General features: G+C 51.7%; 3 protein-coding genes across 8 annotated transcripts in view; 2 read left to right on the top strand and 1 right to left on the bottom strand.

The window, feature by feature from the left end:
- The first annotated feature begins 1399 nt into the window (after positions 1-1399).
- On the top strand, positions 1400-80419 carry KCNIP3 (potassium voltage-gated channel interacting protein 3). 2 transcript variants are annotated; one of them, XM_054509702.2, is made up of 9 exons: positions 1400-1482; positions 12730-12895; positions 71584-71708; positions 72158-72227; positions 72483-72553; positions 77945-78052; positions 78776-78880; positions 79548-79610; positions 80254-80419. In XM_054509702.2, the coding sequence occupies exons 1-9, from the start codon at positions 1468-1470 to the stop codon at positions 80299-80301; spliced, it is 771 nt and encodes a 256-aa protein (XP_054365677.1). In that variant the 5' UTR covers positions 1400-1467; the 3' UTR covers positions 80302-80419. The 2 variants fall into 2 exon arrangements, with proteins under 2 accessions (XP_054365677.1, XP_045740466.1); XM_045884510.3 differs by lacking the exons at positions 1400-1482; positions 12730-12895 and adding an exon at positions 55493-56114.
- A 21830-nt stretch (positions 80420-102249) lies between these two features.
- Positions 102250-110760, top strand: LOC123851031 (fumarylacetoacetate hydrolase domain-containing protein 2A). Of its 4 annotated transcripts, none has more exons than XM_045884506.3 (9): positions 102285-102481; positions 104684-104931; positions 106250-106466; positions 108799-108858; positions 109048-109210; positions 109477-109539; positions 110153-110261; positions 110372-110459; positions 110573-110760. In XM_045884506.3, the coding sequence occupies exons 2-9, from the start codon at positions 104690-104692 to the stop codon at positions 110633-110635; spliced, it is 1005 nt and encodes a 334-aa protein (XP_045740462.1). In that variant the 5' UTR covers positions 102285-102481; positions 104684-104689; the 3' UTR covers positions 110636-110760. The 4 variants fall into 4 exon arrangements, with proteins under 4 accessions (XP_045740465.1, XP_045740464.1, XP_045740462.1 ...); XM_045884505.3 differs by having other exon boundaries at positions 102286-102481; positions 104663-104931; XM_045884509.2 differs by lacking the exon at positions 109477-109539 and having other exon boundaries at positions 102250-102481.
- Positions 110761-110904: 144 nt separating this feature from the next.
- Positions 110905-121896, bottom strand: part of GPAT2 (glycerol-3-phosphate acyltransferase 2, mitochondrial) — a 13508-nt gene continuing 2516 nt past the window's right edge. Inside the window, exons 2-22 of one of the 2 annotated variants that reach the window (XM_064572177.1) lie at positions 121227-121356; positions 120978-121091; positions 120232-120305; positions 119696-119800; positions 119325-119453; positions 116916-117015; positions 116397-116530; positions 115981-116080; positions 115672-115884; positions 115019-115138; positions 114768-114850; positions 114309-114427; positions 113522-113592; positions 113186-113444; positions 112948-113096; positions 112712-112789; positions 112104-112235; positions 111900-112020; positions 111745-111810; positions 111454-111509; positions 110905-111163 (exon numbers count right to left, since the gene is read on the bottom strand). In XM_064572177.1, the coding sequence (XP_064428247.1) occupies positions 111047-111163; positions 111454-111509; positions 111745-111810; positions 111900-112020; positions 112104-112235; positions 112712-112789; positions 112948-113096; positions 113186-113444; positions 113522-113592; positions 114309-114427; positions 114768-114850; positions 115019-115138; positions 115672-115884; positions 115981-116080; positions 116397-116530; positions 116916-117015; positions 119325-119453; positions 119696-119800; positions 120232-120305; positions 120978-121091; positions 121227-121289 (2403 nt within the window). In that variant the 5' untranslated portion in view covers positions 121290-121356 and the 3' untranslated portion in view covers positions 110905-111046. Of the gene's footprint in view, positions 111164-111453; positions 111510-111744; positions 111811-111899; positions 112021-112103; positions 112236-112711; positions 112790-112947; positions 113097-113185; positions 113445-113521; positions 113593-114308; positions 114428-114767; positions 114851-115018; positions 115139-115671; positions 115885-115980; positions 116081-116396; positions 116531-116915; positions 117016-119324; positions 119454-119695; positions 119801-120231; positions 120306-120977; positions 121092-121226; positions 121462-121896 lie in introns of those variants that run through there. The other variant, XM_045884501.3, reaches the window with a different exon arrangement.

Here is a 121896-nt window from a genome sequence, read left to right as displayed (position 1 = left end):
GGACCCCTGGGCTGTCTCCTGCCCTGGAAACAGCCCTCCTTGCCTCAGTGGGTCAACAACTCCAGACTATTTTCTGCCCCTGAGGATCTGAAAGTTGGAGCTAATTGGCTGACTCAAAAAAAAAAAAAAAAAAGGAAGGGAGTGCAAATTCTCTCGTGCATCCTGCAAAGGAGGGGGGGGGTGTCTCTGGCTCTGTTTCCATGGAAACCATTGGCACAGGCTGGCTCCTCGGGGTGCAGAAAAGGGAAACTTGGCAGAGGTTTGGGGCACCTGGCTCCTGGGTGGTTTCCCAGGGCTGAGCAAATGGCCAGGAGTCTGCCCTCCCAAGGGGCAGGAAGGATTCCCCTCCCAAACTCAGGGGCCCTCACCCTTTTCCTCCAGCACCACCACCCCCAGGAGATCTGGCAAGGTCCCTCAGCCTCCCTAATGTGGTCCCACCCTCAGACCCACGTGGGGACAGATGACAGGCCCTGGAGGCACAGGCTGCCTTGGGATATAAGGAGTGCAGGAGGGCTGCCCACTGCAAGGTCCCATGTGGGAGGGAGGCAGTTGAGGGTGGGGGGGGGACAGATGAAAGAGCTGGAAGGACCCCTGTATGTGACCCGAGTAATGTGGCCATGGCAGCTTCACCTTTTCCGGTGGTGAGCTCCCATCAGTGAGGCCATTGCCCACCCAGAGACCCAGAATGATGTCCCCAGAAAGGATGCCCAGCACCAGGGGTGGCCAGGGGATGTCTGTAGGGCAGCGGGAGGGACACCAGGAAGATCCCAGGCCTAGGTGGAGCCAGATCCCTCTTTGTAGCCCATCTTGACTATGACAGCCTGAGGTGGTCTGTGGGGGGCAGCAGGGAGGGGAGGGGCTGGCCTGTTCTGGAACTGCCTCAGGGGAGGCTCTCCAGGCTCCCCCCCACCCCTCCAAATACCCCGTGGGTAGGGGGGGGCTCTCCTCCCCCCAGTGGAAGCTCTCTGCACCCACCACTCCACCCTCCTGTGACTGAGGTAGGGGAGCAGGGAGTGTGTGTGTTAGAGAAAGAGACAGACAGCGGGGGGTCGGGGGGTGGGGGGTGGGGACAGAGAGAGCCGCGGGCCCTGCAACAGGAGCAGGGCCAGAGCCAAGAGCCCGGGAAAGGGGTTTCAACAGGCTCAGAGGGACGGATTAGGAACCATTTATACCCAGAGTGGAACCGAGAGCCAGGGAAGGGGACTGGGAACCTGTCAGAGAGGGGTGGGGAGGGAGAGAGGGAAAGCGACACCGAGGGAGGGAGAGGGCTTGAGGGAGGCAGAGCAGAAGGGGTGGAGCGGGGAGAAGCAGGCGGGGCGGGAGGGGTGGGCAGGGGGCGGGCGAGGAGCCGCCCGTAACAATTACGTGTGGGGCCGTGCAAACACGCGGCAGCCGCCCGCCGGCGCGGCAGTCCTGATCTCAGCGGCAAAGAGGGGAGGCCGGCCACAGTTTCCTCCAGCGCCCAGGATGCATCGGGCGAAGGTAGGCGCCGGCGGGGCTGGGGGCTCTCACCCCGGGGTGGGGAGCCAGGGCTTCTGAGGGTGGCCCTAGACCAAGGGAGCCTTGTGCTTCCTCCTTTGACCTCAAGCGCTGTCGTCGCCTGTAGGGTCACTTTTGAAAAAGTAAGTGTCGGGGTGTCCTGTCTGGGAGGCTAGCCGTCCGGGGCCCCCTCTGGACCTGAGAGGCTTTAGGTGTTTGTGGGGTAGCAGCTGGACAGAGGAGGAGCTTGGGGTCAGGCATGTGTCTGGTGCTGCTTGTCAGGTCCCCGGGGCAAGGGCCAGAGCAGCTTGACCCTGACCCTGAGCCTGACCCAGACCCTGAGCCTGGGCCCACAGCCCTGAGAGGAGGGGGAAGGCTGATTGCTGGGAGGGGCTGCCTTAGGCTTGAAGGCTGGGCAATGAGTGCATCTTTTAATCATTCAGGTGATCAATGAAGGCAACTTCCTAAAGGGCTCTGAGCCCCTGATTAAGGACACGTGCTCCTAGTTCCCACTCTGCAGGGCGGCTGGGAGGTTGGAGAGAGAGAAGGCAAAGGAAAATGCCTGGGACAGAGTTCAAGAAATAGTAGCAGGGTGTTGGGAAGGCTGAAGAATAAGTAAGTGAAGAAGGAGGGAGAGGAAAATAAGCCAGTTCCCAGACTACAGTTCGCACTCAGAAAATCCGCCCTGATGCCTTGCAAGCTTCTCACATGTTTGGGATAGTCTTGCTTGGGAAGGAAGAAGCAGCATCAGGCTTAGATCTGGCTGCTCAGATCTGGTTCGAACGAGGTTGGTTGCATTTCTCTCTCATGTAGAAGTCCGGAGGGAGGCCATAAAGGGCTGGCACGGGGGCCCCATGGTCAGCAGGGACTCAGGCTCCATCTGTCTCACTGGCTCCCATTCTTGAGGTTACCTTAAAGTCCAACATGGCTGCTGGAGCTCCAGCCAGCACGTGTAGGCAGCAGGAAGTAGAAAGAAGGATGGGCAAAAAACAAAACAAAACAAAACAAAAAAATAAAATCAGGGTCTTGTGAGTAAGGAAGAATAGATATTGGGCTGGCATCTTACAGTCTATCTTCACTGCTCCCCTAGCTTCACCGCCCCCTACCCCCAGAGGTGGATTCCTGTCTCTCTCTCACCCTCAAGGGCAAGCAGCCCAGAGTCAGCTCGTGGGTGGTTCCAGGCCACACTTCCCCAGAGCCTGGGCTACCCCTGCCCTGTCTGGTCCATCTCCCATGGGTGCCAGAAGGATCAGCAGAGGTGATGACATGAAACCCCTTGAGCCTGGCGACAGGGCACGTTGAAGGGTGCTTTCTCTCCTGTCACCTCCAGTCTCCCCAGCAACCTCCAGGGCAGAAGCAGAGAAACTGCGTGCCTGGTTACGGGCGCCCATGCCTGCGCTCACTGCACATGCCCGCCACAGCCAACACAGGTCCTGTCCATCCACAGACGTCGGTGTGAGCACGCACCGCACCAGCGTGCCCATGACTGTGCCCACGGCTGACGGCGCGCGCACGGAGGCAGGCATTTCTAAACCCGGGCTGCACATGGGCGCACACAGCCTGTGCTGTCCACCAGCCGGGAGACAAGCCCCCTTCCTTTGCTCTGCTGGCCCTAACTGCCAGGAGGTCACTCCCGGCCCCTGCCTGGTGAGCAGAGGGTGTGGCTCGAGTCCCGCAGGTGCATCTGGCCCTTTCCTTGGCCACTGTGACCCCACACTGCCCTCTGCGCCCCCTACAACCGGCTCCTGGGCCCCAGTGGATCTCACTCTGCCTTAAGCCTGCCGGTGGCCTTCCTGGGGCTGGCCTGGCCAGAGATTGGAGCGGGTCCCACACCTTCTGGTGCTGGGCAGGCAGGGACAGTGGTTCTAAGGGAAGCCACCACTGGCTCCCTCACCAAGGTCAGCAGGGGGCTTGGGAAAAAAATCTTCCACTCTGGTGGCGGCAGGGACTGCAGTTCAGAGCCCAGGCTGGGAGTTGGCCCAACTCATTCGCCCTCAGCTGCAGGTCAGTCATGGTCAGCGGCTGCCCCCAGTGACACCCCATGGGTGTTCAGTCCCTCACCTCTCTGTGCACTACCCAGTCCCTTGTGGATCCTTGTGACATCCCAGGAGAGCAGGCACTGCCACCTCCCTTTCTACAGACACTGAGGCTCAGAGAGGGGAGCAGGGTGTGCAGCTTGAACTCCGTGAGCTCTTAGGGGAAAGGAACAAGCAGAACCACGGGGTCTCCTGCGGCAGGTGCGAGCTACTGTCCTAGGTCGCTGGGGAGTGATGTCTTCATGGCCTGGCACAGGTACTGGGAACCTCTACCCACCCAGGTTCCAGCCTTCTTGCAGGTGCTTCTGGGAGGTGGGCCCAAATTTGCTCACCCATTTTTTTTTTTAAGATTTTTTTATTTATTTATCTGAGAGGGAGAATGGGAGACAGAGAGCATGAGAGGGGAAGGATCAGAGGGAGAAGCAGACTCCCCGCTGAGCAGGGAGTCCGATGCGGGACTCGATCCCGGGACTCCAGGATCATGACCTGAGCCGAAGGCAGTTGCTTAACCAACTGAGCCACCCAGGCGCCCCTGCTCACCCATTTTTAAAGAGCGTGATCAAAGGCCTGAATTGAGATGGGGAGTGAAGTGGCTGACTGTCGTCCAGGTGAGGTCTGGGAGAAGGGCAGGGCTGAGGGGCAGGATCCCCGAGGTGGCCACTTCTCCCTGCACAGCCTATCCAACAGGCCCTGCACCTGCATTATCTCCCTAGAACGCTGGGCAGCCCCCGAAGTAGCTCTTGGTATTGTACCCACTCTACAGATGAGGAAACAGAGGTCTGCCCTAGGTTGCAAGCCACAAAGTGTTATAGCTGGAATTTGAACCCTGCTCCATCTTATTTCAAAGCCCAGATCCCTAGGGCTTGGCGGAAGGGCTGGGCAGGTCCTGGGAGAAGGCTATGAATGGAGAGTGGCTTGCTTGTCACCAGGCAGCTGGGAAAGTGCCCCATCCCAGCTGGGGGATGGCTTCATGCATTTGTGGCCCTTTGTTCCTTCAGAAACCTTTAGTGAGAGCACATGAACCACACCCCATCCCTGGCCTTGTCCCCTGGTTTAGCCATGTGACCTTGAGCCAGCCACAGATCCCTTTCCGGGTTGTAGATCCAGAGCTGCAAAGGAAAGGACCCCCATCTTTTGAATTCAGAATCCCTTTTCTTATCAAAATCCTCCACGAGAGTGGGAGGTGCTCTGCCGGTTCAGGCTGGCTTGGGGCCCATCTGCTCTCTCTGCCCCACTCCAAGGCATCTCTGGTGACGCCCAGGAGCAGCTGCGGAGCCCTGAATGTGGCCTCTATGAGGGAGAGGGGCAACCTTGGTTTCCAAGGCAAAGAGAGAAGAGGAGAGAGAACTTGGCAAGTCTTCCTTAGCTGGTCCTCCAGATAGGGGTGGGGGGTGGGGCAGGAAGGAAACAGGCAGGAAGGAGGGCACAGTGGGGAGTCAGTCACTGTGTGCTGTGCCCCCACCCCAGCTCCCTATTCCCAGCTGACTGATGTTTCCCTTGAACAGGTGCATCTGTCAGCTGTGATCAGCCTACGTCCTTAGAATGCCACAGAGCAGCCGTGTGACAGGGAGAGAACCAAGGAGACCCACAGGCGCTAGGGTTGGAGAGGGGGAGCTAAGCTGAGTTTTGGCAGGTCAGCCCAGAGGGGGCCTGTCCTACCTCCCAGTTGGCCTGGTTTCCTGCCTCAGGTCTCTGCCCAGCAGCCCCCGAGCCCCACAGGTCCCTGGTCCTCACGGGCCGCGTCTCCAGCTCTGCCCCCACCACTGCCCATCCCCGCCTCCAGCACACGCCTCCAGGACAAACAAGGGGTAAACCCGAGCCCACCTGCTGCCAGTGCCATGCCCCTGTGCCCAGCCCAGCCTGACTCTGGATTAAGATCTTCTCTCAAGACAGACACTCTGAGCAGGGACCCCCAGCCAGCCAGGTTCTACCCCCAACTCCACCCAGTTGACCCTGTGAGCTTGGGCAGGTCCATCCCCTCTCCGAGCTTCAGTCTCCCCATTTGGACCTTAGATACACTCCTAGCCTGCGCCAGGCCCTCACCTGAGGCCGGTGCCTTGTGCTGACCGGTGGGGGCAGGGAGTAGAGGTGGGGGACACTACCAGAAGTGCGAGGGGACAGTCTCATGGACACACAAATGCCCATTAGCTTATCATGGAGCCCTATCCCCACCATTTGCTATTGGATGGCTCCAGCCAGGAGAGGATGGTGGCCTGGGACAGCTGTTAATCTGGCTCTACATCAGGAAGGTCTAGGCTCAGTCCCAGCTCCTTCATGCATTAGCTGTGTGTCCTTGGACAAGTTAGTTAGCTCCTCTGTGCCACGTCTCATTTTCCTGGGGGAAACATCATCATCCTCCCAGATAAATGACGTCCTATATCAGCCTGCTTAGCACAGCCCGGGTATAGAGCAAGAGCTCCATAAACGGTTGGAGGGTCAATGTCACTATTTTCTGATTATTGAGTAGAGCCTGGGAAGGGCACTCCAACAGGAGAATGCCGTCAATGAGCATGCCGTGTCCCCCCCCTCCGCCCACCCTGCCCCGGGTTAATGAGACACCTGCATCGCTGGGACAGCACGGGCCAGGTGGGGAGCTTGTGTCCTAGCCCAGGTGGCAGCCGTCAGATGCAGGGCGGCAATGACCCCGTCCTCCCTCCCCTGCTCCGGCACGTGTGCTCGTGCAAATGTTGGCAGGGACTCCTTCCCAGCTGCCCCCTCACCAGGCGAGCTGCTTAGCCTGCATCTGTAGGTGCCCAGGGGTGGGTGGAGAATCGAGGCTCCCCAAAGTCTCCCCACCCCAAATCCTCAGGGCCTGCACGACACGACGCCCACCGCCACTTCCTGCCATCTGTCCCAAGTGATGGAAATAGAGCGAGCAACGAGGAGTGGTTGCTCGGTGAGCCAGCCTGCGCTGCCACAGTCCCCAGGACAGTGCTGGGGGCGTGGGTGGGGGGCAGGCAGCCCCACATCTGAGCAGCTCTGCGCATCCCCAGCTGGTCCAGTCTCTGGCCCTGAGGGCAGCCCTCTTAGGAGCGGGCCCGGTGGGGCGGGGGGCGGGGGGGGGGGGAGACTGAGATACTGAGACCCCTTCCTCCCACAGACAAGAGCAGAACTTTCCACTGGGTGGGATGAGCCCTCTAAACCCTAGCAGTACTGTCAGAAAAGCTCCCCTACTGAGGAGCTTAATAAAAATAGAGCAGCACGGGCCCCACCGAGTCAGATAGTGCAGCCCACAGGCAGCCAGATGTGGGGGAAGCTCCCAGGTCATTCTGACATGCAGCCGCCGAGCAGAGCGAGTTGGCTCGCTCTCTCTCTGGAAATTCCTGGGCCATCGCTTGGCCCTGCCCCTTGCTCTGGGCGGCAGAACTTCCTCAGCATCAGAAGGATGGGGACTATGGATAATCGCGCTCCTGCTGGGGCTTTGTATGTCACCTCACTTAACCTTCCCCGTGGTCCCATAAAGGCATATTTACAGATGAAGTATCCCTATTTACAGATGAAGACACTAAGGCTCAGCGTGGTCGAGTACTTTGTCCAGGGCTGCCCAGCCGGGAGGTGCGGGCCTGGGATTCAAATCCCTGTCTGGCTGACTGCAGACCTCTTCCCACTGTACGTGGTGGCCCAAAACAACATTAACCTGCCTGAAATCCCCCCCCCCCTGGCTAAGTGTGTCTTCTGAGCCAGCATCCGGTGGGTCCTGGTGGGCCTTATGCAACCATTCATGCTATGTCTCATCCATAAATGTAAATATTTGAGAAAAAGTAGCCATAATATTTGCATATGCATTTCCTCGGATGACATTACCTCTGAGGAAGGGAGCCTGGGTATTTGAACTTGGGTTTGCCAAGACCCTCCATGGCCTCCAGCCATGCACCCCCACCCTCAAGAGGCTGCCACATGCCCACAGGTAACCTCTGGGCTTCGCTTTGGGGGTTCTCGGAGCCCCACTGATGAGCCACAGAGACGGAAGTAGCTGCTTGAAGGTCTCGCCTCAGGGCACCCCTAGTCCTTGGCCTGATGGGCCCCCACAAGGCGACACTGTGTACATTGAGCGTGGGGCAGTGAGCAGGGTAGCAGCCCTTGAGGCTACTGGCCTTCCAGGGGGCTGCAGGGGGTGGGGACTCATGAGGTGGGATGTCCAGGCCCAGGTCCTGGTAGTCTGTTTAAGATGATCTGGCCTCGGGCGCCTGGGTGGCTCAGATGGTTGAGCGTCTGCCTTCGGCTCAGGTCATGGTCTCAGGGTCCTGGGATCGAGTCCCGCATCGGGCTCCCTGCTCCTTGGGAGCCTGCTTCTCTCTCTCTGTCTCTCATGAATAAATAAATAAAAATCTAAAAAAAAAAAAAAAAAAAAAAAAAAGATGATCTGGCCTCTCTCGACGGCGTGGTGAAAACTCTCAGCCGGTGGTGTTCCTAGTGGAGAGTGCAGACCTTGCCCTGGGGCGGCTGGAAGGTATGAGGGGTTGTGCTGCTCCCCCATCTCAGTGGAGACAACTGTCGCAGTTCCTGGGGAGTCCCCTCAGCACCCCCACTACCCACATCCACAGCAGATCCTAAATACCCACTATCTTCACCCCCCATCCCACTGCTTGGGCCTGGCTCAGCACCCCCACTTCCTCCCCTGGATTTGGGCAACCCCCAGGTTGTCCTCCTGCTTCCTTGCCCCGCACCCTTCCTCCACACCCCACTGGGCCACCTTTCTGAAACAGGTCTGACGGACCCTAGCTGGGACTTGAGAAGGAGAGAGGAACTGGGGTCAGGGTACACCCTGGCACGGGGAGGCTGCCCCAAACCATCCAACTGGCCGGTCTGAGAACCATCTAGAACAGTGTTAGCCAACAGAAGTGTAGTGTGAGTCGCAGGTGTCATGTTAAATGTTCAGGGAGGCACATTAAAGAAAGTTTTTTTAAAAAGCAAAGTTATTTTTAATCATATCGTTTATTTAACCCAGTGTAAATATCATTTCAATATGTAAGCAATATAAAATTAATAAGCTATTTTATATCCTCCCAAGTAAGGCTTTGGAGCGTGTCTTATTTGCACTGATGGCACATCTCAATTTGGACTAGCCCCATTTCAAGTGCTCAGTAGTCACCTGCAGCCAGGGGCCCCTGTCTGGGACAGCTCAGACCCAAGGACTCAGTAGGACCGCATTGGGCAGGCCCCTAGGTCTCCAAGCTTCCTAGCTGCTGGTACTCTGCCTTCACTGACTTTGCCTTATCTGCCACAATCTGTGTAATTGTTTTTTATTTTTTCTTTAAATTTAGTCACATTTTAAATTTTAATAAATGCATCAAAAGGGGAATCTTTAAATCATTATTGTAAATGGAAAGAGGGGAGCCATTGACGAAGGAGAAGGTAACGGTATGGATGCCATGAAAACAAAAACAAAACAACAGCATTAACCGCCCCCCCCACCCATGTGGCCTGCTGAGACTCTGAGCTGAGGCCACACCCCATCCCTGTAAAGAGGAGGCAGAGGTAGAGGGGCAGTTGGGGCACCCCTCCCACCCCCCAGAGTCTAAGTCGTCTCCCGAACCAGATGGGAGCATCTCCCAGGTGCCCAGTGGCCAGCTCCAGCCCTGGGAGCCCATGACCTCCAGCCAAAGCCCACCAGGACACACCTGAAGTTGGACAGTTAGGAGGACTCCTCCTTGACCCTGAGCACGAGAGAACACACACCACGGGGGAACCGGGCAAGCTTGGTAAGAGGGTGTGAGGAAGAATCTATTCTGGGACTTGGGCTTCAGCGGGCTGATTTGGAGGAGGGTCTAAGGAACCTCAATAGAGTGGTGTGAGCATCAAATAAGACAGCATCTCCACACTCCTAACCCAGTGCCTGGCCCATCACCAGCTTGGTGTCCTCTCTGTCCCTCCCCTGCTCCCCACAGACCTGGACTTGGAAGTGAGCTAAGACCTGCCCCTGGCCCATCTGGCCAGACAGGAGCTGCGGGTCTCAGCTCTGGGTTGTCAGGGAACGGCCTCTGGCCTTTGGGGAACCTGCGGACCTCAGAGAAGGCTGCAGGTCCGCAGGGCCAGCCAAGGGCCATTGCTGGGACGTGGCCCGGAATGGCCATCTGTGCCAGATGTGCCAGTGGGGACTTTGTGCGGCCTCAGGGCGCAGATCCTCTGGCTTTGTCGGTCTCTGCCACCCAACCCTCTCATTTGAGGCCCACGGAGGAGGGAGGGATGGCTCCAGCCGCTGTGGAAATGATGCAGGATCAAGCAGGAGTGGGAGGAGAGAAAGTCTCAGTTGAATTATGACAAGTGTCAGGGGACTCATCTAGTCATTTGTGAATATTTCTTGAGGTTTTCGAGTGTGTATGTATATTTAATAGCCTTTTTTGTTTGTGGACAGTATTTTTTTTTGAGACTTTACTGAGATCACTGTGGAATCAATGTGGCTATGAGAACTAATATAGAGAGACCCTGGAGGGGAGCTGCGGGGGGCGGGGGCAGCGGAGCGAAGGTGTGCGAACCTGCCTGGCATGTGTGAGGAGTGGCGAGGCTGGCGCCCGGCGCACGTGGCCGGCCGATCAGGGGGGCTCCGCTGACTGAGGCTTTGTAGGCGGGATGAAGGCATTGGGGTTTTATTCGGAATGCAGTGGAAGCCACGGGGTGTTTAGCAGGGATGGGAGGGGATTTAATTCAAACTGGAGTTTCCTCACTGATTCAGCACTCCTCAATTCTGTCACCTCTTAGAACAGAGGCATCTTGGGGTGAGGGGGTTGTGGCACCTCTCAGGGCTCCCTCCCTTCTATGCCTGAGAGTTTCCAAATCAGGAGCAGGGTGCCCAGAGTGGCCACTAACATTTCCAGACAGCCCAGTCAGACCTTCTCCCAGACAGACCAGTGTCAACCATTCATGAGGATGACCTGCGGTCACTCGTGCCTCCTGCCCTCCCCCCTGGGCGGATGGGCCCAATCCACAGCCTGTGGACTGTGCCCCTCCTTGCAGTTGTGTGGCCCTAGCCCGTCTCAGCCACTGTGGGCCCCTCCTCTCCTGTAAGGACCCCTCACCCACTTCACAGGGGGAGGCCATCATATGCCCTGCCTGTGGGGCTCCCAGAGCTCCTGCCACTCGCACCCCCAACTCTCTGCATCAGGGAGAACACACATACTGGGGCTCATCTCTGTTACATCATAGACTGTTACTCTGATGTGGCTGGGGGCTTGGGGGCCCCTCCCCAGCTTCCGAGGCCTTTCCGGAGCCTGGCCCCGGGAAGGCTAAGCATACAGCCTGTGGCCAGCACCACCTAAACTTTGGAACCAGGAGACCACAAGTACAGAGAGATCCTGGCTTGCCCCCAGACTCTCCAGGACTTAGTTTCCTCATCTTTAAAATGGGGGTGGTGTTGCCAACCCTGTGGGATTGTCTTGATGGTGAGACCACATTGAGGCGCAGAGTAAAAGGCCCAAATGGAGCTCTCCGCCCTGCCTGTGGGTCTTCCCAGCCCTCCCTGGAGGACAGAACCTTGGGCCCCCCGCCAGGTCTCTCCCCGATTAGTTAGGCCTTGTCTGCAAGATAGAATCCCCAGGACTAGCCTCGGGCTCCACGAGGACAGCCCCTGCCAGCCAGCACGGGCAGCATTGTCCTGGGATAGACGGGGTCCCAACGGATAGCTCTGAGGCCCAGTGCAGTTTTTCCTCCTGACATTCTCCACTAACCCCAGCTGCAGAGCCTACAGCAAAGAACGCATGAAGTAATGAAGCCCCAGCTGCCCATCTTCCCCCTACCCCCCTCCTGGACCGAAATAAAGACCTTATTCACTGAGGCCGTTTCTCTCCTGAATAAGATCATTAATAATGGAGAAGGTACTCCTCTGACACAGCTAGGGCAGGACCTGGGTCTATGTGTGCATGTGTAAGTACGTGCGTGCATGTGCGTACGGGGGGCCTCCCTCAGTCTCCCTGGCACCCTGAGACCCCTGGCCACCCCTGCTCACCCCCTCTTTCTTCCCACCAGGATGGGGTGTGCTCGCCCTTGCTGCAGCTCTGGGCACCGCTGACCCCCCTCATTGCCAGGGTGAGCCTTGGAGAAGGGAAGGAATGTGGGGGTGCTCCTGAAGGTGTGTGTCAGGGAGGCTTGGAGGGTGTTGGTGATAGAGAGGGCACTTGCAGCTGGGAAGGCCCCAGAAATCAGGAAAAGGGGTGTGGACGTCACCCTGTCGAGGTGGCCACTTCACCAAAAGCTGACCAGGAGGCAGACTGTCCGGCCCTAAACAGGAACAGGCCTCAGGGAGCCACGAGCCAACCCAGCACGCGGAGGGTTCTCCAGCTTAACTGGAGACTGCAGGATGCAGCAGACCAGCTTCCCCTCACTGGGGCATTTGTACAAACTCCTCGGTTCAGGGGACCTTGTAGGCATTTTCTTACTCCTCATGCCCAGGAAAGCCCATACCGGGGACGTGAGAGAGCCTTAAAGTCCAGATGCTTGCCTTCCTGACTCCTCTTGCAGCCAGGGAGTAGGCATAGGACCCGGGCAGGGACTATCAGATTCCTCCACTCTCGACCTTGAACCTGGAGCTAGGGACTCACTGAGAAGACCCCCAGAGCAGCCTCCAGGTCCCAGGGCCAGCAGGCCCCCCCTCATGGAAGCGCGAGCAGCAGGGGCCGGAGTGCCCTGCCACAGCAGAAGTGCTCTCCCGGGCCTCTTCTGGGGGTGACTGTGGCTGAGGGCCGCTGTCCCTTGGCTCGCTCTTTGCTCTGGTTTGCCTTCCCAGCCTGGCTCTCTGTCCTTTCTGGGGAGGCTGTGGCTGGCCCGGGACCCCCGCAGCTGATTCCTTTCCAGCTGTCATCCGCTGGGGTCAGTCTCTGCTTCTGGCGCCCGAGAGCTGACCGACACAGGGGCTCTGTTTGGGGCCCTGGGTCTGCGGCACTTGCCTAACTGCTCATCTGTTTCTTGGCTTTGGGGAACCACGTACATTTCAGGATGACACAAAGGCAGCACACGTGGAACCCCACGACCCTGGAAGGATCTCCCCAACTGGCCACACTGGTAGCCGTTGTCCTGGCCAATGAACCCGACTGCTCAGACCCGGTGCCCACGCAGGGGGGCGCCCTCCCGCAGCTGGAACTCAGGCCATGTGCCCCGGGTAGAGTGAACCTGGGACAAGACCCTGGTGGGATTAAGGACAACCTTGCCCCAGAGGTTGGGGTCGGCCTGGAGGTCCTCTCTGAGCAAGGGCTCAGGGCTGCTCTGCCTGTCCCTGCTGCAGGAAGTGATGAAGGTGTCAGATGGCAGCCTCCTGGGGGACCCGGGGCGCACACCACTGAGCAAGAAGGAGGGCGTCAAGTGGCAGAGGCCGCGGCTCACCCGCCAGGCCCTGATGCGGTGCTGCCTGGTCAAGTGGATCCTGTCCAGTGCAGCCCCACAGGGCTCAGGTAGGGGCAGGGGCGGGCTGGGAGGAGGGCAGGGGTGGGCGTGGGGCATCTGTTCTGAGCTCTCTTCTCTCTGAGGGCTCAGAGACCAGCCGGGGACCCCAGCCCAGGCCACACCACCTCTGCCTCTTTTGGGAGGATAACGTTTTCATTCATGCATACAAGCAAGGCTGCTGGGCTCAAAGCAGGACCTGTGGAGGGTGGGGACGGAGGATTGGGACCATGCTGGGGTGTTCCACCTCGGCTGCTGGGAGGATAGAACCAGGGGTCAGAGTCCGACAGGCCCGGCTGGCTCTGCCTACCCTTAGCGGGTCACCCGTGGGCACCTCACGCATCCTTCCTAAGTGCTCTGTGAAAAGGGTGCCTGGCAGTGTGTGCAGAGGCCCAGCGAGGAGGAGGCCCTGGCCCTTGCCCCTCCTCGGTCCTGCCCAGTGCACCCAGGGCCTGTGTGGCTCTGAGGGGACTCAGGAAATGGCTGGTCTGTACTTGCCCTTGGTGATATTTGATGTCTGCCGAGTGTGACAGAGCAAGGGATGCACAGGGGGCCTCGTGAAGCCCCCGAACTCTCACACCTACATACACACGCCACACAGTCCCACCTGGACACACCTACCAACACACCTGTGCCTCCACCACACGCAAGTGTGCACCCCCACCCACCACGCCCGTGTGGGTGCACGCCCAGGCGCACCCACCGCTCGCACCCACGTGCACACACCCACACGCGTGTGATCACATACACGAGGCGTGCGGGAGAGCCTGCCTCTTCCCCTGTCAGGAAAAAGGCAGACCTGAGCCCTAACAGCCTGTCCTGTTTGTTGTCTCAGACGGTCTGCACGATTTCCAGGGAGCCTCAGGCCCTCTGACCGGAGAATGGGCATAAATCACAGCCCCAGTCTCCCAGGCTTGATGCAGGGAGAGGGGAGGGGATGGCCTGAGGGGCCCCGCAGCAGGCAAAGCGGCTGGCAGCCACCTCTGTCGAGTGGTCAGTGGTCGAGGGCAGCCCCCCTGCAGGGTGCTCCCAGCGCCATCTCAGCCCCTCCCTTCAGCCGCCCCCCAGAGCCCCTGCCCATCTGTGCTGTTGGCTGGCGTTTGCTCCCGACCCTTGCCCTCGGCGCTGAGGCCTTTCACAGAAGCACTGGTGCACGTGAGTGCATGTGTGGGGTCCACGCGCGCTCCCCAACACCTCGGGTACTGATGGGGGCATGGAGTTTGCATGTGGCAGAAACGTGAAGGCACTAGAAGTTCATGGGAACGGCTCACCTGGGAGGCTGGCATCTTGCCTGCTGTCTGTTCCACAGCAGGGTAAAAGCACCTCCCTTTGCTATCAGGATAGGATCCAAGAGCGGAGGTGAGCCATGGGGCCGTGGCGCTGGGGTGTGGCCAGCCGTGTGCATCGAGGGGTCCAGTCCGCGGCAACGGACAGAGCTCGTGCTGCTGGAGGCTGCAGTACCCCACTGGTCTTGCCCCCCAGGCTTTTTTTTTTTTAAGCAGGCTCCACGCCCAACGTGGGGCTTGAACTTATGACCCTGAGATCAAGAGTCACATGTTATACCGACCAAGCCCACCAGGCGCCCCCTCCAGGCTTTTCTTGGCAGCGGCACAAGACCATCCCCTCAGCGCCCCTCTCTGTGTCACCCTCCCTGATCCTCTCCGTCGGGCACCCCCACCCCACCCCACCCCACCCCCAGGCTTCGCTCCTGCTGGGCCCTGTCTCCAACTTCCAACTTCCAGGCAACTTTTAGCTGCTTCAGGATGGGGCTGGAGGGTGATGTGCCACCTCCTGATTGAGGCTTTTTGCGGCCCCGAGTCGGGGTGGGGGGCATTGAGGAAAGCAAGCTGGGGGGCAGGCTTGTTGTGTTCGAGGTCACAAGGAGAGGGGCCCCGAGGGGCCCCTAGATCCCACCTTTAGCTCAGGGCAGGTCCCTGGAGGTCAGAAACCCATGCTGAGCTGTCAGGATGTGTTTGCTGGAGACTTGTCATAGCCCAGAGCTGTGGGGGCAGCAGTGGGGGCGGGTGGAGCAGGGCCCAGGACACCATCCATGGCTCAGGCCCAGCCCAGTGCATTGCCCTGCATGGACACACTCCCCAGACGCCATGCCAGGCACTAAGAGGCTGTGTGACGCGTGGAAAAACAAGATCATATTGCACTGAATGGCGTTCAATGATCAGATGACTCTGTTTTGCTAAAGAGTCTACTGAAGCTCAGGGAGGTCACATGACACAGCGGGTCACAGGGCATTAGGGGCTGAGCAAGGGCTCTGACCTGGAGCTTCCATGTGTTCCAGGAGGGGCGCCCACCCCGACGTGTGTCTTCCACGTCTCATCTCTCAGGGAACCTCCGGCATCCCTGGAGACAGCGTTTGCTGGCTCCCAGACTGAGGAGCCAAGACCCCAGCGCACCCCTGGTCTCCACTAGGCCTAGCTCCCAGACCCAGTCTCCTTAGTCCAAAGGTGTCCTCCGTGTGCCCCTCCAGGATGGCACGGCTGGGTGGTCACACTGAGGGCTTTGCATGCACGTGGGATGCTAAAGTGTGCCCAGAGGAGGTGCTTCTGCTTCAGGAGCCTTCCCGGGCTCTGGGTGCAGAGAACAATCGGTGCATTCAGTGTCGCTCAGTCCCTGAGCTCAGCAAGGCCCGGCCGTGGTGTCCTGAGTGCTGGGTGCCTTTGGAAGGCGGGCCCAAGGCCAAGACACTACACCCTTGTTGTCAGGGGTTTTTCCATTCAGAGGAGACAGATTTCTGGGACGGCTTGGGGGAAGAAGCCAAGGCCCAGTACAGCACGTGGATGTCCCCGAGGCTTAGGTGGCCTTGTCAAGCAGGGGCCGGGGTTCGAGAGGGCGATGGCAGACCAGCTGCTGCTGTGTCTGGCGGTCCCTCCTGGGCTGTGAAGGCCCCCACATGGAGTTGGGAGCTGGCCTGCAGCAGTGGACCCTGAAATGGGCCCAGGAGTGGGGGGAGTACAGGAGAGCACAGGGCAGGCGATATAACCCCAACCCCACCCAGGAGGAGCACCCATCCTCAAGCGGAAGAGTGTGTCCCTCACCAACACTGGGGAGCCCGTCCTCAGTGACCCAGAGGCTGGGACTCTGACCTGCTCTGCTTGTCTCCCCAGCATCTGAAAGTCCCTCCTGTCAGGACACCTGAACGTCTCTCCAGGAGCATGGCTAAGCTACCGACTGGATAACGGGCTCCTGAGGAGGGCAGTAGGACTGGGTTTCCTCAACTATAAAACTGTAATCGTAATACTGCTCACAGAATAACCTGGGGTCTTGGCAGCAGACCACTGAACCCAGGCTGGCTGGTTTCAGCAGAGAGCCATTTAGTCTAGGCTGTTGGGAAGTTCACAGAAATTCTGGAGAGCCAGAGAAGGAAGCTTGGGCCCTGCCCGCCATTCCGGGAAACGCCCCACACCCCTAGCTGTTCTGGTAGGAACACTGGAGCAGGAACCCCATGTTGTGTGGCGGGTGTGGCCGCTCCTCCCGCACCCACACCCACCCCTGCCCCTCCCCCACGGCGGAGACCCAAATTTTCATCCACTGCTGCATTCATCTCTCGGGGGGCTCTGTCAAGCCCATGTAAAATCATAAAGCCACCACCACCACTAGCACCCCAATAAAAAAAAAAAGTGGTAGTAGAAAGGTATGAGGACAAAAAGGTAAATTAACTTGTCTATAACCTGTAAGGATATATAAATAGCCAGGATTTTAATGTGTTTGAAGCACCGAGATATTCGCAACTTTGTGTTTCAGATTGAGATGCCAGATCAGATGCAGATTTTCAAGGATTTATCTGGCCACATGGCTCTTGAAGGTTTCACCCTCATCAAAAATAGAGAAGGTTGGATGGTTGGGGTCTGGCAGGGGGGAGATGATGGGTGAAGAGGATTTCTCTGGAGAGAGTGTGTTGAGTTCAACCTCTGAAGTTGAGAGAGGGATGTTTCAGTTCCCTTTTGTCACCTAACAAAATACCCCCAAATACCACCCTTTTGTCTTCCCTCATGTCTGTAGGTGAGGCATTGAGGTAGGCCTTCCCTGGATGGTTCTTCTACTCCACATGGCATTGATTGTGATTATTCTCTTGCCTTTTTTAGCTGGTGGCTGGGCTGGGCTGGGCCAAGAAGGTTCCACACACATGTGTGACCTCATTGTCTACGTCTCCCCCACAGGGCTGCTTGGGCTTCCTCACCGCATGGCGGGCCCACTGTTCAAGGGGGCTGGTTTCTGAGAGGGGGGGTTCCAGTAAGAAAAGGCCAAAGGGCTCTTGAGGCCTAGGCTCTGGAACTCAGAGCATCATTTCCCCTGAACGTTATTGGTCACACCAGCCATAGGCTCAGCCCAGATTTGAGGGGAAGGGAATAGACTTCTTTTCCATGGAGCTGTGGTAGGAAATTTGTAACTGTCTGTAAACCACCACAGAGGCCTCAGTTAAGAGCCCTTGGGGAAGTGATCCAAACTCTCATTCCCGAGGGATCTGAGCTCCTGGTCATCCTGCCTGTAACGCCCCACTAACATTTATCACTGTATTCGGCAGTATTAATACATTCCCTGGAGAAGTCACTAGATTTGGGACATAGTGCTCTCCTCCCCCACCTTGTACAGCCGCCACACTTTCTCCCCTGGATAATCAGGGTCATTCATCCCACCCAAAACCCATCTGTAAGTTGGTCTAAGTGGTATGAGGAGCCCAAAATGGCCGGGTGGCCCAGCAGGTCCACTGGTGTTGCCTTTCAGGAAGCATCCTTGATTTGGGATCCAAAAGCTCTAATCCGGAGCCCAGAGTATTGGAGATGCGAGGCAAAAATGCAGTGAGGGGCTTGCTGAGGGCTGCTGTGAGGGCCCACTGTCACCACGTCCCTTGGTTTCTGGATCCGTCCCTCTGCTAGGGGAGCGGCATGTCCAGCAGCACTCCCAGCATCCGACGGGACAGCATCTGAGTCATCTGGTGGCTGGTGCTGGGGCCAGGCCCGTGAGGGGAGACAAAAGGGTGGTATTTGGGGGTATTTTGTTAGGTGACAAAAGGGAACTGAAACATCCCTCTCTCAACCGTGGGTCTTGCAAGCACTGGCTTTGGCCATACTTCTTCGTTGTCAGAGGAGTCCCCTGGGCAGTAGCAAGGGTGTGTGGGACGCTGTGATGGGCGATGGCTTTGGCAGTAGTAGGGCGGGCAGGGAGGAAGGTCCGGATGCGGAATGAGGGTCAGTGCCAGAGAAGATAAGGGGTGGTCCCTGCCAGGATGAAGGGGTACAGAGGAGCTGACCTGCCAATCGGTGGCTGGCTGGCCACCCAACAGCTGTAGCCACATCAGCCTGGGGAGGAGAAGTTCTTTCATGGAAACTATAAGTCATCTTAGACCACATGGAACTTTGCTGGTGAGCAGTGCCAGGCAGCAAGGAGTACAGGCTGCCAGGTCATCTTGTCTACCCGACTACTGAGCTCTTTCTCAGGCCTGCTGCCCTTTGGACAACAGTCACCACTCCTCCTCTCTCCTTTCCTCCACCTCCCTGACCCCTGAACAAATGGTTCGCAACCATCCCTGAGTGAGTGTAGGTCCGTACCCCAGGCCATCTCTTCTTCTAGGAAATGTGGGCGAGCAGATGTATTAGACACTCTGCCCGCCAGGAAGACTCCCCTTCTCCATCATCCTTCCCTGCTGAGTGGGCCACCATGTCAACCTAGAGCTGGTGCCTTGCAGCTCTATCTATAAATTACATATGACTGCTTTTCCTCTTCAGATGGCCTTAGGGACTCCCCACGGGGTCACAGGTATGGGTTGAGGGGAAGCTGGTGGTGCAGCATTTCCATGGGGGCCTGAGTCACTTGCTACACACTTACCTGAGCCTTCCAGACCCTCTGCCCCTGCACTCAGACATAGCGATGATAGGGTGTTGCACACACACATACGGGCCTTTAGAGCTGGGGGAGAGGTTGATACTCAGTGCCTGATGGGCAGTGGAGGTCCGTGGCCACCTGGTGTCCTACAGGCATTCCATCTCCGTGAAGGCCCAGTAGCGAACCAGCAGCTCCAGGGCAAAAGAAAAATCCTTGCCAAAGAAAGCATGGCTTAACTCCAAAGCCGGGGAGACCATGGGATGTTCCTCCTGGAGACGGCCATTGGCCTGCCGAGTATGCTACCTTGCCTGAAACACAGTGTGTGCTCATGAATGTGCAGGGTCGGGAGGCCCAAGGGGCAGAGCTGCTTGTCTGCCGCCTTTGCTTACTCTCAGCAAAGCGGTCTCAAGCCGCGCACTTCACGGTGTTACACAGGAAGGCCCAGCCAACACTTACTACCTTTTATCGGCTGGGAGTGCAAGGTGCAACCATTCGTCTTTCACTTCAGAGGGAATGTTTTGACTCGGCTGCACTTGCGTATGACAGAAACCCCAAATAACAGCGGCTTAATTTAGACAGAGATATGAGAAATCTGGGCTACATAGTGACTGGCACTAGTTTAGCAGCTTGGGGAGGTCAGAATCAAGGTCTTTGGGGTTTTTTTGGGTTTTTTTTGGGGGGGGGTTGCCCTTTTCCTCACAGCCCCAAGGTAGTTGCTTTGGCTCCAGCCATCATGGCTTCATTCTAGGCAAGGGGAAGGAGAAACTGGGTGGAAGGAGGAAACGGTAGTGCCTACATCAGGAAAGCAACACTCTCATGGAAATCTCTGGAAGATTTCTGCCAGTATTTCCCTGGCCAGAACTGAGCCACCTTGACTGCAAGGAAGGTGGGAGAATGTTGGTTTTTTAAAGCTGGGCACATTTCCACCTCCAACAGAATCTGAATTCTGTAGGTGAAAAAGCGCAGGAGAATGAATACTGACGTGTAATTCTCAGCCACACGTACCTTGTGAGGTTGTATGGATGACGGAACGCGCTGGCGGCCGGAAGGACCTTAGCAAACTGCCTGGCACATGCTCGGTGCCCAGCAAATGTGGGGGCGGGGGGATGGCCAGCAGTTTCTGCCCCAGTCATCCACTTGCTTTCCTCTACCCTCCTCGTCAGAGGGACCCCTTTTCATCTCCCCATTCTCTACTCTGTAGAGGCACCAACAGCGCTGTGGTTTGGTGTCAGTGAGCGGAGACCAGAGGTCATGAGATAGCCGGAAGTCAGGCCCTACCCATCCCCCAGCTCCGCCCAGACCGGAAGCCTGGGTGGGAGCAGGTTGCTCCGTTCCTGGCTGCGGAGAAGCCCTGGGTCATGGGTGAGGCTCCTTGCAGTGAGATCACACTCTCAGCTGAATATCACACCAGTGCCACCTCCCCATTGGTGCTGGGAGCTCAGGAGCAATGTCCACCCCCACCCCCACCCCCTTCCCAGCCCAGGAAGCTGCAGGAGCCCTTCTGCCTCCAGCAAGAGTGAGCTCCGGGGTCCTGGACAGCCAGAGCCAGGCAGGCACAAGGTGAAGGGGCGGGCCTGAGGGTAGGAGTAGGGGCTGCTTGAGGAGGTCCACCCTGGCAGGGTGCTGGCCGGCCCCTGGGCGCTCTGGGCTGAGGGCTGAGGGCAGGTGGTCCTGGGGAAGGAAGAGAGAGCAGGAGGCAGAGACGGAGGACGGAGGAGGGAAGCAGAGTCCAGAGAGGCCGAGACCCTGAGGGTCAGCTTGAGACCAAGAGTAGAGACAGACCAGAGCGGGGAGAGAGAGAGAGAATTCTAGAAGGAAGGCTCTGAGGGTCAGGTTGAGGAGAGGCAGGCAGAGGAAGAACGGAGCAGGCTGGGGGTGGCCTGCACTGTGGCTCATCAGGCTGAGCTGAGGGCAGGAGCTGGGGCCCCCAGGATGGGGCCGGGCCCAGGGATGGCAGGGCATGGTGAAACCGCGGGCCCAACCCGGGGGCCTGCTCTGAGGCTTCAGGAGTGCCACCATGGCTGCAAGAAGCACCTGGGAGACATCATCAGCTTCTTCTTCCGCTTCATCTCTGGGAACCTGGCTCGAGGTGAGGGCTGCTTTGACAGGACCAGTCAAGGGAGCAGAAAAAAGCAGGTTTGGGACTCTGCCTGCCTTGAAAGGGGCTGGGGCAATCGGAGGGGGCGGTGACCCCAAGAGCAGAACTGGAAGGAACCCCCTGGCTCAGAGCCCTGCCCTATGACCGCAGGCAGTGTGTGTGAAGCCAGGCTCCCGCACTCTGGGCCTGGGGCGGGAGACGAGGTGGGAGGGGGCTTCCTTCTCCGGGGGCACAGATTCAGCCTGGGCCAGGAGGAAGCAGGAGGCTCCGGGGCCAGCCCACCTGCCTTGCCCACACTGACCCCATTGCCCTGGCCTCTCCCCTCTTTCTTCCCCTCCCCAGAGCCCCCTCCTGCTCCACCAAAGAGATGTGTGACTTCTATAGTGAGGATGAAAGAAAGTGCTTGATCGGTGACAGCCGTCTTTTTAAAATCTATAAAACCAACCAACCTGGGATTTCGGGCAGGGCTATAATGGGGCTGTCAGGCTCAGGCCTGGGGAGGAGCCCCATGTGGGAGTGACAGCACAACATGCCAGGTCCCGCTTCTGCTCTGTCCCCTCTGCCCCTCACCAGGGTGGGTGCCCCAGGGCTCAGCAGGTTCAAGACCCAGCATCAGCTGTGGGGACCAGGCACAGGGAGAGGGGCTCCCGCCTGTGGGTGCCTGGTGTTTCCTTGGCCAGATGCGCTGGGAAGGATGGTGTCAGGAGCTCCAGACGCTGAAAGGAGAGACCCTTAACAGCTCGGGGCTTCTGGGCCCTTTTGTCTTATCCTGTTATTAGAGGGATATGAAGGGAATTCGGCTAAAGTAATCACACAACTCTCTAAAGAGATATCAAATGAAATCCCTAACACATAAATATGAGTCAGTGTAGACATGTGACATATTGGCTTTTTAGCCAAAGATAAAAAATGCTTCTGCTGCCCAAAGATGCTCATAGACCCTGAGGGACAATGTGCCCACACTGAGCGGGGCTGGGCTGAAAAGCCTGGCCTTTTGTCCCCTCTCTGGGGCGGGGGGGGGGGGAGGGGGGCGCGCCTTGTCCCCTGCTCTGATTCCCTGCCCTGACCCAAGCTCTTGGCACAAAGCCTGGTGCACTAAATCCTTGTCAAACTAATGAATAATATTTTAAGAAGAACAAGAACACAAAATTGAGCATATAAGCAATCATATCAGTCATCTCAAAATTGGTCAAATAATAATGGTTTCAAATACTCAAAAGCAATAATAGATCTCTAGTCATGAGAAAACAGGATTCTGATATAATGAAGGTTTGCAGAGGGAGACCAGATGGAGGTCTGAGTCTAAAGCAGGGGTGGCAACCTCAGGGGCCTTTAAGGGGGGGAGGGACTCAGGACACTGTTGCTGCGGGAAATGGGAGCCCAGGGTCACAAGCCAGCTTCTCAAAAGCAATGGAAGCTCTGTCTCTGCTCGTGATGCCCCTTAGCCCTGCCTCCCAGCTGCTGGCCTTCCCCACCCGAGGCAGTCATTGCTGGGGATGGAACTTTGCACACGGTGGGTCACTCCTCTGGGAGGGGAGACACCTGGGGGTCAGGCTTAGTGGCAGAGGGATGTGCCTGGAGTTACCAAGTCTCTGGGAATGGATATATGTCAGGCTGCCTGCTGCACAGGGCGACTGGGAGAGTCAGCAAGACCCCTTGCTTACTGAGTTTCCGTGAATGGGAGTCTTTATTGCCCAGTAGTTTCATGCACCTTTTTCAAACCTTTTTACATGCTTGATCAGCTTGCAGACTCATGGGGGCTTTTTCTCATTCCTTCTGTGTGTTTCTCTGTCTCAGTCTGTCTTGCAAGGAGGAAGGAGACTGCAGGTCTGTGTCACCCAAGGGTGCAATCTGCCTCCCTAGGCTTCAGGTTCCTCATCGGACATAAAAAACAAAAAACAAAAAAAGAAAAGAAAAGAAAGCACAAAGACTTGAGCTTGCTGCCCTACTTCTGAGCTCCTTCTGGCTCTAGATACTGGTTCTGGGATTCACAGTAAGTGGGGGTGCAAGGGAGCTGTCTGGGAGCAGGGAGCAAGGAGGTCAAGAGCAAGCTGGTGTGAGCGCTGAGATGCTACTAGAACACAACCACTGGACATCCCCATATGGAACAAGCTGGGGGGGGTGGCGCGATCCTTTGTCACCTCTGACCCTTTCCAATGACAGGGGGAAATTCTGTGCAGGTCCTGTGGGCATCTTCCAGGTGTTCGTGCATCCTCAGGGAATCCTGCCTGTCCCAGATCAGAGTTCCAGACCCTTATTCACTTTGGGATCTCCCTCCTGCTGATTTGTCTCAGGCCGCAGGGTGGCACAGGAAGGAGGAGTGTGGGTAGGGTCCTGGGCATCTCCAATCCTCCTTCCCCTTGCTTCCCACCTGGTTCCGGGGGCCAGGCCACTGCCAGCTCCCTTCTTTTGTTCATGATGCCCTTGGCCTTGTCTCCCAACTGTTGAGACTCCCCCTCTCCAGCCAGCACGAGGAGGACCGTTGAAGATGGGTTCCCCCAGCTCTCTTCCATAAGGTCCGAGGGAGCTCTGCCTCCGGGACCATCACCGGGTGGGTATCTAGTTCCTCCCCCTCCCCCTGGCTGCCTCCAGCCTCTGGAGCCATGGCCATCACCTGACCTCCTCCCCGTGTGGGTCAGACCCACCTGGCCCCAGACACATGCCCAGACCCCATAGGATTCCCAGAAGCCCCTCAGTTGGACAGAGGACTAAAGCCCCTTGGTGTAGGAGGAGGGAAGACACTCAGCACAACAACCAACCTTCCAAAGATGTTCCCTTTTTCTGCCTCACCAACCTTTTCCTTCTCTGCCACCTGGCAGGGTGAGGAAGGGTGAGTCACAGGACTGGTTTCCTAGGCCCTTCGTATGACCTGCAGAGCTGGTCTCAGCTGCTGGGGCCTCTGCCCAAACTCAACAAGGAAAGCCACATTTAACACCTAGATATGAGACGTGGAGTCCACATCAAGATGGGGGAGAGCCCTGTCTTCTGAGCCCCTCGCCCCACCCTGCAGCAGGTGCCCAGGCCCCAGGCCTCCCAGAGACAAGGCATGGGGCAGAGGCGGGGAAGGGCCAGGAGCCAGGAAAGAGGGCTGGAGCTTGAGACTGAGGCCACAAAGCCTCGAGGTTCCAGACAAAGCTGGGCACAGCTGGCTTGCATTGTCAAAGCATCATTCTCTATGTGTTAAAAATATCATTCTTCCACAAATAGACAGTGAGTGTGTGTCAAGGTTCTATTGAAGTACTTAATAAGGAAACCAGCAGAATGACAAAGCTGATTCAAAAGAGAAAGAAACACAGGAATTTTTAGAGAGGGTGGAAATAAAAGGGACACTGAGATATGACCTCTCAGTTCGACTGAAACTAAGATCCAGGGCATTGAGACAGCCACCCGTGGGGTTATCTTCTCTGCCAGAGAGAAGAGGAAATCATCGCCTCTTATCAGTTTTATAGGCTTGTAAAATGTGTGGGACCTCATCCCTTGTACCTCTCACTTCTGCTCCCCTCGAGAGTCCGAGGCTCTGGGCAGGTGTTGGGCAATGCCCTAGCAGGATTGAGAGGCCGTGCAATGCTCTCTGCACCTTATTCCCGTAGGTTTTTTTTTTTTTTTTTAAGATTTTTATTTATTTATTTATTCACGAGAGACAGAGAGAGAGAGAGGCAGAGGGAGAAGCAGCCTCCCAAGGAGCAGAGAGCCCGATGCGGGACTCAATCCCAGGACCCTGGGATCATGACCTGAGCTGAAGGCAGACGCTTAACCATCTGAGCCACCCAGGCGCCCTCCCGCAGTTTTTAAACAGAATACCATCTCTGGCACTCACAGCTGGTAAAAGGTAAACTGAGGCACGTTAAAAATTTCAAGAGTTTATCTGAGGACACATTCATTCAAACAGGACAGCGTCCCCCTGGAAGGTGGTGAGGACCACTCCACAGACAGGAGCTGGGGGAAGGGTTTTATAAGGAAGGAGCTGAAGTAAAGCAAGGAAATCTTTGCTTGGCCATGGCTGACGTGGCTGCCTTATTTGGGAAAGCCCAGTTGGCTGTTCGTGATTGGTTGTTCTTAAATGTCCTGAGGTTTGGGTTCGGTTGCGTAGAGCCAAGGCATTAGATCTGCCACAGTCCAGCAGCCTCCTTGTTTCATCTCTTTAACAATTCCCCCCTTTCTGTCATCCTTTCACGCGTGAGGGATTAACTGACAGTTTGGCATTCCTGCTTCTCTCAGTCACCCTCAGGGTTAGGTTCTGATCTTGTCATGAAACACAGATTGTGATGTCAGGCCGTGGAAGAATCACTTCTGCTGTTCATCTCATTGTTCATCTTGTTTCTGTGTCTCCAAGCATAGTGAGACCATCTGATGTTCTTCTGATGGCTGTGAACGTATATTTCAGACCCTGGAGAGAACACAGTGCACCAGGGAGATCACAGTGATAACTCTCAGGAGGATAATAATGACAAGAGGACGAAGTGTGCTCCTTCGCCAGGGCACCCATGAACCAAACGAGTTCGTAGCCAGTAAATCAAAGAAGTGTCCGAAGGGGCATCAAACCTGTTTTAGCCAAGTGGCTTGTTTGTTAATTTCTCGTATGTGAATTTCTATACGGGAGGCGTTGATCCAGGTACAGCATGAGGTAATTGCCATAGCATAGACTCCTCCTTGCTCAGCCAACAAGTAATCCAAAGCAATTCTAGGATCTAAAACCACTTTATCAGCTTCAAATAATGGCTATGCCCACGAGGCATATTTTGGGGTGGCATATTTTGCTGTCCTTTATTCCCTGCCTTTGAAATCCCTCCAAGAAGTTTCACAGTCTGGGATTTGAGCTGGTAGATTGTGCCGTCCCACTGAACGTGTCCCTTAGTCCTGAGAATAGGTCAGTTCAGTTAAACGGTTGTGTCTTATTTCAGGAGGCGGTACCCAGGAGGGTTCCCAAACCTAGGCCTAGATGGTACAAGCAATCAGGTATTTAATACAAGGCATTTCTGTGGAAAAAGAAGAAAAACAAAGGTTAATGGTTAGAGGAGACTATAACCCAGTTTCTGAGCCCAGAGGGAAGCCAGTCAAGACGATCTCTAGATGGGGGCACCTGGGTAGCTCAGATGGTTAAGTGTCTGCCTTCGGCTCAGGTCATGTACCCAGGGTCCTGGAATTGAGCCCCACATCAGGCTCCTGGCTCAACGGGGAGCCTGCTTCTCCCTCTCCCCCTGCTCATGCTCTCTCTGTATCTGTGTGTCTCAAATGAATAAATAAAATCTTAAAAAAAAAAAAGATTTCTAGATGTTGGTCTCCTAGATATAGGGCTCAAAGCATCTTTTATAGTTTGGATGTCTCTGGTGGTGTTGCTGGTGTTAGGGAGAACTTTCTGAGCGACAGGTACAAAGCTTATCCACACATGAGCCATGGTGGTGATTTCTCTATTATCTAGTTGTCTAGCATTAGTTGGCAGGGCTTCGGGAAAAGGAAATGTTTTGTTCTTAATGAGTCCGAGTCAGAGAAAGAAAATTAGAAACATTAGTTTGGAAAGCCATAGCCAGATATCAGAGGAAAACTGGAAGAACTTAGGATCCAAGCCAGTTTACAGGTAGATAACCTCAAAGACAAAGAACAGGACTGGAATCTGATATTCACAAGAGTATGTGATAGCTTTCTACAGAAACTATAATTTTACAGAAACTAAATTTGCAGAAACATAATTTTTCTCTCTACAACTACCCCACTTTCTAGCAAAGATAATAAGACAAATTTGTTTGCAAAGTAAGTTGTCTCATTAAACTTGGCCCGATTATTTATATAATGGCAAGAATAGTGATTTTATGTATATCCTTAAATATAATATTCCAGTTAAAGCTTGGTCATATCTAAGGGGCTTTATTGGATACATAAAGTCATTCCTGGTTTATTAGATTTTTTTAAAACCTCGTTAGTCTAAGAAGTCAAGCTAAGGACTTGCCCAATTGTGCCCTGTTACAAGGAGAACAGATTCTTATTGAACTTACGCAAAAACCTGCATTGTCATGAAAAGTAAGAATAGCCAATAAGAGTTTCTGAATTCTGGAGGGATCAGGCAGAGAGAAAAAAAAATAATGTATTATTATTATTATTATATATCATTATATTTCAGATATAATAATATATATTCTATTTTTGTTTACAAAAGAATACTAAATTGCTGTGTTATAGATAACTTTAAAAAAAGGAAAAGAAGCATTTTTTAAATCCAGAAAACAAAACAGTAAAGAACCAGCCATGCTTTAAGCAAAGTAATAAAACTTATAATTATCCTCATCAATCCATGCAGTCCCACCTCATTAAATATTTTTTAGAGATTTATTTATTTATTTTAGAGAGAGAGAGCAGGGAGAGGGGCAGAGGGAAAGAATCTCAAGCAGACCCCCCGCTGAGCACAGAGGCCTACTGGGGACTCAATCCCACGACCCTGAGATCATGACCTGAGCCAAAACCAAGAGTCTGGATGCTTAATGACTGAGCCACCCAGGCGCCCCTCACGTCATGAATTCTTGATCCTCAGAGTTCTCATAGAGTTTAGTGGTATAATCTTAAAGTTATCAGAAATCTGTCCCTGTAAGAATTCTTTCCATGAATCTCTTTGAAGAGAAGCCCTTCTGCAAAAGCAATGGAGTAAAACAATAACTGTTTTACTTAAAGACTTAAAGTGACCATGGTTAAAGATCTGTTGAGAGTTCATTATAGTGCAGTTAACAAGGGGTTTTCATTATTTCTGTGACATACATCTTAAGATAATAGCTCGAATTAGAATTGATAACATGATACCAGGACACATGAGATCTCTAGGAATTTCACATAATTTCTGGAACACTTAACATCAATAACACATATCCGTACAAATATAACTTAGAGAAGGTTTAGCAGCACTTCTTACTTGACAATTCTTTCCATATAATTTAATATGTCCAGTAATAAGCTTTAGTGAGTTTTATGGCTCTTTTATAAGGAGAGAGAACTAATCGGCTGAGATGTTCCAGAGTCCTTGGGAGAATTCCAAGGTAGTTTAAGGCCAAAAAGACTTCATTTAGAATTTGATTATGGGAAGTTTATACAAAATATCAAAAAGTTTGAACAGTTGATTAAATATGATCTTGGTAATTTAGTCAACCAAAGTGATAAAGACTAAGGCAAACAAGATTTTGTAAAACAAACAAACAAACACACACACACACACAAAATCCTTAGCTCTTTTAATAGAAAAGACACCCTTCTCCCAATTAATCAAAGACCTGATAAAAAAGAACATGAAGCACAAGAAATTACTTTGGTAAAACACAATCTTTGCTGTCCAGGTGGATTATCCAAAGGTGAAGGAAAACCTTTCATAATCTCTTATCAAGAGCAGGCCAATCGTCTAAGAATACTTTGTTCTTTTAACAAATGAAAGGGAATTACATTTTAATTGTGTGTAGGCATACTATTGATATTAACGCTTATTTTTAAAACCCTTCTAAAAACTCCATTCAATGTTAGCCACCTGGACCACCTTAGATTTTCCTCTTTCTCCTCCCACTTTCCAGATCCATTTAGTTTTGTCCTTTATTCTCCTCCTTCTCGTTCTCAAACAACACATTACTCTCCTGTAGGCACAATAACTCCATTTTCCCTTAACAAAAATGCCTTTTGTTGTTGTTGTTGTTGTTGTTGTTGTTTTACCACAAATACATTCTACTTCCCTTGCGTGCAGAGTTGTCTCTCTCATTATTTCTAGTAGTTTTGATTACATATATCAGGTTAGACTTTTTAACCCTTGGAAACCCTGATTTCTAGTGAAACTAAGGAGCGAGGACTTATGGACGGTTATACCAGCACTCTATAGAGTGGCAAAATTTTTAATATGTTTCATAATTTCTAGGAGCATACTCTTCCTCAGAGTAAATTTTTCCACATGGCACAAAACATGTTGAGTGACAGAAGTCTCTTTAGTCGGTCTGTATTAAGAAGCCAAAGGGAGACAAACCTAGGTTCAGTAATGAATGCTCAGTATTTTACCTTACTTGGAAACTGTTGGGAAAGGCAGTCTCATGCCCCACAGGCTTGGACCACCACTTCACCCCCTAAGGGAGGGCCTCAGGCATGGAACACTTCCTTACTAAGAGGTAAAAAGCCCACATGGCCTGTGTTGGGCTTACCACCTTTTGCGGGCATATCCCTCCTTGTTCACCTTTCTGAATATTCTTTTGTCTCTGCTTAAAGTGTGTGCCCCATTTGGTACCTGGACAAGCCAGGGTTCTATCTGTCCTCTGCAGGGAGGGGCAAGGTTTGTCCACTGCAGCAGGAGAGGGGTGCTCCTAGGTCAGCGGCCCCGTGTCAGCCATCAGGGGAGACCTGCTAGCCACGGGGCATTGATATCCACTCTGGAAGCTGATCTTGCGCTGTCTCTTCTCTCTGTAAGTGAAGTGTTGTTCCATCCAATGCTTGGCTGGTATGTGTTTTCACTGGCAACTCTGATGCTAAGATGCCGTGGACAGAAGTGTTTAGAATCCTCTAAGCAGGATTGGTAACCAGTGCTCTGTGCCCTACTCTGTGGGACTGGTAAAAAGGATAGGTGGGCTTTGAATTGCTTCGAGAGCTGCATTTCTGTTCTTGTAAATTTGGAAGACAAATTGGATTGCAGTCTGAATGATATCAAGGGGCTGAACCCCCCCCCCCCCCCCCCGCCCCAGCCAGCCACATTATGATCAATTCGCTTCTTTATATCAGGGAAAATGTTTCCAACTAAGATGGAACTCAAAAGATTCCTACATTCTAGATTTAGAGCTGTCTTTGGAATGTTGTTTCACAAAGGCTTCAGGTTGTTGTCCTTCCCTTTTAGCTTAGAAGGCCTTTAAAAAGTTCCTGTCCAATTCTGAATATAGGTCTCCAATTACACCAACTTCTGTCCATAGAAGTCCTCTTAAAAAATCCCTTCAAATATCTTATCATCAGGTTTGAGTTGGGACAAACAGGAAATATTCCTGGCAATGTTAACTCTTTAAAAGGGACACTTTTGATTAAGTTAGTCTTAGAAGCTTCTGCATACCAATCAAAAATTCATCCCACTGTGTTGGGGAAGTTTGGGACCCTTTTTTCTCCAGGGCATCTCATAAATGGGTAAGTTTATTTAGGTTAAAATTTCCCCACTGTGGCCATCATAATTCAAGATTATCTCTGGTAAGCTTAACCCACTTGTTCAGACAAATTTGGGTCTGGGCCTATGATTTTCATGCATAGAGTCCTAAATGGAGGAGTCTTAGACTATCTGGATGTGAAGCAACCTGTTTTCTCCTCTCCTTCCTTTAAAACAAAATTGTACTTACCTGAGGCCTCACCCTGGGCTCAGTCCTGTTTCAGTCAAGACCCAGTGTGGTTGAAGTTGGAGAGCTCATAATGTTTAAGTTGGACCCAGTCTGGTTAAATAAATGCTTAAATGAAGTCAGAGAGCTTATAATGCAAAAGCTGCAAAGCTTAGTTATCTGTGAGGGACCTACCCATGACCTTCATTCAGGTGCAGGGAGAAAGCAGTGAGCACAAAGGGTTCAGCAGGTCCTCTCAGGGCCCATCAGGGTCTCCTTTGGATTCCACTTCTGACACCAGAGCTGTTAAAATGTTAACTGAGGCACCCTACAGTTGTCAAGCTTATATGAGCATACATTGATTTGAATCCAGTAGTTGGGAGCACTGCACACATGGGAGCTGGGTCAGGGGAGGGTTTAAAAGAATATACGGAAGCAAGGCAAGGACATGATTTGATTGACCATAGCTTAACCTGTTGCCTTATTTGGGAAAGCCTAGCTGGCTATTTGTGATTGGTTGTTGTTAAGTTTTGTTTTCTCATATTCAAGTTCCTTGGCTCTGGCTTAGGTTTGGGTTTGCTTCCATAGGCTACCAAGGCCTTAAAGCCATCTCAGTCTAATGGCCTCCTTGTTTGCATACTTCAACATAGCATGGAGGAAATTGCTTCTAACCTCTGTTTCTTCATCTGTAAAAGGATCATAAGAATAAAGAGGTCATGAAGAAGGTTGTTGTCAGATGGTCAGATGCACATGAAAATCTTGCACCTTCTCCACTTTGCTACCACGTGGGCTCGGGTATTGGCTGCCTGCGTATTGTTGTGTGACTTTGGGCAAGCTACTTGGTCTCTAGGAACCTGTTTCCTTATCCACTGAGCAGGTACGATAGCAGTTTTGAGGGTTCTACCAGAGCCTGTAAAGGGCTAGGTCAGGGCTACCCCTCGGGATTTCAGTGGCAGGGCTGGGACAATGGGGATTTACTGTGTGACTCACAGCTGCAATTCCCCCCTTTCTGGGCCTCAGTTTCCTTATCTGGGAGGCAAGAGCAGGAGAGGGCAATTTTCAAGGGCAAGGACCAACTGTCAATCTTGTGATTCCCCCCAACTCTTTAACCAGACACAAGGACCTGGGAGCTTGGGGTGCATTTTTGGGTCCTGGATGCTGGGCAAGGCCTGCCTTTGGAACCACTGCCCCCTCCTGCCTTTTCCCGGCTTTTCCCTGGATGCCCTCTCCAAGTCCTGAAAGACTCTGCGCCCTTCCACCACTGAGAGCCTCTCAAACATCTCCCCAGGGCCTTGCTAAGGAAGTGAAGTTCATTAAAAGCCAACTGTGAGTAGCCTGATGCTTTTCCTTAGCTTGAGTGGGGAGGATTCTCTGGACACATATATTGGGCTGCTGAGGTCCCCGCCTCTGCCTGCCCGGCCTCCCCCATTGCCTGCCTCCAAATGGTCAGATCAGAATGGGTAGGAGAGGGGTGGCTGGGGATGCACAGGGAGGGTCGGTGGAAAGGGCACTGACTGGAAAAGTGGGCAGAGGGAGCCCCCCAGAAAGCTGATTGGTAGTCACCTGCCCAGATACAGGGACCCCTTGGGCCCCATCACCACTTTCCTGTGCCAGAACTCTTTCCCAGCATGGTGTGTGTGTGGTGCCCCTGATGCTGTGGGGCCCAAGTCCCCATCCTCTCGGGTGGAAGGGGATTGGGGGTTATTTGGGATGGTGGGGAGGAAAAACAAGAATAGCTTCCAGATGCTTCAGAATAGGAGGGAATGTTTGTGCTGGCCTGGAGCTGCTCAGGGAAAACAGAACCTTGATGACTGAGCAACTGGGGCTCCTGGGCAGACGCTCACAGGCTGGAGAGCCTGGTGGATTGGCCTGGCCACCCCCTTCCTGCCTCCCTCCCTCCTTGCCCCGCGGCCAAAGGGTCTCTCTTGGCAGGTATTTCCCCATAAATCCACCAGGGGGCAGCAGGAACCAACAGGTTTGCCACACTAGACCATTTTAATCTGAAATCACCAGCTCTTCATTCTCCTGCCAATCAGCCCTTCCCGATTCCCCTCCTGCCTCCACATCCTCTCACCTTTGGAGCAGAGGAACATAGGGATCTGGAGTTCCTGGGCTTCCATCTCCCTTCCAGGACACATCCTGGCTCCTGATGTTCTGAGCTAAGCCCAGGACAGGCTGGGACCCTCTCCCCAGCAGGCCTCCCCTCCCTGCTCCTGCCCATGATGTGCCGGCCCCAGGCGCTAGGACTCAGTGTGCCTTCGGGTGGCAATGGTTCCCTCTTGGATCACCCCCAAAGGCCTCAGGAATGTGGGGTGAATCCTGGTTGTTACTTAGGAAGGCCTTCTTTAGCCAGCCTCCTTGGGTGTGGATGAGGGGACAGGTGCAGACAGGGGCCGTGTCCACACCCTGGGCTTGTACCTGACGTGGGGTGGCAGGCTACTTGTAGTGATCTAACACGAATGCTTCCCAGGATAGACAGACCAGGCTCCTGACCACCAGTCCATAGGCTGGTACAGGTTTCCCGAGTGAAATGAGGAAAGACAGGTGGTGAACTCTCAGTAAACTAACTGTATTCCCTTTCAATGGTTCACATCTTCATTTCCTTTTGAAATAATGCTGAAGAGAGATGGGAGTTAGGATTTTTAAATTTTTTTTAATACCCTTGCATTGCAAAATAAAAGATGAAATTTTTATGCCCTCTTCCAAATTTGGGGGAAAACATGAGGGGGGTCTATAAAAGCCTGACTGAGGCTGGCTGGTGGAAGGAGGACTCCAGTGGTGGGAGTGGTAGGCAGAGGCCAGGGACAAGGTGGGGAGGGCAGGTGTCTTGGCTGGGACCCATGGAGGACATTCTCCCCACCGCCCTTCAGAGCAAGGTGCAGCCCTGATGTAGTTCACAGGCCTGGGGCCCCCACTCTGGTGACCAAGAGCTGTACCTCCCAACTGAAGATTGGGCCTGAGCGGTGACCCGAATCCTGGTAATGGAGTAGGGAGTGTTAGACGACATAGTCCTCAGAATAGCGCAACTCGGAGCAGGTGAATGAGTGAGGGAGTGAGTGGAAGGAAGAAAGGAGCAACCAAGGAAGCACTTGTTCAGGAGTACTGACCCACATAGTCCAGCAGGAGGGAGGAAGCCTCATACCACCTCTAAGTTTTCAAAAAGAAAACAGCAGTGAATGGAAGGGTTGGCAGAAACCAGTAAGCCGTGAGCAGCCTGGGGTCTAAGCTGGGTGATTGCCTGTGGAAGGTCCCCAGCCAGGTGGGAAGCTCATGACACCAAGGCCACCATCATCCCTTACCCCCCCAAACAGAGGGGGCTGCCCCAAGTGGGGAGCAAGGAGCTTGGGAGGGGACAGGTCGGGCTGATGGAGAGGGCCGGGAGCCTCGGGATGGAGTGTGCAAGCATTGGGAGGAAGAACCCCCCACCCCTTCTCCTTCCCCCTAATCCAGTAACCCCAGCAGAGAGCACCAGAGGGTAGTCTTCATTACTGCTCATTCCTTGCTTCCTTTTCTCAGTCCCGCCTCTCCTACCCGAGGTCTCTCCTGGGAGGTGGCCCTTGTGGTGCATGCTCCACTCAGCTGCTTTGCAAACATAAATAAGTCATTCTCCTGCCAAAAGCCTTTAGTGGTTTCCCTTGAACCTTAAATAAATTCAGGCCCTTGCTCTGCCTCTGCAGGATGTTAGTGCATGCTGTCCTCTCTGCCCGGAGCATCTGCATCGGTGGACTTTCTCCCGCTCCAGGCCTCGGTTCAAACGTCACCTCCTCAGAGGACTGGCCCTGTCATACCACCACAGGGCCAGCACATGGCAGGTGCCTGACCAAATGGCATTTGGCAAAGACCACTCTCAGTTTTGGGGATTCAACCCAGACTGTCCACTAGGCCTCGAGCTTCCCTGTGTATATGGAGCCGGCAAGACCAGGAGGCTCCCCGTCTAGTTCAGTTCTAGGGATCAACTCGCCCACCATTCGCGGCCACTCCAGGGTCCCATGATCCCCTTGCATTTAGGGACCCCAGTCCAGTGGTTCTGAGGTGACATGCAGGCTCCCTGCCCACTCTTCCAGGAAAGGCATGAGCGTGTACCCAGGATGCCTGGAGGCAGGGGCATTGTCTTTGTGTATAGCCCATTTGCAAAGAGGCTTCTGGGCACTGGCTGTGGCCAGGGCAAGGAGCTGGGGGAGCTGAGGAGGAAACTGCACTGGGCAGAGCATACTCCCTGGGCCCTCAGCCATCTTATACTGATCCTGCTAGGTGAACATCACCATTAACCCCACCTGCGGGGAGCACCTGAGGCTTAGGGAAAAGCTTGTCCGTCTGTCCGTCCATCCATCCAAAATACATCCATGAAGCACCTACTGAGCCTGGCACAGGCTGGGAGGGGCGAGGAGCTGGGAGACCTTCCCTTCTGCCCTCCCCTCCCTTGCAGGGCCCTAGTTGGACCCCTCCCCACAAACACACCTGGGAACCCGTCATGGTTGGGCTTCAGGACCAGGCTTGAGCTGTTCAGGACTTGCTGCTGCCTGTGCTGGACAAACCTGGAGCTCCAAGAGGTCTGCACCTTCTGGAAGGATGGGAGCAGAAGCAAGGCTCTAGGTCTGGTTTATCCTTGCCCCCTGCTACCCCATGAAGATCTCAAAGTCACCCCCTCCCCATCTTCCCTGAGCCTGGGAGAATGAATCAAATATGATGGCAGACTCCCCGCACCCCCAGTGGCCTTCATCTTAGACCTGCTGAGTTCTCAAGGCACAAATGGGGGAACTGAGGCCTGGGAAAGAAATGGGAGCTGTCCAAGGTCATATAGGTCTGGGAACTCTCAGGTCAGTGCTCGTTTCCCTACTCTCCCCAGCTGTCTTAGCCTCGGTGTCCCAGCTTGAGAAGCATGAGGGGCCCAGAGAGAGAGAGAGAGGCTGAGGGCTCCGTCCCAGCACTTGGAGGAGGGCAGTAGAGTACGCCGCGGACGGCTGAGCCATTTCCAAGCACTGAACACACAAGGGAAGCGGTTGAGTTGAGTCTGTGGGGAGGCTGGAAGCCACAAAGTGCTGGCTTCGCTGGCAGGCGCGTGCTTGGGTGCGTGTGAGCGTGCGCCCGCACTCGCCATCCACACGTCCTCTATGGTCAAGGTGGGCTTTGAGCCTGCCTGTGTGTTGGGGAAGACACCAGGTGCTGTTCTTAAAGCAACATCCTCAGTCCACGATCAGAAGGTCCTTAGAGATCGGCCAAATGACCCGTGGGACAGGGCCCCCTCAGAGCCAGGATCTCAGGGCGGAGGGGTCGCTGACAGAAGCCGGGTTCTCTTTTGGCCGTGGCCATTGCCGGTATTTAGATGTGTCCTCAGGCATGTAGGCTGCTGGCCAGGGGCCAAGCCACCTCTTGGAGGTGGGGATGCCACGGAGGGGGAGGAGAGGGCAGAGAGTGGGTCTCAGCGGAGCCCAGAGGTTTCTAGAAAGGGTCGGAGGGGCTCTGCTACTTACCAGCGGTGAGACCTAGGGCGAGTCACTTTACCTCTCTGAGCCTCAGTTTCCTGACCTGTAAAATGAGGAGTGATGATAGAACTTTCCTCTCTGGGCTATGGCAAGGATTAAGGCAGCTACAGACATGACTCGGGAATGCCCAGTACGGGATGAGTGCGTAGTAAATGCGCCGGCTCCTGGCTCCAGGCTGAGCTTGCCCCACACCAGCCGTGTCATACTTAGATGGCTATAATTGAGAGCACCCAACTTCTGAGACTTAACCTCGTCCTGTGTGGTAACTAAGTAAGAGCCCAGGGTAAGACCAGGGCCCCTGGCATCTGCTCCCATGAGGTCCTGGGCCAGCAGGACTGGCATTTGCCGAGTGTCAGCCCCCCTGGGAGTCACACTGGGAACCCTGAGGTGGGCTTCGGCAGCCCATTTTACAGATGAGTCCTGTGGTTCAGGGAGGCCGAGCAACCTGCCCAGGGCGACCAGGCCAGGCGAGCCCAGCTGTATCGGACTCCGGAGCCCATGCCCTTAGGGAGCGCACGCCACAGGGGATACGGGGGGCGGGGGGCGGCGGGGAGCTTGGAGCTGTAGCCCTCTGGCTGGCCGGCCGGGGGTCTGCCGGGCAGGGACCCCTGTGTTAGGTGCGTGGCTGGCGCACACATTCACAGTTAAGCTGAGTAAATACTTACGGCCATTATGGCAATTGATTGCCTTCGATCCCGTGTGCGGCCGGGAGAGAGCCCTGCTTACTCATGCTTTCTTAAAAACGGCCTCTTCTCTCACACGTCTTTAATAATTCAGCTCCTAATTGTCTCCAAACGCAAACCTGAAAATGCCAACTCAGGGCTTTTGTCCCTGGGCTGGTCCATCTCCCGTCCACCCTGCAGGGCGGGGTGGGGAGCTCACCCCTTTTCTGTGGCAGACCCAGGCCTCCAGGCCCTGCCTGTGACCACTTCTGGGAGGGGCTCAGGCCTGCTGGGTGCCCGTATGCCCCACCTCGGGTGCTGGCAGTCAGGAAGAGAGTGTTGGAGTCATTGAGTTGCAGGGCTGAGTGGGAAGGAGGCTGGAGCGGGAAGGTGGGGCTGCTGCTCCCCAGGGAGCCCTGCAGGGCTGAAGAACAGGGAGGGCAGGGGTGAGGACCTGCAGGCAGCTTGAGGTGTCAGGAAAGGCCAATCCTGAATGGGTCTCTGGACACACTTGAGGCCAGAAACTGCCCCCGTCCTGGGCTGGGGGTGGGGGTGGAGCCTGACCGATGTTTAGCGTGTCCTGGGAGCCAGGTCTCCAGGGCTGGGCTTCCCGGCTGGTACGCGGGGAGTCTGGGGGCTGGACGGAGTCCCGGGCCTGTCCCCCTGGCAGCGAGACGGGGGCTGCTAACAGCACCACTCGGAGCTCTCCTTCCCTTCTTCCGCCAGGCCCAGTCAGGGGGACACGGGTTCTGGGGAAGAGTTGCCTAACCCTCCCCGCAAGCAGAAGGTCTGCCCAGTGAAATCCTCATGGCCATGAGGGCCAGGCCCCGTGAGGCAGTCACCATGGCAGGTGCAGCAAGGAGGGGACAAGGCTGTGGTGGCCTGACTTGGCCCAGTGGCCGCCACCGCAAAGGGACTCTGGGCCAGAGCGCCAGGGCTGTGGCTCCCAGTCCCTGTGAGGTCCCTGGGCTGACATGGGATCCTCGTAAACATCGGGGACTCCTCTGCCCTCCAGCCCCAGGCCAGGCCAAGGCCACCTAGCTGTGCATTCACTCAACAAGCTATCAAGCTTGTCTGCCAGGCGCTGTACTGGGCCCTGGGGATGCGGCCAGGATCTAAGATTAAAATCTCTCTAGTTTATAGGCTATAAAATGAGATGGATATATAAATTATATATTTGAAAGTAACAGGGCTCCAGAAATTACACAGAACAGGGATTACACAGGGGCGGAGGGCCCAGGGAAGGGCTTGGAGGGAATGTGTGACATTTGAACAGAGACGTGAGGTGGGGAGAGAAGAGCCTCAGGGAAAGCTTTTCAGGCAGAGGGACAGCGCAGGCCAAAGCCAGAGCTGTCTGTGGAACGCGGAGATGCTCAGAGAGGTCACGGGCAGGGCAGCTGGAGAGGGTCTGTGTGAAGCCCTCTGCGGGAGGCTTCGGCTCTTGGCCGGAGGGAGGCGGAGCCCAGGCATTTGAGCAGAGCCATGTGGGGAGCCTGGGAGCTGCCTCCTGCTCTGAGCCAGCTCTCCTGCTACTGCTTCGAGAAGGAAAATAAGCCACAGGGGCCAGGCGGGTGGCGGGGTCCTTGCGGCCATTAGGCACGCAGGCTGGGGCAGGGTGCAGGTGACGGAGGTGGTGAGAAGCGGGCTGGTCTTGGAGGCACTGGAAGGTGGAACTGAAAGGATTTGCTGACAGGTGAGTGGTAGGGTGTAAGAGAAAGAGGCGGTTGAAGATAATGGTGAGGTCAAGGTTTTTGTCCTGAGCATGGGGAGCTCTGAGCCACCATTCACTGTGGAGGGAAACAGAGGAGCAGGCCTGGCGTGGGGCAATAAGTGGGTGGACCTGTAACGTCCTCAGGTGTAGCACGTTAAGTTTGAGACATCTAAGGACATCCTAGTAGAGAAGTGTTGAGGAGGCAGTTAGCAGTTGGGACTGGAGAGAGAAAGTTGGGAGCATTGGCACATACACAGGATTGAAAGCCAAAGGACTGGGCAGAAGTGGTCTAGGGCCAAGCCAGGCACACACACACACACGGAAAGGTCGCTGGCTCCCATGCCCACCCCCTGAGTTTGGCCCTGGTGTCTGCAGAAGGTTCCTATGGTTTATTCTATTCAGAAAAGCACTTATCCATGTTCTGGAAAGTGACCTTGATCTTGTTCTAACCACTGGTTGGGATGAGGGCTCCCAGTTCTCCATGCTTCTTGATCTAGACGTGGGCCCTGGACATTGCTGGGCCAGCTACAGCAGGAATACCTGCTGGCCAGGGCAGGCACCTGCCCCATCCGGGCCAATGAGAGCCCTTTCCAGATCCTTTGACAGTGAATGGCCCTGGGTCCAGAGCAGAGAAACAGTGACACAGAGGCCTGGCAGCTTCTAGTAGCCAAGAATAGAGCCATGTGGAAGAAGCCATTTGGGTGTGAGAGGTGGAGAACAGTCTGAGCCCACATTTCTGGTCATTCTTGTCCCTATCTCTTCCTGTGGTTTCGTTTAAGGGCAGATAAATCCCATTGCCTGAGCCAATTCAATCAAGGGAGCCGGAATCTCAACAGTCAGATGGAGAGAAGAGGCCGGGACAGGAGTGCCTGGGGACGTACTGAACTCAAGGGAAACACTGATTCTCCTAAGCCCTGGAAAGGCTCCCCCAAACCAGGCCTATGAGGGGCATGGGACACACAAGTGGTTCCTGAGGCCAGGACCAGATGAAGTGCTGACTGGGGTCAGTATTGACTGAGATGAGCACTGTTGGTGATCTGATGCTACTGAGTCCATTGTTCAAATAGATAGATAAGGCCCATATTGGTTCACTTGGATTCCCGACAGAGGTTTTGACTGTTGGTTTCCTTGTTTGTTGATTTCCTCCACTAAGAATCTCAGGGAAACAATGAATATATGGGGGAGGTTCATGCAGTAGCCAGGGTGGCTGTTTTGGGATTTGGAGTGCAGGGCCTCTCCCTTCCCATTGTATTCTGGGTACAGGCCTCTATGAGGTCCCCTGTTCAGTACCCAGGAGCATCCCTACCAGAGGACAAACCAGACAAGCACAACTGTGGAGCAGGATCCAGCGGGCATCTCTGCTCAGGGCCCGGCACTGTCCAGGGCTTGGCGAATGTCACCTTCACACTTACTTATTGTGCACCTCCTGACAGTGAAGGCAGCTACGAGGATTGAGCTCCTGCGGGTACTGTCAAGTAAGGGAGACCAGGCCAAGTGATCACAGTGCACACATCTGCTTCCAGTTCTCCCAGGAAGGACAGAGGAGGTAACCAGAAAAGAATGAGGAAGAGGTGCCTTCAGTGAGCCAGAAATTGTGAGGAGTCCCCAAAAGGCAGAAGGCAGGTGGGATCACACTGAAGGAAGAAACTGGGGAAAGCATAGCGCAAAGGCGCGGAGAAGATGCTGTGGTTTTCAGACTTGGGTGGTGGCCACAGAGAGCAGAAGGGGTGCAGAAGTAGGAGCATCTGGGGGGAGAACCCCGCCCCCTCCACCGACCCCCTGTCTTTGCACACAGGTGCCCACCCCAGCTCAGAGCTAAGTTTTGGCATGTGGACCTAAGACGCCAGGCTTCGACTTTCCTATCTGTTCATTGGGAATCATAATGACATCCCTGGCTGTCTTCCAGGTTTTAAGGCTCAAAGGAAACAATGCATGTGACGTTGCATGTACGATTGTGCGAATATGAAATATCCTGTCTCATGTGAGTCCGTCTCTAAGTCCTCTGACTCCTTGTGCTTCAGGCTATAATGGGCAGCTGCACAGACCCAGCTTCACATACATCTTTTGGAAATTTGGCCCCCAGAGTCTATTCTTTTGGTAAAAATGTTTGTGCTGAGAGGAGACCAGGGTGCTCACTTTGGGGCCCCGTGTGTCTGTCCTCGGGTCAAGCCCAGGGCGGCCAGGATCCATCTGCCATGCAGCCAGCAGAAGTAGGGCTGTGTGTGGGCCTCCCACCCTTCTGGTTGCTGCCCCGTGTCTTTTAGATGTTCAGCTCCAGGGGGATGAGGGCTGAGGAAGGAGCCTTGACCAAGGAGTTGAGAGGTCTGGGCTCTTGTCCCCACTGTGCCACTTGTGTGACTTCATAGCTCCTGGCTGGGCCTGACTTGTCTCATCTGTGAAATGGGAGGAAATCATTGCAGCCTCTCCCACCCACCCTTAACCTGGTCATGTAGCAGCTAGAGAGGTCGTTATAAGGAAAAGGGCAGGGCAGGGGACGGGGAGGAGAGAAGAGGGGACAAATGCCTCATTGCCCTCCAAATAAAACCCTGTCTGAACCCCTTACCTTGACTTCCTGGCCCCTGCCTGGCCCTGCCTCCACCCCCTGTTCTTATGGCCCCTTATGGCTCACTGTCTGTCCCCACCCAACCACCACCTGCTCACTCCCGGTCACACTTTCCTGCCCTGGAGCTTCATAGTCAAATCCTCTTCATGTCCCTCTTTGCCTTCAGACCTGGGCTTGGAAGTGTTCCAGCTGCCTCTGGGAAACCTGTTCTGGGCCTTAGGTTTGGGGTGGAGCTCTTCGCAGTATGTCTCCCACCACCACCTGTGGCCTGCCCCATGATAACTGTCTCACGGTCTGTCTCCCCATCTAGAATGCATGCTCCCTGAAGCCAGCAGCCACGTGTGACACGTTTAATGCTCTATCTTCTGGGCGCAGAGTGGACACTCAGTAAAATATTTGTTGAATGAGTAAATACATGAATGAGCCTCCGCCTCCTTCTAACTCTGAAATCCTATGTCTCTCCAGATAGAAGGAAGGTTCAAAAACCCCTTTCCCTCCTCTGGGTCACCCTTCTTCCATGAGGGCTCACAAGCCCTCTGAGAGGGGGAATGTTGGAGTGTTGCCAAGGACCTTCTTGGGGCACGTGCTCAGGTTAGAACCCCAGGCTTCTGGAGCGTAGAAGGAGGGGCGAGTCCTGCAGCTCCATCCCTGCAGGCTTGAGTGCGGATAGTAACAGCAGCGTCAGGATGAAACAATGTTATGCACGCGAGTGCCTGGGAGAGTGCCTGGCACATAGTTAGCACTCAGTAAATGAAGCTGCTACTATTTTTTTTTTTTTAAAAGATTTTATTTGAGAGAGAGAATGAGAGAGAGAGAGCACACGAGAGGGGGGAGGGTCAGAGGGAGAAGCAGACTCCCCGCCGAGCAGGGAGCCCGATGCGGGACTCGATCCAGGGACTCCAGGATCATGACCCGAGCCGAAGGCAGTCGCCCAACCAACTGAGCCACCCAGGCGCCCCGAAGCTGCTACTATTATTAGTCCCCAGTTCCCTCACCTTACTGAGCTCAGAGAGAAGTGCGGACTGGCTGAGACTTCCCAGTTTGTGGGAGGGAGGCAAGGGTGGATCTCAGCTCTGGGATTTTCAACCCCCAGCCCAGGGCTCTGGCTTCTCCCCTGCTGCTTCCCATCTCAGACTCCAAGGTTTTGGTTCCCAGCCCATTCATCTGCATCTGGCTGATGCAGGGCATCTGGAATCAGCACACCTCCCTGAGCTGCCAGAGGCCACCACAAGAGCTGAGGCATCACCATCCAGCATCCCCGATGGAAATTCCCCAAGACACCCTTGGGCCCTCGGGTTGAGTACAAACAAAGAAATGCTTATGTCCAGACTTCTTCACAGATCAGCAGCAAGGATGTGACTTCAGAGTACTTAGCTTTAATGTCATAAAACATGAGGATCGATGACACCGTGTGACTGGGGCGCTTGCCAGGGAGAACAAGCAGACTCGGAGTTGGCCAACGATGCTTCCTGTGTATATTTTGTGCAGAGGGCCCCAGCCTAGATTCAGCAGGACATTAAAATGACATGATACTAGTCAACATATGCATGGAGCCCCTTAGCATATAGAGCTCTCCCACATGCATGGGGACCCCTGATTTTCATGACAGTATGAGTGGGTGGGCCACGGGCTAAGGAATGTTTCCCCCACTTTGGAGATGAGGAAGCCAAGGCCCAGGAAAGTGAGAGGCAACATAGCTTAGGTCACACAGATCTTCAATCTCCTGACTCGCCATTGCCCAACCTCTTGTCAACACAGAGAGATGCAAAAGCCAAGTTCAGCCAAGAAAAATTAATTTACCCAAAGAAACATGGCGGACATTGTACAAACTGTAAGTGTCTGCAGTGAAGTTGCTGAGAAGAACTACACTTGGCCTTATCCAGTCCTGTCATTCTGGGGCTGGTTGGTTCCTCAGGACTGGACCTGTATAAGGGTAAGAAAAGACATAGAGATTAGAAGTCCTCCAAATGAAAAAGGGAATGGGAATCTTCTATCACAGGGACCTAAGGAGTGGGATGAGGGGCGCTGAGGACAAGGTGGCCTCAAGTGTCCCTCTTTCCATTACCTGTTCAGTATTCCTAGACTCTTGTAAATCCTTGGGACAATAGATGGGGATATGGATATACCCTGGTTGCCGATAGAGGCATGAAGAGAGATCCTCTCTTTCTGACCAACGTGTAATCAAAGTTCATTGGGAAATCAAAAGAGAATTTTCCGTAAGTAGGCAGTGAGGGGTCTACAACTACCACAGTGACAATTGGAGACATTTCGACATGTCAAGCAGCTCAGTTCTCTCATGACTTCCAAGTCTTTCCAGACCATGAGAACCATGGGAAAAAAAAACTGTTCAATTAAGGAACATGAAGTTCCTTTCCTTCCAGAAACCACTGGCCCTGATTCTGGGATTCTCAAGATGCTGAGAGATCCCATGACACCTGTGAGGGGCAAAAACTTATTCCCAGAGGCTGATTCCAGCATGGGAAACTCCATCTCTTTAGCACTTCTAGTGGAATGTGTCTGCTGATGAGAAATTCAGTTTTTTTGTTTTTTGGTTTTTTTTTTTTTAACTCAGAGCATCTCAATTTGCCCTTCATTTTTGAAAGACATTTTTGCTGGGTATAGAATTATAGGTTGGCTGGTTAGTTCTCTTTGAGCACTTTGAAAAAATGTTATTCCATTGTATTCTGGCTTCTGTGGTTTTGTCACAAAGTCTACCATCATTTGTATTATGTCCCTGAATGTCATTTTCCTCTGGATGTCTTTGAGATTTTCTTTTTACCTTTCGTTTTCAGCAGCTTGATCATGACATGCCTAGCTGTGGTTTTCTTTGTATTTATCCTATCTTTGTTTTGTTGAGCTGGTTGATAAAGTGGTTTGATATCTTTCATCTGTTTTGGAAATTTTTTTGCCATTGCTTCTTCAAATGACTGATTCTTCAGTCTCTTGCTCTCTCTCTGCTTCTTCTGGGACTCCAATTACACATTTGTTGGACTTATTTACTTTGTCCCACATCTTCCTTATATTCTTTTCTGGGTTTTTTTTTCTCTGACATTCAATTATAGTCCATTCACATTTACTGTAATTATTGACATGGTTGGATTTCCGCCTGCCATTTTGCTACTTGTTTACTATTTGTCTCTTTTTTGTTCTCTGTTCCTCCTTCACTGACATCTGTTGTGTTAAACATATATTTTATACCATCTTAATTCTTCTGTTGGTTTTTAACATTGCATTATTTCGACTTACTTGCTTAGTGAATCTTTTAGGGATTATTATATACATTTTAATTTATAACAATTTACTTGAGAATAATATTAACTTAGTTCCAGTAAAATATAAAAACTTTCCTCCAATATATTTTCTTTTCTCTCCTCCTGTATGCTGTCATCATCACATATATTACATTCATATGTGTTATAAGCCAAAGCATACAGTGTCATAAATATTGGTTTATGTAAACATATCTTTTAAAGAAATTAAGAGTACAAACAAGAAAAAGTTATATTTACTCAGTCTTTTAAAAAATATTTATTTATTTATTTGAGGGAGGAGGAGCAGAGGGGAGGAAGAAGGACAAGCAGACTCTCCACTGAATGCAGAGCCCGATGGGGGGCTTGATCCCATAACCCTGAGATCATGACCTGAGCCAAAATCAAGTCAGACACTCAACAGACTGAGCCACCCAGGCACCCCCTTACTCAATCTTTTAAATTTATTCACAGAATTTAAATTGCTGGCACCCTTCTTCCCTCCCCCCCTCCCCGTGGATTTGAATTTCTTCCTTTCAGCCTGAAGGACTTCCTTTAATATTTCTTATAAGGCAAGTCTGCTAGCAATGAACTCTCTGTCTTTGTTTATCTGGGAATGTCTTTATTTTGTTTTCATTTTTGAAGGATGGTTTTAGCTAGATAAAGAAGTTTTGGTTGATAGGGTTTTTTTTTTTTCTGCCAGCACCTTGAGTATGTCATTCTACTGCTTTCCGGCTATTTCCATTCTTTCTTTCTTTCTTTCTTTCTTTCTTTCTTTCTTTCTTTCTTTCTTTCTTTCTTTGAGATTTAATTCATCCACTTGACCAGAGAGAGAGAGAGGGCACAAGCAGGGGGGAGAGGCAGGCAGAGGGAGAGGGAGAAGCAGGCTCCCCGCTGAGCAAGGAGCCTAACATGGGGCTCGATCCCAGGACCCTGGGATCATGACCTGAGCCAAAGGCAGACATTTAACTGACTGAGCCACCCAGGTGCCCCTATTTCCATTATTTCTGATGGGAAGACAGCTAATAATCATATTGTTCCCAGTATGTGATGTGTCATTTTCCTCTTGCTGCTTTCAAGATTTTCTCTTTGTCTTTGTATTTCAACTGTTTGACTGTGATGTGTATAGGTGGAGATATCTTCATGTTTATCATTTTGGAGTTTTTTGACCTTCTTGTATCTAGAGATTTATGTTTTTCATCAAATTTGGGAATTTTTGGCTATTATTTCTTCAACGTTTTTCTTTGCTTCTTTCTTACTCTCTTCTGTTCTTCTGGGACTCTCATCACATTTATGTTGAATTATTTATTTATTTATCTATTTATCAGGTTAAACAGAGTCAAATATTGGTAATCTCACATGATTCATTTATATAGTATTTATATTATTTGATGACTTTGAGGAGGACAGGGATATGGATGAGGCACATGTGTGTTTTGTGAATTATTTCCTTAAACTATCTGTATGGCCCATTTCAAGACACTTAGTAAAAACAAAAAGAATGTAAACCTGTTTTTGCAACAAGGTAAAAAGAAAAGGGGGAAGCAAAGATCCTTTAAGAATCAATAATAATGCTTGGCAGGGAGCCTGCTTCTCCTTCTCCTACTGATCCCCCTGCTTACGCTCTCTCACTCTCTCTGTAAAATAAATAAATAAAATCTTTTAAAAATTAAAAATAAAAAAAATAAAAGCACAGATGTGTTCAAACTCACCTATGTTCTTGCTTGGTCTCTGAGTGTCGATAGGATATACAATGAATCCTTTCTCTGTGATAATAACAGAACTTCAGCCCCCATTGAATACCTCAAGGAAAGTCACTGTTCTAAGTGCTTTGCATGTACTAATTTATTTTACCCTCATACTCACTTTGTGACATAGGTATTATCGTTCCCATTTATAGTTGCAGAAACTGAGTCTTGTTGAGGCTAAGTTACTTGCCCAGGGTCACATGGCTAATAAGTGGAAAAGCCAGGATTTGAACCCAGGCAGTCTGTCTTCAAAATCTAAACTATTAACCAATATGCTACACTGTTATTTAAAAACAATCTCTATATTTTATTTTATTTTTTAAGATTTTATTTATTTATTTGACAGAGAGAGAGAGACAGTGTGAGTGGGAACACAAGCAGGGAGAGTGGGAGGATTAAAGTTAAAGGAATGGAGGATTTCTGTTACCTGTAGCCACAGACCTCCCACATTTAATCTGAAGTTGGGCCAAAGAAGAGACTGTGTGGATGGGTTCAAACAGACCCCAGAGGTCTGTTTGATTGGAAGACTTGTGCAATACCATAAGGTAAAGAGGAGTAGACTACTTTGGTGTCACTTCCTAGGTGTTTCTGGCTCTGAGGAAGTGGGCATCTCCAGGAACAGGGTCCCTCATGCCTGTCTTGGGATGCTTTCACATCCATCAGCTTGTCAGATTCTCATAGTTCACTTTCTGACAGGCAGGCAAATTCACCAAGTGACCCCATTTTACAAGAAGAAAAGAGAAGCTCAGCAGGAATGCTGAGCAGGGATCCCAGGACCCCGGGACCATGACCTGAGCCGAAGGCAGATGTTTAACGATTGAGCCACCCAGTTGCCCCCAATCTAAATACTTCAAAAAATGTTTTGTTATATAGGCACTTGCGTCAGTTAAGCTTGAGTCAACTCTTGGTTTTGGCTCAGGTCATGATCTCAGGCTCATGGAATCGAGCCCCATATTGGGCTTCATGATCAGCATAGAGTCTGCTTCAGATTCCCTCTCCCTCTCCCTCTGCCCCTTCCGCTCATGCATGTGCTCTCTCTCTTTCTCTAAAATAAATCTTCTCGAAAAAAATTTCTTGTTATAAGTTATGAGAAAATCACTGTAGGAGCAGAGCCCTAAAAACTATAGCTTTTCCTCCCAGGCTGCATTTGGAATATGCAGAATCTGTCGGCTTCCTTCATTTCTCTCAATGAGGTTCCCTCCTTTCCAGTCCTTCAGCCTCTACCTGGTGCAGGCAACCTTCACCTTTCACCCAAGCTCTTCCCTGTCCTCATCATGGGCTTCTCTGCCTCCAGGCTTGTTCTTAAAGCAGCAGGGCCAGAGAGGAAAGGCAGAAAGCTAGGCAGAGGAGTGCTGGTGAGGACTGGGGCCAAGAAAACCAGCCCAACCATTGGGCTGGAAGGTGGAGCAACCTAGAGGTGGTGCGAAGAGCAGCAGAACAAACAGCTGGAGCCTTCAGCTGGAGACTGGACATTTAGAAGGAAGCTCCCAGTCACAAGACGGGCAACTGGCAAGGAGCAGGCCGACATCAGGCAAGGCAGGAGCCCCAAAGAGCCAATGTGGTCAGCACAGGAGGCGAATGGGGAGGCAGGGGTTGTGAGGCACACCACCCATATCTCTGTGGCACTGTCTTCACAGTACATTCAAACACTAGCTTTGCCTCTTACATGGTGAGCACTTGGTGTACATCTCTTAAGCCTCAGTTTCTCCTCAGCTTCATGGAACAGAAAACCTAAGTAACGGTGACTTAAATGAGACCAGGGTTTAGTATTCTCAAGCAATGACAACTCCAGAGGTAGGTATCTGTTAGGTTTAGTTTGGCAGCTCAAGTCATCATAATTCAGGAGCCTGTGTCCTTCTCTCATGGCTCCAGGTATAGCCATCATAACCCATTCCAGAAAAGAGTGGAGAGAAATGACAAAAGGGCATATGCCACTGAGTCTCTCCCACTCCCTTTACGGTAGTTTCTTAGGAGCCCCACCCAATGGCTTCTGCTTATATCTCATTGGCCCAAACTGTGTCATATGGCCCGCTCTAGCCACAAAGAAAGCTGGGAAATGTAGTTTTTCAGCAGAGCACATTGTTGCCCCCTACAAAATTAAGATTCTGTTAGAGAGAAAGAAGGGAAGAACAGATCCTAAGTCTATGCAACCAAAAGTCTCTGCCACAGGGGTAAATGGTGTTATTTACTCCATAATTAGGGTCAACATGAAGATGAAACCAGGTAATTCTTGTAAAGCATCTAGCAGATACCTGGCTCAGTCAATAGCAGTGAATATTCTCAAACTCGAGGAACTTTTCCAATAGCCCGTCTAAGAAAGATCTCCATAAGAAACTGACTCTGTAGAATGCTCACCAGGACTACCCACAGAGTGAGGGCTCCCTAAATATTTGAGGCATTGACTTGTCTAAACCCCACCAAAGGAGAGAGCATCAGTAGAGGCTGGTGAGACACAGTCTGAAGCCTTTTTAAAGCCCTGCTTTGGAGGAAGTGGACTCTCTTTACTTGATATCTCTTTACTTGGTGGGTAGAGGGATGAGACTTTGGGCCTTGGGCCTAGATACTATAAGAGAGGGGTATTAGTGAAGAAACTGTAGCTTGTCTGCCCCAATCTACTCCTTACTTTATCCCTCTTTAGAGAGCTCTGGTTCTAGCCCCAGGTTCAGGTGTCTCCCTTCCTCCTTCAGCCACAAGTAGAACTGGGCCTTCTCCCTCCCCCTGGGGGTGGTCCTGATTGATCTGAGCCATCATGTTTGCATTAATTAGTTAGATCAGGTGTTGTAGCAATGAGACTCTTAAAACTCAGTGACCTAAGGACACAGTTTATTTCTCTCTCCTGTGAGCATCCTGAGGTGTGTTCAGGTTGGTGAGTGGCTCCACTCCATGCAGACATTCGGGGCTCAGGTGCCATCCACCTTGTGGCTCTGCCAACTCCTCCCTATCGAAACTTTGGAACTGAATTCAGATAATTTTCTAATACCTTTCACTCATGAGTTCTCATACTTGTTATCCAAAACTCAGGAATCTGATAGATTTGGATGATACATTATACTACTCATGACCTGAACTTACTAAAATAACTCTCATATCTGAATTCAGAAAACATGTGGATTTGGATAGTGAGGATTCTTGGGCTATCCACCCTGCAGTGGAAGGAGAAAGCTTAACTAGCCACCTTAGTTCTGTTCTCTGGGTCCACCACCTTGCCTCCTGTCCTCCACAGTTCCAGCCTTGCCCTCCAGTCCCTGTCCATTTCCCTCTAGGCCACATTTGAAGTAGGCATTGGGAAGTGTGTCCTCCTCTGGGGCCATAGAGCTTTCCAAGTTTTCCGCTAGTGCAAGTTGGGAAGGCCAAGAGTTTCTGTGGGTCTTGATTACTCACAGGCTTTTTGGGGCCAGACTTCTGGCTTCTGCCACAATGTAATACCCTCAAAGACTTGGTCATTTTCTGGTCCATTTTCTTCCAGTCAGTTCTGTGTTCAGTAACTACTGCCAAAGTTCTTTTCTGAATACAGTTCTCCCATAGCTGCTTTATTTCTTGGCTTCCTTGTTCTACCCATTTCTGTCTCTCACTTGAGACCATCTTTGTTTGGCTGATAAATCTTAAAGGACCTTTGAAAAATGCTTTCTGCAACAATCTTATTTCTGCTGTTTGGTCCAAGTGTTTGCTTTTCCAACATTGTGAGGCCTTCATTACCTTTTATCTCCCTCTTCTTTTCTACCTTTATTTTAAAAAGTAGCCAGCTCTCACCTCACTTCATCTCTTTGAGAGATTTTTTTTTTTTTTTAAGTTTATGTCTTTCTTCCTTAACATTTCAGCATTGAGTGTTCCAGCGTGGTGGGCAGTTCTGTTCCATGAGGGTCATTCGGGGATCCAAGTCCCTTCCTTCTTGTGGCTCTACACCTTCCTCCCCTTCCAGACTTGTCATAATCTGCATGGCTGAGGCTGGTCATCGACATGTCTGGGTTCTAGCGAGTAAGAAAAAGAGAAGAGAGAATGACGAGGAGACTCACTCCCTGACTTAAGGCCTCCATCCCCAAAGCAGCACCCATCTCTTCTACTGTTAAGAACTTAGTCATATGGCCACAACTAATTGCAAAGGGGTCTAAGAAATGCTGTCACCACTGGGCAACCATGTGCCTAGTTAAGGCTTTTTAACTGTAGGAGAGAGGAGAATGAGTTTTGGTGGAGAGCTAGCGGTCTCTCCTATAGTGGTTGTCTCATTCCTCTTGCCAACAACATATTTAGGCATGGCATGTGAAAAAATTCCAGCCATGAAACACGAGGAAGTGTTCATGAGACACTTAACGGGTAAGTCTTCATTATAAAAAAAGAGACATAGGAAGAAAGGATCCCATCTTTCCCAGGACATTGTCACATCAGGATGTGATGTCTGAAACAAGGCACCCATCTTGTGGTCATGAGGGGGAACAGGCTGTGGGTAAGGTTAATGCCTTGAGGCTGGAGGTGTAGGTAGATACATGAACCCAGGTCCTTAATGATACCCCTGAATCTGAGCTGATTGTCCCGGAGCCACCCTCCTGCTGGACTTCTGTGTGTGACATGGTATATTTCCTTATGGTTTAAGTTAAAGGAATGGAGGCTTTCTGTTACCTGTAGCCACAGACCTCCGCATTTAATCTGAAGTTGGGCCAGAGAAGAGACTGTGTGGATGGGTTCAAACAGACCCCAGAGGTCTGTTTGATTGGAAGACTTGTGCAATACCATAAGGTAAAGAGGAGTAGACCACTTTGGTGTCACTTCCTAGGTGTTTCTGGCTCTGAGGAAGTGGGCATCTCCAGGAACAGGGTCCCTCATGCCTGTCTTGGATGCTTTCACATCCATCAGCTTGTCAGATTCTCATAGTTCACTTTCTGACAGGCAGGTAAATTCACCAAGTGACCCCATTTTACAAGAAGAAAAGGGAAGCTCAGAGAGGTGGTGTGCCTTGGCCAACTCTGCCAACAGGTTAGGGTTGGAACTAGGGACTTGGCCCTGGTTCTCTTGGACTCCTAGTCTGGTGCTCTTGCTAGTGATACCAGGACAGCCCCTGCTGAAATAATTGAAGGAAAAGCATCATTTGACATCCCATTAATTATTTTATAAATACGTTGAGGCAGGTACAACTTATACATTCAGGAAGTTTACAATCTGGTGGGAGAATAGAAACAAATAAATGAACACATAAGTAAATAGCCTAACTCACATTGTGAGAACTGCAAAGCGGGAAGGGGATGGGGGCATAGGATAGCAGAGACTAATAAGGGGGAGCAGGTCAGGGAAGATACTCTGCAGAAGTGACACGTAAGCTGAGACCCAAAGGACAAGTAGGCACTAATTATCTGGGTGAAACGGAAGAGGAGGAGGAGGAAGAACATTCATGGCTCAGAGAAGAGCATGCGAAGAGATCTGGAGGTGGGAGAGTCTTGGGCCTATTCAGGAAGCTGCAGGTGTGGCTTGGGACATGTGAGCAAGGGAGAGGAGGAAGGGCCCGACCACACTGGTGTAGAGGGGCATGGCAGGTTTGAATTAAAATCACAGGCTGTGGAATTGGAATGTTTGGGTTCAAATTCTGATGTTGCGTATTCAGCCGTGTGCCCTTAAGCAAAGAATTAAGCACTCTATGCTTCAACTTCTTCCTCTTATCAAGTTCCTACCTTACAGGGAGCTGTGAGAAATGAAGCTGAGTGCTGTTGAAGTGCCTGGTACCTAGTGAGTTATTAGTAAATGTTAGCTGTTCTTATGGGCCATATAAAGGATTTTGGTCTTTGTTCTATGAGTAATGGGGGTTGCATTGATTAAGATCCTTTCGGCTGCAAGGAACAGCAACCCAACTCACATTGGCTTAAGCAACAGTAGGGGGATTTCTTGGCTTATATAACTGAAAGACATAGGTTTAGCTGTGCCATGAGGCACAGCTGGGTCAAGGCATAGAACATTGTCAACTGGACTTGAGCTATTTATCTTTTGTTTTGTTTTCTCAAGAAATAACTTCATTCTCCAGCTTCCTGTCCCCACATGGTGGCAGGGTGGTCATTTAGCTGCCACAGTGAACGAGAGTGCCTCTCTCCTGCTTGTCCCAGAGCCAGTCATGGAGGTCTCTCACTGTCCTGGCTCCCAGCTGGTACCCACCCCTGAACCAATCACTATGGCAGTGGAGGGGTGGTATGCAGTGGGCAAAGAGGAATTGGTGTTGGTTGACTAGTTATATCCCCAAACCTCCAAAATCACTGGACCGAGGCCGGCAGGGGCAGGGGGCTCCACAAAGGAAATTGGAGGGCTCTCACCAAATCAGGGAGAGGCATGTCAAGCAGACAAACACAACCAGTGTTGAGTCAGCCAGACACTAGAGGTTTTAAGCAAGGGAAAAACAGGATCTGATGTCCATCTTGAGGTGACCACCCTGATGGGTGGTCAGGGGGAGAGACAGGAGGACGACGGAATGGAGATGGGGAGAGTTGCTGGCAGTTGATGTCAGGAGTCCAGGAGAAAAAGACAATGGCATGGCCAGGCTGGTGGCAGTGGAGCTGAGAAGGATGAGAAAGAGACACAGTGCCAGAGTTTGTTGGTAAACTGGGCAGGAGTGGGACAGGAAAATTCCAGGCTAAGCCAGGGTTTTGGCCTGACCAGATAAGGCAGGTTTGGGGGAAGGTTGACAGTTTAGCTTTGAATGCACCACATTTGAGGAGCCTTGGGACATCCATGAGGAGGAGTCCTAGAGGCATTTCTTTGGGGTGTGGAATTCCACTTGTGGACATTCTTGTCTGGTTCCTATGAGATATGAGGAGAAATAAATTGAATAATGACTGTTCTGCCCAGTAGAATGCACTAGAATCAAGGGTGGCCTGCCCTCCAGGAGAACTGAGACAGGAACAACTTGCCCAGCTCTTTGCTGGGCATGGGTCCCTCAAACAGCATATGTGTGGCCCAGTCCCTCCCTTAAAAGTCAAAAGACCTTTTGAAATCCTCAGGCAGCTAGGTGGTCAGTAGTGGGCTGGGGCACCCAATTCATACTGGTCAAATGGACAGGGTCCCAACCCACAGGAGCTGACAGCGCAGCTATGGTGAGAGAGGAGAAGCATGGGGTGACATGGAAGATGTCTGGGCAGACAGCCAAAACATGATGCAGAACGGCGGGGTCCAGGCAGCGGAGGCCATGGCGGTTCTGAGGAGAAGGGGGTTGATGCAGGGCTGGCATAATCTGGGGAGGCTTCCTGGAGGCAGACCTGGAGTAGTATCAATATTCCAGGCATAGGAAGACCAGGATCTCAGGTGTGGGATGCAAGGCTAGGTTCGAGGTGTGCCCCAGACCAGCCCAAAACAGCTGGAGATCTAAAAATTTCCTAAACCAGGACACCAGGGCCTCCCAGAGCCTCCCAGGCATCCTGAAGTCTTCCAGGTGAGGGCTCAGAGCTCCCCAGCCTTCTACTATCACTTGGGGTAGAGCGAGCTGCTCCCCCCACCTTGCCCCTCGTCCTTCCCTACTTCTTTGGCAGTCCTCAGCACTCTGTGCACCAGAGATTTCTCTGTATGTGTCCCTCCCCCAAGGCAGGGAGCTGGCAGGGATCACTGTCAACAGCCAGCATGCTCCCCACCATAGGAGGCACTTGGGAGCTGTTAGGGAGGGGGCAGCTGGAAGCTGCCCGAGGAGCTACAGGCAGCTGGGAAAGGCCTGGCCTGGTACTTCATGGGTGTGGGGAGGATGTATAGAGTCTAGGGGCTTGTCTGCCAGCTTCCCTGTCCAGGTCCTATGGAAGCAGGGAGTGTGATGGGGCCATCAGCCCAGCCTCAGTGGACCTGGTTGGCCCCAGAGCTGGCAAGCCCCAAGCTAGTGAGCGAGTGGGGGAGTCAGCTTCCCATCCATTAGGCCCATGGCCCAGGCTGCTAATGCCGAGCGGACATTCTGCTCTCATCCCTGGTATCCACTTAGGCATCGTTAATATTTTACGCCGCAGAGCCAGGGGATCGATGTCTCATTTATAGCTCAGTGTTTATGAGCAGTCATTGAAGCTTTCCCAGGGAAGATGCTCAGGAGCACCAGGGGAAACTGAGGCAGGAGAGCATGGGTGGACCAGCCTCAGGAGGACCCTTCATATGGCTTCCTTTGCTTGCTCAGTTCTCTGTCCCCCCATCTATCTCACATCTGGCACCCTGAACATACCCAGCTCCAAGAACACATCATAAGGGGCCATCAGAGCCTGTGACACAGGCCAGCCCTTGTCTCACCTGATCCTTTACAAGCCCCTGGAGAGGTTGGCTTGTCATCCGCATTTTAGGAAACAGGCTGAGAGAGGTTAATGTACTCTTAACGAGACCACTGATTGAGGATTGGTGGCAACTAGCTGGGACACAGGCTAGATTTTACTCAGCACATAGTGTGTAAATTAGAGTACGGGAGCGTCTTGAGCCTTTCTAGACTTAACACTTTAGCAACTCATGTGCTCTAACAGAGCTGTGTTCTCTGGCGATCATTAGCGTCTCTGCTTAGAACTCTTGGTCAGTGGAAACTCACCGCATGCCCACTAAATGCAATTGAAAGCTGTGCATTTACAGTTCTTTAAAAATATCTCCAATAACTCAGACTTTTAACCAGGTGTGTTAAATACTGAGGCTGAACTGCACAGGCCGGAAGAAACCCAGCAGCCTCCCTCCCATCCATTTCCACTGGAAACTGTGCGGTATGCTGGGCCAGCATCTGCTCTGGAAGCCAGGAGGCCTGGGCTGCATCTGTGCCCTTGCCCCAGTCCACCCTCGGGTGGGTTTCCTTAACTGTAAAATGGGGACGAGAAATGCCCACTGGGGCAGCCCTTAGGGATTAAGAGTAAACCTAAAGGCTTGGCTCCTGTATGCCAGCTCCAGAAGGGCCCTGGTCCACACCAGCTGCTGTTTCCCGCCCCACCCGGGCACCCCCGAGCTCTGTGCCTGGGGCGCAGTATACGTTCAGTATTTGTTGAGCGAATAACCGAGTGGGTAGCAGAGGCTCATACATGGAAGCTAGGTCCAAACAGGCGTGGAGCGGGGCTGGATCTCCCCCTCCACTACGGCGGCAGGAGAACTAAAGAACTTGGCATTCGAAGCAGCCCGCGCGCTTCCGGCCCTCTAAGCCCGGGGCTGGCGAGTTCACCCGCAGAGCGCAACGCCCGCGGGAGGGCAGCAGAGAGCCACGGCTCCCGCCCTCAAGTCCGGGAGTTCGGGGACTTGAAGGATCCTGGGCTCCGCCCTGCTACGCCCCCTCCCCTCCCCTCCCCTTCCTTTCTCCTTCCTTTCCTACCCAGTGCCCCCAGGCAGGAAGAGAGCGATCCACAAACGAATTAGCGCTCCTGTGCACTGCCCTCGCGTTGCACTTGGCATCCGTTCAGCTCTTTCCCACAGCCAGAAAGGCAGGCGGGCACCAGCCCCTCTGTATGGAGGAGGAGTCTGCATGTCCGTGACTCGACCAAGGTCACGCAGCAAAATCAAGAGTCTCTAATGCTAAATCCCACACTCCCCCCAAAAGCCTGGAGCGCACGTGGGCTTCCGGAACTGGATAACTTTGGATACCAACTTTTTCATTTTCAGCGGGGGCCAGACCAGGGCCAAGTTCAGTCGCGAGCGGAGACCTGATGGTGTGGGAAATACCCCGGGGCGAGAGGGCTTCCCCGATCCCCCCGAAGGCCGGCTCTGCGCTGGCCCGCGGGGCGGTGAGCGGCAGTGGCAGGCTCCGCAACCCTCAGCCAGGAGTCTGGAGCCCCGACTCCTCACAGAGAGCGATGCTGCGGCTCCCTTCCTCTCCGGTCCCCGGCCCCTTGCCCAGCCACTCAGCCCCCACCTTGCACCGGCAGTTCGGTGAAACCGCCGACCGCGCGGCCTCCCTGCGACCGGCAGGGGGGCGGTGGCTGTGCGCCAGGCTCCGTCCGGGGGCTGGGCCGCGTGGGGCGGGGCCACCTCCCTCCGCCCCTTCCCGGGCTCGCGCCGGGGTGGGGGTGGGGGCAGGCCGCAGGGGACGCCTCCCCGGGTGGTCGCCGCGCCCAGGCCAATGAGCGCGCGGCGAGCCGCGATGGAGGCTGGGGCGGCCGGGAGCGCCCGGGACCCCCGCCGCCGCCGCGCCCCCGTGCCCCCGCGCCCCCGCGCCCGCGGGGCTGGAGAGGGGGCGAAAGAGGCGAGGCGCCCGCGCCCGCCATGGAGGCGTCTCTGGCCCGCGCCGGCCGCCTGAGCTGCGCTCCGCGCCGCCGCCGCCGCCGCCGCGCCTCGAAGTTTGCCGGCTGACTCGGAAAGTTGCGCTCGGGCTCTGCCGCCGCGCCGCGTCTAACCTCAGGGCCTGCCCAGTTCGCCGCCGCAGCCCTCCGCGGGGCCCGGGCCCCGTCGACACCCGCAGCCCCGCCTGCCGGGGGATGTGAGCCGCGGCCTCCCCAAGAGGCCGGGCGGGCTGCACGGGCCCCGGCGCCTCCCGAGGCACGCGCGGGCGAGGGGCACGCCCCGGCCCCGGGCAGCTCGGGTCGCCATGGGCATCCAGGGCATGGAGCTGTGCGCCATGGCCGTGGTGGTGCTGCTGTTCATCGCCGTCCTCAAGCAGTTCGGCATCCTGGAGCCCATGTCCATGGAAGGTAACGCGTGGCCATCCGCCGCTCCGCCGGGGCCAGCAGTGTGTGGGGAGGGAGCAGCGGTCGCGCTCCGGGGCGCGGGTCCGCGGGCCCAGCGAGTGCGGCCCTCGGGCGCACAGCGCTCAGCGGCACTGGCCGCCTGAAGCCGCCGCCCCCTCCGGACTCCTGAGGGCTGGCCTGGGACTGAGAGGACGGAGAGGCCTGGGGCTCCGAGGAGCCCCGGAGGGGATGGAGCTGCGGCGCTTGGGGTGGGCGTGAGCGAGATGCCTGGTGACACACTGAGCCATCCTAGGCCTGCCGGTCCGAGCCGCCCCGGGTGAGCACAGCCGGCTCGGGCCTCTCGTTGGCGGGAGGTGGCTCAGGGTGAAGATGACTGGAAGGATCCTCAGCCTGGGGTACCTGATGGTGGCAAGTGATAAGAGACCTCAGCCACATCATAGGGCAGCCCCTTTTGCCTCGACCAACATCCCTAGACAAGGCTCAGGCCCACGGGATCAGTAACCAAATCCTCGGGCACCACATTGCTGTCCCAGTAAAATATTAACTGAGGAGACTGACCTACTCTTAAATCAGACAGTGGACAGCCTCCCTGGGACCCCTGAGAGGCGCCCTCGGAGCTGCTTCCCAACCTTCTATACATCCCTGAGACTTCCGGGCAGGTTAGGAGGAGGAGCCCCTCGAGGGCACACCCATTCTAAGGGGATCTTGACCTACCAGGGCTGTAACTTCCCCTCCCCCCAGTTCCAAAGAGGCATTTGCAGCCCCATACCTCTGTACTGTGGGGAAGGGGCCAGCCTGTCCTGTTCATGTTACCCCTGCTCCCCTGCTGTCCTCTCAGGGGAGGATGGGCATCCTGCCTGCCTCAGCACTCTGCTGACCTTGCCAGGCTCCAACTCCTGGGACTGAAACCCAGAGTCCAGGCAGGCTAGGAGGGAAGGACTTGTCCTTGCCTCTGAACTGCCTGGCAGCCCCTCCAGCCTGAGGATGTGCCCCCAAACCCCTGCCAAGGGCTACTGACGACAGGAAGGGGCACAGGGCCTGGAAGCAAGGCCCTTCCTCCATTTTGCCTTCAGAACCTAGAGCTGACTCTTTAGCTGGCCCCGCCCCACTCTTTCATGGCTGTGTGCCCCTAAGAAGCCATCAGGCTCCATCACACCTTTTCTAGGTGAGTTCATGGGGCCCAGAGAGAAGAGACGTGATCTAGGTGGTTCTGAGAGGTACCGCCTTAAGCTTTAAATTTTACTTGGAGAGGAAAATTGCCCAAGCTGAGCCTGCACTTGTCTGGTTGCTGACCCCAGCTGGGAATCTATGACTGGGGATTTAGTGGGAAATGCATTTGCTTGGGATGAGGTAGGGGAAAGCATCCTCACCGCTGTGCCCCTGAGGACCTATGGCTCCTGTAGGGCACTTGTCTGTCCCACATACCTGTCCTTTGCCGTCTGGAGTCTATGGTGGGTTTGGGGGGTGGTTGGTGCTCAGGCAAGCCACGGCCCCTACATTGATCTTCCCCGTTTCCTGGACCCTCCTGGGCCACCAAGGGGCCAGGAGCACCAGTGGTCTCATTCCACTTGGTGCTGCAAAACCTTCTGAACTGAGCCCGACCCCCTCACAGGTCTGGGCCTGTGAAATTTGTCTTTGTAATTTCTAAGGAAAAGGGATTTCTTTACAAAGTGGTTAGTATGCACAAGACTACAGATGCTTTCTTCAACCTGCTATAAAACCCACGTCAGGCCCTAATGAGTTTCTCTTTCCTGGTATGGTTGCCCACTTGTGCCCCCTTTGGAGTTCTGATGTGTTGATGCAGTGGGAGGAATGTAGAGCCTCAATGTCGGCCAGGTCTTAGCTGGGGTTGCTGTCACCCATATGTGCTGGCTGTAAAGCTCCCTTAACCTTTCTCAGCCTCAGTTTCATTCCCTGTAAAGTGGGCTGTGGCAGACGTGTAACTAGTCACTGGGGCTTTAAGGCTCTAGCACCATTCTTGGCATATAATAAATGTGCAAACTTTGTGAACCGTTGGCATCACCGGTAATTAGCAATGGAGTGATTGCTCGTAGTAACAGGACTGATTCATGGTTGAAAACATTCTCTCACTCAAACAGGCCTCCCCTCCTACATCAGAAGGAGGGAGTTTTAAGTTCCAGATGTTGCATGATGATGGGGAGTGGTGTCCTTTAAGAGCCTGGAAGGCCCATTGGCCAGGCAGTGTCTACGGGACTGTCCGATGGGTTGTGAGGAGCCCATGCCTTGCAGCCCCAGCCTGGATGGGAGCGGGCACTGAGGGAGGAGGGCTGGTGCCTGGCTCCCCTCAAGCATGCGTGCATGCAGTTGTGTGTCTCTTGTCTTCTGTGAGCCTCCGTAGTTCCCATCTGTGAGTTGCCAGAGTTGTGATGCCCCTGGGATTGTCAGGAACTAATGGATCTGGGTTCTAGGGATGCAGCCTTCTAGAAGTAGATGCAGATGATAAAAAGCCCTCTGTCTGCCCTGGGTCTCCTGTCCGTCTCTGCCATTGGGTGACTCTGTCGGGGAATTCCAGCCGGGTTTGGCCACTAGCTTACCAGGGGACTTTGGTGCATTTAACATTCTTGAGCCTTAATTTCCTTATCTGTAGAATGAGGATAAAAGCATATTTTCCCCTATCCATTTCACAGGGGTGTGGTGAACTAAAGCACCGTGGAAAAGTGAAAAGCAGAACTCAAGTCTAAGGGATTCACAGGGTGGGGCCCAGCAGTAAAAAGTGACCCTGGGCGGGTAATTCTTGGTGCTTGTTTGCAAGCCCTGACACCAGACCTTTTTGTCCACATCTGGGCCCGAGGCTTGACTTTGGTCACTGCCTCTTAGCTCAGGTCGGATTTCCTAAATTCTAGACGAGTAGGTCTCAACGGAGGGCAGTTTTGCTCTTCCGTGGACATTTAGTAATGTCTGGGGACATTTTTGACAGCCACAGCTGGGGAGAGGGGGTTACTGGTGTCTTGCAGGTAGAGGGCAAACATCCAGCAGTGAACGGGACAGCCCCCACAAGAAGGAAGGATCAGGCCCAAATGTCAGTAGGAAGGTTGAGAAGCCTTGTTCTGGAAGGAGCACTAGGGGCTAGGTGGCCAGGGGCTAGGACAGCTGCTTTTTAGGCCTGACTTAGTCACTGACATGCTGTCATTAACTTGGGCGAGTCACTTTTCTTACCTGAGCTCTGTTTCCTCATCTGTAATGGGATTTTGGATTGGAAGCACCATCTCCCCTGGGAACTTTCCCTGACCCCTCTGACTCCCCGCCCCTTTGGGTTGTGGTAGATGATGCTGTTCTGATATTTTCTGTGACCCCATCCCCACCCCATAGGGGCTTTCCGAGGGGGTCAGGGACTTGTGTCTATACCCTTAGGGCCCCAGAGTGTGCCCAGTGCTGCCTGGCAAACAGGAGGTGTTGAGTAAATGTAAGTTCTATGCCATCCCCAGCACACATTTATTGGGCACCCTTTGTATACCAGGCAGTGTGAAGCCAGCAGGAGCACAAGTAATGCAGTGTCTTGGCCCTCCCTTTAGGACAGCCCTGGGCAGATGTCCTCTGAGGGGAGGACCCGTCTGGCTGGGGTGGGGACAGGGAGGCTGAATTGTGACAGTGGGGATATAGGTGGGTGAAGAGACAGGGGTGTGAAGGGGAGAACGGGGAGTGCCCAGAGGGAGGTAGGCATGGCCCGACCCACCACCACCGCTCTTCCCTCTTTGAGGTGGCCCCACCCCTCTTTGTGTGTATCATAATTTTGTCCTCAACAGCAGGCCCATCCTAGAGATGAGGAAGCTGAGGCTTGGGGAGGGTAAGTCACTTAACTGAGTGACCCAGCCAGGGAGTGGCAGGGCCAGGACTTGTACAAACTCTGGCATACCTGTCCTGGATGCGTCCCTAACTCCGCAGGGCCAAGGAGCCACAGATGCGTCCCAGCCTCTTACAGCATGGGTGTCAGACACCCAGAGGGGAGGCAGCTGCCTGGGTCCCAATCCAAAGTCTTCCTCATTGAGCCCCTGTGAAGACTAAGTGTGTGGCTGGGTGCAAACTCATAAAGCAATGCCCAGCACAGAGCGAGCGCTTGTTATTTCTTGCCAAAAAGGGCCCTAGCCCCCCCCAGTGTCACTCATCACTAACCGTGTATTAGAAGTTAGTAGGGGAGGAGGATGCACTTGACGGGCCCCTCATCATGATCGGCATCCTTCCTTGTGTGCTCCGTAAGGTCCTCCTGACTGGCTGGCTGGAGGCTCCTGGGCTGGGCTCTGGGAAAGGGAAGGAGAGAGGTGGGGCTCCGGGTGGGTGACTTCTGCGGGACAGGGAGGTAGTCTGGAGCCTGAGGCCTGATGCTGCTGTACATGGGAGATCTGGGCAAAGATTTGGGAGGGGTCCCTCCCCAAGTCAGGGCTTCAGCTGTTGCAGGTCTCGTGGTTTCAAAGCGCTCAGCCACGGGATCTTGAACAGAGTCTTACTTGGAAGCCCTGACAGACGGAAGAGGCATGGCTGGCCTTCGAAGGGGAGTCTTGCCCCACAGTGGTCCCTGGGGCTCCTTGGAGGGACCTCCAGGTCTAGGAGTCCCCTGACCAGCAGGGGCGGTCAGGGCTGAGATCTGCCAGCGGGGTAGGAAGGATTGGAGCCAGCCCGTGTGGCCAGCACTGTGGGAGAGTTTTGCTGCAAGGGAACGGAGATGGGTGCTGGCTGGCGAGCCAAGGGGGTGCAAGGGAAGCTTTTGCAGCTGCCTCCAGGGGAGCCTTGCAAAGGTGGAGACAGCCCAGGGAGCTCCACTGGGCTCAGGCACTAGGTAGGCCAAAAATGCCCCTCACCCAGGACCTGGTGCGTCTTTGCTCAGTGAATTAAAGATGTGGAGCCACCTTTTCCAAGCCCCTGCAGGTGGGTCCTGCACAGAGGGCGCTGTGTGGCACGGGATCAGGATCCCGGACTGGAACTTCTACTCCCTGGGAGGAGAGCCCCGTTGGTGATTTGTCAGCTTACTGTATAACTCGGGGACATTCGGCTTTAGAACAGCAACAGAAGTTTTTTTGAAGAACAAATTTTTTTTTAAGTTTTTTTTTTTTTAATTTGACAGAGAGAGAAAAAGCGAGAGAGCGAGCACAAGCGGGGGGTGGGGGGGTGGGAGAGGGAGAAGCAGGCTTCCCGCCAAGCAGGGAGCCAGATGCGGGGCCTCATCCCAGGACCCTGGGACCATGACCCAAGCTGAAGGCAGACACTTAATGACTGAGCCACCCAGGTGCCCCTAAGAACAAATTTTTAAAAGACTCATGCTTTCACTCCTTTAACCAAATTTTTGTTTGATGGAGAGGTTAAATCTTTGTTGCTGAGTCCCTGGTTATCAGTGGGGGGGGGGGGGGGGGGCGGTGAGTAGTGTCCAGGACAAGCGTCTGGAGGGTCAGGAGAAGGGCTGAGCCCAGGGAGACCGCAGAAGCAGGCTGACTTCCCAGTCTGGCAGAGCGCGGCTCCTCAGGGTGTGGAGGGAAGCTGGAGCAAATGGCTATTTAGATCCATTAATTGCCAGTCGTCCTTGTAATTGCAGAAGGTGCTGTGACGCCTCCGGGAGTCCTAAGAGATCTGGCTGCATCTCCCCTGAAACAAACTAGAGGGATGAACCTTGGATTTCCCTTGGGGAGGAGCCAGGAGAGGTCTCCAGTGTCCCCTGAGAGCACATGGGGTGCCCGGGATTGGGCCGGACGCTGTGGGAGTCGAGATGAAGAAGCCAGGTCCCCTGCTCCTGAGACAGTTCCATGATCTTTGCTTTGTGCATATGTGTGTAGAGGGGGTGAAAGTGGGGGTGGGGGTGGAGGAGAGGGGGTGAGATCCCTCTTCCTCTTCTTACAAGGCCACCCATCCTACTGGATTAGTGCCCCACGCTTAGGACCTCATCTTACCTTAATTACCTCCAAAGCTGTATTTCCTAATAGTCACATTGGCTTAGGGCTTCAACATATGAATTTTGGGGAGACCCAACTCAGTCCGTAGCACCAGGAAAGAGAAAAATATGCATCTGGCAGGGAATCATAGCCAAATGGAGAAAAGTAGAACAGAGATGAGGGATAGATAGGAATGGTGGGGGGCACCTCTGAGGAGGTGACATTTGAGCAGACGAAGGAGGTGTGAGTTCCGAGGGAAAAGCAGTTTCCTGTAGAGGGAGTGTGCTTGCGGGGCACAAGGGGGCCAGAATGGCTGAAGCAGAGGGAGCAAAGGGAGAGACTGGGAGATGAGGTCAGAGCCCGGCCAGGGAGAGGTGAGGGTGGCGGTGGCCTGTGTTTATTGGTTACTTATTGGTTATTTTTATACTCAGAGCTTGGGGGAGGTTGTTGAACAGAGTAACACACTGGATATTGTTTCCAGCAGCTTCCTCTAGCACTATTTGAAAACTAGACCTACGGGACCCAGGGCAGAAGCAGGGCAACAGGCCAGGAGAGATGCTGGAGCCTTGGACCAGGGTGGGGACAGTGAAAGTGGGAGAAAGGGTCAGAGGCAGGAGTTGAGAGAGCTGGCTGGCCATGCCTGTGGAGTGAGCGCTGGGAGGAAGGTCTACGCCCAGAGTTTTGGCCTAAGCACCCAACAGGACAGAGTTGCCGTCCCCGGAGCTGGGGAAAGCTGTGGGTGGAACAGGTTTTGGGAGGAAGATCAGGAGCTCAGTTTGGAAATGCTCCATTTGAGAACCACCTAGACATCCAAGTGCAGATGGCAAGTAGGCAAGTGAGTCTGGAGCCGTGGGAGAAGGTAGCCCACATTCCCCAACTGAGTCTTGACTTTTAAAGTAGCTTTCAGACATACGTGTCACATTTTGCCTTGTTGTTCTCAGGTGCGTTTTTCATACTAATGATTTTGAACACCTCTTTGTGTACCCATCAGCTTTTTCAGTTTGCTCACCTCTAACTTGCCCATGTATATCCTTTGGCCATTTCTTTTGGGATTGCTGTCCTTTTCCTTTCTTCCAAGTGTCCTACTTTGTCCAGACCAGACATGTGTTCTCGCTCTCATTTTCTCTTGCTCTGGGTACTCTAATTACCTTTTTTAAAAAATATTTTATTTTTTTATTTAAAAAACTTTATATATTTTGAGAGAGAGAGAGGGAGCGAGCTCGAGCAGAGGTAGGGGCAGAGGGAGAGAACCTCGGCAGACTCCATGCTAAGCTCAGAGCCCCACATCTTAGGATCCTGAGATCGCAACCTGAGCCTAAATCAAGAGGCTGATGCTCAACCAACTGAGCCACCCAGGCACCCCTCTAATTACTTTTAAACATTTTGATTAACCTCTAGCAAATTCAAATATATATTTGATGTGTGCATTAAAAAGAATAATAAACACCAATGAACCTATCCTTCCCACCCCCAGAACTAGAACATCCCCAGCCTGCCTGTCTCTGAGTTTCTCCTCTCCCACCCCACAGAGGTTACCACCAGCCAGATTTGCACTTGTCATTCCTGGATTTTTGTTCTTATTTATAATTTTATTTCTTACATATCCCTACAAATTGTTTGGTTATTCTTGGTTTTGAATTTTGTAACAAATATGTAGTATGGTTCATTCACTGCTGTAGGACATTTCATGCAGTGGATGGCCCACAAGCTGTTTATTTGCTCTGTTGTCCGTGGGCAGGCATGTGGTTGCTTCAAGCTATTGTAATTGTAGAGAGTTGGGGTGTCTGCTCTCCTGCATGTCTCCTGGGCATTTTTCTCTAGCACCCAGTTCCTAGGGTAGGGTTACCAGGCCCTAGGGTATGCAAATGTGTGTAGCATTAGCATGAAAATGCAAATACTTCCCCACAGTGCATGTTTGTACCAGCATACACACTCTCTGGCATGCTTAAAAATTACTGTTGACCTCCCTTCCCTCCTTAGCCAGCGCTTAACGTTGGTCAACCTTATTTCTTTTTTTTCAAGATTTTATTTATTTAGGGTGGCTCAGTCATTAAGCGTCTGCCTTCGGCTCAGGTCATGATCCCAGGGTCCTGGGATGGAGCCCCGCATCGGGTTCCCTGCTCCGCGGGAGGCCTGCTTCTCCCTCTTCCGCTCCCCCTGCTTGTGTTCCCGCTCTTGCTGTGTCTCTCTCTGTCGAGTAAATAAATAAAACCTTTTTTTAAAGATTTTATTTACTTACTCGACAGAGAGAGAGAGAGAGAGCACAAGTAGGCAGAGAGGCAGGCAGAGGGAGAGGGAGAAGCAGGCTCCCCACTGATCAGGGAGCCCGATGTAGGGCTCGATCCCAGGACCCCGGGATCATGACCTGAGCTGAAGGCAGAAGCTTAACCGACTGAGCCACCCAGGCGCCCCAACCTCATTTCATTTTATTATTTCCTGCCAATCTAGCTGCTGTGTTCTCAATGTAATTTGCATCTTCCTGTTTATTAATATGGTTGAGCCATCTTTTCCATATTTATTCATCTTTCCAGTTTTTTTTTTATGATTATTCTAACTATTCTTCTTTCGACCATTTTATACACTGTCTTCTCCCATTCTGCTGAGTGTCTCGAACTGGCCATGGTGCCCTTTTTTTGAACAAAAATCTTTAATTGTGATGTAATCAAATTCATCCATTTTTTTTTTCTTTATGGTTTGAACTTTTGAAGTTTTAAGAAATCTTTCCTCACCCTTAGGTTAGCAAGGGATTCTTTTACCTTTTAACTCTATAGCTTACCTTTCACGTTTGGGTCTTTGCTTCATCTGGAGCCAACTTTTACATGGTGTAAGAAAGGGATCCAGATTTCTGTGCTGAGCCAGTTTTCCATGCTGAGCCAGTTTTCCTAAAACCACCTACTAAACAATCTGACCCTCGCACAAATCTTCTGTGATGTTCCTGCTATACCTCGGTCCCTTTTTGAGCTCTCTGGTCATTTTTTTGGTGTGTTTTTCTGTTCTTGTACCAACCACACAACTTTTATTACAGTGACTGTGAAAATGTATTTGTATTTTGGGAAAAATCCCCTCTATACTCTTCCTTTCTAGATTTTTATGGATTTTTGTTCCTCCATATGCATTTCAGAGTGATTTTATCAAGGTCCTCAAAAAGTCCAACTGGATTTTTAATTGGGATTGTATTGAATTTACAGATTACTTTGGGGAGAGATGACATCTTTATATTATGTGGTCCTAAGATGGAATGTCTCATTTATTCAGATTACCTTTCTTTAGAGAAGTCCTTTGAATTTTGGTTAATACTTAGATAGTTTTGAGTTTTTATTGCTATCATGAATGTTATATTTTTAATTATATTTCTAGGTGGTTATTACTGTATAGAAAATTGCTATTGATTTTTGTAAATTAATCTTATATCAGGCAACCTTACTAAACTGTCATGTATATTGATTCTTTTGGTCCCTGTAGCGACCAAACATCTACAAGTAATGTTAGTTTTATCCTTTACTTCCCAATTCCTATATTATTTCTTTCTTTCTTGAAATTTCCTTAGAGCATTGGCAGGATGTCTATTAGGGATGATCGTGGCCAACCTTGGCTTGTCCCAAATCTTAACAGGAATGTGTCTGAGCCTTTGCCATTCAGTCTAATATTTTCTGTAAATAAATATGTAACTTGCAAATATAAGCTACATCAAGTTAAGAAAGTTCCCTTCAATCCTAGTTTGCTTAAGGTTTTTGTTTTTTTAATTATAAATAGATGTGGATGTTTATCAAATGCCTTTTCTTTATTAAAGTTTTCATATGATTTTTCCCTCCATATTACAGATAAAACCTTGATCATGGTGTATGTTTTTTTAGTACAGTTGGATTCAGTTAGCTAACATTTTGTTTAAGGTTATATCTACATTCAAAAGTGAAATGGGCATGTAATTTTCTTTTTGTTTGCTCTTCCAGCTTTACTGAGATATAATTGACATATAACATTGTAGAGGGGCACGTGGGTAGCTCAGTTCGTTGAGCGTACAACTCTTGATTTCAGCTCAGGTTGTGATCTCAGGTTGTGGGATTAAGCCCCACATGGGGCTCTGCGCTCGTCGCGCAATCTGCTTGGGATTCTCTCCCTCTGTTTCCACCCCCCCCCCCCCGCCCTCCGGCTTGCTCACTCTCTCTCTCAATTAATTAATTAATTAAATCTTTTTTTAAAAACCCCAAAACCAAAAAAAATTATATAAATGTATGAAATGACTACTATAATAAGGTTAATTAATGCATCTATCATCTCACATAATTACATTTGTGTGTGTGGGGAGGAGTGAGAACATTTAAGATCTATTCTCTTTGCAACTTTCGAGTATACAACACAGTATTCTTAACTGAAGTCAACATGCTGTACATAGACCCCCATAACTTACTCATTTTATAACTGGAAGTTTGTACCCTGTGACCAACATCTCCTCATTTCCCCCACCCCCTGCCATGGCAACCACCAGTCCACTCTCTGTGTCTGTAAGTTTGGCTTTTTTTAGAGTCCACATGTAAGTGAGGTCATATAGTATTTGTCTTTCTATGCCTGACTTATTTCACTTAGCATAATGCCCTCAAGGTCCATCCATGGTGTCACTGTAATTTTCACTCTTTTTTTTTTTTTTAAGATTTTATTTATTTATTTGAGAGAGAGAATGAGATAGAGAGAGCATGAGAGGGGGAAGGGTCAGAGGGAGAAGCAGACTCCCTGCTGAGCAGGGAGCCCGATGCGGGACTCAATCCTGGGTCTCCAGGATCATGACCTGAGCCGAAGGCAGTCGCTTAACCAACTAAGCCACCCAGGCGCCCCTGTAATTTTCATTCTTATATGGCCCTTCTATGACTTAGGAGTCAGGATTACGGTATTGATCACTGGACTAGCAATATGGTGATCACTGGTGATTCTTTGAAAAGCAGTTTGTGTGCACTGGTGGGGTCAATGCCCCATAGGAGTTAAGTTCAAGGGAGAATAGGAGAGGAAATAAAGACAGTGAGTTAAAGAAGAAAAGAAAGAAATAGCTGGAGGGGACAGTAGGGTTGAGGAAGAAATAGCAACAGCTTTGGGATTTTTGTTTTATTTTTCGACTCTTAGGGGCAGAGGATTAAGTTATTCATCTTCTTTAGTTCAGGAGACATTATCAGTCTTGACCCTTTTAAACCCCTCTCTTATTTTGTTTATTGTTTCCCTTTTATCCCCCCCATTTCCTTCTACTCCTATAGGCAATTATTCTAGTTTCTATTTCATTTGTTTCTAATCTACATACAGTAGAGTTCCCCTTTTTTGGTATCCAGTTCTATGAATTTTGACAAACGCATAGTAATGTAAGCACTGCCACAGTCAAGGTATAGAACAATTCCATCACACAGAAAATTCTTTCCTGCTACCTTTTCTGTCATCAACATGTCCCATGTGCCACAGCCCCGTGCAGCCACTGATAGATTGTCTTTCCCTATGATTTCTGCAATTTTATCTTTTCCAGAATGTCATTTAAGTGAGTCATACACTGCATAGTCTGGATTCGTTCACTTAGCTCGTGCATTTGAGGTCCATCCACATTGCTGTGTGTATCAATAGTTCGGTCACTTTTATTGCCGAGTGATATTCCACTGTGGAATGCACCACACGCTGTTTATCCATTCACTGGTTGAGGACATTTGGGTTATTTCCAGCTTTGGGTGATCATAAATGAAGTTGCTCTGAACATTTGCATAAATGTTATTGTGTAATATAATACATAGTATAATGTATATATTTGAATGTATAATACATTCATACAAATGAAACTGTAGTTTCATTTCATATGGGTAAATACCCAGGAGTAGGAATTCTGGGTCATATGGTAAGTGTATGTTTATAAGAAACTGCCAAACTGATTTCCAGATGGGCAGTACCATTTTCATTCCCACCAGCAAAGTGTAATGGTTCCAGTTACTCCATATCCTTACTAGCCCTTGGTATTGTCAATATTTGTTAGTTAAGTGATTCTAAGAGGTGTGTAGTAGCATTTCCTTGTGGTTTTAGGTTGTGTTTCCACAATTGCAAGTGGTGTTAAACACCTTTTACGTGCTTTATTTGCCACCTGTATGTCCTCTAGGGAAGTATCTGACCAAGTTTTTGCCCACTTATTAGTTTGAGTTGTTTTCTTACTGTTGAGTGTTGGGAGTTCTTCATATGATCTGGATATCCTTTGTCAGATATATGACTTGCAAATATTTTCTTCCAGTCTGTAGTTTACCTTTTTATCTCTTTTATCTCTCGCAGAGTGGAAGTTTTAATTGTTATTAAAAAGTACAATTTACCCAAAAAATAAAATAAAATAAAAAGTACAACTTAACAATTTTTCTTTTATGGATCATGATATTGGTGTTGTGTCTAAGAACTCTTTGCTTAAACCCAGGCCATAAAAATTTCCTCCTGTGTCTTTTTTTCCTAGAAGTTTTATAGTTTTATGTCTTATGTTTAAATCTATGCTCCATTTTGGGTTAATTTTTGTATAAGATATAAGGCTCATGTACCACGGATATATGTACCGCACATACGTGTTCCTCGCCTATGGCTCGCTTATTGGGTTTCTTAATAACTTTATTGGTTTTTCCTCTATGTTGGTCTGTTTTCTTTCTCACTGATTTTCACTCTTATTTTTATTATCTCCTTTCTCCTAATAACTTGGAACTTAATTTGCTCTTTTTCTGGATTCTGAAAAGCTTAGATCTAGAAGTTTATATCATTGACTTTATACCCATCTTCCTTTCTAGTAAAGTAACTTAAAGCTATAAATTTCCCTCTAAATGCAGTTTTACCTGCATCCAGAAAATTTTGGTATGCTGTATTTTTGTTATCATTCAATGCAAAATATGTCAAGACTCTCCTCGTGATTTTCCTTTCTGACTTATGGGTATATTAGAAGTATGTTGTTTAATTTCCAAGCATTGGGGATTTTTTACCTATCTTGTTTTTTGGGATTTTGATCTAATACCATTGTGGTCAGAGTTTTGCTTTATATTCCAGCATCTGGTATATGCTGGGAACCATAGGATGTGCTCCTGAAAAGAATGTGTATTCTATAGTTGTTAGGCATAGGGCTCTATAAATATTAATTTGATCAAATTGGTTGATAGTATTTTTCAAGTCTTTTGTAGCTTTACTTGTACCATTTACTGGAAAAGCGTGTTAAGATCTTCAGCTGTAACTGTGGTTTATCTGTTTCTCCCTTTAGTTTTGAATTTTTTTGCTTCAGGTATTTTAAAGTTGCTATTAGATATATGTATATATTTCATATTGCTCTGTCTTCTTGATGAATTAATCCTTGTATCATTCTAAAATGTTCCTCTTTGTCTCTAGTTGTACCCTTTGTCTTGAGGTCTACTTTTTCTACTATTAATGTAGCCACACCAGGCTTTTTATTCATTCCACTCTTTTAATTTACGTCTGTTGCTGTGATTTAAGAGTCCTTTTTGTAAGTGGCATATAGTTGGGTCTTGCTTTTTCATCCACTCTGAAACATCTGCCTCTTAGTTGAAGTAAGCAACCAATTTTTAACATCCATTTATGCTGCTGTGTGTCCTTTTAATCCATTGCACGGTTCTCCCTGGTGTGCACCTCCATGTTGTGCCCGCCCATCCTGCTTGTGATTCAGCCCTGGATGCCTCCAACTCCCCCATCAAAAATACTATTGCCATGAACATCCTTGTAGAGTCCCCTTAGCTGGCTAAGATTCCATTTGGGATGTTTACGCAGAGTAGAGTGGCTGGCTTGCAAGGTTTGCCTATACTTAATTTGACTAAGGATTGCCAGATTTAACAGTACGTCCACATGGTGATGGGAATGATCCAGAAGGGAGAGCAAAAAGATGATGAGGAAAGAGTGGGGAGGCTTGCTGCTGTCCCATGCCTGAGACAGTGGGGCTGGAACCCACTGTACAGGTGGAGGGGTTTGCCTCGGCCAAGAATCGGGACAGTTCGTTCCCAGAGAAGAAGGGAAAGCAAATGTTTGGGCCAATACAGGTAGATGGGTAGATGTGGGGGTGGGAGCTTGGAGAAATTTTCTTCTGTGACTTCTGTTTTCTCAATGATGTAGGAAGCAACCTGACAAAGGATGGGGGAGGAGGCACTGGGAATTTAAAGAGAAGGAAGGTATGAAAGAGCTGTCTTGGAGTTCAGGAGCGTGCGGGACCAAGGCAACAGAGCCTGATTGCTGGGCACTTTGCAGGGCACGGTGGGCCTGAGCGAGAGCCAGCAGGACTCGTGGGCGAGGCCCGGGTGTGGGGCAGCCCAGCACAGGGCTCAGTGTACTCCGGTTCACAGTGCTGTACGTCTGGCACTGCGCTCAGCTCTGTGGGCACAGGGTGGGCAGCGCAGGGCGGCTCACAGCACTCACCCTGCAGTGGGAGCGAGCGAGCAGCTGTGAGATAATCATGCGCTTACTGTTTTGCGGGAGGCCAGGGGCCGTGACAGTGCAGGGGGGTTGTGCTCCCCATTTCAGTGGGGAGTTCTGTAATTCTTTGAGCCTGCTGTTGAGCAAGGCACTCAGTGCTGTTTTGTCTATAGCTTGATGTGTTGTAGAAGTGATGCACGCCGTTCCAAAAGAAATTAGAAAAATGTTGGGGCGCCTGGGTGGCTCAGTCGTTAAGCGTCTGCCTTTGGCTCAGGTCATGATCCCAGGGTCCTGGGATCAAGCCCTGCATCGGGCTCCCTGCTCCGCGGGAAGCCTGCTTCTCCCTCTCCCACTCCCCCTGCTTGTGTTCCCTCTCTCGCTATATCTCTCTCTGTCAAATAAATAAATAAAATCTAAAAAAAAAAAAAAGAAATCAGAAAAATGTAAAAAAAAAAAAATCATAAAAAAAAAAGTAAAGATCACCTGAAATTGACTTCCCCCCAGCAAAGATAACCATGGTTAATTAACGTGGTTAATTAACCATGGATGTGTTATTATTAAAGGATGTGTTTATTATTAAAGTATTATTAAAATATTATTATTATTGAATGTGTTATTATTAAAAGAAAGGTTTGGTCCCTGTCCTATGGGCCCTTGTGGTCTGACCTCCTACCCAAATGTGACTGACACCCTCACACCAAATGCAGCCAAGCAGCAACATGTTAGGCTGGATAGGCCAAGAGTGGCAACCGCCACATTCCTGGGGGAAATCAGGGAGGGCAGCATGGAGGAGGTGATCCGGGAATTGGATCTCAAAGGCTGAGGTCCTGTGAGTTTGTCTTGCTGTCTTTTTTCCTCCCACCTCCCTTTGTTCAGTGCCTCTTTAGGATAAGACCAGCTCCCAGCCCCCATCCCACATGTGGCTGAGAAGGTGACACACTCTAGATGAGGCAAGTGGAGGGGGCCTACTCTGTGTGAGGAGCAAAGCAGCAGAGCATCCATGAGGCACAACTCCTGAGTATGTGTCATTCCACCACAGCCATTCCATTTGTGCAGTGCACAGCCTGTGGGGCCATACATGGTAGTCATGTAAGGAGAGTCCCTCCACCCCTACTTTAGTCCATGGCCTGGTTCCCACATTGGAGCAAGAGAAGAAACAGGGGCACTTGTTCCACCCTCCCTGGGTCTGTGTCCCCTTCCAGATAGCAGCGACAGTGAGCTGGAGCTGTCCACAGTGCGCCACCAGCCGGAGGGACTGGACCAGCTGCAGGCACAGACCAAGTTCACCAAGAAGGAGCTACAGTCCCTCTACAGGGGCTTCAAGAACGTGAGTGCTACCCATCCCTCTGGGAGAGGCCCTGACCAACCTAGCCCTCCTGTCCCAGGCTCTAGGAAGGCGGGACCCTGGCCCAGAGAGACCTTCTAGAAACTTCTCCATGGCATAGCAAATATCCCAGGGGCCTTTATGGGTCTTATGTTTTGTGGGAGAGCTGTCTGGGGTTGGTCAGGTTGCAGAATCAGTGTTCTGAAGGCACCATCCTTTCTATGTGTTCCCAATGCTGGCACAAGGGAGGAGCGAATGGAGGGACTTACCACTTACCCCTCCTGCATCACCCTGCCCCACCGCCAGGCTTTCCCCAGCTCGGGGGCTCAGTAGAGCCCAGCAGTATCTCAGGCAGCAGTATCCCCAGAGGGAGGAGAGAGGCCAGGCCCTGTGGAGTTGGGGTGTGGGGCTGGGGATGACTGTGGTCACTGAAGGGTGACTTCCTGCTGCAGGAGTGTCCCACGGGCCTGGTGGATGAAGACACCTTCAAACTCATTTACTCCCAATTCTTCCCTCAGGGAGGTGAGTCTGAGGCCAGGCCCCCTGGCTCTTCCCCAAATGCCCACGTCCCCACTGTGGCAGCTCTACAAACAGTGGGTGTCACTTTGACGGGGAGGGGATCCTTGCCTCCACCCTTTGCCTGCCAGAGGCCTGGTGCTGCCTCTGTCCTGTTGGAAGGGCAGAGAACTCCAGCTCTGGGTGCAGCTGGACCCCGCAGCGGCGCTGCCTGGGCTGGGAGCCCCAACACCCCCCAGCGCTCACCCTTGCTCTCCCCAGATGCCACCACTTATGCACACTTCCTCTTCAACGCCTTTGACGCCGATGGGAATGGGGCCATCCGCTTTGAGGTAGGTCCCCGATGACCCCTCCCACATCCCCTGCCCCTGTAGCAGCCCCCCCCCCCTGGGGGGGGGTCTCCCTGCCCTGGTGTCTCTCTCGCGCCTTCCGGAGGCCCAGACACAATCCTGGGTGTAGATGGGCCAGTGTGTCCTCCAGGGAAGGAGCGGACTGTGCTCGGCTGGCCCTGCGCCTGTGGCCATGTGGCCACCCTCTTCTCACTCAGCCTTTTCTTCCATTCCAGCCACACCAAGCCAAGAGGGCTGCTAAGGTACACTGAGGCCGTAGGAACCCCACGTGAAATTGCATTTGAAAAGGGGGCAAGGCTTCACCCAGGGGTCTGTGCTCCTGGCAGGATTTCAGGCACCCAGCCCCAGAATTTATCCCTAGCCTGAGCGGGCGCGGCGAGTGAAGCGTGGGGTGCCCGCCTCCGACACCTGCCCCCTAGGTGGGCCGTGCCTGGGCTCCGCGGGCTGGCCCAGCTGTGGGCTCCACGCCGGCTGGCCACACGGGACCATTCGAGAGAGGCCCCGTCTGTGGAGCCCAGGCCCCTAAAAATAGCTGCAGGCGAAAAGCTGAAACCTCTTTGGAGAGGAGAACCTTGCTGAGAGCCTGGCCTGATCGATAACCACCCTGCTCGGCTTCCAGCGCCAAGGGCAGCTGACAGGAAAGCGGACGAACAAGCCGGCCGGGCTCAGAAAGCCCCGGACGCGCCGGGGTGTAATAATAACCCGTGGGTAATGCCGCTCGGTTGATTTGTGTGCCGCAGCCAGCCTGCACGGTGACACAGGGCAGAGCGGGGGGCGGGGAGGCCATCGAGGCCACAGCCTTGCCCGGTGACCACAGGGGCCCCGCCCGCCCCGGGCTGCAGGCTCGGGCTGGTGCTATGGAAGCACAGTGTCGTCGTCTGTCCTGTCTTCAGTGATGCCTGCACGCGGTAAAACCCCAAGCACCACAGAGGCTGACAGGAAAAATTGATCGTCCTCCCTGTGACCAGGCTCTTGTGTATCCTTGAGGGGGCACCTAAGATTTCCAGGACTAAAGGGTGAGGAGGAATCATGTGAGGGACCCAACCAGGGCTCTGTGAGAGACTTCCTCTTGTTCAGAAATCAGCTGATGGGACAGCTCACCAGGGTCCTGGTGCACGGTGGGTGTCCGGAGGGTCTCTGTCACCCTCCTGTGGTCTTTGCTGTCACTCCCCTGAGGGAGGGGTCTGGTGGTGCCTTTAAGGTGATAGGTGGCGGTTCTGTCAATGGCTGAGTTGGGGGCGCTGGTGCCGAAGCTCCTCTGCTAGGTGCCTGCCTGCTCAGAAGGTCGGGCATCTCTGGCACCGTCCCGGGCCTTCTGCGGGCTTCTTTGCCATGAAATCAGCTCCTCTGGTTCCATATGCATATGTTTGTTTATCTTGAGGACCTACTTGATTTCAGTGTTCTGCTGTAGGAGAGCTTTTTCAGAAAGAGAGGAGGGCACGTATGTCCCCAGGGACCTTCCAGGCAGCAGGGCCCAATCCTGGGTGCACCACGGGTTGAGATCCCCATGGCAGGAAGGACTCCAAGGGGTGAGGGTGACTCTTGGCCCGCCTGAGACGGACTCTTCCCATGTGCCCTTAAAACAGAAAGTCAGGTCAGCTTACTGATATTGATAATGATCCCAATCCTTGTATATTCTTGAGAGATAAGACACATATTAATTCAAGTTTTTTGATGTGGTAAAATATTGTAACTTCCCTAACCCTCACCAAAAGAGTACCAGAAAACAAAACAGCACCCAAGCCAACCTCATCTTTGCCAAGCGGGAGCAGCCGTCCCATCTCAGGGTCTGCCTGCTGCGCTGTTCGTCTTGGGTCATCTGGGATGTGCCCACAGGAGGGAGCCTGGTCTCGGCACCCCGAGCCCAGCCCGGCACAGGCACAGGCACAGGCACAGGCACAGGCACAGGCACAGGCACAGGCCATGTGCCTGCAGATAGATGCACCAGAACCCTGCATGCCATCCGGGGCCTTTCTCATTCAACCTACTCGCTGTGCCAGCACGCTGCTGCTCTTTTGGAGCGTTAGGGCTGGTTATGTGTCTGGAGGAAGGGGCAGCTGCCTCTCCCTGAACTCCCTCTGCAGTAGCCCCCTTCCTGTGTCATTCATTGGCCAAACCCCAAGTGGGGGCAGTAACTGGAGAGAACGCGTGCAGGCCCACCATCATGCTCCCCTGCTCTGGCTGAGCGCCCGCCCCCGGAATGCACTCAGCGGTGTCTCAGCCTGGGAGCGCAGGCCTGCATCACCGTGCCACGGCAGGGCCTCTCATGCTCCCCAGGCTCTGCCTCAGGGACACAGCCGCAGAGCAGGGGCTGTGGAGGCGATGGACTTCGTTTGCCTCGGAGTTAAGATCAGGGGTTACAGCTAGGGACAGTCGCACATGAAACTGTGCTGTGTGGGGCTGGAAATTTAGAACTGCCAAGTACTCGGACATGTGTTGGCAGGACGTGGGGTCCTCTGTGGGTTATGGAGGATGGGCCAGTGGCCTCGCAGGGGACATTCCCACCCATCTCTGGCCTAGTACCATCACCACTGTTCTACGTACACACTTAGGGACACGGAATGGAGACATTCCTCGGTTGGTTTTGGCTGACTTCGAGGGCTGCGAGGCGGCAGGCCTGGGTCTCTGAAGACAAGATAGTGGGGGGGCGGAGTGTGGAGCTGGCGGCCCCCACCATGGCCCACATGAGAAGGGAGGCCCTGTGTGGGCCTCACCATTTCCTGCGGCCTCGAGTGGGACTGCACGCCTTTGCCTCCCACTGGGAAAGCCTGTCAGATCCCAGGGACGTGATTTCGGGGAGGCTCTACCTGTTCGCTAAATCACGCACAAGCTTCAGTGATGATTCCCCAAACTTGGGCGTGTAGGAACTATCACCTGTTTCTCCTTTAACATTTTCGTTTTCTTCACTGACACATGCACGGCGCACTTTGTGAGCCCCGTAGTGACAGGGTGTGCTTTGGAAAAGCAGCCGTGAAGCACCCACACACCCAAGGAGGCCACCACCTTCTGCTGTAGCCCGTTGCCACTGTTTCTTCCGTGTCCCCAGTAGCACACGTGGTGCTCCTTCCCGGCTGCCCGGTTCTAGACTACTAGCTGTCCGCTGGGGTGGGGGGGCAAGGAGCTGGGTCTCCCACGGTGCACACACCTTTCCCATATCCCCTGGCTTTCTGGAACAATAGGATTCAGGTGAGACAAGGACTGTGGTTTACTCTGATGGCGTGACTTTGATGCCCAGCTGAGCCTTCTGGTGAACTGATTATGTTTTCCTTTTCCAGCACACATTCTTATTTTGCCGCCAGTTAATGGTGGTCCTGATTGTTGAGTTGCCCGGGGGCTGTGATCTCATCATGAATTCAACTCCAGGCCTTTCTCCAGTGCCCAGACAGGCATCTCCATGGGGACGCTCCCCAGCTTCTTTCCCCCCAGGGTTGGGTCTCCTGGTTCCAGAATTCCTCATCTTCCTCTTCCTTGCTTTATTCTCCCTTTTCAGGGGTACAGCTATGAGCAGGGAGGTAACTTTTGAGGCTTTAGATGTCTGGAAGCATCTTCATTGCAGTCCTGCTCTCGCCTGATCCACTGGATGGGATCAGAGCTGCACTTCCCAGTGGTGGTGGCTGCACTTCGGTGGCTTTTGGCCTTGCGTCGCCGCCAGAGGCAAAGCATACGGAATCCTGACCCTGTGTGCGGGACCTGATTTCGTTTGTTCTGTTAGGTTGTGTTTTTCTCTCTCTGGAAGCTTGTAGGATCCTCTTTTTGCACCTGGTGCTTGCAGGCAACACAGTGGGCCGTTCCGTGCGCTGTGCTTGGCCTCGGCAGGACCTGGACGCTCCCAGCCTTCCATCCTGGGAAGTCCTTCTCTGCTTCTCCAGCCGGCTTTCCTCCATCTCCTCCGGTTCCCCCTGGAATTCCTGGTGCGCGAGCCGTGGTTCCTCTGGAGTGGACCTCTCGTTGCCCTCTTTTCTCTTTTCCAGCTTTTTGCCTTTTCACACGACTTTATGGAAGATTCCACGTGCTCTTCCAAACCTTCTTTTGAATCTGTCATTTTGCTTTCTTATTTTTAATTCCCAAGAGCTCTTTCTTATTCTCAATGACTCCCCTTTTGTAGCATCCTATTCTTATTTTGGGGGTGACAGATGTCTAATCTCTAGTTCTAGTCATTTTTGTTAAGTTTTTTCCTCCTGGAATAAGTTTTGTTTCTTCCAGACTGCTTCCCTGTTTCCCTTAGCCTCTCTCAGGTACAGGCCCCCTCAGATCCAGAAAATCTGATGTTCGAGGGGCAGCCAAACCCCTTGGTGCACAGCCTGGCGCCCTGTAGTTTGTTGTCCTCCACTCCCTGTCCCAGGACAGCCCTGCTCTGCTCCCTTCTTTCAGAAGAACCTGGGAGGACCCCATGGGGCAGGGAAGGCTCACCCTGCAAGCCTTCCAGGAAATGGAAGAAAGGGCTGGCTTTCCACCAACTGTTAGAGCAGTTGGAGTTTTCACAGGGAAGCCGCTGGAACATTCATGTCTTGGAACATTATAGTAAATTATCTGCACACCTCAGAAATGATTGCAGCACACAGGCGTGTCGTGACCCCAGAGCTGAGCCCTGTTAGTTTAGCTTTTAAGCTGTAAGTTTTCGAGCACCTGACATGCAGATCCTTGGTGAACTAAAAGGAGAGCGCCCCCCTTTATTAAAAGAGCACCCTGGGTCTTCTCTATCAGTAGTCATGTATTAAATGGGTCTGAGACAGCATGTATTTGAATATCTTTATTTGAGAAGATCAGTACCAGCCACCATGCCATACACACACACACACACACACGCTTGCACGCGCACGCACGCACATGCACACATGCTCACACTCGTGCACATGCTCACGCACACTCATGCACATGCTCATACACGCGCACACATGCTCACACTCGTGCACACATGCACATGCTCACACACACGCACATGCTCACGCACACACACACGATCACACACTCATGCACATGCTCACGCACTCATGCACATGCTCGCAAACGCACGCACACACATGCTGACATACCGTGCACATGCTCACGCACACACACATGCTCACACACTCGTGCACATGCTCACATGCACACACACGTGCACATGCTCACGCACGCACATGCTCACACACTCGTGCACATGCTCACACACACGCACACACATGCTCACACATTCATGCACATGCTCATGCTCACACACACGCGCACGCACGCACGCACATGCATACCCTCACACTGTGTTGACCTAACGGACAGCATCTGCTGGCACAGCAATGAAGCCTCCTCACCTGTAGAGGTGTGAAGCCACACAGCAAACTGGAAATGAAATCTGGGCGTTGGGCTGTCACTCCTCACCCTCCCCTCCCTCTGTAGGACTTTGTGGTTGGCCTCTCCATCCTCCTGCGAGGAACAGTCCACGAGAAGCTCAAGTGGGCCTTTAACCTCTACGACATCAACAAGGACGGCTACATCACCAAAGAGGTACCCCACCAAAGAGGGCTGGGGGGAGGGCTGCCCGGCCCCCTCCCCCACTGCTGCGCCATACTCCCAGCCTCTCTCCTCTGCTCCCCTGCTGCCCTGGCTGCCCTGTCTCCCTTTCCTGCTCAGAGACATGGCTCTCAGCTCCACCCCGGAGGGGACAGCAGCCTGGGGGCTCTCCCCCTGTCCAGGCTCTTGGTCCTGGACACCTGGGTGCAGGGAGCATGGTGCTTGTTGTATGCCCCTCACCACGCAGCTTGATCTAGTTCGATAAATGTTCTTAGGCCATTCTTTCTCACAGGGAGGTCCTGAGGGAGACCCAGGTGGAGAAGCTGGGGACAGAGGGTAGGAGGAGTTGGCCTTGGCTCCCACCAATCAAGGGGGCAGGGTGCTCCCTGGGGGCAGGCGGGGGCCCTCGCCATACTGGCCTACAGTTAGGTTTTGTTTAGCCCAAACGTTGTTTTGTATATGAAATAGTCGCTACAGTTTCACATTTTGGAGAGGGCACATCAGAAGCGATCTCCAGCTTCTGGCGAGTCAGAGGCTAGTGCTGAGTGCACTAGATGGGGGTGAGCTCGTCCCCATCCAGCTGGGGCGCCACCCCTGCTCACTCACTGCTGCCTTGGAGGTGCCCTCCCCGCTTCGACGCAGCCCCTCCCCTTGGGGCCTGGTACGTCCCACGTCCTTGCAGCAAAGCTCACGCCAGCCACTCCGGCCCCCCTCCAGGAGATGCTGGCCATTATGAAGTCCATCTATGACATGATGGGCCGCCACACCTACCCTATCCTGCGGGAGGACGCGCCTCTGGAGCATGTGGAGAGGTTCTTCCAGGTGAGAGCTCTAGCCCCGGACCCTGAGGGGAAGGAGGGATGGGCTTCCCCCTCTTAGGACAACCCTGGGCAAGTGACTCCCCTCTCTGAGCCCTCCTCCCCCCATGAGGAGGTTAACCTTGCATCCCCCACTGGGCTGGTTGTCAGGATCCTGGGGAGCAAATTAAACCATCACCCCCACTCCCCGATCCACTGAGCCTTATCTCAGGGCAGGCCAGGGCTTGTGAATTCCAGGGCAGTTGACACCCCAGGCCAGCGTTCTGGTGCCTTCCAAGAGTTCTCTCAGCCCCTCCAGAAAAACCGTGCAAGAGGAGTGGGGTTGGGGTGCTCTGTGTTCACGAGGCCGAAAGGGGCTGAAGTTTCCACCTTCCATTTGCTGGCGGCCCATCCTGTGCCTTGGTTGCTCCATCTGCCCTAGCTGCTTGTCGGGGAGGTGAGGGGGTCAGATGAGCATGGGGATGCATTCTGGGAAGTGTAAGCCCAAGAAAGCTGCTGGGCAGTGGCTGGGTGTGGGGAGCAGACCGGGGAGGTGCCAGAGAGGTCAGCTGTGCCACAGAGGTAGCCGGGGAGGGCCTTTTACATGGCCTGGATCCAGGGTAGAGGACAGAGGAGACAGGTTGGGATGGAGGGGACCCACAGACTCACTGAGGACATGGCTTGGGTTACAGAAAATGGACCGGAATCAGGACGGGGTGGTGACCATTGATGAGTTCCTGGAGACCTGTCAGAAGGTAGGTGGGCATCAGGAGTTGAGGACACCCAGGGTCCTGCCCCTGCCAGTCCCCGAGCCCCTCCCGACCTCCAAACTCCATGTTCACACCTTTGTCTGAACCCATCCCTTTGCCACCTGCTCCTGCCAGCCCACAGCCCACAGGCACACCATCCTTCAGATGCCCTCTAATGCTTCACATCAGAGGGGCAGACGTGGGCCAACAGGAGGATGGTTGGGCCCTGGGGCCCTCAGCGTGGGGCCACACTGTGAGAAAGGCGCCTGGAGCCTCCCCCAGCCTTGCTGTTGACCTTCCTCTTCAGAGCACCCTTGGGGGCCGTGACATGTGCCTCCACTGGGCTTAGCCATCTGCATCAGTCCCAGAGTGGCCTCTCGGGTGCCTCTGGCCTCCATCTGAGTGCAGCCAGGGAAGTTTGTCCATCAGCAAGTCAGCAGCCCCCAGATGCGCTTGCAGTCAGGCTCTGGGGCTGAAGAGAGCCTGTGCCTGACCAGCTACCCCTTCACCCGGGGAGAGAGACAGAGGGGTCACTGCAGGGTTCCGAGTCCCTGGCAAGGATCTGCTCAAGGTAGGATCAGTTTGGGCATGGCCCCGCCCTGCCCACCCGGGGTCTGACCAGGCGTCTCCTCCTTCTCTCTCCACACAGGATGAGAACATCATGAGCTCCATGCAGCTGTTTGAGAACGTCATCTAGGACATGTTAGTGGGGAGGGGTCCTTGAGTGGCCACCACCACCTCTGCCCCCAGAGAAATCTCAATCCTGCAGGAGCAGCCTCCATGAGAAACTTTTTTTCTAATATATTTGCAAAAAGCGAACAGTTTGCTCTAGACACACACACACACACACACACACACAGAGCCCATTCCTTTGGGCTGGTAGAGGGGGTGCAGAGGTCAGGGAGGGGCTGAGTCCGGCTGGGAGCTGGATCCAAGCGATGAGAGCTATACTACCCGGCCAGCCCCCGACCAGCTTCCGGCCAGCAGTGGAGTGGGGCTGCCTCTGGAGTGGGTGCTGAAAGAGCCGTGTGTGCAGGCTGCTGGCCACGGGGTGCTGCCAGGAAAGCGCTCGAGATCCCCTACAGGAGAGGGTCCAGTCTCCAAAACAAAGGCCCCACTGGTGTGAGTCCCCTCGCCCCTCCCTCCCGCCACCCTTCCTTCCCACCACACATGGGCCAGGTTGTGGGGGCTGCTCTGGCCTTCTTGTCCCCCAGCTACTCCCCTGCCACCCAACTTCATTCCCAGAAAGCTCGTCACCACAGGACACTTGTGGGGCAGTGGGATCAAGAGAGTTTGGACAAGGAAAGAGGTAGTAATGGAGACAGCCTGCTGTTTCCTGGAAACACTTCCCTGGGGTCCCAGGATGCCTGCCACTCCATTGGCAAGCTCCGGTGGTAAGGGACCACTGGACTCTCTCCATCCTTTCAAGCTCAGGGATTGGGTTTCTTGGTGGAGAATCTTAGGGGAACTGTCTGCCAAGTCCACTGAAATGGAAGAAGCCTTACCTTGCCTCCGTCCTAGCTCAGTGGGAATGAGGTAGGTGGGGCTGCCCATACCCCTCTGGCCTAGAGCGTTCAACCCCAAGGTCATAATAGGTTCTAAGAAGAGGTCACAAGGATCAGGGACTGGCAGCCTGGGAGCCCAGATGGCAGAGCAGGCCTGAGAAGGGGCTTCTCCCTCCTTTCTTGTCAGCTCCTGTCTCCCTTGGCCCCCAGCTTGGATGAGCTCCCCCCCACCACTTTCTGGTTAGGGTCCTAGAGCAATGTGGCCATCCCTCTATACACAGGCTCACCCAACCCCATACAAAAAGCACAAGCACCCAGAGCAGCTCAGGTTGCAGCTCACAAAGGGATCCAAGGACACTCTGTTTTTCCAAGATCGGGCCCTCCTAGAGGGCTGAGGCCTGGGTCACGGTGGCCCCCAATACAGGGAGCTCTGGAGAAGAAGCATGGGGATCCGTTCTGTGCCTCAGAGCCATGCGGGCTCAAAGCCCATCCCCAGCCCAGCCCAGCTCACCAACATTCAAAAGCACAAATCGTAGGGCTTCCCCTTGTCTGGGTTCTGCTCTGGGATGGAGGCTGAGGTCAGCCTGAAGGCAGAGCCAAGAGTGAGGGCTGAGGGGCCTGAGGCTGAGTGGTAGGTCAACAGAAACCCCTAGGAAAGAGAGAGAGGCTGCTCTTATCTGCCCAGGCCTCCCCAAGAAGGAACCCAGTCCCAGGTAGCGTGGGCCTGAGGAACATTCCCATACAATACATTCCACCGGCTGCCACCCCCTCTCTGCTCAGGCCTGGCCCAGGGGTGAGCAGGGCCCTCAAAGGAAAGGGGGAATGGCGGAGGCCGTGGAGATTGGCCTGGTTTGGCCATGGGGACCCCTTGGCACCCACACACAGGTGGTCCTCTCCCTCGGAATTGTACTGACACCCCATCTCCAGTTTGACTGGGGGGGCGGGTCTTTCTTCCCTCCTCCAGGAGGGCATCAGCTTTCCCTGGCTCAGGGATCTTCTCCCCCTCTGCCCACCCCCAGCCCCAGCCCAGCCCTCCCAGCTGGCGTAGCTGTGCTTCTGAGGGGCCGAAGCCATAGGAGAGGGTCACCACCATGCCCCTGCCCCTCTTGGCCTGGGGCCAGACTGGCTGCACGTCAAGCAGGAGGGGTCTGTCTCCCACCCTGGGATGCAGACTGGCCGCATGTCTGCATGGCAGAAGCGTCTCCCTTGGGTGCAGCCTGGGAGGGTGGTTCCTGTTTTCAGCGCCCACCAATATTCAGTCCTGTATATTTTAATAAAATAAACTTGGCAAAGAAGAGGGACTCTTGTTGGCTTTATCCCAACTCTGGATTTCAGCCCAGCCCCTCCCATCCCTGCTGCTGTTAGCCATGGCTCCTGCCCAGGGCTGTGCTGGTAAATGTTTGACATTCCCTGAATTGTAGCATTTGCCAATGTCCACGCTCACTGGCACTCGCTCCGCTCCGCTTGCTTGCAGGCTCCCGCTGTGATGTCACTGAAGGTGGAGCCAGGAAGGGAGGCCCGCCGTTGGGAAGCCTTTACTAGAAGCTCCAGGCCCGCAGCCTCTGCAGAGCTGGTGGGGCAGGGTGACTTCTTGAGGTGCCATTTGTATTTCATTCCCAGACCATTTTTCTTTTCCAGTTCCAAGAAGTCGTTTCTGCCGTGTCCCCTTGGCTGGAGGGTGCAGGTTACAGGGCAGAAGCAGAATTGGCCTGAAGATAGCTTCCTCTCCTGGCTTTATTTTCAAAAGTGTAAACTCGGTGAGAATGATGCCAGGGGCGCAGCAAGAAGTGAGAACCTGGCAGGGAGGAGAGGAAGGGCTTTCCCCAACTCAAGGATGGGGAGGAGGGAGGTTCTGGGGGGATCTGCAGTGCTTTAAGGACCAGACCCCATGCCATGTGACATCACCTCCATAGTGAACACAGACCCACGCCTCCATGAGTCACCAGGTTTGGCTGATGGCCATCACAGCAGTAGTTGGGAGGACAGGTGACAGGAACCCACTTCCACCCCCACACACTCCAAAGACCCCTCTCCACCTGAGCCCCAGGGCCTTGGCACAGTCCAGGTAATGAAGCCCTGATCTTGCTGTCTCGGATGGGATATCCTGCATTTGCCATGGGCTGACCACCATGCTGAGCATGTTTACTCTGGTCACAGCCTAAAGGGCACAGATGGGGAAGCTGGGTTAAAAGATCTTGGGACCTCCCAGTCATTGAAGAATGGAGCTAAGCTGGTGGCTCTAGGCTGGTTGTAAGCACTGACTCACTTCATGGGTCTACAGAGCTCAGAGTGGGGAATGCTCATCCATCCATCATCCCTCCTCCCTCCATCTATCCATCATCCATCCTCCTTCCAACCATCCATCCATCCATGCATCCATGCATCCATCATCCATCCATTTATACTTCTGTTTTCCACTCATTCACTTGGCACCTTCCTGACCTGGACACTCAGTGCAGAGGAGGTGCCTAGGGTATGGTATGCCTTCTGTGTGGCTGGATGGCAGTGATGGGTCCAAAGGAGCCCTGGGTTCAGGGACAGGAGACATTAGTCCTGACCATAAAACGTATGTGGCCTTGGACAAGTCCCATCCTCTCTTGCTCTCTGGATGTTGGTGTAGAAGAGAAGGAGGGAACACTTCCCAATTCATTTTAAAGAGTGGTATTACCAGGAGTTTTAAAAAAAATCAGTCACGGGTAGGATAAGAAGGAAAAATTACAGGATATTCTCCACTATAAAACAAAGATGTAAAAAAAATCAGAGTATCAGTAAACTCATTTCAACAATGTATGTTATATGTACATGATATATGTAATATATCACGACAGATTTGGCTTTATCCCAGAAATGCAAGGTTTACCATTTAAAAATATAGGCACCTCAGTTTCCAATAACATGGAGTGTCTAGGTAACTGGATTATTCCTTCCACTGAAAACAACTAAAAATCTAGAATAAATAACTTCTTAGAAACATCATTGAACTGACCAAAAGGTAAAGCATTCTTGGGCCAGGAACTGAGTGGATGTTTCCACATTCAGAGATGTAAGCAGAGCCCTGAAAGGACTTTTTGAAACAGGTGAGCTTGGCTGAGCTTTGGTTTTGCATCCTTCCAAAATCTAAGGTATAAGAGATCAAGCCCAGGATCCACCCAGGTGAGAAGTCTATCAAGAAATCCTTCCTCCACAGAACTGGAGCCCCAGTTACCCCTTGGAGATAATGAGCGTGAAATAGAAACAAACCGAGCTGTTTCCACTTTCTCTCTCAGGAGGCTGCAAGAAAAATTGACTATCTCAAGCCCCCAGTAAAACTGGGAAAATTCACCCCTAAAATGAGAAAGCATGAGGGGCACCTGGGTGGCTCAGTCAGTTGAACATCTGACTCTTGATTTCGGCTCAGGTTGTGATCTTGGGGTCCTGGGATCGAGCTCAGCAGGGAGTCTGCTTGAGATTCTCTCTCTCCCTCTCCCTCTGCCCCCACCCTGCACGTGCGCATGTTCTCTCTCTCTAAAATAAATAAATAAACCTTCAAAAATATTAGGAAGCATGAGCTAAACTTTATGAGTTTGCAGCCCAAATCCACAAGAAAATATGATGGAGAATTTAATTGGTAGTGATCTCTGTAAAGTCGAAGGAAAATGAGCAGATTTCAGTCAACAATGACTGAGTATTCAAAGAAACACGACACCGTAAGTGAGGTTTAGCAGAAACACCAGGCTGCGTCAACAGACCCAGAGGGCTCCCGATAATGGAATTACCAGACAAAACTATAAATGACTATATTTGTTTATAGAAATAAAAGGCAAACTTGAAAATGCATGTTGAAAACACTATACTGAATGCCTAAGCATATCTGAAAAAAGAATCAGGGGATGGGGGGGAAAAGTGTATATATATATATATATATATATATATATATATATATATATATATATATAGTGACTAAATTTAAAACTCAAGGAATGGGTTTAGCAGGAAATCAGGCCCAGCTGACAAGATCATTGGCTTGGAAATCAATCTAAAGAAATTATTCAAATTCTAACTCAGAGAAATAAAGAAATAGAAACTATATAGAGGTAAATAAACATAGAAAATAGAGTGAGAAAGTAAACCTTAAATCTCAATGGAGTCCTGAAAAAAAAAAAAAAAACGGGAATGGCCAAGAAGTTCCAGGCTTGACTTAACACTGTTTTTGTCATGGTTCTCCTGGCCAAAGGGGATGGGTGTTAAGGAATCGGCTCACGTGATTGTGAGGACTGGCAAGTCTGAAATATGCAGGGCAGGGTGGCAGGCTGGAAACTCAGGCAAGAGTTGAAGTTACAATCTTGAGTCCAAAATTCACAGGACCTGCCAGCAGGGTAGAACCTGGGGCAAAATTTCTGTGGCAGTCTTGAAGTGGATTCCTTCTTGAACTTCCAGGAAACCTAAGTTTTTGCTCTTAAGGCCTTCAACTGATGGAATAGGCCCACCCACATTCTGATGGGTAACCTGCTTTACTTAAAGTCTGCTGATTCTAACTAGTAATGGTAAGCACATCACAAGATACCTTCACAGAGACATTTAGACTGGTGTTGGGCACCATAGTTTGGACAAGCCTGAGGGGCACCTGAACACAGAAGATTAATCACTACAGACACCAATACACTGATTAAAGAAATTCAAACAAGTCCCAAGCAGGCTAAATAAAAGGAGACTGTCACCTAAGACATAGTATACTGAAACCACAGAACACCAGAAACAAAGATCACCAAGCCAGCCAGAGAGGAAAGAGCAACGGACTGACAAATGACATCTCATTGGTAACAATGATGCTAAAAGACAGTGGGTTATCTTCAGGTTGTTCAAAATAACTGCCAACCTGGAACTGTAGCCTGGGCAACATAAAAATGTTTTCAGACAAACATAACGAGAGAGTTTGCCATCAATAAACACTGAAGAAAATTCTGAGAGATTTATTTCATCTCAAGGTCTGAGGTGCAAGAAGCATGAAGAGCCCAGAGAGCAGGAAACTTTAAGCCCCTTCCCCTGCTCCGGGCACTGGTTCTGTGACACTTGGCTGCTCGCTGACTATACTTTCCTAGCGTGTGCAGTGTGTCCTCTTGCTACCAAACCCCTTTCCCGCTGGACCGCACACTCTCACTGTCTCCAGAGGTCTGAAGAACGCTCTTCCTGCTGGGTATCAGCAGCCTATGGATTGACTGCCACCGGACAGGTGTCGGGGCTGGTCCGGTCAGCTATGTGGACCAGGATGAAGTGACTCGCCCCCCCAGTAATCAACAGAAGTCTGGACTAGAGGGGGTGGAGCTGCCCAAGGTGGTGGGGGTGCTGGAGGTTGAGGGAGGCTTCTTAATGGAAATCTGCTCCTCTCTACCCTGCCTGAGGGTAGAGAAGACCTGTGTCCTTACACAGCTCCATAACCTCCAGACATGCTACACCTCTAAGGCCCTGTGACATTTAGGGCATAGGGCCCATGCTTTGGTTCTGGAGCTTTCTGTTTCATCCTAAGCACATCAGTTTACCTTGCTGAGCCTCAGTTTCCACACCGTAAAATGAGCCAAAAAATAACCCTCTGATAGAATTGTTACGATGATTAAATATGAATATTTACTAGCCTCTTGATAAATATGAACATCCTTCCTTCTTACCCCGCTGAAATTTTCATGTGTTTTCTCCCCTTTCTATAGAAGGGTGGCTCATATCAATAAGCCGCCAGAGAAAGGACAGATGTTTCAAAAGGAGTTTCCAGGTATTGGATATAAACCTGTGATGGTTCCCAGTTTCCCTGGTAACTTCCAAAGCCTATTTGGGGAGCAGGTGGCTAAGGAGGAGCAATCTGTGCCATCAGGCCACATCAGGCAACCTGCTGTCCACGTGCCCCATCCTCCTGCCACCACTCACTGCGTGGTCACACTGACCTGCCCCAGACAGGAGAGAGGGCCCAGCGCAAGCGCAGAGGGTCCTGTGGCCAGGCTCGTCTCATTCACTCTCATGGGCCTACCCAGGAGGCCCCTCCTTGTTACCTTTATTGCAGGGAAGGGGAAAATTGAGGCCCAGAGACACTGGGTAAGGAGCCCATACCCTTCCCCATAGTGTTCTGCTACACAGCTTTCCAGAGCAATGGCCAGCCTATGATTCAGAAGATGCATGGCTTCTCTTCCAATTTTATTGGAGACCCCGTTGGCTTGTGGTTACAAGTGCTGTGCTCCCCGTTGACCACCAGGGGGTGACCGCACTGCAAATGGGCCTCCACACAGATTTCCTGCCCTCAGGTTCCCGGAGGAAACTCCTTGGGAGGGAAGCTACTTGCATTTCTTTCACAGCCCAAAGACATTTTCCTATTTCTGCCTCATTCTCCACGTGGTTTTTCTTCAGAAAACGGACTTGATCAAGTAATAATTCCAGAAGAGTCGGCCAAGCTGGGTGCTGGGAGAGAGGACACACTGTCAGTGCCTATTTTATTAACCAGGACACACATAACTACTCATCAGACTGCATAACTGTTACCACACGGAACTGATTTAATTCCAGCCCATAGCAAGGAAGTTAACATTTGGGTTCCCCAGTTAGCCTTGCCCATGAGGCTTTTGAAAATCCTGAAAAAAGCTTGAAAAACCCAATGACACTCTTTAGGGTCTAGAAAGCCAGACAGGAGACAGTAGTTTGTCGCAGAAACATCTGGGCTGTCAGAGATCCTATGGGAAGGAGTCGTGTGTAGAGCAGGCTTCAAACAGCTGAGAGTGTGATCCTGACAGAAGCAAACTTTGAAACAACCACCCCCTCCCCTACAACCACGTGTGGGGACTGAGATCTGTTTGCAATCTCCCAGCACTCTTCTGTCGCTAACCTTTGCTCAGTGCCCTGGAGCCCTCAGTAACAGCTGCCTCAGAGGCTCCCAAAGTTGCAGAGCTGTTCTGTCCTCTGTGAGCTTCCGATGGTTGTGTGTCTGCTTTGGGTGGTTTTCTGCCTCCTCCTTCACACCAGGCAGTGACACTCCAGTAATCCTTTTCCCTGCCCCTGCCAAATTCCAAATTCCTTGGTCTTCGCTAGGGGAGGCATCATTCTACATTTCTTTTTTTAAGATCTTTATTTATTTATTTGACAGAGAGAGACACAGCGAGAGAGGGAACACAAGCAGGGGGAGTGGGAGAGGGAGAAGCAGGCTCCCCGTGGAGCAGGGAGCGCGAGGCAGGGCTCGATCCCAGGACCCCGGGATCATGACCTGAGCTGAAGGCAGACGCTTAACGACTGAGCCACCCAGGTGCCCTCATACTACATTTCTTAGACACCTTCCCACACACCAGGTGTGGCCTGCAATGTGAGGAGACCACCGTGGATAAGCCACAATCTCTGCCTTTGGGAAATTCAAGTCCTGTGGGGATCCAGAAGGCAAAAAGTCCCAGGCAGGGATTCAGACCATGAGGGAAGTTACCAAGAGGCACACGCCGGGGTGGAGTGAGGGGGAGGGGGACAGAGCTCATCCAGGAGGATTGCCAGAGGACCTGGACTTCCCATAGATTGTGAGTAAAACAAGAGGAAACAGTGAGGTTCCTCAAAGTGAGGAACTGAGGGACCCTCCTCAGGATAAGTATTTGTGATGTCCATTTAGAGTGGTTGGGAGCCTTTTTTCCCCAGTCTATCCTGCCTTCCCTGACACATTCCAGACAGGAGCTTTGGTGCAGAGTCAGTAAAGCTTTGAGAGCTAGTGCGAGGCCCTCCTCAAGCCAGGTTCTGTCACCCTGGAACTGGTTCCTTGTTCCTTGCATTGCCCCATTAACCTTCTCCATCCCAGACAAGCCCCCAAGGCCATGGACACTCCTGCCAGCCCAAAGCGGGTACTGGGCCCCCCTCCCTGCCCCCTTGCCCACTCACATGAGCTCTAACCCTTCCGGTTAGAGGAGTATCAGAGCCAGTCATCTCTGGTTTCACATGGACCAGCTATAATCACATGGACTTTGTCTGAACTAGCTTGTTGTGAAGAGAATGTGCAGAATCTAGCTGCCTGCAAAGTGAGCTCTGCAGGGTTTAGAGATTAGAGAACAGGGTGGGGTATAGACAGGGTCCAATCTGCACAGAGACTGGTGCCTGTAGGGCAGAACCGGAGACGGCGTGGCCAGGAATAACCTTTCCCTAAGCAGAGAGGGCCAAGATGAGGGGATCTGTAAGAAACTCTCTATCCATTGCACCCACACTCCCGACCATTCATGCAAGAAACTGCACATATCTTGAAGGGGAAGATGCGGGTTTAATTAGGCCTTGGCCAGAGCTGAGAGGTCCCAGAGAAGGGGCCTGACAGAAAATCCCGGTGTGGCCCTGGGGAAGGGATTCAGGCTCCTCCTGAACAGGCATCTGAGCGCAGCCTTCTCTTGGGTGCCGGTGGCACCAGTCAGGGGGCCGTCCAACCCGCAAACGTCGCTCCGACGGCTGTCCTGACTGCCGAGGGCCATCAGCCTTAGGACAGGGCTCCCTGACAACTGCCGTGTACTTCTTTGTTCTGTCTGTTCCTCCAGCAGGAAACCCCAGCTTCGGTAAAGCCTTGGCAGCCACGCTACCTCCAAGCCAAGCGAGGCAATGCCTTTCCCTGCCAGTGATTGGTTGAGGGGCGGGCACCTGACCCGATTACAGCCAATGAGGTCCAGGGAGACATGTGCTGGGCATGCTGGGAAAAACGCTGCCGCCTTACTCTCAGAAGCTGGGGCGTGTGAGAGCTGGGGCTGTTCCTGCATCTTTGTCCCTGCAGGAGCCGTGGGAATGAAGCTTGTGCAGAAGATGGCCTGACTGAGGGATGAAGCGAGAGGAAGCAAGGTCCGGGGAAGGCAAGTGGGGGCAGGGGGTGGCCCTCGAGCTAAAAGTCAAACTGTACTTTAAGCAGGCCCCTCCCAGTCTCTATAGACTCTTCACTTATGAGCCCCTAATAGGATTCCCCTCCTCACCCCCTCCACCCCCTAAGCCAGTTAGAACTGGGTTGACTGGCACTTTTCCTGAAAAATTCTCAATTGCTGTGAGCCATAATGTTAAGCTCAGCTGTGGGGTGGTGAACGTGCTTTCCAGACTCCAGCGGGCCCCGAAGGAAGGGGGGTCCGCGGTCAGCGTGCCCGGTGCTGTCTCTCCTGCCAGATTGTGGGCATCTTGCGAGCGGGAGCCATGGTACTGGCACTGTGGCGGGCACATGGGGTCAGGGAGTGGTCAGTAATGCCGCTGAACTGAAGGTTATAGGGAAGGAGGCCAGGGCAGACAGCCCAGGGTGGGGCCCCGTGTCAAGGCCCTGAGGCTGCTGGGTCATGGGCCCAACTTTCCCACGGCACCGGGGTCAAAGTCTCTTTGAAACATCTCTGGCCTGCGCTGTAGGGGGCCTTAGCCTGAACACACACCCCAGCCCCAGCCCAGTCCCTCTTTCTTCCACTTTTACTTTCCTGAGCAATTCTGGCTGTCCTGACCCAGGGGCAGAGCAAATGAAGCCAGGCAGTGCTTTTTCCCAGTTTTGAGAAATTACCAAGTACAGGAAAACATCCAGAAACTAAAAATAAAGCCCCAAAGAGCAGGCCGGCAGTGCCCCATAGCCAACTGCCAGCCCAGCCAGTATTGTGAAATCCTCAAGTTCCCTGCTTTGTTGACAAACTTCCCCAGCCCCAAGTGGAACTTTGTCCTGGGCAGAGCACATGGGGCCCAAAGGAAGGAGACCGTGGTCTCTGACTTGTGTCCCCCCACCCCAGGCCGTGTCCCCTGTGTATGTGGGACAGGCATCAAGAGACTGGTGTGGAAGGCATCTTCACTCCAGCTCCCATCCATCCCAGCCCTGGGCCCATACTTCACCATTCTTTCGTCATTGGAAAAAACAACCGTTGTACACCCGGCACTCTTCCGGGGTCTGGGGATAAAATGGCAGAATATTTGCAAACCCTTCCCTGGTGGAGCCTATAATTTCCTGGAGACAAGGCATTAATAAAGTCAGCCACTCAAAAGAGTTTGCATTTACAACCAGTGCTACAGCCACAAAAGTGAGGTCTGTTGTTCCGTGAGAACCTTTGGACAGGCCACATGACCTCAGGAGGCTTCCTGAGGGAAGTGGCATGTGAGCTGAGCCTGAAGGATGAGGAGTGAGCCAGGCAAAGGGCTGTGACACGAGAGGGAGACAGCACTGCCCAGAATCGGGCTAGATTGATGGGGCTTGGAGCCCGGAATCCTGAGCGCAAATGGAGGAAAAATGGGGAGGTCCTCTGAAGGCTTGGGCATAGCCTGAGAGCAACAGGAAGCCACTGATGAGTGGCCTGTCAAGTCAGTGTTGTGAAAATGCCCCTCTGGCTGGAACATGGACACCAAGTTGGAGGGGGCCAGACACCAGAGAGGAGGTTGTTGTGGTCTGCTCTTGCGGCATAGCAGTCCTTGGTTATTAGTACATCTCACAGTGATGCTTGTGCCAGGTCTCTGGTGCCCTTGCCGATAGACAGTGGCTGGGGTAGGAGTCATCTAATAATTGAAGTTTATGGCAAATAGGGATGCTATATGGAGCCTCTGGAAAGCACCGATAAGAGAATCATCATGGTCCAGGTTCTAGGACTGTGGAGCATGTCTATATATAACCCTCTTCTGAAATATCTCCTCTCACTTCAAGAAACAGCTCTGGCTTGCTGTTGGGCTTTGTTAGAGACTTAGCACCTAAGTATGGGATATGAGGTACTGAGCTTCCCAAATAATCTGGGTGTTGTTGGACACCCCCCTCCCCCGTCATAAGGTTGGACATGTGCAGCATCAATCTGTCATCAAATGGAAATGGTAGAGTCCAAGCTCAGGCAGGTGTGGAAGATACGACTAAGTTGGATGAGCAGGTGACTCACATTCTCTTCACACCAATTCCAGTTGCATTGCCTCCTCTCTCTCAACCCACGTGCAAGGCTTCCTGTGATGGTCTTTGGGGTCAGTTTACTGAAGATGAAAAAACTCAAGCATGGTTTACAGAGGGGTCTGCATGATAGGATGCTGATACTTCCCCAAAGTTACAAGGCAGCGTGACTCTCAGGGATGACCTTGAAGGTCAGTGGTAAAGAAAAATCTTCCCTGTGGCTAGAACTTTGGGCAATATGTTTGATTTTCTGGAGTGAGAGATGGCCAGAAGTATGAATCTACTGGTTATTGATTCATGAACAGTTGTTAATGGTTTGACTGTATGGCCAAGGACTTGGAAGGAACAGGAATGGAAGATTGATATAATAGGGTTCTCCAGAGAACAGAACTAACATAGGTAGATGAATAGATAGATAGATAGATAGATAGATAGATAGATAGATAGATAGATAGATAGATTTTTTTAAAGATTTATTTATTTATTTGAAACAGAACACGCATATGTGCAGACAGGAGGGGCAGAGGCAGAGGGAAAGAGAGAAACTTAAGCAGACTCTGTACTGAGTTTGGAACCAACTTGGGGCTTGATCTCACGACCCTGAGATCATGAGCTGAGCTGAAACCAAGAGTCAGATGCTTAACCGACTGCATCACCCAGGTGCACAGATAGATAGACATTTTAAGGAACTGGCTCATGTGATTGTGGAGGCTTTGTGTGTCCAAAATCTAACAGGATAGGCCAGCAGGCTGGAGACTGGGAAGAGTTGCAGTTTGAGTTGAAAGGCCATCTGCTGGCAAAATTCCTTCTTGCTTGGAGTGGGGGTGGGTACCTATCAGTTTTTGTTCTATTAAGGCCTTCAATGGATTGGACTATGGAGGGCAGTCTGCTTTACTCATACTCCACTGATTTAAATCTTAATTTCATCCAAAGAATTCTCTCACAGAAACATACAGAATAAGTTTGACTATATTTCTGGGCACTGTGGCTAAGCCAAGTTGACACATAAAATTACCATCACAGGCACCTGGGTGGCTCAGATGGTTAAGCGTCTGCCTTCGGCTCAGGTCATGATCCCAGGGTCCTGGGATCGAGCCCCACATCAGGCTCCCTGCTCCTTGGGAGCCTGCTTCTCCCTCTGCCTCTCTCTCTCTCATGAATAAATAAATAAAATCTTAAAAAAAAAAATTACCATCACAATTGATGACAAGTCTAGAGAAGAGGTATGTGGATGGACCTTCCTGAAAGGACACAGACGATGAAGATAGTAGCGTACATGTGAATGCCCACCAAAAGGCATCCATTGCTGAGGAGACCCTTAACAATAGGTGGACAAAATGACATACTCTGGATGTTAGTTAGCCTCTCTCCCCAGCCACCCTGGTGCTTGCTCAATGGGCCCATGAACAGAGTGATCAGGATGGCAGGAATAGGGTCCATGCATGGTCTCAGCAGTGTGCACTTCCTCTTACCAAGACTGACCTACCACTGCTGCTGAGTGCCTAATCTGCAGAGATCAGTGTTAATCTCTGATATGGCACCATTCCTTGTGGGCACCAGCTAGCCATCCGGCGGCAGGTGGATTACATTGGACCTCCGCCATCATGGAAAGGGCAGAGATTTGCCCTCACAGGACCCATATTAGTAAAGTTTAATGAAAAATACAACAGCAAAGGTTAATGGAAAACTACAGAAATCAAAAAAGGCAGGACAACTGAGGGCTCAAACCTTTTGGGAATGAGAGTTTAGGTCACTCCTTTAGGTAAAGAACCCTGACCAGTTGAGGTTCTCATTGAGGGCAGGGGAATACAGAGTGTGCAGTGAAAAAAGAAAGCTAGCAATATCGGTTACAACCTTGTGACAAACTACAGAAAGGAGAACTGTAGGAATTTTGCTGCTCTTTTTTTGGTTTTTGGTTTTTTTCCACTGATTTTTTAATCACTCTTTTCATCATCATAAGTATACTTTTTAATCCCCATCCCCTATTTTCCCCCATCCCCCTACCCCCACCTCCCCTTTGGTAACCATCAGTTCTCTATAGTTAAGAGTCTGTTGGTTTGTCTTTTTTTTTCTTTGCTCATTTGTTTTGTTTCTTAAATTCCACATATGCGTGAGATCATATATTTGTCTTTCTCTGACTCATTTCTAACTAACTCTTTAGCTCTCTCCATGTTGTTGCAAATGGCAAGATTTCGTTCTTTTTATGACTGAATAATATTTTATTATACACACAGACACACACACAGGCACACCACTTCTTTGTCTAGTCGTCTGTCGATGGATACTTGGGCGGCTTCCATAGTTTGGCTGTTGTGAATAATGCTGCAGTAAACAGGGTGCATATGTTCCTTTGAATAATTTGTGGTTTTGTATTTTTTGGGTAAATACCCAGTAGTGCAATTACTGGATCATAGGGTAGTTCTATTTTTAATTTTTTGAGGAACTTCCATACTGTTTTTCCTGGTGGCTGCACCAGCTTGCATTCCCACCAGCAGTGCACGAGGGTTCCTTTTTCTCCACATCATCACCAACACCTGTTGTTTCTTGTGTTTTTTATTTTAGCCATTCTGACAGGTGTGAGGTGATGTCTCATTGTAGTTTTGATTTGCAGTTCCCTGATAATGAGTGATGTTGAGCATCTTTTGATGTGTCTATTGGCCAACTGTATGTCTTCTTTGGAGAAATGTCTGTTCATGTCTTCTGCCTATTTTTTAATTGGATTAATTGCTTTTTGGTTATTGAGTTGTATCAGTTCTTTGTATATTTTGGATTATAACTCTTTATTGGATATGTCATTGCAACTGTCTTCTCTCATTCAGTATGTTGCCTTTTAGTTTTGTTGATAGTTTCTTTTGCTGTGCAGAAACTTTGTATTTTGATCTAGTATTTCCTTTGCCTCAGGAGACATATCTAGAAAAATGTTGCTATGGCTGATGTCAGATTACTGCTTGTGCTCTCTTCTAGGATTTTTATGGCTTCAGGTCTCACATTTAGGTCTTTAATCCATTTTGAGTTTATTTTTGTGTATGGTGAAAGAAAGTGGTCCAGTTTCATTCTTTTGCACGTGGCTGTCCAATTTTCCCAACACCATTTGTTGAAGAGACTGTCTTTCCCATTACATGTATTTTCCTTCTTTGCCAAAGATTAATTGGCCATATAATTGTGGGTTTATTCCTGGGTTTTCTGTTCCATTCCATGGATCTATGCATCTGTTTTTATGCCAGTACCATACTGTTTTGATTACTACAGCTTTGTAGTTTAACTTGAAATCTGGAATTGTGATACCTTCAGTTTTGCTTTTCTTTTTCAAAATTGCTTTGGTGTTCGAAATCTTATGTGGTTCCATACAAATGTTAGGATTGTTCTAGTTCTGTGAAAAGTTTTTCTTATTTACTATTTGATCATTACATTTGGACATGCTAACCATTTGTTCCTCTCTCCTTCCCAATTTTCCTTTATACACAAGTTATCAGAACTTAATTTTACATTTTAGGCAACAGAATATTCTAATCCAGGGCTGGCACTAAATTTATGATGGATACCGTGACTCTTGGGGAAAGGGTGAGAACTTCTTTACTCCTAGGAAGCATAACCTCATATTAGATAGCAATCAAGAGTTGTTTTGTTGATGTATAGAATTTAAATATGTGTCAAGGGTGAATATGGAAGCAGAGTAGTCAAAGGGTTGGACTGTGCCAGTTACCTATTTATTGCTTGTCAGCTCCAGAGTCACCTGTTTTGCCTACTCTGTAAAAACGGACCCAGGCCCTTTAAATATTTTCTCCTTGCCAGCTGACCCTGAAACATTGTCTGCAGAGGGCACTGGAGAGACATTCCAGGAGGACAGGGTTTTGCTTCCTGGTGTCAGCATTCTCACTAGACAGCCTCTCCAGCAGCAGGATCCTGCTGCATTCCCCACTTCCGCAGTGCCCAGCTCCTGCAGTACCTGGTACCAGCAGCACCTGTGGCCAGCAGCCTCCCGTGGCACCCCCTCTGCCAGGTGGCTTTGTAACAAAGTGCTTGCAGCAGAATGTTGCCAGTACCCCAGAGGGCGGATTTCAGGTGAGCTCCAGATTTCTAGTTCCAGCACTGAACATCTCTGCCAACTCCAACAAGGTCTGGATCTCTGCCCTGGCAGGTTTCTTCCTTGGCTGTTTCCTTGAGCCTTAAGGGTTTGACTGCTCCTTGTATCTGATGCTTTTATATTCTTTAGAGTCTTACTGGGCAATCCCTCATGAAGCCAGTCCCCTGTTATAGTTAATACTTCCTTATGTTAAGCTTAAATCTGTTCAAATTACCGTGTGATTTCTTTCCTGATTGGACCCAGACTGATACACTGTCTTGAGAGAGCCAAGAAGCAGCTGTACCACCTTTTATTACCTAGCTGTTACAGGCTGAATTGTGTCCTTCCAAAATTCATATGTTGAAGTCCCAACCCCTAGTACCTCAGATTGTATTTGGAAATAAGTCTTTTAAAGAGGTAATTAAATTAAAATGAGGCTGTTAGGGTGGGTGCTAATCCAGTGTGACTAATGTCCTCATAAGAGGAAAGTTGGACACAGACACAAGGGGTGCATGCACAGGGGGGCGACCATGTGAAGAGCCAGCAAGAAGATGGTCATCTGCAGGCCAAGGAGAGAGCCCTGAGAAGAACCCAACCTGCTAACACCTTGATCTCAGATTTCCAGCCTCCAAAACTGTGAGAAAACAAATGTCTGTTCTTTAAGCCACCCGCCCTGATGGCAACCCCAGCACACAAGTCCACTGGCCTCGGCAGTCAGGCAGGGTCATCTGCCACACTGTATTTAGTAGAAGGGAGTCACTAAGTCCAGCCCACAGAAAAGGGGATGGAAATTAGATACCTCTTATTGATGGAAGGAGCATCAGAGAATTTGTGGACATGTTTTAAAATCATCACAGAGGCATAGCAGGACTACCGCCAGGTAGGATATCTTAGTGGTTTGGCCTGGATGCTGGGAAGTCTAACAATTCAGATCTGGGGAGGTACTGTTGCTAGGACATGAAGATGGGTTGGAAATGGAAGTGAGAGTGTGGGAAGGGCAAGGACTGAATTCTGGTTTGGGAACTGCCCAGCTGGATGGAAGCTCCTGACATCTCTGAGAGATGAAGACTGTGTTTGATGTGGAAAAATTGTAAGTTCAGTCTTGGACATGTTGTTTATGGCCCTTTCGAGACATCAGGATGGAGATGTCCAATAGTCAGTTGGGTTCATGTGAGACTTCATTCTATGGTGATAATTAAACCATCACACATGAGAAGGGTTGCCTAGGGATCCCACTGAGTGGGGAGAAGAGCAGTAAGGACCATGCCTTGAGAGATGCCAACATCTATAGGTTGGATGGAGGAATGTGAGTTTGAAAGAGACTGAGATGGAGGAGGAAATTAAAGAAAAGTGTGGTGTGGGCGGAGACTTACCAGTTCAGATCATGTACAGCTGCAAGTAACAGGGATCCAAGATAACAGTGGCTTACAAAGAGATTTTTTCATTCACTTGAGTGAAAGACCAACACCCCCATCTGTAACCCCTAGCAACCATTAATCTGTTCTCTAGCTCTATAATTTTGAGATGTTCTACAAATGGTATCGTACAGAATGTGACCTTTTGAGATTGGCCTTTTTCACTCAGCCCATAATGCCCTTGAGATCCATCCAAGTTTTTGTGTATATCCAAAATTGTTTCCTTTTTATTGACATGTAGTATTTCACGCTATGGATGTACCACATTTTGTTTAACCAGTCACCTATTGTAAAACACTTTGTTGTTTCCATGGTCTTAGCTATGACAAATAAAACTGCTATGAGCAATCATGTATAGGTTTTCATTTCTCTGGGATAAATGCCCAGGATTACAGTTTCTGGGCCATATGGTAAATGCATGTTTAGCTTTTTAAGAAACAGCCAAACTGTCTCCTAGAGTGGCTATAGCATTTGACATTCCCATCAGCAACGTGTAAGAGATCAGTTATCTGCATCCTCTCCAGCATTTGGTATTGCCACTGCTTTTTTTAGACTGTTCTAATAGTGCAGTGATATCTCATTGTGGTCTTAATTTGCATCCCGCTAATCTCTGTAGAGATGTTGAACATCTTTTCATGTGATTATATGCCATCTGTATAGTTTCTTCAGTGAAACATCTCTTCATGCCATTTATCCATTTCTAATTAGATTGGGGTTTTTTCTCTGTTGATTTTTCAGGGTTTTTCTTTTTTCTTTTTTCACTGAAGTGTAGTTGACACTATTTTACGTTAGTTTCAGGTATACAACATAGTGATTCAAGAAGTCTACATGCTGTGGGTTTTTTATATATCCTAGATATGAGTTCTTTGTCAGATACGTAGTTTGCAAATATTTTCTCCATGTCTGTAGCTTGTTCTTTCATCCTTTTAACATCCTTTTGCAGAGCAAAAGTTTTTAATTATGTTTTTCCCCCCTCTGTTATGCCTTTTGGGGTAATGTCTAAGAACTTTTCACTAAGCCATATGTCTCAAAGATTTTCTCTTATATTTTCTTCTAAAAACTTGATAATTTTACATTTTAAATTTAAATCTGTGATCCATTTTGAGTTAAATTTTATATAAGCTAGAAATTTAAGGCAAGGGTCAAGGTTCTTTTTTTCTTTTTTGGGGGGGTCAAGGTTCATTTTTAAAGAGATGGATATCCAGTTGCTCCAGCACCATTTGTTGCAAGGAATATTCTTCCTCCATTGAATTGCTTTTGTTTCTTTCTCAAAAACCAGCTGGGCATATTTCTGTGGGTCCATTTCTGGGTTCTCTTTTCTGTTCCATTGATCTGTCTATTCCTCTACCAATAGCACATAATCTTTTTTTTTTTTTTTTTTTAGATTTTATTTATTTGAGAGAGAGAGACAGAGATAGTGAGATAGAGAGCACAAGTGGGGAGGAGAGGGAGAAGCGGGCTCCCCACAGAGCAGGGAGCCCGATGCGGGACTCGATCCCAGGACCCTGGGATCATGACCTGAGCCGAAGGCAGACACTTAACCCACTGAGCCACCCAGGCACCCAATAGCACACAATCTTGATTACAGTGACTACATAATACATCTTGAAATCAGGTTGACTGATTATTCTCACTTTATTCTTCTTTTGCAAAATTGTTGTAGCTATTCTAGTTCCTTTGCCTTTCAATGCAAGTTTTAGAGTAGTCTTGTCTGTATGTACAAAAAATCTTGATGGGATTTTGGTAAGAATTATATTAAACCTGTATATCAGTTTGTGGAGAATTAACATCTTCACTATGTTAAGTCTTCCAATCTGTGAATGTGATGTGTCTCATTATTTATTTTGATCTTTGATTTTTTTTTTAAGATTTTTATTTATTTATTGAGAGAGAGAGCATGAGAGAGAGGAGGGTCAGAGAGAGAAGCAGACCCCCTGCCGAGCAGGGAGCCCGATGCGGGACTCGATCCAGGGACTCCAGGATCATGACCTGAGCCAAAGGCAGTCGCTTAACCAACTGAGCCACCCAGATGCCCGATCTTTGATTTTTTTTATCAGTGTTTTATAGTTTTTAGCATACAGGTCCTGCACATGTTTTGTTAATGTTAAGATTTGCACCTATTCTTCAATTCTTCTTTTTTATTCAAATAAAAAGTATTTCTTTTTATTTGAGCAAATAGTATTATATTTTAAATTTCAGGATGCACATTTTCATTGCTAGTATATAGAAATACAGTTGATTTTTTCTATGTTGATCTTGTACTCTGTGACCTTGCTGAATTCACTTATTATTCCCAGGAGGTATTCCCTGCTATGGATTTTCTATGAAGACAACCATTTCATCTGCAAATAGGGATAATTTTATTTCTTCCTTTCCAATCTATATGCTTTTTATTTCCTTTCATTGCCTTATTGCACTAGCTAGAATTTTCAGTACTATGATGATTAGGAGTGGTAGCAGGGTGACTGGGTGGCTCAGTCCATTAAGTGTCCGACTCTTGATTTCGGCTCAGGTCAGGATCTCAGGCTCTTGAGATGGAGCCTGGAGTCACACTCTGCATTCGGGAGTCTGCTTAAGTTTCTCTCTCTTCCTCTGCCCCTTCCCCCACTTGCACAATCAATCAATCATTCTTTAAAAAAAAAAAAAGTGTTAGGAACTGGCATTCTTTCTTCCCAATTCCAGGGGGAAAGCATTCACGTTTTCACTATTAACTATGATGTTAACTGTAGGCTTCTTGTTAGATGTTCTTTATCAAGTTGAAGAAGTTCCCTTCTGAGTTCTCTGAGAGTATTTGTCATGAATGGATGTTGAATTTTGTCAAATTTTTTCTACATTAATTGATATGACTTCGTGATTTTTTTCTTTAGCTTATTAGTATGGTGGATTATACTAAGTAATTTTTGGATATTGAACATTCCTTGCATTCCTGGAATAAACCCCGTGTGGTCATGGTAGGGAATTATTTTTATATATTGTTGAATTATATTTGCTAATGTTTTGTTAAGGACTTTTGCATCTGTATTTATGGGAGATATTGGTTGTAGTTTCCTTTTTTGTACTGTCTTTGTTTTCCGGTATCAGGGTAATACTGGCTTCATAAAATGAATTGGGACATGTTCCTTCCTATTCTATTTTCTGAAATAGATTATGTAGAATTGGTGTTCATTCTTTAAACATTTGGTAGAATTCTCCAATGAAACCATCTGGGACTGGATGTTTCTTTTTCAGGAGTTTTTAAGTTACAAATTCAATTTCCTTAATAGATACAGTGCTATCCAAATTATCTATTTCATTTTGGGTGAATTGTGATAGGCTGTATTTCAAGGAATTGGTCCATTTCATTGAGGTTGTCAAATTTATGTGTGTAGATTTGTTCATAGTATCCTATTATCTTTTTGACCATGGTCTTTAATGACATCACCTGTTTTATTCTCGTCCAGAAGCAGAAGTCCTCTCCTTGGCATTTGGAAGGTGCAGTACCAAACCTTTGCCTAAGTTATGAGTTCCCCTGTCTCCCTCTTACCCTTCAGTCTTTCTGGCTTATCCTTACATGATGGGTCTCCTGACTGGGGTTTATGCCAGGCTCTCTTTACCACATTCCTCCTGATCATACTTACCCTCACAAGTTCCATTTCCATCAGTATGCTGACCTCTACCTTCGAGCTAATTCCCTAAGTTCCAAGACCTGTGTCTCCAACTGCCCACCCTGCAGTGCCTCCTTGCCTGTGTCACAGGCACATTAAATATAACGCATCCAAAACTGAGCTCACCATCCTCTCCCCAGACCTGCTGCCCCTCTAGACCCCTCGTCTCCATGAATGGCAGTGCCATTTACCAGCCAGAGCCCTAGGAGTAGGCCTTGGACCTCCTCCCCCCTCCACTCCCACTTCCTGTCATCATCATTGAAGGCTGTCAGTTCTACCTTCTCAATATCTCTGGATTCTCCCCTGTCTCTGCCACACACCAAGCCACCTACACCATTGCTGTCACCTGCACCACTCGTATCTAGACACTTCACCTTGGAGGAGTGGCCGGGCAAAAGTTCTCAAATGCAAGTCTAACCATGGCACATCCCCTGTGAGTCCTCCTGTGTGCTTAGATAAGGCTCAAACTCTTTCTTGGGACAAGTAAAACCCTGGGTGATCTGGCCCAGGGTTAAGTCCTGGGCATCTTGCGCAGAGCCCTTTACGTGTCTCCATATGCCAGAGGCCTACAGTCCTACTGGATTATGACTGCCTGTTTAATTAAACCACCTGTGCACTCGAATGCCTGTTCTTTGATGCTAGAGGTTATGCTTCCCACTATCCTGCCCTAGGCCCAACACAGTGTATGTGAAGACAAGGCTGCTTGAGAATGGGAGTAAAGGGCTGCACCTGGGGTCCAGAATGCTGGTTCCACTACTCACACTCCTCGTGTCACCTTGAGCAAAGCACTTCTGCCTCGGGTTTCCCATATGTAAAATGGGTGCAATCATTCCTCCTCTTCTCAGTGATATATCAGAATCAGAAGACAAAAATACTCGTCGTTGTGAACCAGGACGCCATAATTTGGTCTCCTCCACTCTTTTCCCAATAATCAAAATGGTGCCTGGCCCGAAGCAGGGCCCGACGCAGGTGAGGCTAGCGAGGAGTCCAGGGCGCAGATTTTCAGGAAGCACTTACTGTCAGATTCATGCAGGTGCGGGGAGCCCCGACTTTGAGTAGCGGGGATTGGCCTCGGGCGGCGGTTGGTCTCACCTGCGTCGGCCCCGCCCAGACGCCTGAAAAAACCCGAGAGGCTACCTGCCCTCCAGCGCTAGGCCCGCCCCCTCCGTGACTTGACTTCCGGGATAGAATGAGGCGCCCTTCTATTGGCTGCCGTTCTCTGGCGTCACCAAGGAGCGCCAGCCGTGCGAAAGTCTTCGTGGAGCGGCTGGGCGCGCTACTCCTGCAGGTCCTCGGGCGAGTCGGTTTCCAGAACGCGGTGCTGGTGTCTAGGCGCCTGCTGACCTTGGCCCCCCAACCCCGTGAGCCCGCGCCCGACAGCTCAGGACACCCCGCAAGACCGGCTGCCGCGGCCAGGTAGGTTGGAGTTGTGCGCCGGGCCGGGTCTCAGCCTCCCTCCAGGTCTTCGGCTGAGGTCAGGGCTGGACCGGGATCCCGGGCCGCAGCGACCACAGGGACCCGGCGGGGCGGGCCCTCGTGAGTGCCGGAGACAAAGCTGGGGGACTGGTGAGGGGTGCCAAGCAAGTGGATGGTGGGACACGGTCCCACGTCTCTCAAGCTGCGATGCTTGTGCTGTTTCCACCTCGAATCTTTGCCTCTTTCCTTAAGGACCCTTTTCCAGGAGTTGAATTGAGCTCGTGTTCTGTTGCATCGTAATTACCGCAGAAGCACCAGGGCCACTTTCTAACTGCTACTTTGGCAGATGATTTAAGCCTCATTGCCCGCTTCTGTAAAATGGGATATTGTACCTGAGGGAATTGCTGTAGGGCAGAATGAGAACCTGAATGTGCCTGTCATCTGGGAAGGGCATAGTCCGTGGGGCCTGGGGTTATCTTGGAAAGCAGGTGACCAGCCATATCCCTGAAGCGGCAGCCAGCATATGACCAAGTTTTTCCAGGCTGACAGAAGACAGGGTGTCAGTGGGCCTCTAGGAGATATCCTGAAGTCCAACCCCCACCACCTCTAGGACACGTTAGCCCAAGCCAAGAATTTCAGTGTCACCTGGACTTGGATTCAAGTGTCAGCTATTTTCTCTCCTTGGGAACTTGGGCAGATCCCTTCATCTTTCTGAGCCTTGTTTTTTTCATCTGTAAAATGGAACTAACAGTACCTACCTTCCACAATTGTCAAGAGAATTCAATCAGACATTGTAGGTAAAGCACTTAAAATAAGACCTGGCATTCAGTGGGAACAATAACTATTTATTCAGTGTGTAGAGTGTCTGAATGCATGCATTTTGGCTTGAACAGATTTTTGACAGTAGCATGGCTGTGTAAGACAGGAGGGCGGAAGTTTCAAAGCTCCTGGTTTTCTGGTTGAACTCCTTGGCCACTACAGTGGTCAGATCAGTGACCTGGGTCTTTAACTGAATATGGCAAATTGAACCATCAGGGTGAGGACCAGGAGTCTGGGACTACCTCCACGTGCCTGAGCATAAAGAGTTACTTTTTAAAGCAAGGATCCATGCAGGGCAGGGACTGTTTGGAATGAAGGTCAGGCTTAAATTAGAAACAAAACAAGAGAATGGGGTTTGTCTTTGAGTAAAACCTAGAACTCAAAACAGGACCTGAGCCCTGTTGAAACCTTCTGAGTGATTTGAGAAGGGAAGACACAGCCATGCTGACAATCACCAAGCTTTTCCAAGTAGTGAAAAGTCAAGCCGCCGCTCCTGGCATTTGTTGATTCAGCAGAGTGTAGGGTAGAGCCTTCTGTGTGCTGGGCACTGTGGACTGAGCAGTGAGAGACAGACGTAGTCCTGGAACCCAGAAAGGAGATAGCCCAGTGATGCCTGTCAGGCTTAGGCCCTGCCCTTTGTCTGCAGCCTCTTCCCTCAGGTAGCCTGAACTGCAGCAGGAGAAGCTAATTACTGTCTGGAGAGGTTTGTGGGGGCTGCTCTTAGAAGCCTAGGATAGCCTGGTAGGGCTTTTGGCTTGGTAATGTATTTCAGTAGAAGGGTAAAAGGATCAAACTGGCATTTAAAAAATTGCCTGTGACAGCTGTGAAGTCAGTTTCACCAGTGGTCACTTGTCCATGCAGGGCCCCACTCTTAGCTAAGTTCTAGTCCTGCTTAGTTTAGCCCAGCCCAGCTCAGCTCAGCATCACTTCCTCAAGAAACTAGACAAAGGCAGGACCGTTTATCTTCACAGCAGTAGTCCCACTTGCTGGATCTTCCTTACGCCATCAGTCGTTAGTCTGCCCTGAGAGCAGGGTGGCAGGGCTGGGCAGGTCAATGCTTCGGCAGTGCCAGCTACAGCGGGAGCCTGCAGAAAGCACCGGTCGAAGGACCGCTGGAACCCCTGCCATCTAGGTTAGTGCCTGGCATGAAGTAGTCACTCCGCTAGAAATGTTTCATTACACGCATTGAATTGAGCAAAAAAATCACCTGATACAGTGTAACAGGGTGAAATAACTAATAAATGTGTACCACTTCCAGGACTGTGCTGTGCCAGGAATGGCTGATGGGGTGAGAGGGCTTGGGCTGCAGCTCGGGGAACTCTGTGGACCCCGATGGTGGTTTCTGTTCCCTCTGTCCCCTAGGACCCACGGTTTTCTTCATAGGTTCTGATGCTGGTCTCCTGCAGAAGGTTGCTCACAACTCTGCTGCAGGCTCAGAAGTGGCCCTTTCAACCCTCCAGAAATATGAGACTGGTGCAGTTTCAGGCACCCCACCTGATGGGACCTCACCTGGGCTTGGAGTCAGGGAATGGCGGGGGGGTCATCAACCTCAACGCCTTTGACCCCACACTGCCCAAGACGATGATGGAGTTCCTGGAGCAGGGAGAGGCCACTCTCTCAGTGGCAAGAAGGTAAATCAGCAGGCAGCTACAGTGGCTGCCCTGCTACCCACCCCTTCCCACCCCCATCCCTGCCCTGGGAAACATAGTTAGCTGGTAACTCTTGCAGGTGAGCAGAGTAGCCCTACCTTTCCTTTCTCACCTCTTCTCTTAGTGAAGAGCCTTAGAAATCTTGTATGACAACATCCTCAGGCCCAGGGATGGTGATTAACTATCTCAAAGCCACACATTCGGTGGTGGGGCCGGAAACTCTGCTTCATCACTCTGCCTTCCCCAAGGGACTAAGTTCCTGTCTGCCTGAGAAGTCTGGGATCTGGGGTCCTAGGAGGCATCTTGGGAAGCTTGGGGGAGTCTTTGGATGCTTGGCTCCTTAGAAGAGAAAGGACTGCAAAGAGGTATTCTTAGAGATGGTTCTTGGGTTTGGGCTAGATTAGGTAGGGACTTCCCTGAAGCCAGCAGCCGTATGAAATCTGATGAACAGTAAATTAAGAACCACTTTGAGTTATTTTTACATATTAAGCTGGCACAAATACAAACGTTTGAGAGCACGTAGCATTGGTAACAGTATGTTTCCGGGACGGTCGTACTCTCCCAAGATTGTACACTATTTCCATGTCCCTCATCAGGTAATTGGGTGTATCTGTAGCGTGCAGGTGTCACAGTCCTGTCAGAAAAGGGGAAAGGTATCTACTGCTCCGGAGAGATCTCCAAAAAATACGTACTTTTTTAAAAGGTGTATTTGGTGTGCTGTCATTTGTGTAAGAAAGGACAGCAGGAGGGCACCTGGGTGGCTCAGTTGGTTAAGCGACTGCCTTCGGCTCAGGTCATGATCCTGGAGTCCCTGGATTGAGTCCTGCATCGGGCTCCCTGTTCGGCAGGGAGTCTGCTTCTCCCTCTGACCCTCCCCCTCTCATGCTCTCTCTCAAATAAATAAATAAAATCTTTAAAAAAAAAAAAAAAAAGGACAGGAGAAGAGTATGTGTCGAGCACCGTGGAGAGCTTCGCGGGCCCTGGCAGCTGTGTGCAAGGATGGAGCAGGGGCAGGAGAGAGGCCTTTCCGGTCTTCTCATGTGCACCTTTTCAATTCCCCTACATGACCTGCATTACCTAATGGGGGAAAGGAAATCAACACTGGATAAAAAATAAACAGTGCTCTGATATCAAAGGATAATAGCTGGGTTTGGTTTGCACACTGATTGTGATGTTTGATAGATCTAGAAAATATATTTGAAAAAGCACAACTTGTAGCTGCTGCAGTACCTCCCCAGCACGCCCAGGGGCTGCTGGCCTGCTCCTAATCAGTCCCTCTCTCCTGCTCTGGTCTCTGCAGAGCTCTGGCTGCCCAGTTGCCAGTCCTACCACGGTCAGAGGTGACTTTCCTGGCCCCAGTCACGCGGCCAGACAAGGTGGTGTGTGTGGGAATGAATTATGTGGACCACTGCAAAGAGCAGAACGTTCCAGTGCCAAAGGAGCCCATCATCTTCAGCAAGTTTGCCAGCTCCATCGTGGGGCCCTATGATGAGGTCATCCTCCCACCGGAGAGTCAGGTCAGTGCCTCCTCATAGGCCCTCAGTCGCCGGCCCATCACCAGGGTGCTCAGCACTCAGCAGCCAGCCTAAAGGAGCTACCTGTTGCTTAGTAGTGCATTTAGTAGAAACTACAGGTGATTATACTGTGTAAGGCTGGTCTCAGGGAAAAAAAAATTTACTGACTGCAAAAATAATACACTCTAATTGTAGAAAAAGAATAAAATTCAGGATGCATCTTCTAAGAGTAAGTACAATGTCCTACATGACCATAATAACCACTATCACCACTAAGAAAATGAACATGAATAATACCTAATATATAGTCCAATTGAGAATATTCCCATTTGCCCCCAAAGATGACTTAATTTGGGTTCTGTTTTACTTTTTGTTTGTTGAACCAGGATTAGTCAAGGCCACGCAGTGTACTTGGTTATGTCTCTTTAGTGCTTTAATCTAGAACAGGGATCTGCAGACTTTCTCAAAGGGTCAGTCAGTAAATAATAGACTCTGAAAGCCACAGGGTGTCTGTTGCAATAACTCATCTTTGCCCCTGTCGTGTGAATGTAGCCGTGGCTAATACATAAAGGAGTGAATATGACTGTGTTCCGGGAAAGCTATTTATAAAAGCAGCCAGGAGGTCAGATCGGGCCTGTGGGCCGTAGTTTACTGAATTCTGGTATCAAACAATCCCCTTGCCATTTTCTTTCATGACACTGACTTTTGGAAGAATCCTGGCAGTTTGTCTTAGCATATCCTACACTCTTTTTCCTTGTTAGATTCGAGTTAAACATTTTTTGTCAAGGATTCTATATAGGTGTTAGTTCATTTGGACTGCTGTAACAAAATAAACCACAAAAATTTCTCATAGTTCTGGAGGCTGGGAAGTCCAGGATCAAGGTACCGATACATTTGGTGCTTGGGGAGAGCCGGCTTCCTGGTTCACAGACGACTCTCTTTTCGCTGTTTTCTTACATGGTAGAAGGGGCAAGGGAGCTCTCTGGGATCTCTTTTATAAGGGCACTAACCCTATTCATGAGAGCTCCGCCTTCATGACCTAGTTACTTCCCAAAGGCTCTACCTCCTAATATTATCACATTGGGGGTTAGGTTTCAACATACGAATTTCAGGGTAGGGGGCACATTCAGTCTGAAGCAACAGATGTGTATTGCACCCCATTGGGAGGCTTAATGTCAGGTGGTCCTAAAGTTTGATCACTTGGTTTACTTGATGTTGACCAGATCTCATCGGAAAGGTGTATTTCACTGTGGTAATTAATAAGCAGTCTACAGGGTAGGAATTTGAGACCCTCTGGACTGTCTTATTGCCCCACAGCTTTTCATCCAGGGATCCTCACCTCAATTCATTATTGTATTGGGGGTTAGAAAAAGGTGATTTTTCTTTCATTCCTTCTTACTATCTGGCATTCTGTGAAGAAAAGCTACCTCCCTTCTTTTTTTACTCCTGTCCCTTTAGTAGCACTGTGTATTCCTGATTTTCATTTTTATCCAATATGCTATAGTCCATCACTTATATTCTGATATTCAAATGGTCTCAATTTGGCCGGTGGGTGGCTTCAGGTTGGCCCCAGCCCTGTCACTTTTTGAGTACTTCCTTGCTTTCTGGCCAAGATATTTCAGGCTCATCTTGTACCGTCTCAGACCTGGAATTAGCCATTTCCCCCAAGCAACCCATTTCTGTCTAGTGGGGAGCAATGCTAGAGACCAAGATCAGGTGTCGGCTGTGCTCAGAGCAACTCTGGTTGTTACCATTAGAAAGAGCAGGCAATTTGAAAGGCTAAGTTGTATCTTATAGTTGCGCTTTGCTGATTGAGGGAAAGGCTGTGCGTGTTTTTTTCTGTGCTGTGCCCATTTCTTTTCATTTAAGTGAGTTAATATCTGAAAGCACTTAGGATGCTATTGGCACACAGTAGGGTTAGCTGTTATTACTTGGTATTCATTCTTTTTTGAAAGTATCGAGTGACTTGTAAATTCAGTGCCCAGACTCATGTTGCCTTTCTTAAAAAATTTATTTATCATCTCTACACCCAGCATGGGGCTCGAACTCGCAACCCCAGGATCAAGTCACGTGCTGTACCAAGTGAGCTAGCCAGGCGCTCCCCACAGTGGGGAGCTGTGCGTGCATGCCGTGCTGCTGCCTGCCACTGCCCACGTTTATGGGTCTACAGGCCACACCTCCCCCGCCTTCACTGCGTCTGGTTCATGGCGATTACAATTGTGGGCCCACAGCCAAGCCCCACGGTCAGAGACCTAGGCCCTGAAGCACGGTGTGCAGCCCCTCAGCATGGGAACAGGCCCTGGAGCCAGGTAGCTCACTGCTTCGTTCTCTACAGGAGGTGGACTGGGAGGTGGAGCTGGCTGTGGTCATTGGAAAGAAAGGCAAGCGCATCAAGGTAAGCTGGTAGAGATGCCAGCCGTCTCTGGCATTGGGAAGTGGACGGCGACTACCTGCTCCCTGCCTTATTCCTTGCCCATCTTCGGCTAGTTCTGGCGACTGACATGGGATAAAGGCTTGGTTATGGGGGTTGGTCTCACCGTGATGATCTAACTTCCAATCTGGCCAAATCCCCTGTCCCCTAAAGGCCACAGATGCCATGGCTCATGTGGCCGGCTTCACTGTGGCTCATGATGTAAGTGCTCGTGACTGGCAAATGAGACGCAATGGGAAGCAGTGGCTGCTGGGAAAAACCTTTGACACCTTCTGCCCCCTGGGCCCTGCCTTGGTGACCAAGGACAGCATAGCAGGTAGGTCTTGGGATAGCCCACATGGTGACTCTTCCTGCTCTTGCATGGACACAGCAGAGTAAATGAAAAGCCGTACTCAGGAAATTGGAATTTGGAGTTGCCTTTGAGAGCAAGTCTCACCCTAGGCCATGAGTTCCACAGGCCTCCTTCCATGTCCCTCACTACAGAGGTGGTAGAACTTCCTCTAGCTGCCACTGTCCATGAGTGTCTTTAAGTTGGCAGGAAGCAGAAGTAATGGCTGCCAGAAGCCCATGCCTTTTCCCCAGGGAGAGCACAGCGGCACCTCTACAGCTGGTGGTACCAGGGCAGCACCCATTCTAGGCAGCACGGTGAGCCAGGAGGAAAGCCCGTCAGCCAGAGGGCAGAGCACAGCCATTTGGGTGGGGGTGTGTCCATGCGGCCAAGCTTTACACCACCCTGTGCAGCCGTCAGTGAAGTGAAATTGCGTTTCAGCTGCTCTGAGGGCAGGGTGTGAGTGTATAAAGCAAAAAAAAAAAAAAGAAGGTGCTCATTAGCCAGGACACTATTACAGGTAAGCTGTCCCCTGCCGTCAGGTGCAGGAGGCGTCCGTGCCCATCTGGGTGGTTACCCTGCTGGAGTACAGATACCCAGTTGTTTTTATATCTGCAGCTGTCAGCCTCTGCTGTGGATAGAAGAGGGCCTGGGACATTCCCTCCTTAACCCACCCCAGTGACCACTGGCAGACGCTCTGCTGGGTGGTAGATGCAGGGAGACCTAAGGATGCCAATGTCCATACAGAAAGCTCCAGGGTAGGGAGTGCTGAGTGGGCATGAAGTGCCAGGAGTACATGCGGGGAGACTAGCGGACAGACCTTTCACCTGGCCAGTCACAAAGCCACCTTGTGCATTTGCTTTCTGAGTAAAGGGAGGGTTTTGAGGGAAAACAAGGAGAACCCCAAGGTGGTGCTTTTACATTTTTCAGATCCACACAACTTAAAGATCTGCTGCCGAGTGAATGGGGAGGTGGTCCAGAGCAGCAATACCAACCAGATGGTATTTAAGACCGAAGAGCTGATAGCCTGGGTCTCCCAGTAAGTGGGATGGGGCCCTACTCCACAAACCCACCTGAGGCTGAGCTGAGCCTTCCAGCCCTGGCTCTGGCCACCTCGACCCCTGGTCTCACCTCTCTCTTCTGCCCCAGGTTCGTTACTCTTTACCCAGGGGACGTCATCCTGACTGGGACCCCCCCAGGTGTTGGTGTATTCAGGAAACCTCCAGTCTTTCTCAAGGTAGGTTGACTAAAAGGTGGAAAGGGAACAAGGACCCAGAATCCCTGGCAGGCTTGTGAAATCCAGGCCTGTATGAGGCCAAAGGACTAATGTCCTGATTTTCTCTGTTACAGAAGGGGGATGAAGTTCAGTGTGAAATTGAAGAACTAGGCATCATCATCAACAAGGTGGTGTGAGGGCTCTCCCCACAGGCCCTGGACTTAAGAAGTGGGGCATCCATTCTCTCCCAGGGCCAGCTGCCTCTTCCAGGTAGAGTGAGAGAAGCTTGCTTTCCTCATCAATAAAATTCTCAGCCAAAGCAGCAGCTTGGCTTCTGCTACAGTTTGTCTTTTAGGGCTTTAAGGAACAAGACAGGGCATTCTCACAGGGTGGGGAAGGAGAGAACAGATACCCCAAAAAAGACACTCTGGGCTTGGGAAAAAACTTGTCCAGTCCCCTTAACACACCAAAGGATGGAAAATGCAAGAGACGGCAAGAGCCAATGAAGCACAAAAGATTTTATAGTTCAGGTAAGGGTGTGCAGCCCCCTCTGTCTTCTGGCTCCAGGACACTGCTATGTTCTGGGGCTGAGAAGTCACCCCACAGTTCTAGCTACAAATGAACTGCCAGATGAACTGTTCCAGCTTTTCCTGATTTTCCCGGCTGGTGAACGTAGGGGACAGGGAGAGCATGGGACCGGCAGGGCTGGGCATCTGCTGCAGCACCTGGGCCACAGGGAAGGGCTGTGAGCGCTTACCATGGGGGCTGTGCCTGTCCCCCAGCACACTGCAGGTGAGCCTCGGGCCCCTTGGGCCTTGAGTGCAATTGTTGCCTCTTAAACCCAAGAGTAGGATGAGACAGGATGGTTTTCCTGGCCCTTTATCTTCAACTACTGCCACCACGCCTATTCTGAGACACTAGGTAAACCTCAGGGTGGGCACAGCTAGGCTTCCCTGAGCAGCTCTATCGGTATAGAGATGGGAGGCACAAGGATGGTGAGACTGGCTCCTCTTACCCCCAGATCTCTGAAGGTCCAGATAGCACTGATGGCAAGATTTCGGTCTGCACACTCTGGAAGGGAGAGAGAAGTGAAGGCTATAGGGAGGAGCAGGGAACCACTGGGCGCAGGCTTCTCTTGTGCTGAAAGAAGGAACTAGCCAAGGCTAGGGCTCAGACTAGATGCAAAGACCCTCTCTCTACAACGCTTCTTCCCGGAGCTGCGATGTCACTGCCCAGCAGGGGGCAGCAACCACCAGCAAACCCTTCCCTGCCTCTGGGGAGCCTGGGCTGGCTGCCTGGGACTCACCAAAGGACCCTTCCTCCTGGGCAGTGGCCTGCAAGAACTGCAAGAGCTGCTCCGTGTAGCCGGACTCTGGGAGAAAGAAGATGTGAGCCTGGGGCCCCTGCCCTGAGAGCTCTCAGCCTCCCCCTGTGGCTGGCCGGAGGGGGCACAGGCCTTACCCGTATCCGGCAGCTGTCCCCGGTGAAGGAAGGTGGCAGCCTGTACGAAGGCCTTGAGCAGCGGGCTAAGCAGGCGGCAGAGGAAGAGGAAGAAGTCAGGGCAGCGTGACTGCTGACTGAGCTGGAGGGGGACAGACCAGAGTGAGGGTCGTTCCCACTGGCTGCCTGCCTCCCCCACCCCCGATGTGGCTTCTCCCAACTTACCCTGAAGTACCGGCCCTCAGCCTCCTCGAAGTTGTCACTGTCACTATCAGTAAAGTCCCCACTCGGTTTCCACAGCAGCTTTGCACTTAAACGCTGCCGCCCTGTGTCACAGGCTGGCCGGGAGCCTGGGGTCTGGGAGCCGTGGGAGCCATTGGTCCCTGACAGGTTCAGCCCTGAGCCCCCCACTTCCCTAGACCAGGTACTTGGCAGACCAGGCATGTGGGGGCGAAACCAGTAAAAGCAGAACTAGGGAGCCCAAGACGACACCCAGGGCCACGCCAGACCATGGCACCTGCTGAGCCAACTTGCAGGGTGACAGGAAGTGAGCGCTGACCCTCAAGGGCCACAGTCTGTGGACAAGAACTGTAAGGGGCAGGAGACATGCAGAGGACCGCAGAGGTCCAGTTGTCCAGTCCTGTCATGATAGGGCAGATAGGGCAGATAGGGCAAAGCCCGAGGCAAAGCTGGCAGAGGCAGGACCCAGGCCTCCCTGTCAGCCAGGCTAGGAGCATGCCCACCCCCACAGCACGCTGGGGCAGCTGTCACTCAGGGTGGGAGTAGGTGGCCAGGCCCCAGACTGGGGCTTTGTCTCCAGCCGCCCTTCCTACCTCCTCAGCAACCAGGAGCCCACACTGGATAAGACGGTCCAGCACTTCCTGACAGTAGCAGTAGGAAGACTGGCAGGGCTGAGGAGAAAAGCATTCTGTGGCCTCAGAATCAGCAGTGGGCAAGGGAGATCTAACGCCACAGGAAGACTTGGGGGCCCGTGCCTGCCTAGTCCCTCCCCCTCCACAACCGACAGGGGAGGCCCAGGACCACGTGGGGCTGGGCGGAGAGGCCTGACCTGCAGCAGCAGCAGGTCCTGGGGCAGCAGGTGCAGCAGCAGCAGGATCTGGCGGTACAGCTCGTTCTGGCTCAGCAGCTCGATGCCCTGTAGCTCCCAGGGCCCCTCAGGCGGCACTCTGCCTGCCAGCAGCCCCCGAACAGCGCAGGCTGGGGGAGGAGAGGGCCGGGCACGAGAAGGGCCGCCATTCGCCTCGGCCCTACACACGTCCCACCCAGCCCAAGCCCTGGGGACTCACCACCTACAGCTTCACTCAGGAAGGCAGGTAGCAGCTCGGCGCTCAGGCGTGCCAGGTGTGTGAGACCCGGGCCTGGCCGAGGAACCACCAGCAAGTCCCCCTGATGGACGCGCAGCAGGGCCACATGCGCCCGTAGCAGGCTCAGCGTGTGCTGCACAAGGCACCGCAACTGCCCCGAGAAGCCCACGTCAAAGCCACGCAGTAGCGTCTCCTCGGTCAGCCAGGAGAACTCCCCCAGAAGCTGGGACAGGAACACACCCTGGGGGCCAGGGTAGTACGGGGCTGAGCAGGAGGGCCACACCGCCTCCCCCAGCCCCCTACCACTCTGTCCCCTACCTTCTGATGCTTGAAGAGCAGCAGTGTTGCCATGATGGCCGTGCTCATCACTGCCGAGCTGGTCACACTGGCTAGGGTGGGAAATGCTGGTCAGGGCAGGGGCCTAGTCCCTCCACCGCCCCAGCAAGTCTTCCTAGTCAAGAACATTCCTCCTGCACCCCACTGGCAGCAGCGCCCCCCCCCAACTCTACCCTAGGCAAGGGGAGAGAAGGCCTGGTCCTTGAGTGCCACCCTTCCCTGTGGAAAACCAACATTTATCAAATACACGATGGGAGCTCAGGGACCTTCCCTGCCTCTCTCAGGCCCACTCACCCCCATGGTCTCTGCCACAGAAGGGGCACTCAAAAAGAGTAATAAAGAGAATTTTGTTAATACAGTGTCTGGTACAGAGGGTGCTCTTAAGTCCCTTATGTGCATAATTCCATGCAACTGACATCCCCTTCATTTACAACTAAGGAGACCAGGCTGAAGTGGTGAGCCTAAGGCAGGGCCAGGTATGGCCTCGGGTAGGTGGCTCATCCGGCCAGCTCCCCCTGCACAGTGCACCCTCCACAGCTTCGCCAGCCTGTCATCTAGTGGCTCCCTCCGGTTCTCCCTGGCTGCCCTGCTTCCCAGGAGCAAGGCGGGTTCCACTCCTCTTCACATGTCCCAAATGGGCCGCACAGGAGTGGAAGTCAGGTGCAGAAACCCATTTGGAAAGGAGGGCTTTCCAAAGACTAGCTGACCCAGTAGAAAGAATGCTCAGAAGCCACCCCCCCTCCAAGGCTCAGACCTAGCTCCCCCTCACCATTCAGGACATGACGACTCAGCCTCCTGACCAGGAGCTGGTCCTCTTCCTTAAATGCCAAAAGGGGCCCAGTTGCTGGAGTCCACTCCTGCTCCTTCTCAGTGTCTGGGACAATAGTACTGGGATAGAGACATAGGTCATAGGATAAAGGGACCAAACCTCAAAACAGTTGTGGGGAAGCCCAGAGCTTTCTCAAAGGGTGTTTCCCCATGCCCACTCCCAAGGCAAGAGGTGGCTCATGTAACCCTAGCCCTTTCCAGGTCTGTGTGCCATGTCCCAGTCAGATCATAGGCAAGGAGGGGTGCCTGGCTCTGTTCTAGATGACCCATGGATAGCTGGAGAGGGAAGGCTGGAGCTGGTGATGAGTTTGTGGGTATGGGGAAAGAAGGTGCCAGGTCAAGCTGGGGCTGAAGGGCTGCCTGCCTTGCCCCCGAGACCCACACACAACCGTGCCCCTACCATTGGCCCAGCACGATGGGCTGCAGCAGCTGCTCCAGGGTCTGCCTGCTGCCCCAGCAGCTTCTGGCGTTGATGGTGTATTCCTGCCCAGAACAAGGCTTTTAGGTGGCCTGCCCTGGCCCACCAGGAAACCTGCACACAGCCCACCTGAGGTAGGCAAGACTATCCCTGCAGAGGCTCTGAGGGCCAGGCTGCCAGAAGCCCCGGGACAGACCTCAGGTAGTCCCAGCCTTGTCCAGCAGGCTGCATACCTGTAGGGAGAAGGGCTGGGCCAGGTGCACACGGACGCAGACCCTGGGGCTGTGGCCCCAGCCTCGCAGGCTCCGCAGGACAGCCAGTGCTCCTGTCCACAACCCCAGTGGGGCCAAGGCCTGCAGGGAGGGAGGGGCTGAGTGAGCAAACTGCCTAGGGGCACTATTTTCTGCTCTGTTTTTTTGTGGGTTTTTTTTGAGAGAGAGACACACAGTGAGAGAAGGAACACAGCAGGGGGAGTGGGAGAGGGGGAAGCAGGCTTCCCACGGAGCAGGGAGCCCGATGCGGGGCTCGATCCCAGGACCCTGGGACCATGACCTGAGCTGAAGGCAGACACTTAATGACTGAGCCACCCAGGCGTCCCTTCTGCTGTTTTATCTTGGGCCCCAACTGGTGCATGACCATGGCCTCTTCAAGCTTATTTTCTCATCCATGAAACAGGAGAAATCCCCCTCTAACTGGGTCTTTAGAAGATGAAATGACTGGGTAAGTCTAAGTGCCTTGGCAAGTGCCACAGGATGATGACTGGAGGGGTAGAATTCCTTTACATTCCCCTTAACTCTAACCCTAAGAGAAGCTGGCCAGAGAACATAGTAATGTGTCTCCGCTCTAGAGATGGTGTCCACTTGGAGTCCTCGGGGACAGGACTCACATGGTATACATCACAGGGTGCATCTGGAACCAGGTCATAGGTGATAGCCACTGGAACTAGCATGGCATCTGGGATGACGCCCACCTGGACAGCCTGTACCACCAGTCCCAGCCAGGTCTGGCCCAGGGCTGACAGCCGAGGCCCCTGGGCCCCAGGATGCTCCTCCAGGAATATGAGCAAGGGCTGCCTGCTGACCAACAGCTGCTCCATAGCCTGGAAGGGGGTTGGGGGAGGCAGGTATCAAGGCCAGAGCAGCAACAAGCCCCTGTACCCTGGTCTGGCCCCAACCGTACCACTGGGGGCACTTACGGCATGGACCACAGCCCTTGCAAGGACCCCCTCAGGGCTGTCCAGGGTGAGGTTGGCCTCTGGGGGCAAGAAAAGCCCCCCAAGCTTCTTTAGCAGAGCTCTGTGGGGCATTAAGGCAAAGCTTGATGAATGAAGGGGCTCAGGAGATGGGACCAGGCAGCCTAGTGAGAACCCTGGCCCACCAGGGCCAGCCTGGGACCTGCCTGAACACTCCGAAGCCAGGCATGGCCCTAAGGCTCATAGCTGACCCTTCACCTGAGCCCCACAGGCTGAGATGACAGAGAGTTGGGAGCAGAAAGACCACGAAGAGGGCCTCTGGGGAACTGCTGCCAGCAACACGCCCGTGCACATCCCCACACACCGCTACCCCAGGTGGGGTCTTCTCCCCTGTATGTCTAGGGGCACAAGGCTTTTACCTGAGGGTGGGGGAGCAGGTGCGGGAGTCCCAAACCACACGGAGCACACCCAGGCCTTGGGAGAGCAGCACAAAGGGCAGCAGGATCCCATCCAGGAGTGACTTGTGGGTAGAGAGGAGGACAAGCGGCAAGCCCTGCTTGGGGAGAGCCAGAGGGAAGTGCCAATCCGCCCCCACCCTGAAGATACAGGAAGCTGAAATCCAGCACCTCCAGACCCAGGGCAGCCCCAGAGGGAGGGAGAGTTCAGCTGAGCAGTTCTTCCTCTGAGCACATTTCCCAAAAGTAGAGGAGCTCTGTCAACAACTTTTAAGGTAATGCACTGATGTAATGGTTAAGACCATGATGAAAAGACGTTAGAGGGAGCCCCATGGGAGCAAGACCGTGAGACACGAAGAGAAGGTCGTCAAAGAGCAGTGGATTTTTCCCACCAGCTGATGGGGCTGGTCCCAACTTAGGGCTTGGCCTAGCCTCTGCTCCTCTGTTCCCGCCATCCCCAACCCAACGGAAGGCGGGCCTTACTGCCTGTGAGGCCTTGTGGACCATCTTCATCTGGCCCTTGTGGAGTTGCACGTTCAGGAAGACACAGTTCAGGAACCGCAGCAGTGCCCAGCTGAACAGCCTGGAGAGTGACACCCAGTCTGAGGTGTGTAAGGGCCCCGCCCATGAGTCAGGGCCCGCGCACCTCAGGAAGCTACCCAGCACTCCTGTAAGGCAAGTGCTATTACTGTCCCCACTTTATGGAAGAAGGAAGTGAGGCTTGGGCAGGTTACAGAAGCTGCTGAGAAGAAGTAGAAAAAGCTAAGAAGTGGTGATGTGGAGACTGGAAGGCAGGCCTGACACCAAAGCCCATGCCTATAAGGTGCTGTTACTTTCCCAAGATCGCACGGTGCAACTGCCTCAAATTAGCTTCAGAGCACCTCCCTGCCTCCATTTACCCTAAAAGAAATTAGAGGACCAAGACTCTCTCCAGGCATAACCCAGCCTGGGTCTTTGAAAACTGCTGGGAAAGGTGAAATACAAAGGAGGGAGTTAGTGATACAAAAAGGGGATAACTGAAAGGGCCAAGTCTCTGAGGAGGCATTCCCCAGAGGCCCAATGGGGGGGGGGGGGGGGACTGGTGTTGAATGAGGACAGAAGTGTAGATGCAAGTTGCACAGAGATGTGGTGGACAAGCAGCACGCCCTTGTCCAATGGCTTCTACTTCTCCATGAAGCGTGAGATGGGGCCATCAGCTAACAGTGGGTAAATCTGAGAAGCAGCAGTCTGGATCAGAGTCTCAGCAGATGCTGTATGCCTCTTTGAAAATCTCATAAAGGAAACATTTGACTGCTTAGGTACAGAGAAGGCAGGTAGCTGGGTTCAAACAGAACCAGTGACTCCTTCCCCAGGACATCATCATCACGATGAGCCCTAGAATCGAAGCAAGACCAGGAGAGAAGACAAGAGGGGAGCTGATGGCTGGTGTAAAGGTGGTCAGGTCAAGGGACTGGAACTCTCAGCAAAGTCAAAGAATTGTCACATGGAGGGCTGGTCAAAGTTACCAACAACCTCTACTTCCTGTCCTAAGCAGTTGACCACTGAGCACTTTCAAGACAGCTGTGCCTTCTTTCCCTCAGTGACTCATTCATCTCTTGGTTTTAAATATCTATATGCTAAAGCTTTGCAAACCTATGTTCCTGGCCTCTACCTCTTCTGAGTTCCAGACTCATGAGCAATTGCCTCTTCAGGGTCTCCACCAACACATCAGGTATCTGAAACTCTATGGCCAAGGTATCCTTTGTGGGCCAAACTCACTCCTCCCCAAGCCTGCCCCCTCCATCCATACCACCAGGTGTCTGCCAAAACCCTGGCTCTCCCATGATTTCTCCCTTTCCCCTCATTGCCCCCACCCTCACCCTTCAACCCATTAATTCACATTCGTCCTATTAATTTCACATTCGTCTTTCAATCCATTTTTCCAACCCCCACTGTCACCACCACATGCCTCATCATGGCATCTCACCTGGGCTAACAAAGCTTCCCAGATGGTCTTCTGTTCTCTGCTCTTGATCCCAATTCACCTTGTTAGCATTTCCTGCTTAAAACCTTTCCACTGGTTTTCACTGCACTTAGAAATCAAATCCAAACTTCTAAAATGGCCGTGCATATCTTGTCCCTTCTACCTCTCAATTTTGTCTCCGACAGCTCTCTCACTCACTCGCCAGCTTCCAACCACAGCTTCGTGAGCAAAAGTGGCCATTTCTTATGGCCATAGCTCATGCTATTCCCTCTAGTAGGATTGTTCCCTCCATCCTTGCTCCCTTAAGTTTGGCTCCTTTCCCCCTTTTGTCCCTGTCTTACAAGTCTACTCCTCCCCCACCTATTTTCAATCTTAACACCCTTGTTCTGTCCTTCTTACAGCCATATGTTTACTCTGCCCTGTGCATCCCTCCATTCTTCAGGAACAAGGCCCTGCATCTAAGAGGAGCTCAGACTTGGGCCAGATGAGTGCAGGAGGGAGCATAGGGGCCTATAAGATGGGGAAGCAGCCACCTCACCTCTCTCCATAGGAACCTGATCTGGGGAGAGGAAGAAGGATGGAGAGGGAACTGGAGTCTGGGCCACAACCAGGGGTTCCTGGGGTGACCCCCAAGCCCCTACCCCCAGAACAGACAGACAACACCAGGCCAGTGTTGAATGGTGTTGAGAACCTAGGCTGGAAGCTGGCTCAGATCAGAGCCTCACCCCATACTGACTAGTCCCATCAAGGAGCCAGCTGTCCTTGAAAGAGATCACAATGTCCAGATCAGGGGCTCCCTTCAGGCTCTCTGGTAAACACACCATCCAACTTCCCAGGAGGGGAGTCCAGTCTTTCTTCAAACCTAGCCAACACCCACTCTCCAGAAGGGCAGAGGCCCCAGCCCAGAAAAGAGTGCCCCTAGCAGTTACCTGAGCAGGAAGGGATGGACTGGAGCCTGGATATGGCCCAAGATGCGCTGTACCTCTTTCTTCACAAGGCCTGGTACCTGGTCTTCCCCAGCCCCTCCTGGGACCCTCCCTGAGATGACATTCTGCACCCTGTGGTGTGAGGGGGAGTGGCGTCAGGCTGGGGCAGGCCTAAGATCACTCAGGTAACTTCCCTCAGCACCACAGCATCCCCAGAACATAGACTCCAGTATTTATCCTCCATCTTTAAGGAAGGGCCCCAGCAAAGCTAACAGTCTAGAAGCCAGCCCTCTAAACCACCCCTGCCTAGAATGCTGGTCATCCCTTCAAGGGTCTCAAAAGTGCCAGCCAGACTCTAATCCCTGCTTCCTCACCGAGTGCTTTCCATGATCTTCTGTGGGGCATCTTGACAGGGCGGTATGCGCTGCTCCAGTGACCATAAGAAATAGCAGAGCCTCCGAACGAGCCAGCCCCGAAACCTGGACACAGCCCCCAGAGCAGGGAGGGTGGTGATCTTTCAGAGGGCCCATACCCCAGTAGGGTCTACAGAGGGTATTCCACCAGGAAGGGATCACACCTGAGTCCCATGGCCTGGGAACACCTGAGCTTGGCTTATCATGGAGCAGGAAGAAGCAGCACTTGCCCATCTGTGCCCCATTCCCTCCCCTCTCCCTGAGTGGGATACAGGTTTAGGGCCTGACACACAGTGGGCAATCCATAAATGCTCAGAGAAAAAACTGCAGGAGAGCTCCCAGCCTGCCTCTCCCCACCTGCGGGTATGGAGCAGAGGGCAGGGGCCCTTCTTTTTCCACCAAAGGAAAAACTAATGACACCACAAAACAGGGCCCCAGCAGCCCTGCACCCAAGGACCCTGCCCACCGCCCTCCCCCCAGCTCCCAGCCCTGACTACCTGGTGTTCTCCTCCTTCACCAGGACCACATTGCAGAAGCCTAGATCCATTATGCTTCTGTGGAAGAGGGACTCCTGCAGGAGAGGGGCCAGAGACAGTATGTCCCTGGGGGCCTTAACAAACCAACACAGGAGAGCCCCCACTCTATATTCTGTAGGCTTTGCCTGACGGGAGTATTGAGTATCCCAGGAGACAAAATTATAGTACAGCATTTCACTTCTCAGATCCCAAGACTCACTCAGGAGAAAGGGTCCCATAGTCAAAATGGAAGTGCTGCATGCTCTACAGAATCCCCCTCGTGGAGAGTAGCACATAGTCTCTGAGAAGTTCTCTTGTCAACAGCAGAGGACACGTAGCCTGGATCTCTGCCAGGACCCTGGGGCTCATCAGCACCAGCACATGGTATGGACACATGAGGTCTTCAAACATGTGTTGAGTGCTGTGTGACTTTAAGTGGGCAGTGTCCCCAGAACTGAACAAGACTCATGCAGACCTGGCCAGACCCCAGCCCTCTGGCCATGCCCCATCTCCTCTCTCTGCACTACCCCGCCCAACTCTTGAAGGCCTGGAAGCCAGCCCTGACCAACACCACAACCAACACCAGTGTATCCATTCCCCTGAAAGACAAGAGCACAGGCATGGGTGAAGGAGGGCTGAACATAAAGAGAGCTGCTTCCCAGAGCCATGGCTCCCATAGTCAACTTCCCCAAGCTTCCCTGGTGGGGCCCAGTCCTACCATCACTCACCCAGCTCTTGGGAGTGCAGGTTTGGCAGCAGCGACCCACAAAGGGGCGATATTTCCCCAAGAATGGGGTAACAGCCTCCAGCTTCATCCCAAAGCCTGAGGACCACAAGCTGGTCTGGAAAAGGGTCACAGGAAGAAATCAGAGGACTCAAAATCCTTGGCAGAGGGAAGGGGGCTCCAGAAGTGAGGGGGCACAGAAGGGGAGGTGAGAAGACAGAAGGTATTTGGGGAATGGGAGGGGCCACATTACCTCCTGGCTGTTCTGGGTGTTCCTCTGCTGGGTTTGGAGTCTGGCTTCCAACATGGTATCCATGGGGGCCTATAAAATCTGGGAACTAGCCACTTCTCCCTCTCTCTCTCTCTCTCCACAGGAACCCGACCTGGGGAGAGGAAGAAGGATGGAGGGGGATCTGGAGTTTGGGGAACAACAAGGGGTCCTGGAGTGACCCCCCACCCCCAAGTCCTCAACCCCAGGACAGACAGACAACACCCAAGCCAGCAGTGGTGAGAAGCTGGGCTGGAAGCTGGTTCAGATCAAAGCCCCACCCCATACCCGACATGTCCCATAAAGGAGCAGATGTCCTCAAAAGGTTTCAGTGTCCAGATCAGGGGCTCCCTCAGGCTTACATGAAGTGGATCAGCTATCTTATCATCAGCAGCCACCCTGCAATCTCACAGCACAGATGGGGGCTATAATGGAGACTGAGACCCCTTCTGTGCACAGGGAAAGAACAAGGCTGGATTGGCATGAAGGAAGCATCAGACTGCCAAAGAGGAACAGGACCATCGCCACAAGGCCACCGGGTCCTGCTCAGCGGCTCTTCTCCCTTGCACAAGACAGCACTTTATCCATCCAATCATTATAGGAATGTGGGCATAGGGTATGAGGTAGGGGGATAGTTGGAGGGTCAGAACAGTGA

Source organism: Mirounga angustirostris, unplaced genomic scaffold (genome assembly GCF_029215605.1).
Source record: "Mirounga angustirostris isolate CCGP_5_RB_7025 unplaced genomic scaffold, mMirAng1.0.hap1 SCAF_10, whole genome shotgun sequence".
In the NCBI taxonomy this organism is placed as follows: domain Eukaryota; kingdom Metazoa; phylum Chordata; class Mammalia; order Carnivora; family Phocidae; genus Mirounga; species Mirounga angustirostris.
This window is presented reverse-complemented; position numbering and strand designations above follow the sequence as displayed.

What these genes read in the sequence shown, in the direction of transcription:
- LOC123851031 (XM_045884506.3), top strand. Translation starts at nt 104,690, where the DNA reads ATGCTGGTCTCCTGCAGAAGGTTGCTCACAACTCTGCTGCAGGCTCAG. An exon ending in GACCAAGGACAGCATAGCAG is followed by an intron (nt 109,211 to 109,476) that starts GTAGGTCTTGGG and finishes CCTTTTCCCCAG; the next exon opens with GGAGAGCACAGCGGCACCTC. An exon ending in CTGATAGCCTGGGTCTCCCA is followed by an intron (nt 110,262 to 110,371) that starts GTAAGTGGGATG and finishes CTTCTGCCCCAG; the next exon opens with GTTCGTTACTCTTTACCCAG.
- KCNIP3 (XM_054509702.2), top strand. An exon ending in TCTACAGGGGCTTCAAGAAC is followed by an intron (nt 71,709 to 72,157) that starts GTGAGTGCTACC and finishes TTCCTGCTGCAG; the next exon opens with GAGTGTCCCACGGGCCTGGT. An exon ending in ATGTGGAGAGGTTCTTCCAG is followed by an intron (nt 78,881 to 79,547) that starts GTGAGAGCTCTA and finishes CTTGGGTTACAG; the next exon opens with AAAATGGACCGGAATCAGGA.